This window comes from Acanthopagrus latus, chromosome 6, assembly GCF_904848185.1.
Source record: "Acanthopagrus latus isolate v.2019 chromosome 6, fAcaLat1.1, whole genome shotgun sequence".
NCBI classification, from domain to species: domain Eukaryota; kingdom Metazoa; phylum Chordata; class Actinopteri; order Spariformes; family Sparidae; genus Acanthopagrus; species Acanthopagrus latus.
In genome coordinates this window covers 27,388,512-27,532,690 of record NC_051044.1, presented here as the reverse complement: position 1 = coordinate 27,532,690, position 144,179 = coordinate 27,388,512, and the positions used below count along the sequence as shown (strand labels likewise).

The window sequence follows — 144,179 nt, the reverse complement described above, 5'->3', positions numbered from 1 at the left end:
CAGAATATCTGATATAAATGATATAACATATGTGCCAATTAGCCATTGTTAGCATGCTAACACACTAAACGAAGATGGCGAAGGTGGTAAATGTTATTTCCCATCGCATTTCGTTCAAGGCACTGCTCCTCCTAAGTACAGCCTCACAGAGCTGCTAGCTGAGCTGTAAGGCCTTCACCAAGTTTTTTTCCGCTAGCACTTTTGGCCGCGCAGAGTCAGACCATTCCGTGCTGATTTGCTTTTCTGTTAGCCGGTTGACCACGCCCAGTTGAGCCAAGATGGACCCTCCTGGAAGCGGAGCATCTTGCAACCATGACCAACCCATGATGACCCCTTTTTCTAGTGTTAGGGGCTAGGGTTTGATGTTTAGTTGTTTATTTGAGTAGTGTTTGGGCTGTGTTTGGGCCATATAAACATGTTTTTTACACATTGTAGCCCAGCTTCTTCTTTTTAATTTGATATAAAATATGACTGTATTCTTTCATAATTAGTGGAGTAGTGGCTCTGTGGTTGTTCTGCATGTTTTAAGGGTTAGGGTCCCCTAATTGGGACCTTGGGGTTTTTTTAAAGGGTTAAACAAGCGTACGTTGTGATAAAACACTTCATGTCTGCTCAGGAGACCATGAGAAAGGATTTATTAAGCAAACAGAATATTAATGTCGAGTATTTTCCTGTTTCATTGTGTTCTCTTACAGCTGTTTCTGAAGCTGTGATGAGTTACGGCGGGTAAAAACCCAACATTTCTGGAGAGAGCTTTTAAATAACTACGAGGAATTACCTGAAGAATTTGGAGGAAATGAGACGCGTATCTCCCAAATTAGAGAAGCTTTGTTCGCAGCTATCCTTTGATAGAACTGCATGGGGAGGCAGAGTATTTAAAGCCACTCCTTTAACCACCGCTCCAGACAGGTGCGGCATCTGTTGTAATGGAAATGCTAACTGTCAAACTGAATCCAGCCACGGCCGACACGTGATCATGAAAAAAGCCCCATTAGTTTAGTTCCTTTGACAAACGCATTGATTGTGTACTTTATGATCATGCCGGCAGATCATCCTTGTTGGTATTCAACAACAAATTGTCTATTAAAGCCACAATCATTTGTCCTCACGACTAATGGGAAATGCTGCCTCCCCCCGGTGTTTATGAATGATATAGAAGACTAAATGCATTAGTTAAAACTGAGTGTATTTTGTCCTCTGTGCGTGACAAAAAAATTTTTTAAAAAAAGGACCTGAAGTGGGTGGATGAATAATATAAAACCTTTTCTGACTTTCATAAACACTAACCAAGCTTTGATTAATCCTCACTGCGCAACAGTTACTGTAGATCTTTGCATTAGAAACAAAACAAATCCAACACAGAGTGAGTGTGCTGGATATATATGACCACTGTAGTCTATTTTCAGAACAAAACAAGATGGTTTTGATGACAGCCGATGCCTGATGAAGGGGGTGAGAGCGTTTGTAGAGAGAGCGGTAATAGCCGCTGTCATTTTACAAGGAAGCAAACACATCCTGCTCCGCCACTGTTATCTCTGCGAAAAAAGGAAAGAAAAGTACAGCTGGAGGTTTGAAGTCAAAATTCAAACAAACTCTCCGTCAGTCTCCTAGTTCTCTTTGAGAGTGGAGCAGCTCCAGGTTTTGTCTCACAGATAACAACCTTGGTTTTCCAATTTTTGAAGAGAGCTGCTCAGTTTTATTTTTGAATATTTTACAGAAAATAATGAACAATCAGGAAGTGCAGAGAAGTGTGAAGGGATTTTTTTATTTTTTATTTTTTTGCTCCGCGCACAACATGTGACAGAACAAATGTCAGGATTATGCATGCAAACTGCTGTTACGTTATAGAGGACGGTAAAATCAGCGGGGAAGCGCATTTCAGCGTTGACTCAAAACTATAGCTTCATCATACACGCCTGTGATGCTGAAAAGATAGTCTGTGATGTACACAGGAGTGAAGTCGACGGTGAAGCCCGCCCATTGTAAATCGGAATCACCTCCTGCACACATTTTACATTTTCTGACAAGGCCAACCAAATAGGGCGCTGACACCGCACATTATTCATCATTCATATCAGTGACACTTCTCTGGAGCAGAAATGTCTCATTAGACAGGTCAGGACCTGACTGATGGCTTCTCCTTTCCCAGATCTCTCTTACCTGACAAGGAGCTATCAGGCTGCAGGAGCAGACGTGCCTCAATTGTCCCGCATGCATCCCTGCATCTGTGTGTGTGTGTGTGTGTGGATAGCGTACAGTCAGCACTGAGATAAGCCATTTGATTTTCTGGCCTTGGAACAAGCGAGTGTTGATGTTTCTCAAAACCCCTGCTGTGATAAGGACCTGCGATAATGAGAAGCAGCCACATAAAAAAAAAAAAAGAAACTAAAAAGAAAAAAAAAGAAAATCCTGCGATAGATTCCTCTCCAGCACGCCGGTTTTTTTTGTTGTTTTTTTTTCCCCATGCTTGATGTTTAATATGTCATCCCGAGGGTTGGATTTTACATAACCCTGTGAACTGATTTGAATCTGGAGGGGAAATTAGCTTTTGACATGAAAGCTCGTCTCGTGGGGATGTAAATAGCACCTCGAGCTTAAGGATATAAATATGTACCGCTTTCCATTCAGGTGCTAATGTGAGGCTGCTCGGCTACAAAGGAAGCCACAATTTTCGAAAATTGGAAATTAAAAAAAGTTATCATTATCATGGATATTTAGAAAGATTTCTACGGAATACGTTTTCTCTGAACACCTGAGTCTGAAAATGAATTGACTGACGGGATGACTAAGAGTGGAGGGGAGTGAAGTAGTGATTTGAGCTGAGTACAAATACTAGTTATTATGCCGACAATGGCGACGCTAAAGTGTTGATGTTTAGCGGGTTTAATGCGTACCACACTGAAGGTTCAAGTTTCAATGGCTGCGTAAAGAGTTTGTCACTCCTTCATGCTACACAAACAAAGAACAGATACAGTTATCTAGGCTAAAAAACCCAAACACGTATCCAACTGGAATATCATTTTGTTGAGCTTTTCTTTTCTTTTTTTTTAAGTGTGTCTGGGTGATGTTAATACCAGCAAATAAGATGGTGATGAGAACTTGGTCTGCAGCTTCAAATTAAAAGGTTTGACATCTGGTAAAAACACTGTCTTTCAACTCTGACCGCTGCTTGAGCACCAAGAATCAATGACTTGAAACACGGCGTCCACCTCCGCCTGTCCTGCTGGAGTCCTACGCTCTGTCAGATCAGAGCCCGTCGAGCGCAGCAAGTTGATGTGGGATAACGTGGTGGAGACAGATCTCTGTGCGGATGTGGGCGCAGCAGTCTGAGGCCCGAGTCTTACTTTGTCCGTCTTAGTTCCCTGTGACCAGACATTTGCCTGGAGCAGCCTGTTATGGCGTGGCTTAATTCTCTTCCTCTCCTCTCCAGGGGCCTTCCGGCCGGTCAGGTCAGTTGGTAGAAAGATGCAGCGGGTAGTCATTGTCTGAAAGTCAGCTGATCTTTATCCAACACCCAAGCTTCCCTTTTCCAAAGCTGATGAATGTACATACAAGGTCAAGCGTCAGCAGCGTTGAGTGTCAGCCAGCACTGGGAAACGAAACGGCACCGTCTTTTAAGGTCTGATATTTACTATACTGGTCAAGAAACTCTTGTACTGTAGATTTCACTGGATACGTGGCACTAGATGACGAGTCAGGGGATCATCGTTTCGTCCTCTGGAAACCATGGTCGTCCGCACCAAATTTCTTGGCGGCGCATCACATAGTTGGTCAGATATTTTCAATCTGTGCCAAAGTGGTGGACGGACCGACATGGCCAGGTCCCTTGAGCCACGTTCCTGTTTTGGCTAAAAATCACTCCAGACACGAGTGTGGAACAGAATGCAGCGTTCGCACATCCACAAAACGTCTATAGATGCTGGATCAGAATGTAACTGCACGCAAAGGACACAAAGATCTTCACATCTTGCTGATAGCTCCCGGCAAGTTGAATAAAATCGCAGCCATGTTTTGATCCGGCGGAGACTGTAAAATAAGCAGACATTAGTCTGACTTTCAAATATCAAACCTTGGCTTAAGGATGTCCACACAAAGATAGGATATTGGCTTTTTGGGATCGCTTTATGCACGTTTTGGACGTTTTTATTGTTTAGTCTGAACACGCATGTAAGCACATTTTTTTCTTTGTACCTCGTCTAACTTCCCCTAACATTTCCTGAAGCAACTAACACCTGTACATTTGATTGGCTTTCTCACACGCCCTTACACACCCCAGACATTCGCTTTGAAGCTGCGCCGCTATTTTATAGTACCACAATGACGTTTTTTAATCAGCCCCCCTTCCTCGATGCGTTCCCATCCATCATCTCCAACTTAGCAACAGGGCCCGAAACGTCTCTCCGCTTCCATTATTTGACTTTAAGTCCCGTGGCACTTGGCCTCGGCGTGGCTCGGCGGGGAAAGCTTTGAAATGGCTTTGAGAGAGAGGAATGCTCCGTTTGAACGTCGCTTGTACATCATCTACAAACTCAGCAGCGTGCGAGGCGATAGGTCAGAACGTCGGGGGAAGAAAACATAGACGGGAGGCCTCAGATGTGACTTTCATACACTGTAAGAGCACAGCACGAGCAGAAGAATGCTCTCCCCAGAGCGCAGATCCCATTTCCACATAATCTGGGCCTGTTGGCGGGGGGTCCTGCGGCTCTTGACCAGACTTCCTCAGGACAACAGAGAGCTTTACTGACCCATCCGTCAGCGCTGTTTACATTCCGTCGTGTAAACTCCCGGCTAACCTCCGCCTCGGACTGCCCCGCCTCGCCTTTGAATTCCTCGCGATGATGGCACCCGACCCCCAGCCCCCACCCGGCTCTTTGTTTATGTATTCCATAGCTGTTCCAGATGTTGGAAATGATGGAGAGTCAGTGTTCTGAGAAATCGCTCGCAGCTCAGTTATGTGGGGAGCTTTCATCAATGACACAGATCATTACAGTTTCAGTTTGCTACTGTGTCGGAGGCAGGAGTGGATGCCGTCGACTGAGGAGGCGAAAAAAGAGAATAAAAAAAAAAAAAACTAGATAATGATGATGGATGGGGATACATCACACTGATTCTTCCCTGCTGTCAGAAAATGTCAGACACCTAATGGTATTCATCACTGTGAGAAGTTGAATGTGACTTCTTTAAGGGAGTTACAGCTCATTTTGACCACATCAGAGCAGCCTAAAGATGATCTAAAGGATACGCCGGGTGCCTTTGGTCTTGTGTCCTTAACGCAGATAATTAAGACCAAAGGGACGGCCATGTTGCTCAAAGGCGCAGACAGCCTCAATCCGCTCTCCTGTTACCTTTGGGGGCCAAAAGAAACTCGACATAGTTCAACTCGAGCGTGACACAGGGTGGAAATTTAAGAAAGAATGGAAAGTAAGTGGTAAGGCCGTTCAAACGGCAGCCCGGCTTTACTGTAACTCAATTTATGGGTTTTCACGGGGGTTGAAAAAAAGAGTGAGAGAGAGAGAGACAGGCTTACGGCTCATCAGGGACGCAAGTTAACGATTTAACGCGCCAATCACACACAGGACGGGGAGAGAGAGTTTTTCAACTCGTTTTAGTTGCAGTCCAAGCAGCCACAGCGGCGCTGAGGGCCCCTCTGATATACACGATACCTCTGCTGAGTCGCCGGTCCTCCGCTCCCAGAAATCGATGCTTTAAAAAAAAAAAAAAGGAGCCACAGCTAAGTGGCCATCGGAACAACATCAAAAACTTAATGTCCAATTCATCACTCACACTGCAGCTATTTTCCAGCTAACGATACCTGTGTTAGTTAAACAGCGCCTCGTTTCTGGAGCTTTACTCGATTTCTCTTGATGTGACCCAAAGTCACATTAGCTGTCATCAATCAGACACACACACACACACACACAAAAGAAAGAAGAAACAATCCCCACGACGTCTAAGCGACCTTACCTGTGAGTTAGGGAGGTATTGCTAATGGACCACAGCCATTTAAAGATAGTCTCGCCTCGTGCCTCCATTTCTCATCTGCACTGCATGCTTGGCTTAACAGATAGGAACGCTGAGGAGAAAGCATCTTTCGAACAGTTGCCAGTAATAAAATAGAAGTTTACTTTTTTCTGTCCTCTCTGGGTTTAACAGAATACACGTGTTGTTGTGAACGTTATCTCTTTCTGCGGGGACGTGATGCGATTCTGTATCAGGAAACAGGCTCGGAACTGATTATTCAGAGTGTAGCACCGATGTTAGTAGAGTAAAGCATGGCTAACAGGCTAATGTTAGCGCCTGGCTCCCATTATGCAGATATTTCTGGATATCACCCCCCCACAACTTTTTTTTTTTTTTTTTACACTTTGAGCACTGCAAACTTCTCAAACTAGCACACCAAATATATCCATATGGGGAGCTAGGGGCAATGAGAGTGCGAATTAATCAGCATTCATTTGTTGCTCAAAAGACAGCAGTATGTGAATGCACGACGCAATCCAGACGCTGACCACCAACCAGGTTAAAAAACAGGAACTAATCATTAACATTGGCATTATTGTTAAAACTGGATCACATATTGTCTGTTTTTTTTTTTGTTTTTTTTTTTTTTACTTCCCTTTTTCTCTTGCACCAACAGCTATGTTCAGCTAACAATAGTAATTTAGCATTTTGGAGGGCAATGAGCATTAATTGTTTCATAGCTTTTATTGTTTTGCCCCTGGGAGTTAAAAGACGGATTTTCGTTTAAACTGTCAGCTTACAAAACAGATTGAAAGAAAGCAATATGGCCTTTCGCACGGTGTGTGGCATCTGCGTGGCATTTAAAAGATACCAGACGTATGTCTGCTTGAGACTCAGATAATGGCGATCGGACCACCGCGGCCGTGACGCGCTCTGAGTGCTGATATGGTGGATGTCAGTCAGCCAGGATCTGCCGCTGCCTTACGTCGGGCTGCCGTTGTTAAGTAAGACCCTCGCAGACTGATTGATGTTGTGTGACCTTATATCGAGAATGTAAATTAGGGTAAAATTCTCATTAACTTGAAGATGAATTGGCCTTGACTACATTATAAGATAAACAGGGATTTTTTTTTTTCAAATTGAATATTTCGGGGAGTTATTTTCAGCGGCCCGTTTCCGAGCACTATAAGCCTGCTATTTCACTCCAGAGAACTTATCACATTTATTATGACTTTGCCTCTAATTAATCCTGCAGCCACCGAGTGTGGTAGTGTTAGTGGTTGAAATATGACCTATTTTCTGCCTCCCAGTCCAGCCTCTAACTAAGACATTCTTTAGATAAATAGCTTTTCAAAAGAGAGCTCCCCCTTTTTTTCCCCTGCGGTACATGTAGCAGCTCCCTTTTTTTTTTTTCTTCTTTTTTTTTTTTCTCCCCTCCTCTCTGTGACAACTTTGATGGTCAATTATATTTAATAAACAGTTAGGGCGCAGAAATAAATCAATTTCAGGAGGGCCTAATCCTCCTTCTCAAGCAGACTGTGAAGCCACAAGTCCTGCAGAAATGTTTGAAAATGAACAGTAATGGAAGACATATGTCATGCAGCAGAGGTCCCTGGGAGCCGAGGATCCCGCGCTGCTCGCCGCCCGCTCCTCCGGCAAGGAGCTAAGGCGCGAGACACGCCGAGCAGAAAAATGCTGTTCCTCAACCGTTCTGTGTATTTTTCTCGCCGATTTGTGGACGGCATTTTGAACCGATGTCATGTGTTCACCGGGGCCCTTTTAATTATGCCATCACCCCGGGGCTTAGCACATGGCGAGGTTTACATTTCAGCAGCAGATGCCCAGCTCCACACGTGTGGTTGCGATAGTTTACAAACTCTCGGGTCCGGAGGTTTGGTGCTTTCACCAGTCTGGTTAACCCCGGGTACATCTGAGAGACACTCCACACACTGCTGGTGGAGCTACACACACACATACACACACACACACACACACACACACAAACAAGTCATTTCTGAAAAATACACCGTTTACAAATCACTCTCTCTGGAAGGCCCTAATAGCCTCTTATCTTATGCATTGTGAGCACGTACACTGCAGCGCTCCATCATCAGCGGCTCCAAAATGGTTACAAATGTTTGCCCTTTTCAACTCGTGCACCCGGTGTTACACTTTTATTTATCCATTTGCTCTTTAACCAGCCCGTTCGAAAAACCAAAGTGTCTCGGGGAAAGGCAGAGCTGGCCCGTCTCGGGCGCGGGACCGACTCGTATTGATTTGCGTGTCTGTTTTGTGTAGTTGATTGTCCATCGCTAAGCAACAGTGGACAGTCTAGGCGGCGTTCAGTTGTTGCTGGTGCCGTTCCAGAAGGTTAATGATGAGGCTCCGACCGCGGGGACTCCACATCTTTCCTGCACGTCCTCTGTGGTTTGAAGCTTAAGTGGTTCGAGCGTGCACAAGCAGATTAAAGAACAGCTCGCTCTACAGGAATCCCTCTTTTCCTCGTGTCTTTACTGCTCGCTTCGAGACTTGATGCATGGCTGAAGAACTGTACAGGCAGTTAATTGTCTGATTTCGTGGTGATATTTGAAATGATTGGGAGCGCAGGCGCCAATTTTCGGGGGGGGTTTTTTGTTCGTGGATGCCGGAGATGTGAATCTTTACTGGCCTCGAGATTTGACCATGGTTCACCTGTCAGCGATGTTTCGCATCCTCCATTTTCTGTAGTACTGCACACGGCTAGTTTTTCTTCAAAAATACACGCAGTCAGATGAATCTGAAACCACTTACCCCTTACAGCCAATCCCAGCTGACATTGGGCAAATGGTGGGGTACACCCTGGACACACTGCCAGCTTATCAAAGGGGGTGAAACATAGAAACAAACCATTCACATTCACTTTTAGAATGATCAAACACCCTCTCAACTTTGTACTGCGGGAGGAAGCCGGAGTACCTGGAGAAAACCTGCAAACTCTACAGGACAATGAGCTCTGCCCCAGTCAGGTCTCAAACCCAGAACCTTTCTGCTGTTAGAAAACTGCACTAACCACTGAGCCACCATACTGCCTGTGCATATTTCACAAGTGATTAGCTGGGCTTGCTGTTTTCTTTACGATTGCAGACGTTGGCTAGGAGTGAAAACGTATAACGTGGTGTATAGTATTAGTTGTGGTGCAGATTTTACACACGACATGTGTCTTCAACAGCTCTTTCTTACTAGTCGATTCATAAAATCTGAAACGTGGTCAGATGTCTGCTTTTAAAATACTGGCTGCCATTCTTTTCTTCTTTTTTTGTCACTTGCTGATGATCTTTCTAAACATATAAAATGAAAATTTGTAACGTTCACCCACAATCAACAATCAACTTGGACTGCTGTAATTTTGTTTAGTCTGCAAACCCCTGAATATGTTCCCAGGGAGCAAACCAGGGTTTTAATATTGATTGGAATCTGAATGTCTAATAGGTCCTCTTTTCATCCAGCATAAATGATAGCATCAGTGTGTCACAAAGAAAAAAATTGCGTGATCATTTGAATATTTATATGATTTTTAAAGGAGATACTGTTGATCAGTGTTTCTCCAAAGGTTTGATTTCCCATCCCACATTGAGATTTGAATTTACTCTAACCTTTTATTTGTCCTTTATTTTCTTTCACACTTGACGGCCTCTCACAACTCTGGGTGAAATATTGTTTAAATAGTCAGTGAAATCTGTTCGGCCTTTGAACCAGCTTTGAACGTATTTTCATCGGTCATCAGAGACGTATTCCGAAATTGGTTCCGTCACTGTATCGATATAGAATCTTCAGTTCCTGCACAGCAATGCATCTTACAGTCAAATTCCACCATCCAGATGATGAGTGTCACCAAAACATATGATGACCGTGATGACAGCTGCTGTCATCTGTTGGACATAGACATACACTGTTGTGTTACAGATTGTAACTGGCAACACCTTACCAACACACCGTCTCAACAGCAATAACTGTTCTCACACAAACCAATAGCACAACATGGTATTCATCACGCAGTATTTACATACACATTGCTCACATTCGCAGCAAATGAATACCGAACCTTGGTATTATTCATCACAGTGTAGTTTTAGTTTCTATTTGTTTATTCATGTTTTGTTTTTTTTCTTTTGTTTTTTTGATCGGCCTTCCCCGTGGGCGCTCAACCTTTCCAGTGGGTGCTCAGGCACTGTAGCACCCACGTGTGATTAGGTTGACTGAAAGAAATTAATTTCTAAGAGTTTCCTCGCAATAAGCTGTGATGTGGTCGAATAACATGTGACCTTTTTTTATTTTTTTTTTATTTTTTTTGCTAATTTGCATCTGTTTTCTCCAGGCATGTTCAACATCGGCTAATTTACTATTTATAAAAACCTCTTGTGTCCCTGGATATGTGCAAATATTCTTAATGACCTAATTAGGATTCCACAAAGTAAAGCCTCTCCTTTGTGAGAAAACACTGATTTGCATCCGGCAGGTATGTTAGGCGTGCAGCATATCCTTCAGGGAGATGAATGTGTTTAAGTCGGCCTTACATGAACTAATATCATATAATGAGGGGCTTTAATAGTGTTTGGGAATGCTACCTTCAAGTAAGTGTACAGAGCCCAGCTGAACTCTGCCTGGAGTGACTCAGTGAAAGCCACAAGTCTGAAATGACTGGAAAAATGATCATCCCTTGGCTCTGGCATCCATAACTCAAACATCATACGATATCTAACTTTGTTTGCTTACAAACTGGGACTCTATCATGTACAGATGTGTCTTCTCTGTACTTTGGTCAGCTCATCTACTTCTTTTGACACAAGCAAGGAAAATGGTGTACTTCAGCTAGTCCATGATGATTTTTTGGTAGAAAAATCAGCAAAGATCTTTACTATAATAACATCTACATTGGAGAAATTGTGGTGGAATAATCCTAACAGCGGTATATGATGGGCAATATTAGATTTTCTTCAGGGGGTCTGCCATTCTGTGAGCATGTCCTTGATTTAGTCGAAGTTTTTGACTTTTTGACCTCACTGCATATAAACATGTAATACTAATATAAAAGCTTATTTTACAACAAATTAAACTGTGTATATTATTTGTGTGAGTTATTAGTTATTCACTGGGCATATTCACCTGCATTTGAATCCTCCTGACATAGTTGTGTTTTGACCTCTGATCTGTATGTCTTATTTTTTATGTCTGTGTTTGTTGTATTTGTGGCTTCCTGCTCTGGTCCGTGCAGCACTTCGTTCAATGTGAGCTGTTTTCAAATTTGCTTATATGAATGCGTTTGACTGATGTGGCGCCGAATAACACAGGCGATGTATCAAACTGTTGTAGTGCAGAGGGAGCTGAGCCGGAAGGCAAAGCCTTCGATTTACCAATCAACTTAGGTTCCAGCCGTTACCCATGGGCACAAGCTTTGGGTAGAGACTGAAAGAATGAGATTGCGAATACAAATCGCCAAATTTCGTTTACACCTTAGGGTGGCTGGGCTTACCCACCGAGGTAGGGGTGAGGAGCTCAGACATCCGGAGGGCGCTTGGATTAAGGCCACTGCTCTTTTAGGGTCAAAAGGCATCAGGCATTTGATCAGGATGGCTCCCGGGCGCCTCCCTTTGGACGTTTATTGGGCACGTCAAAAAGGTAGGAGACCTGGAGGAAGACCCGGAGCACACTGGAGGGATTAAATACCTTATCTGGTCTGGGAAGGCTTCAGGATCCTCCAGGGTGGCCCGAAAAACACGTTGCTGGAAAGATGGACGTTTGGACTACCTGCGCTTTGGATCAACAAACCTGTTTCTGGTGTGACTGCTAACAGCAACAACATGCTTAGAGGGGTATTCCAGCAAATCAATGTTGCACTTCCATAAAGTTGGAGGACTTACAAGAGACAGTTTTAACAAGGCCCTGCTTTTGACTCTGTAATGTGTGAGCAGTCAGCATGCTAACGTTCTTGCAAGGACAACCCTGATGTTTAGCAGGTATCATCTTTATTGCGTCCACTATTTAAGTTTAGTATGTAAGAATGCTACCGATTGCTACAAGCACTGCTGAGGCTGATGGGAAAGTTGTTTCTGTTGTAAGTATTGACATGTATTATGCTCATTTTCAAGTTCATGCATTTATTTTGGGTTACTGCTAGAATGCGTAAATGCTATAGTGCTCTGATTGGTCAGCTCACACAAGCCTGAGCCAGCACCACTCACTCAGTCTTCAGTCGGCTCGGTCGTGTTTTAGGCTTCCAGCTAGCCTCACTTCTGCAGTGACTTTCAACATCTTTTACTTACATGCACAATAACGAGAACTGCCAGAACCACATGGACATCTACAGGTACACATGTGGCTGATACTGATTCCCTAACATACGTAGGTCAAACTCCAGAATGCTCGATCCAACATTTCCCATGACGTAACTAAAAAGCATCATCAGTTTTCTACACGGCCACGTCTTCAGAAGTATACGTTTCCATTTTGCAACAATATGATCCTGATAACACAACATTGTCAGAGTTTTCTTTCGTTAATAGAATATATTTTCAGACACAGTCCCCTAGAGCAACATAAAACAACTGTTTTCAAAGGGTGAGCCGTAGCACAGTGTCACTCCATTATACATGTGTAGTCAAAATATATATCCATCAGCTATCACATTTCTCAATCATGATGATTTAATCGTGGGAATTTGCTCCATATTATAGAGACCACAGACGCACAACTCGGCACAGATGTTTTAATCTTGGAGCTCAGCGAGTGGTTCTCTGCTACTTTATTCCAAGAGCACACTCAATGAATTGAAGCAGATTTGTAAGTAGGAATGGGAGGCAGCTCTACTTTGTAAAAACTTGTCTTGTGTCAGCGTCAAAGCTTTCTTGTGGTTTCACTGTGTTCTCACGAGCGGAGTTATCGACATGGCTCTCTATAACAAAAGCACTTTTCTGGCCGCAACACTGAGAAGCATGACATCATGAGCTAACTCAAAGCCATGCTGGAGAGCGTCCAGATAAAAGTGGCAGGATATGCAAGCCATTTAAGCCCCATCTGGTGTGAGGACTGTGTGTGCAGCCTCAGAGCTTTATTATATGTGGCACGAAAGGATTACAGCACAACGGTTTATTTGGTCTTCCTTGAAGATCACTGATTTGGACCTGCTGCAGAGTCAACATTTGACCTGGAGGGCACTGGGGCGGCCAGATGGACAGCTCACACAGACCAGTGCCGACTTGACGGCCCTGCACGAAACAGCAGATTCTGAGCAATCAGCATCTCCGAGATAAAGAGCATCAAAGCATTTCATCTTATATTATAGATAATAACACTTGGTAGTATAAACTAACACCAGGAGATCATGAATATGAATGGATAGATAACACACTTCAATCAAAACAGAAAGAAGTCAGTTGGAACTTTAATTTCAAGCGCAGAAAGTGCAAAAAGAAGTACTGAGAGTCTTTAAGAGGAGATTGTTTCCTGAATGATCATTATCAAGCTCATTACATGCTCATAATTTTCATTTGGAAAACAAAACCGCTGAAGCGTGTCCACAAGGTGTCATATATATTAAAGTGTGATGAATAGTGTGTTATTGATTCAGTGCTGCACACATCGTTTAAAAAAAAAAAAGTCTGGTTTTAATAAGCATCAGAGTACTCAAGCTGCCGTTCCCAAAGTTACTAATGATGTCCCGACGGACCGAGCACTGTTAGTTCTGCCTGAGCTGAGCTCGGCATTCAGCCTGCCTCATCGGATGATTCTGATAGATCCAGAGGACCCGACTTATTCTTACCTGTCAAACTCATACCTTTATCAACAGTAAGGCTGTTTTTTTTTTGTTTGTTTTTTTTCACTTTATGTGTTTGCTCTTAGTGTCAGTTCACCCAAATGACAACGTATCATTTCCAACCCAGAATAAATGTTCAGTGTTTCTGCAAATGCTAAACGTGTTTAAACTTTACAGCTCTTTCTCTTTCAACTGTATGCCCAATTATCAATTTCATGTGCTTGTCATCTGTTTAGGTTTAGGCGCAATGGCCTAGAGTTAGGAAACTATGTGTTGCCTGGTTCTGTCTCCACCAACAAGGCTGAAAAATTGTCCAGAGGTCTTGTTAAAAATATCCGGTGGTTTTCACGTTCATAAATGTTGAAGCGCTGTCTCTCTCCTGGCAGCCGCATCACCTAGTGGTCATGTTACTTATGGAGTACTCATCTTAACCTAACCCATGATCCAATTCAATACATGCTATACAATCACAGACTTTTTCCTTTTTTTCCTAAAATTCTAGTGATTTCTAGGTGTTTTCAAACAGGTTTGAATCAAGGTTTAGGCACAAAAACTAGTTGGTTAGGTTTAGGTTAAAATAACTGTGTTGCTTTTGTGACCTCGGGGACGAACATACTTCTGGTTTCACACTGGACACAAACAGCTGTCTCCAAACGTCATGTGCTTGTTTGACATCCTCTATGTGTCAGCGGATATTTAAAGCAGTAGGGGAAAATAAAAAAAAATACTACATTTAAAAAAAGAAGCAGGTATTGTCTTCTAAACTCTGGCTCACAGAGCTCTCGGCTTCATCCCAAACTGGAGGGGACTGTGACTCTGTCTTTTAATCATAATGTTCAGGGGTCCAGCTGGCAAAAAGGGGTCATAATTTTAATGAGCCATCGCCATGCTCGCTTTTTACTGTGTTGTTTGTTTGACCCGTTTTGAGCTTCCTTTTCTTACATTTTATCCGCCCTAGTTTATTGTTCCCCAACTCCGCTCTCTAAATCATGTGTTTAATTTATTTTCTCTCTGGCTTTTATTTGTCGTGTTGCTGTTGACAAAGCGCTTGCTTATCAGCGTTTACTCCACTCTACACATTTACTCTACGTTATGTCATAACGGCAGCCAAAAAGATGCACAAGGGTGTTAAGAGACACAAACCGGGACCGCCTCAGGGTTAATATTTTCATATTCTACTACAAAATACAGACGTTATTCAAGCCGCGCTCATTTGTGTGTAACAAGTAGGTCAGAAACTGGAATGCTAAATAGCAAACTCGTGTTTTGTACAAAGAATTAACATATTCTTGCTCTAAATATTTTTAAACCAAAGCTACGGCGTGTTATTTTGAGCCCAGCCCACACACTGTTCCCTTTGTGAGATTTATCTCGCACCGCTATCCGCAGCAGAACAACCAGCATCTAAAATAGCCAAATAAAAGAGAGTGGGCTTGCTTTCTTTTTTCTTTTTCTTCTTTGGACGGTGTTTACAGGAGGGTTGTCTTTAGCTGAGGAGTGGAGGTGTGTTTGTTTTCACACCGCTCCAAAGAATATAAGCAGAGACGCTATCTCCATTCCCATCTCATCAGGCCAGGTAGAGCAGCAGCGGCGTTGGCAGGCAAAGACTCCTTTGGACCAAATGGAGTCGAGGTATTTGCCTCACAGGCATCTGAAGTAGGACGGTGAGAGGTGTATAATCAGCCCTGCAATCATCTGGGTCTGATGAAGTCTGTTCTTTGCAACAGCTTGATCATCGGGAAAAATAAATAAATAATTGAAGGTAATAATTCAAAATAATTTACATATAATTATTGTATTCACGTATGCCTTTTCATAAGCTCCAGCTGTCTGGTATGTCATACAGACATATCCTCTTTTGTGTAGGTTGGTGTGTTTATGTTTGTGTTTCTGACATCAGCTACAGAGATTTATTCCTCAAAAACAAAACAAAGAATGCCCATTTACATCAGCTCTGAAAGCCAGCTTGACTCAATAGACTATAACAAAACGTAGAACTTGTTTTTGTGACTGTACGGAAAATTTTCGTGAGTATATAAGCAATGTTAGAAGTTCAATTTAAAACAACAAAAAAACATCCCTAGCTGAAACAGACACTCCCGAAAACTCACTGTATCTGCTCCCTCAGGACTGTGTGGGTGTGGTTTGGTCAACACATACTTATACCTAAATGACTTGTTAGGTCAATTGCCACTGACCCCAGAAACAACTTATCACTGTTCCCACAATAACATGACCGCTGTAGTTTACAAATGGCAAGCACACCAGTTGATTGTCCGGTTAGAGTTCGGTTAGGTTTGGGAAAAAAAATACTTGTCTAAGTGCGGCAAAACATTGTGGTTTATATAATAACTACATTACATATGTAACTCCAATAATGGGATGTGTGTGACGAAACCTAACTAAGTAAGTTAAAATAACTCTGCGTTGCATGTTTTGCTTGACTATCCACCCTGACCTCCTAACAGACCTTACCTCCTGCACACAACGTTACCTGACTTCCTCCTTTGCTGCTGTAATAATAACTACACACTACAACCGATAGTGGTCACCGTCTAACAGTACATGGAAATACAGGTCGTGATGAGCTGCTTTCATAGTCGGCCGATCTGTGTTCTAGTTTTTCTGAGGATGAACGCCTGGGTTTGGTCAGATTTATGTATCTGCTTATAGCCTAAGTAATGAAACGTGTTGACAAGAAAAGAGATTCTGGGTTTTGTGTGTCAGACTGTGTTTCTCATGGTGATTGAGAAAATGTGTTATTGGCCCCTTTAAACAATTCAATCAACAGAAAATCACAATTTCCGGAATTAATTAATTGCCCGACAAGTGATTTCTCTAATCACACGGAGAAGAGAAACGCCAGATAGAAATACAATAATTTACATGAATTATTGTTTTTTAATCTGTTGGCCTATTTACTCACATGACAACAAATAACCTCGGAGAAAATCACGGCAATCAGTTGATTATGTGGCCGTCTGATCAGACGGAGGCTTCGTGTGAAGCTCTGACGTCTAAAAATACTTCATTTCTGCATCCGTTCACTTTGAGTCAAACCCAGAGCCGTGTTCCCCAGAAGGGAAAGCAATAACTATGACCTCAGTCTGTTATTTTGGTAATGGCCAATTAGAAGGGGCTTGTTTCCGATTAGCTCCTAATGTTACTTACACAGACCATTGCCCTGTTTCCGTGTATATTGAGTTATCCCTCAGTGAACCCCTCTCACCGTGTTGTGCTGCAGGAATAACGGGCTTGACTGCTCCAATCAGGCTGTTTGTTTTTGTCCTTGATCACATACACAGTAATGACGCTCGCCATTATTCTTGCCGTTTAATCCCCTGTATTTGTCACCTAATGTATGTTTCGGATCTAACTAATCACCCTCTCTGAGAAAAAAGGTCCTGAGAAACTCCCAGAAGAAAGCTGATATTTGGACGAATGGTTTTAATTATTGTGTGAAGAAGTGGCTGGGGTGGTGCTGGCCGGCCTCACTTATCGATGGACAATGTGATGCCTCCGCTTTCCTCTCAACGCTTTGTTTCATTCATTTAGATTAAAGTATAGGCAGCTTGTGCTGCAATATTTGGGACTGAGATTGTATTAATTAATTAGAACAGTTAAGTCCTTGTGCAAACACAAATGTGTTATCTGTCATTGTCTTCCTAAATGACCTCTACAAGCATTGTCTCATCTGCTGCCATATTGGTATTTTGTCAGTGCAAAACCAATGCAAATGATCACTGCAAAATAAGTAAGTAAGAAAATTTAAAGGTCTTTCTGATCTCCCTGTGGTTGAGGCAGCTAAACCTACTCTAATTCTCATGGTTCAGCTGACCCAACCTCCTCCTTTATGTGCACACTAACAATTTTAACTGTGCATTATTTGTAGAAATGTATTTGCTAGCCAAGCTCGCTGATCTCAGGGCTCCAGGAGCCTCATATTTAAAGGTTTCTGTGCACCAAGAAGTTGCACAAACAGGGATGAAATGCACGCACACATTTCCATATTAAATGTCAAGTCGTATCAGAAACATTCTTTGCAGAAAAAAGAAAAAAAAAGTGTAGCGCTCGCGGGAGTCTGTGATGCCCGATGGTGAGATCACAAAATAAGGCTCAGTGCTTAGATGGAAGAGGGAATATAAAACACACATCACTGCATAGCAATACGTTTCTCACACGCACACACACACACACACACAAACATACATATATATAATCACCACTCACATAGCTTATGTAGCATAATAAATTGGAAAAAAACATGCCTCAAGTCTTTGACTTGAGGCTTGAGATGATTAAATAATGTGTGGATTTGCCTATAATGTAGATTGTTCAGCTTTTGGCCCCAGCGGTCTCTGTAGCATCGGCAGTAACATCTGTGTCCCTCTCTGCCTCTGGCACAATTTTAGACAAAAGCTTTGATGCCTGACCTTTTATTTAACTTCAGCAACAGCTCACAGTGTGGAGCCGACACTGTGCGCCGCTTTCGTCACATTTCCATTCAAGTTATTTCGGTCTTTAGATGCTTCGATTGAGCCCTCGCACAGTACAACCTCAACCTCCGTGATCAGCACCTTGAACTCGCGCTCCACAGCTGCTGCCCTTTTTTTCGTGCAGTCGGCATCATGAGCTATTTAGTACTGACTGTCCGTGAATGATTGTGGGATGACGAGGTGCAGCGCTTGACAATGAGAGTAAAGTCACATGCTTTGGGCTGACCTGACCTGAATCTGACCTGAGTCCTTCACAAAGAGATCCGCATGAAACAACTTGTGGTCAGCAGGCTTGAAAAGGCAAGTGGGTATTCATAAGGTATGTATGTAGCTGCATACGCTCTTAGATTTTATAGATCTGAATATTTTCTTGCATAAGTAGATTCGGGGGTTTGTGACTCTGCCATGTTTGAGGATGGCATCAAGGCTGAGTTTTATAAATGAGGCCCCAAATCTGTTTTTTTTTTTGTTTTTTTTCCTACCATGTCTCTTTGTCCCTTTGTCTCTGTACATGTGGAGTCGTATAGTCTCGGGATGAAGGGCCAGTCACACAAGATTGGTGAGACCAACACAACGGAACAGCGGAATCGGAAATTAGACATGCAAGGAGTCATGAGAGTGCAAAACAGTTAGCATATCACCCATCAGGAAAAACCCACCACTTGTTTTCCAGGCCATTGCAAGACAAATGTGTGTCAGATAAACCGTGAGCTAACTTCCGTCCACTGTCTTACACTAGCTCGATGACACAGTAAGGAAATTAGCCGTTGTGAGCACAGTCTCCACCCGAACCACGATGTAAATGATTCATTTAGCGCGCTGTGTAACTCCTGTGCAAAAAAAAAAAATGCTTTGTGTCCCCATGAGATTCATGCAGCATAAGACACCAGCAGGCTGAATGTGCTTTATATACCAGGTTTTCCTCTTTAGCTCTGTGAAACCGCTCCACACACTAGATTTATGAGTATCCAAAAATTAATCTAGCTGACCTATTTGGAACAATACTGGATTGTACACCTGGGAGATAGGATGAATGTGAAGTGAACCGCTGCCAACACAGCCCCTTTTAATGTAGCTCGGGAATAAATGTGAGTTTTGTGGCTGAGAGAGATTTAATATTTAGGATATAACAACAGAAACCCGCAGTCAGTGTTCATATTCAGCATTCGTCTTGTTACTTTTGTACGTATTGCAATTACCATATTCAAATATAAGTAATCTAATGAGCTGCTTGCAGACTCGTAGAATTAAAGCAGAGGGATGTTGACAGTGCTTAGTAACTATATTCAGAATTGTCTATGTTTGCCGTAGATGCATTAAAATTGCATGCCAGAGTGAAAATAGAGAAGCATCTGCATGCGGCCCAACCCCTCCGACTGCTATACAGAGGGGATACACTGTCACGTTCATTGGCAGTTGCCCACACATGATGTGACACAAATGGAGGCAGAGTGGCCACCGAGCAGCTAGCCTAGAGACTTTGTGGTGAGCGAGAGGCACAGAAATGTGACTTCCCCTTGCACCGCCCGATCCTCTGCTGAGGTCGAGCTGAAATCTGGCTTCACTTTCTGCAGGAACTCATGTAACCCTCGCTGAATCATCTGAAGTCGCTGATAAGGATTTTAACCCTGCAGTCTGCTCTCAAGATGAGGAAAAAGAACCTTTTCCATTGTTATTTTCCCAGAGTTTTCAGAGACCGCAGTTAATTTGCAACATTTTGGTCTACACTGTTTCGATCTGCAGTTAAACCGCCAGGATTTACGTTCGCTGTTTACAGTATAGAAAGATCCAACGGTGGTTCAGCTGTGTGTTCTTAGATCACACTCATGCTCATCAACCATGCATGAGCGGTTAGTAGCCGTGTGCGAGTGTGAACTATGCCAGTTGGGTGACCTGTCAACACTACAGTCACAGCTTTCTGGTTCATGGTCGCTGTTCGTTATCAACAAGCTTTCAGCATAGCGGCTTTTATCTGCTCCTCCAGTCCTGCTGTCACCCTGCTCCAGGTGTTCGACGAGAGCTGGGAACAGCTTCTCCAACACTGGAGATTGTTTGCAGAGGAGACGTGTTCCTTTGAATAAAACAGTGGATACAATAAAGCATCAGATGTTACATGCAGGTGATCATTTATTTAAAAGTCCCACCTGTGGGCAGTGGAAAACACTGACATATCATCCCTTTTTAAGCATGATATGGTGAAGCATTTCAAGGTACGCTGTGCAGTTTTCTTGTAAATAAGAAACAACAGTTTGCAAGTGTTTTTAATGCAGCGTTTTGTTCATCCATGTTTACAAGCTTGCAGCTCATCCTCTTATTTCCTGTCTTTGCCTGCACATTTCCCCATGCAATGGCACGATTCCATCCCCTGTAAGTCAGTGGAATAGTTAGGAAAATCAATGGGCTCCTTGGCGCTGTGAGAGGTCTCCACAGCCAACCTTTAACAATCATTTATTTACATATCCAAGCACACCAAACTGACAGTCAATGAACTGGCGGCGACGGAGACCGACTGTTGTGTCGCCTCATGTCGCCTTTTTGTCAGCCAAAGAATGCACTTGCCACTTACTGCAAAGATCACAGCCTACGGCCAACAAACTTGTCTGCCTACGTGAGTGGAAATAAGTCTCCATACCACAAGGTAGCAGTAAGCTGTATCTGTCACTCAAAAAGGGAAACAGGGAGACTTGGGACTGCAAAAATGAAGGTAAAGGCTCATTTAGTTGTCATTTTACAACACCAGAGTTGTTAAATCAACACATAATGTGTAACTCAAGCCCAGATTGACATTTTGCAGCTTAATATGTGAGATTGTACTGAATGCTAAGCTGAAGTCAACAAGCAGTGTTGTGATGCATTCCTGTTCTCAAGGTGTGGGAAGACCGAGTGGAAGGCATTACAAACTGTTTTTTATGCTTAAACAGCATTTTCTTTTACAGCCGTCTCCCTAATATAGCCACTTCTAATCAAGAATATGTCCGATGAAAAGTTTTACCCCGAGATTCCACCAGAAGTGAGTCTGCTGCATTACGGCTCCGATCCGGTTACGTTTTGAGTCCACCACAGTGCAGTACAGTCAGCAGCTGGCATCACGAGACCGACGAGTTCCTGCGATAGTCACATGATCATGATCAACCACAGTGTTATAAAAACAACAACACAAAGTGTTCTCGACAGAAGGATTAGCAGAAGAGCTTGTGTTTGTCTGTTTTTTGAAATTTGTGTTTGGTGTCAACACTGACAGTTTTATTTTGAAAAGTAACCGGATGTTAAATTGTTTTGATGCGTGACTTCTTGTCTGCTTGGTGCTAAATTCAGCTGAATTGCTGCGTCGTGATCTGGCATCCGCCACAAATAGAAGTCATGCATATCTGTTCCGGAGAGCTTCGGACTGCCGGAGTTAGGACTGAGTCGATATGCAGTGCATCGGACCTGGTGGAAGTTAACACATAGACTCAAGTGAAACATACCAGCTCTGCTGGTGTGGCGGAGACGTAATGCAGCAGACATGTATCTGGTGGAATCTAGGGGTTAAATGACACTGTAGAGGTGGAGGTGAAAAATAAGGAGAAACAGCACAAAAGGGGTTAAACGTAGATACTGCGGCGATAGCCTTAAAGGGCTCCCTGTACCGTTTCTCTTGTTGTGCACTGATTCACTGAACAGTGTTTTCTCTCAAGGCTCGGCCACAAATCCAACATGCTCAATTGGCCGACTGCCAATGGCTGGCCCGATGTGTCAGGCCCCTAAGTGAAAAAAGTTTTGGCTGATGATGGCACTAAAGTAAAGATCTCAAAAAGTAGAGTTTATCCTCTGGGGACCATGAACATAAACAGTTAAGTCAGGCGTTGCTTTTTGAGACGGTGCAGTAGAATGTCGACCTGATGTTGGCACTAAAGATAGAATCAGGAACATTAGGTCCTTGTGGAATCATAGAAATGCAGCGATGTCAGTTTAAATTAAAAAAGGGACAATGAGAAATCTTTAAGTGGTAAGATATATTGAACAACAACATGGATCATATTGATGTCAAATGTTAACCTTTAAACTCTACATGCCTTATCTTTAAACTTTAATAAGGCGAGATAAGATGTGCCCTGTATACTCTGAATGTTATTTATGGATCCAGTGGGAACAGAGCTTCCAGAAAATCAGCAGTACTTCACAGGCTTCAGAAAGGAACCTTTTTCTTTTTCCTTTTCTTTTTCTTTCTTTTTTTTTTTTTTCAAGTGCCTTCCTCCCCCCTACTGAGGGACTCATCTGTTCCTAATATTACACACTTGTGCCTTGGAAACCTCTGTAACGAATGCATTATGCTAGTCCATCTGAAGAAATGCTGAAGGCTGTATGCAAGATCTGTGGCAGAACACACTTCAGGTGGATATTTACCCACAAAACACACGATTGCACGTTATCATCACTTGAGAATACAAAGCGTGACGCAGTCTATCAGGGTTAGCGGTTGGGTTTAACAGTTTTTTGGGGGATTTTTTTGGCATTGATCATTAGCAGGCAGACATTTTATGAGCAAGGCAGAAATTAACTTGTATGTGTATGTTTATTTCTTTCAATTCTCATAAAAGCTCAAAACAAGTTATAAAACTTGTCTTGGAATTGGTATGTATCCGAGGGAGGACGTCATTTTTCACAGATAGTAAGTTGTTACGGCAGCTTAGGCCAGTACTTACGACTGATTCACGCCGTGTACGGAAATGTATGTTCTGAGACTGAAGTTACAACTATGACCCACTTCATTTATGGGAGGATTAAAGAATGTCAACACACAAATCCGGTTCCAATCGGCTCGACCCGTGAAATCAGAGGCCTGCATGAATTTGGAGAGCTGGCTAGTTTCGATGAAATAAAGATTTATTCACTTGTGTTACGCATCTAGTGAGTTTTATTGGACTTCATTTCAGCACCAAAAAAGCCCGATGCAGAACAAAGCACATTAGCCTCGGTGTTGCATGCCATTCTTCACATCTGGGCCAGTGTGATGTTGCACGATCATATTTGTTTGGGATTTGCATAACCCTTGTATATAGATTCTTATCTCCAGCAGAGTTATGAAGATCACATGAAATACTGGAAACAAAATTTCAAATATCCTGCTGTTTGTTTTCTGCAGCTGTATGTCAGTGTATATATTATATTCATCCCTCCATACACAAGCATACTTAGTTTACTTAGTTTGTATTATCACCACAGTAGTATCGCCTTGTCCATTAACATTGTTATTGTAAAAACACCAAATTCGCAGAAAAAGCTTCTAATGTAGCCCATATGTAAAGGCTTATTTTAGCTTTACATACAGCTTGAAGAAGAGGAGACGCGGGGACAGCCATACTTAACGGGGATCAAATGAGTAAACGCTGGTATAAAAAGAAGCCTGGATATTTCAGTCGCAGCAAGTCGCCTGCTGTTTTGTAAAAGGAGCTTTTCTTTAACGTCTCTTACTTTCTTCACCTCCGTCTGTTAATGCCATTTCATTTCTGAAGGTACATTAGGTAGCAGTCAACAATTTGCTTTTGTGTTACACAACAAGATAACTAACGCTAATGCAGGGAGACAGATTTTACACAATGGGCTTCAGTCCAACTGGCAACAGACAGCTTACCATTCTGGAGTAAACAGAAAAATGACACCATCTGCCTATAGGCTGGTTCCCTAAAAACTTTCCAAAGGAAGTGGATCTGCCATCGAGCAACCGAAATGGGAAGCTACATCGTTTTCCCTGGTTGCTGTTCCCGGGTTGCGGTGGAGCAACTGTAATAACTGTGGGAAACTGCAAAGAGAAGAAGAACCAAGAAGAGGCGATGGTGATAGAAACCGAGGTGAAACGAGAGGGAACGGTCGGGCATCTACTCGATGGAGAGTGCTGGTGTTGTGTCATAGTCTGTTCCCTTGCTGATTTGTGTTTGCCCTTACCAGCGGGACTTGAGACGGTTCAAAACTTCTTTTTGGTTGATCAGCAAGTAACAAAACCAGCCTTGTTCGTAATTCAATTAGGTGTTTTCTAGGTCAAATCGGGATTCTTCTGGTTGTTATTTTTGCTTTGGACAGTATTCAGGACATTAGCCATGCCGCTAATGCTGTCTTTGTGACAGTGGTGCCAACAGCGGTGAAACGCTAGGAGGGGGAATTTGAAAAGAGGTCCGTTTACGCTTTAAATATAATTGACGCAAATCAGTTATACACATTGCTAAAGTAACAATAATGTCGATGATTTTTGCACATATGATGTCACTGTTGCTCCTGCCCCTGGGGGACCTGCCGCTCTCTCTTTTCACATTGTTTTTCTCCTGGGAAAAAAAGGCTCTCGGAAGGCAGTTACATCAGTTTGCTAATAAGTGCTGATTCGTCATAGTCTCAGACAAACATGCAAACCAACCACAACAAACCACAACCGCCGACTAAATAGAAACCTGGGTAATGATAAAGCTTTAGCATGCCCATTCATGCACAGAGCAAGAGAGGAAGGTGAGGAGGGCAAGCCGACACAATAATTATCATAATAATAGCAGCAGGAGAAACCGTAGTGGCAACACCAATAAAACTTGTAATAACAATAATTATTATTTTTGCTTTGGTCCAAAGGGGCAGTTCAGCCAAAGAGGGCAAATGCAGAGTCTCTGCCATGAAGATTTAATTAGCTACTGTATGTGAGTGCAGATTTAGGTCAGATTCTGCTCTGAGACTTTGACTTAGTTCGTATCAAATGAGGATTTTCTCTCCTGGTGCACTTTCGCTTTTGGGTAAATCTGGGTTCCACTGACCCACATCCTGTTCCTAACCTCCCTGGGAAAACTCAGAACAGCCTGCTCTGAGAAGGGAAGGGAAAATATTTATTGGATTTTTCTTCACATACACATAGCAGTCTGCGATAAGGATCGTTATAGCAACAGCAAATATTTTGCGCATCACTATCTCCGCTGCGGATCTGTTTGTTTTTCCGCACTCAATCATCCGTTGTGTTTAGTGAGACTGACACAACATGTTTAAAATCAATTGGGAGTGTCAGGGCTATAGTATTAAGGGAGCATTTCAACAGCACCGCTGCTGACACCTGTGTTGTGCAATCATTATACCAATTGCACATTCACATGTTTATGCCTGTGAGGATGTTGTGACGGTTGAGTTGCTGTTCTCTGTCATAACAGACCGACAGGGCCAGAGCGGTTATTTGGTTGGTGCCATCTGTCTGTAGCATGCTAGCAAAGGCCAGTACAGCCTCGCCGGTTCCCAGACACAAGCCCAACCTGACCATGAGGTCGCCACCCCCCCCATCCCCTCCACCCCCCCCAGACCATTCCAGGCAGCCTTTAAAGTTACTCATTCACTCAAGGCGCTGGAGCCACAAAACTCCAATTCCCCTTGTGAAAGGCACAATAAGTCACTGATGTTTGTAAGAAAAACAAACCATAGTATTGGTGTATAAATCATTTCGGGGGGGTAGACACAGTTTTGACAATATTACCGACTCCCACGGGACTCTGAGGCACACGGGAAACCACAGCGAGACGGATAGTGTATTCCTTTTGCAACTACATCATGTTTCAGCGCAACATGAAAAGACATCCCGAGGAGCAATAACTCATCTTTGCAGCTTCCCACATGGCCCTCATGTCTTTGACATATCTAAAGAAGAGTGGTGATGATTACTAAATGGCCCAACTCCAAAGCCAGGCACAGAACACCCTCATCACACACGCTGAAACCCAGATCTCCGTGTTGCCGTACAACAAAGGCTTTGAGTAAGAGGGTTCAACAATGAAACCCGGGAACACTCTGTTCATGTCACTCAATGCGTGCATCACTTTGAACACCTTTCAGCTCGGGATATTTGACACATATCTGGTTTACAAAAACAGCAGCAACAGCGGGCTTTTGCTGACTTTCTCTTGACATTATGTGTAAATTTTCTGCATTAAAATGTCTAAAAACAACTAGACCTTTGTTTCATACGTTGACTTGCGTTCTTACATCGTCCCTGTTATTTTTCCGTGATTTTGTTCAAAGTAACAGTGCCTTTCCTTTGGTCGCATGTCATTACAACCTCCATGAGAGAGTCAGAGAGTGAGGCAGGAAGTTGGCAACACAACTAACGTTGTGTAACATCTGTCTACATCGCTTAGATAGATTGTCATTAGCAATGATGGCTGATTAGCAATGAAGACAACAACTCCAACGATCCCACCCGACTCATATTTTTTGTTTGGTTTTGACTGAGCATCCCCTCATGGTGGAAATGAGATACTACATTGATTTAAAAAGCAGTTGATCTCTTTATGAGAATTAAATGAGAAGATTGATACCGCTGTCATGTTTTTCCGCTAAATATGAAATCATGGCCAACAGGCAATTAGCTTAAAACAGTCTTGAAACAGGGGAAAACATTTATTGGCTCTGTCCGGAGGTAACAGAAGCTCCCTCATTAATAACTTTATAACATTACAAAAACCAACAATAAGACTCCAAGAAGTCACCGTGCCAGGCCAAGAAATAGTCTAGCCAATCAAAACCTGCATATAAACAAAACACTGCGCTTTTACACCAAGCGTGTGGATTTGTGAGGTGCTAGTGGGTTAGGGTTTGCTGTTTTCCCCCTGCTTTCAGCCTATATGCTAAGCTAAGATAACAGGCTGTAGCTTCATATCAGCACATACAAATATGCTATCAATCTTCTTATCTATCTATTGGCAAAAAAGTGAGTGAGCACATTATGCTGAACTATTCCTTTGAAACTACAGCCAAACAACTGAAATTTGGATTCCAACATAGAAATTATCTTCAAATGCTATTTTGACCTGCAGCCCTGGTGGGACCATTTAAGTCCAGTCTGTCCTGATCCTTCACTCACAGTTTAGGTTGGAGGACTGGGATTAACTCTTATCTCCACTGGGACGTCGTCTGTCTTTTGGGCTGGACCCAACATGGTCTGGTCTGAGCCCCCTCTGCTGCCACTTCACCCGGCTACATGGAACACATTCCTAAACAGACCAGTATGGCAGATACAGCATACCGGTTCCTTTAACATGACGTACCATTAAAAATCCAGAAACTCTCTTTTTTAGCTTCACGCTCGCTCCGACTTTGACAGAGTCTATAAAAACAACTGCTTATTTATTCTCACTCCATTTCGAGAGCAAACATTTCTCAGACTGAGGCGGAACAAACAACTGACTCTTGCAGTAAACAGCCATACGCAGACAGGCAGGTTGTTTGTTCCCCGGCTGAAACGATAAATCACAGGCGGCCGGCCGGCCCTGAGGTCGAGAGGCTGGCTGTAGCTGCCAGGTTGTTGGTTTGATTCTGCGGAGCTGAACACAACATTCGAGCGCCCATGATCGAAAGTGTGAGATTTGATAGCGACCCCAAGCTCTGAACTGTGAAATTATATATGGCCATGTAGAGCTGATGTGCATTGGCATGAAGAGAAATTCCAATTACTTTGTGAAAACTGACCGAAGAAACAGGTGTTAAAGTACAACTCCAGATCTCTCTTTCATTCTTCATCCAATATTTTTCCTCACATCTGTTTAAACATTTCTTATCTCTCTTATTTTTTTATTTTTTTTTTCTAAACCAAGTCATGACCCAAAGGGTTCCCACTAAGAAATATGTAATCACACAGTGAGTATGAAACAGGCTGTATATACACAGAACAAAGACCTTTGACGTGACTGCACAGGGAGTTTTTCTTCCACCCCATCTAAGACAACCCATAACATCAGTGTAGGATTACCCGCGAGCTCAGACTCTCTCTGTCACACTTTGTCCATTAAGTCTTTGATAAGCCCTTGTTTTTAGTTCTGGATAATGCACACATGGAAAGGTTTTATTGAGCATGGCATTGCATAAAACTGGATTTCCGAAAAGAGGAGACGACCGGTAGGAATGGGTATCTAATCAAGCCAGGGTCAGAACCAACGGAGGCTGTGTGTTTTCCGCCTGAGCAGCGGAAGCTATTCTTTTTTTCCCCCCTCGCAGAACACATCCACTATGCCCGCTGGAGTTTCATTTACAATTCAGATACGTTCAGAACTATAGGACCTCCCGCCGAGACTGAAAATGCACTCAAATCGAAGTGTCAAAGTGGTAAAACAGTGTAAAACCATGCTCTCTTTAAAGGGAGCCCGGCGAGAGGTGTGTTCAAACACGAATCCCGTGGTGGTGCCTCAAATATTCGTTCTCATTCCGCACATTGTGATTTTCCCCCAACTTTTACCTGATCTCCTCCTCACTCAAAGTGTGTTCTGACTTGAAAGTCTCGCTTGTGGTTGCACTGGTGGGGTCCTCTCGAAAGTTGCCTGTTTTCACAAGCGTTGTGCATGCCTGAACGCTCACCCACAGCGCTGTAAATATCTAACTGTCATGTCACCTTGTCGAACAAATACGGAGTGGAATTTGGCAGCTCATCAATTCGGTAAGCATATTCAGGTGGGGAACAACTAGAGGCCTCCATGACAGGCTTGATCCGCATTGTCAAACCCCTACACTGCAAAATGCACACACAGTAACAAGGTAAACTTTATAGGCAAATGTCTCACATGAGTCCAAAAAAACATGTTTGTTCCTATTGTGCACCAGTAAAAGTCAACCATGGTGTGGTCAGGAGTTACAAGTTACATGGGTGAGGTTAGCTGCCTCTAGTGTGTATGAGACGTGTCATATGTGCCAGCAGAAAAGTTTTTTTATGCCTATAGCGCGCTTTCATGTGCGCAGCTAATAGGGTTGTTACGGTAGAAAAATCCTCCTTCTCTTTCGTCCGTTGAAATGCTGCGTTCAAGACTATCAGAATTGTCGCACTCACGCGTTTTCGTAACGCGAACAGCGTGTGCGAGAGTTTACATTTGATGTTTTTAATTCAAAAGAAGACCATGAAGGTCCGTGTAGTGTTTGAGAGCGGTAGTAGTCGGATGAAATAGTTTTATTTTTGTCATTTTGCAGAACAGACTGCTACTTTAGCCTCAGATTTTAAATGCTTATGGTCTGACTTTACACTTTTTTACAGTCAGCTTGATCTAGATTTTGTTTTCTTCACTTCGCAGCTCCACCACAAAGTTGTCTCTACTTGGAAACTTCACTTTAGCGATGTTTGTTTGGCCTTGACAAACTTTTTCCCAACTTTTTAACAGTAAACGCTACGAGCCGCGCGCGAACGCACCAAAAGTCTCGGTCAATTAGTAGAGTTTAGACAGTGAGGAGAGCTCGTAGTCGGTCTGTGAGCGCTCCACCAATGACCAGCTAAAAACGCCCCACTGCTCCGACTCAGATCTGCGGGGGTGGGGAGCCAGCAAGTTTGGATTTGGACTTTTTTTTTTTTTTCTCAAGAAAACCATGGGATTCGAGCTGGACCGCTTCAAGGGGACCGTGGACCCGGATTTCAAATGCAACTTGTGCAATAAAGTCCTGGAGGACCCGCTCACTACGCCGTGCGGTCACGTCTTCTGCTCCGGCTGCGTGCTGCCCTGGGTCGTCCAGCAGAGCAGCTGCCCCGTCAAATGTCAGCGGGTCTCCGCCAAAGAGCTCAACCACGTCCTGCCGCTGAAGAACCTCATCCTGAAGCTGGAGATCAAATGTGACAACCACGCGAGGGGCTGCGATGCCGTGGTGAAGCTGCAGCATCTGGCCGAGCACGCCGAGATGTGCGAGTTCTCCCCGGCGAAGTGCCGCAATAAAGGATGCAGCGAGGTGCTCAGCCTGAGGGACATGGATGCTCACATGCGGGAGACGTGCGACCACAGACCGGTGGGCTTGTGCGAGAGCGGCTGCGGGCTGATGCTCACCCACAAAGAGCAGAGATTAGACGGCCACTGCTGCCTGAGAGCCCTGAAGGCGCACAACAGCGCGCTGCACTGCAAAATCATCAGCCTGGACCGAGAGTTCAAGAAGCAGACTATTAAAGCCAACAAGAGGGAGAAGTCACTCCTGGCGCAGCTCTCCGCCGTGCACAGCGAGCTGCAGATGACAGCTCTGAAGTACCAGAAGAAATTCACCGAGTACAGCGAGAGGATCGACTCCCTCACCAAGACCGTGGCTTTCTCCTGCAAGGTGAGCGAACCCAGTTCGTACTTTGAGGGCGCGCAGGCAACTTTGTCCTCTCTTAAAACAAGGTTGTGGTTTTTGTTTTTGTTTTTGTTTTTGTTTTTTTTGTACACCCTGCTATTGAGGGAAAAACCTGTGTTCTGTTGGTGTAAAATACATGGAGGTAAACAAGAAAGCCTAAACACTGATTCCCAAAAAGTAAATTCTGATTTAGTTTCTTTCCTGAATGTGTTTTATAGCATTTTCTTTCTAAACGTGTCTCTAGGCCACAGAGGTGGCCTAGAGACACGTTTAGAAAGAAAATGCTGTAAAACACATTTCTGGACATGTTTGCCTGCATTCATGGACTTGCTATCCCAGTTTAAAGGACCTCCATGTTTGTTTGGACACTTTTTTAAATGTTGTATAACAACATCCCAGCAGAACATGCAAGTCAAACTATTTCTCGAGGAGTTTTGCTCTGAGGATTTCTTTCTTTCTTTTTTTTTTTTTCCCCCCACCCCTGAGAGATCAACTTTTCAGGAGTCTTCTGTCGCCCCGGGAACTTTGTTTCCTCGCTGTCTGCCTTGAGACATGGATGTCAGCTGTGTCTGTGGCCAGCTGGCAGTCAATGGGGGGGAGGGAGGGAGGGAGGGGGGAGGGCCAAATATTTACTGCACTTCTGTACACAACAAGAGCCAGGTTCCAGTTATATTGCCTCCTGGCAGCATGCTTGTTTGGGGGCTCTCTTGTCATCGGATCCTCGCCCTTTGCCTGAGACGATCATAACAAATTAGAATCATGGATGTAGCGGTGGTCGCCGGCATCGAAGTCGGGTAGTGTTGTGTGATGTCAGTAGGAGGCATCAGAGGGGCTGGAAGGCCTTTTTTTTTTTTTAAAGAAAAAAAAATTCCATTGTTTTGTGGACACTATGATAATGAGACTTTAATTCTCTTTGTGTGTGTGTGTGTGTGTGTGTGCTGGTCAATGGTTAATAATGTTTTCTCTGTTGAACCTGTGAGTGAACGTCAGCTCCCGTTGAGAGAGAGAGAGAGAGAGAGAGAGAGAGAGAAAGAGGGGGAGAAAGACCACAGAGCCCCTGGTGTAACAATGTTTTATGGCTCAGATTTAAAAACCCAGTGCCTCCTGTAATGACCAATTATCAACATCATAAAGGATGCAGGAGTTCATAAGTCAGCTAATGAATCGAATTAGTGCACGGTGGCTGCGCCGCCGCTGTGATCAGCGGAGGGGAGTGGTTAGCGTAATCAGGCTTAGTTATAAGATTTGTCCAGGAACAGGAGGCGGAGTTTGTAATTTGAACAGATTGGGAACAAACTGCTGACGGTGTTACATAAAACGATGATGAATGGGAACTTTATTGGATTTCCCTCGTTTCATTTTACATCTCTCAGCTCCCTCATTTTGCCACTGAAGGTTCCTACACGAGACGTTCTTATAGCAGCGCTGCGTCAACCGAGACCCTGTTGTTGTTTTTACATGGAACAACGCTACGGTGGCGTAATGTCTCCTCGGTGTGTGATTTTGAATAGCGTGCCACCGTTCATTTTGTGTACACCTCGGATGACTCTCTAAATAGTAGCATAACGTGGCAATGACAATCATTAACCGCACCTGTGAAATGGCAGTGGATCTTATACCTTCCGCTCGGAGGTCGGAATGAGCTGCCGAACCTTGTCGTCTCCCAGAGTGCAACAGGGGTGGTGCATTTTTGCTGACTAACCGGGAAGTTAACGTCACTGTAGTTCCCCTTGACAAAAAGCCGGTGGGGATCGTTCCATTGGCAAACACGGGTTTACTTAACACACTTAAACACGTTGTTCAGCAAGGTGATCTACACAGACGAACGCCACTTTTACGATTTTTTGAAGCCTAAGTGCCATCGCCAGAAGAGGCTAACGCTACGCTGACGAACTACATTGAGGTCGCACGACTTCAACGTCACCACTGCTACGCTTCTAATTACACTATACACACATTGCCATAAATTGATAGATCAGAACAACAGGTAAAAATAGTTTAAGCTTGTGTTTACCCCCCCCCCCCCCATTGATTTAGAGCGCTGTATTTACAGACATTTACAGTCGCTGTCCTGCTTTGAGTTGGCTGCTAAGGCTAGCTGCTTTTGAAATCACTCGGTTGTGCGACTGCCTCTGCGGGGCCCGAGCAATAATGATCCCCTCATTTCGTCTTTCGTACCTTTTGAAGCGCCATGGCATGATGGAATAACACAACATTCCCGCCTTGAGCGGCCCGTGCGATGGGGCTTCAGTCGCTCACACAGCTTCTTCAGCCTGACATCTTTCAGAGACTTCACTCGCCTCTCTCGTTCTTTCTGCTCGTTTTCTCTCTCGGCGGTTTTTCATTTGTTCGTCGTGGGCTCCATTCCCAGCAAAATGTGTTCCGGTAGACTGGTGAATTACGCATCCAAACCACCGATGCGGGGAAATGGTGAAATCGCTCATGCTGGTATACAGAAGCTTCCTGGGACTGTAGCACAGCTGGTTATCATAGTTCATTTCACAGTGGCATTTCAGCCCTACTGCTGAGATACAGTTTACGTGCGGTGTTTTATTCTCGGCATAACTAATGGGAACAGGAGGAAGGGCGTCCTTTGATCTGAAACACCTTGAATGTACATAAAAGAAACAGGGATTGTTGCAGTAATCGTCTACGTAGGAGAAAAAGCAAGTCGGGAGGAGAAGAAACACCATTTTCTGGATAACGTGGTTAGCCGGAAAGCTGTTTTTCCATAAAGGCTCTTTCATCGGGTCCAGTCAAGCAGTGAATAGGATTGTTTGGTGGGAGAGCCTCAATATGCACATGGCGTTATGAAACAGAGCATCACAAGTGGGATTAGCTATGAAACTCCCAGAGCTTTGCTTCCCTTTTTCCGCGATGTCAGTGATGCATTGTCGTCAGGTCTGATTAAATTTATTGCCTATTAGAGCGTTCTCACAGGGGGATATTTTAGAACGGCCCAGGTAATTCCGGCATTCTCAACGTCAAGGGCCCGGAGCAACTAAACGGAGTGCATCTGTCACTAGCCATGTTTCACAGTGTTCCCAGGATCACAGTCAGAGAGGGACGACGGGGGTTCATCCCGACGAGCGGCCCACCTCAGTTTGTTTTTCTGAGGCTCTGCTGCTCCTAAGCTGAGGCTTCCTGAGCCAGATGGAGGATTTTAATGTCTCCTTTTAATATCCAGGCAGTGACTGTGAGGGAGATCAGGGCAACCTGGCTTTATGGAATAAGTGACTGGAGTTTCCAATAATAGTCCCAACACTATTTAAACTTCTTCAGTGAGCCAGCGAGAGCTATAAAACAAAGCAAAAGCAAGAAGCTCAGATCTCGCTCTGGTTCACTTCAGCGCTGCTAGGATTGCTGTCACACTTTCCGTTCGGCCTCAGATCTCTGCTTTGAACCGAGCTCCTCTTCGGCTGCTCTGGATGACAGTGTTAGTGCTACTTGATGTGATAAAGAGAGTCTATGAAAATCACGAGATGTGAAAGCGATTGAGCCCCCCCACCCCCCATTGAATTTGATCTTTGTAATCACGGGCTTAATCTGATAAATCTAATAGTGGTCTAATTTTAAAAGCGTGAATCCGTGAGACAGTTTAGCAGAATAATGTGGCCCATTAGTTATCCGGCGCTCGTGGGTGTGAGTTGAATATGACAGAGATCACATTAGTGAAAGCCCCCCAGAATCACTGAAAATGCTTTTTCCGAAGGAAGAGATTGATCGGCTGCTGCCTCCTATTTAAACGTACTTTAGCTTCACCGAGTAATAATCTCACCGAGTTCAAATCTATCAACACCGCATCTTCCTCACTAGACTAGGTCACTGAGTTTCCTCCTCTTGATCACGTGACTTTATATTGTCAATCTGCATTTCCCTCTTTTCACTCTGCACTGCAGCACCAGCGGTACAATTAGATGCACTATGGGAGGCAGTCAGAGGGGAAGCATTTTGATTGAGGACAGACTCGGAAAGTGTGACTGGCGCTGAGGTGAAGGCTGGCCGTGAGTGTGCCAAGTCACCAGTGAGCAGCAGACTAAAGTTTCACCGTCAGTTTACTTTCTGTCCTCAGCTGGCCGGCTGTTCTTCTTTTTCCATTAGACTCGACGTTAAACGTTTGTTTACTTGACATAGCTTCCATGTGTTTCACCCCCTCCGCCCCCCCCGGAATGATGTCAGTGTGATCACGTTTTTGTGCATTTTCAGTGGGAAGTCGTGTGTTTCTTTTTATAATCCCAGCGTAGGTAATGTTTAAGTGACTACACAACCTCCTGAGGAGATTCACTTCATTTCTTCGGGATTAGAGCATCGCTAGAGTGTTCGCAGATGTGGAAAAAACGCGCCTTAATTACTGCACGTTCACTTTAATGGCTCTTGGAGACAAAAAAAAACAAAACAACAAAAACGTAAAAACACCTTTTAAAATGCATCCAATTTGTTTTGAGGCTTGCGGTGGATTCAGCTTAACTTAAGTGGCTCAAATGGCTTGTTACTCGTTTTGCTTTTTTTCTTTCCTCAACATCTCAGTCGACTTTGACTCAGTTTGCAGTTAATGGCCAACTGTCACTTTGTCGACAGCAGTGGCTGTAGTGACTATAATTCGGAAGCATGTGCTGCTAATGCTGCCGTGACATGTCGCAGGAGCGCACATTCCCGAACGGCCTGACATGCACACGATGGTCTTTTTAGCCTATATGGCAGTCGGGTCACTGTACATGCCGATAATATCTGCTTTATATTTAGTCTCTCTGTGTCACAGCATGCTGGAGTGGCAGCTGAAATTATGTTACCTCATAACTCCCCTCTTAAGTCCCGCTTAAAAAAAAACAGATTAAGAGCTGACTCTGCGAGTTTCCCAGAGGTTTTCATGTCATGTTGCCAGTGAGTAAGAGGTCCTCCGGTGTATTCATTTACATAGGACAAGCTGGCCAGGCCTTGGGGAATGGTCAAGGTTAAGGCTGAACAGTTCTTTCTTGCGGTCTGTCTGTCTATTTGTGGTCTTTTTGTAAACATGATGACTTGTAGCAAGCAAAACCACAAACTTATCTTGTATTAATTAAATAATTACATTTCTTCATGTCGAGGTAAGTTTCTTCAAGCCAGTCAACTGGCGAAAAGTCTAATTTTGAGTTGTTTGAACAGAACAACTGGACAATCCGGCTCATATTCCTGAAGCTACTGGCCTTTTAATAGTGGTATACATGATATAGTCTAATTATGACTGTAAGCAGTGTATTAATTACACAACTACTGTGGTCATAATGATCGACTCATGGTAAGTCGAGCCCGACTATGTTTTGATATCCGACTAACGACCCCTAATGATACCGTTGACAGTTCAGCACTGTAGCTGCTTAAGCTAACGTTAGCTTTGCAGGCTAACAGAACGAGCTTCTCCAGAGCCATGAGGAGCTTTCTGTATGATGTGATATGATATGACACACTTGGAAGTTTAATGATAGCATTTTCAACAACTCCATTCACCATATCTCTAGCTGTCAATACACTCCACAACTGCCGAGCTAACGTTGTCAGTTAGCTCCCTGTCTGTCTGCGTAAGGTGATAACTTTGAATGTTTATGCAGAAAGAGAGAAGTGATGAGGCGGTGTGCGATGTAGTCTTTCGACGAAACTACTTTCTGCTAAACGTCAGAAACGGGCAGATAGAGGGCTTGTTGATTAGAGAACAGTAGCAAGTAAAACTCTTCTGTTTGGCTAGTTCACAGGATTGGCATCGGTTAGCTTACATTGGAGTTGAGCACGCCAGGAACAGCGGTCGGTATGTTCGGTGAAATCAACAGCTGTTGTGTTAAAACTTCTACTTTCCCCACACCTTGTAAGACACTGTGTTAGTTTTAATTTAACTTCTACAGTTTGACATTTGGAATGTTTCAAACTGCGACTGAAAGTCAATTAGACGTTCCTCCTTACCCCTGAGGGGATATAAATTCAGAGGTGCCGTTAAACCAGACCATTCACTCCTTAACGTGTGGAATAGGGTGTTTTGAACGTTCTCTTAACGCTACACCTCGCTCTATTTTTACCTTTATGTGCCTGAGCCCCCTCTGTTATCTGCTAATAAGCTAGATAATCTTTCGGTGTTTGTTTCTCTCCTTCCCCCCCCTTTAAGTACCCGGTTTAATCATTCTGTCGCTCACCTGGAGTCAGTAATGGATTGTTATGAATAACCTCCTGCCATCTCTGTGTTTCACCTCTCTCTCCTGTCTGTCTGTCTGTCTGTCTGTAGGAAGGCGAGACTATAAGCATGACGGTTGTCCTTCTACGTGAGGGCGGATCTCTGGGTTTTAACATCATAGGAGGAAGGCCATGCGCGGTAGGTTGAAAGCCGAGCGTCTCGGGAGGCTTCATCCCCCCCCGGTGATCAGCCAAGTGTCAAATGGCAACCCAGGAATGAATAGCACATACTTGAAGCACCACAAGGTTTCTCTGTACTGACTGACACAGCTTAGACAGTCATGCATGTGTTCTCTAGTCTGCGGATAGATGGACCGCATCTATCAAGTTTTATTGTGTTTATATATTGGTCTGGTTTAGCGGATTTGGCATTACAGATTAAAAAAACTATAATTACTTTTATGGGAGTTAAATCTGGGATTATGGCTTTGACCGCAGTTGTTTTGTCTCTAATTGAGGGGATTTCGGTGGTGAGGTAAACACAGAGGAGAGGACAGGGTCTTTTATCCCAGCCCGAAAACCTTTCACAGCCACTTTTCTGCCTCAAGGCTCCGACATGAAAGTCATTAATGATGCCACACGCTATGCGGAAGCGAAAAAAAAAAGGGTCGAAAATATCTCGGCACCGGGTACAACTCCGTCTTCCGTACGCGGGGGCTATTGAAATGGTGCTCCCCGTATCTGTTTCATCGGGACTGCGCTCGACTGCTGCCATGCTGGTTTTTTCCACAGCCACAGTGACGCACTATTTTCTGGAGCGACGTGCACTATCACAGTAAAACTTTTTTTTTTTTTTACGGCGGGAAACTATAAAAAGATCCACACATAAAAAGCTCCGTTCTCCATCCGAGCCCACGGTCTCGTAGATTTGCAACCTTTCTCGCTCCTGTGACAGAACCATGTATCAAACTCGACCATGAGAGACAGAGCACAGATAATACTTGGCTTTTTGCTCGCCCTGCTAGCCCTCAAATCAGCAGTCTATATAAGAAGCTATTCATTAAAATGGAAATAGCTAATATCCCCGTAGCCTCTGACACGCGTGTTTCATGTGGCTGTCATCCTGGCACGGCTTGGTAAGAGCAATCAGCTGCCAGGTTTTGTGGTCTCTTGAAGCGCTAGTTTGTCTGCAGCTCTCGAGACAGTGGCAGTTGTGAGGCAGGGCGGCTGTGAAGCAATGCAGCAAGCCTGCCGGAGAGAAAATGTGTAGCAGTGTGTAGTTTTAACACCGTATGTGACGGCAGACCAGAAATTATTAATTAGGCCAACTTCTGAGTCTCCTTTAAGGATCCCATTAAATTGCACGCTTGCTGCAGAGCTCGGCAGGCTTGTTGAACATGCTTCTTGTGGTTTTAAAGAGAGCATTAAGAGAGATGTAAACAGCAGGGTTTGTTTTTTTTTTGTTTTGTTCTTGAGCCGTGACTCTGGGGTCACGGCCACGGTGTTGGTTGCAGGCAACCTCATGTCCGTCCAACATGTCAACATGTAGGCCCTTTTGCAGGCTGGGGTCGCCCCTCCAGGCCAGGGAAACACATGAAGCTAAAGCTAACCCTTAAGTCCACACTCGAGGGCGGGGTTAAAGGGTCAGTTTGCCAAGATTACGGACAGACATATTTTTTTCCATTGACCTTTATGAGCCTCCCGGGTATTCATGGTCGAATGTGCCCAGATTTTGAGATATCCACCTCTGACGTTGCAGCCTCATCTGTGTAACTGATTTTCTGGAAAATTTACTTCTGGAAAGACGTGCTGCTTTTTAATGCCTTTTTTTTTTCTTTTTTTTCAGTTTTGTTTTGAGCAGCCCAAAGTAAATTCAATCCACCTCCAATTTATTGGGGTGGCAGCAGAACTTTCAGTGGCGGATAACTCAAAACCACAGCGGGAAACTTTCTGTCTGGCCTTTTGCCACGTGAGAAGGGTGGAATAAAGTATCTGCACAGCAAAATGCTAACATCATGTGATATGTTATTAATAAACCAGTTGCCTAATATCAATCATTTCATTTAGAAGTGAGACATAACTGTATCTTTCTTTAAACATATTAACTCCAGATCTGTTTGGCTCTCTGGAAGTTTGGCCAGTTGTGCCAGTTCATGTTTTTTTTTTGTTTGTTTTGTTTTGGTTTTTTTTACAATTTCATTTTGGAATGATGTGAACATGTGCACAAGCCACATTGGGTTTGCCATGTGTATGCATTAAGCCAGGAACTTTTTTGTACATTGCGTCATCTTAGTTGTACAATTCTGGAAATCTGAAACCCCCATGCAGTGAAGAGATACTCAAAAAAAGCTCCTGTCTCTTTAAGGTCCCCCCTCCCGAATACCTAGTCAGCTCTGATTGGTCAGCTCACACATGCCTGACCGCAGCATTGAGCAGCTGTGCTAAATCAATTCTTCCATGCCAGACGAGCCACTAGGTATGAATTTTACAAATGTGTGACGTAGTGTGATGTCACAAAGTCACAGAATCTCACGGAGGGAGTGATGACGAGGGGTTTCAGGACTAGACTTTTTACATTTTCAAGATCATATCCGTGCACAAGAACCTATTTAAGACAACGAAGGGAAGGAATGAAATGGAAAAAAGCACAATAAGTGCACTTGAAGTGTGTAAATGTCTGCGCTGTGTTTCCAGGGGTTTTCATAGCTTTTGATGAGAGATTTATGAAAAATCTCCTCACACGTCTTGTTTGGATGTCAGCACAAAATTTTGTAAGGCTTTCAAAGATTTGTGTCAGCAACATTTACACCTCCATTATCCCGAACAATCTGAACACTGTGGTTTTTTTTATGATTCTCCAGACAATAACTGCACTTTATCCCGCAGGATGACAGTGACAGCACTTCGAACGAGGGGATCTTTGTATCCAAGATCGTGGAGAAAGGTCCGGCGGACAAGGAGGGAGGCCTTCAAATCCACGACAGAATAATAGAGGTACGTGTCGTCTTATATGGTTTTTCATACGGAGGAGGGGGAAAAAAAAACAACATAAAAAAACAGAAGTTGATGCATTGTAGATGGTGAGGTGGGATTATGTGGCAGCTGCTGTCTGCCCCATAAAGATGACGACAGTGAGGGAGCACGGAACAATCGCTCCGTGTTTACGTTCCCCGCGACTTCTGAAAATCAAGCTCCAGCTGAAAGTGGCAAATGTGACACATCGAATGAGCATCTATATTTTTGGGCTTTTTATTCCGGCTCGAGGAAGTAAATCCTGCGGACAGCTAAGGTTTCAACATGCACTTCTCCCAATCACCACCCGGGCGAAGGCTTTTGTTAAGTGGGGCACCGCTGCAGATAGGCCGAGATAAACCTGAGGCGAGGCTGTCTGTCTTTGGCTGCGCTGAGTGAGAAAAGAAGCCCTGTGTTCGCTTCCTGGCTGACAAATCCCTTATGACAGAGCTGCCGTGTAGCATCCTCCTCTCGCCTTTAAACAGAATCTCGAGTGGAAAGGCCATCTCACCCCGAGGTCAACTAGAGGGATGCGTCGGTGGGGGGGGGGACTCTACATCACAAAAGGTTGCTTTTATAGAACAGTCGTCGAGCAGAATCTCGCACAATGGCTGCATTGAACGGAGAGGTTTATGTGGATTACGAGTGTGTATTACTGCGCGCCGCAGGATGACAAATATGGTTTTGTCGCAGGCTTTATTGTCAAACCTCAGTGAAATTGCCCCAGAGCAGTTTGACCAGCGTGTTGCACACAGAGATGTTTGTGGAAAGTGTTTACAAGAAAAGAAGACTCCCACATCTGGACCGCGTTGATCACTCTATCCTGGCGTTCGAGCAGCCAGGACAACAAAAGGCCACAAGTCCTCCGGCACAAGCCTCTTTGTGCGGCTCAAAATATTGTGGTTGTCAGTATGGAAACATGGTAACTAAAATGTGACATGTTTGTCCTCGGTTGTAATCTCTTCAACAACACGATCGAGTGTCGGCGCGCTCGCCACAACTTGAGATTTCGTCCAAACAAAGGGCAGGTTTTCGAACCAGCGATTTCCCCCCCCCATCGGATGATGAGCGAGGAGGGACTGAGCTCACATGTCACACGAACGTGCGCAAAGTGTGTGTCTTTGCATGCATCTGCAGTGTCTGTTTTTACGAGCCTTTGCGCATGTGTTTGCCTGGGCGTGTGTGAAGGCTGGGGGAATCGTGTTAATGGGCCAGATGTTGCTGTATTTGGTTACTTGAGAAGAAGATATCTTGTGTAGGACCTGGTGTTGAGATTCATTCACCCCTTTAGAGGGAGGAGGAGAGCACAGGTTTAGCTTTAGGATAATGCTGCACTTGTGTCATGTTTATGAGCCATTGTGGGTGAAGTCACGAAATCTCTCCAACGAGGAGAACACACGAGGAAGGGAGGACGCGAAGAGCCTAAGGAGGGCGCGAAGCACCCTATTAAGTGACCTTTTTCTTTTCAAGAGGTGAGGGATTACTAGACAGAAAGCAACAACATGAATCATTCGACCATTGAGAACAGAAATGTATAGACAGTTCAGAGTTGCTGCTCCACATTGGGGCTTTTCACCCGACGGGAAACCCGATCGCGGAGGTGGTTCATGTTTCCAAGTCCCTCTTTTGTTTTGCTGGTTAAAGCGAAAAAGTCCCATGTCATGATTTCTCGGGCCACAATAAGAAATGCGAACGTCACGGTGGCATGTTTGTAATTGTGTGGGTTGCGTCTTTGACCCGGGGTGATCGGGTCTATGAACTCTGCGGTCTACAGTGGCGAATCAAAGGGATTCAATCTCGAGCGCCTAGAGGCAGTTTCATGCCCGTGTTTTTTGAACTCGTGGGCTGGAAAACAACAGCTCGTAACTCCGTCCTGACTAACATCCTGCGTGGGATGCCGTGCGTTTGAAAAGGAAGAAGAAGCCTTCAAATCTTCTTTTATTTATTTATTTATTTTCATGCAAATATGGTATGACATCAGTGGCTTCCCCTATTAAATAGTTTTAGTCCGTGACTGATGATCTCTGCCAGGAAGATATTTTGCGAGCTAGCACTGAAAGAAACCATCGGTGCTTTTTAATCTAATGTGAGGCTTTTCTGCCGTGATGAGCATGGCAGTAGACAATCACTTTCATCGTCAGTCAATCTGTTGATTATTTTTCTGAATCATCTTTTAATCTCACAGTCTGCCCGAAGTCATCAAACTGCTGTTGAAGACATTTTTTTTGTTATTTTTTTTTTTTTTTTTTGTCGATTTGTCAGACGAACAGCCCGAATATGTTCCATTTTATTGTGTGAAAAAAGGAAGAAAGCAGTAAATCCTGAGGGGGCGGGACGGCATGAATTTAGGATTTCTCTCTTGGTGACTGACTTAAGTGATAAATTGACTGCCACAACTGTTGTGAATTTTGTTGAAACTTGAAAAACCAACAAAGAAATGAATCAAGTAATGTTTTCAGCACTAGTTGTGATGCCTTAAGATCAGAGAGATGGACTCTTATGATAGGAAAAATACTATTTCTGCAGAGCGGCTTCTTTCCTCTGCCTGTGACACCCGGCGATTGATCCTCTGCAAAAAAAAAAAACAAAAAACAGTTTACTTTATGACTAATCCAACCAGATGAGCTTGAATCTGGTCGACTGATCTGATGACTTTAAATGCCAGTGCAGATATAGCCGATCTTCTCACTGTTGTTCTCATTTGTGGATCATTTAGGAGCATCAGTATTACATTATATTTTTACTGGTTATGAAACCATTTAACACGGTTTCATAACCAGTAAAAACAAAGGTCCTTCTGTCAGCCATTCTTACATATTTCCTCATTTTTAGGTGGCATTGACTGATTGATGATTGAGGGCAGTGGAACAAATTGAAGACTGATATTACATAGAGCTATTTAACACGTATTTTGATAAGAATATATCACTTATAGCAGCTTTAAGTCCATTTTCCACTCTCCTCCTAGCTCTCCTTTGGCAGCCTAGCCTAGCTGAATATGCCACTATTTTCACTACTTTTTGATTTTGTCTGTTGGTTCATCGAAAATAATCAAAAACAAAATGCTCCACGGAGCTGAAGAGTTGGGACGTAGACCGACGTGTCTGCGGAAGGACAATCGCACGACGTGGAGCAGTGAAAAGGCACGGTGACCTGAGGAGGCAGACAGCCACAGCCACAGTCGAGCTGTATTCTCCTCCAGTAGTAGAGGTGTTAGTTCCAGTAAGTCTATATGGATGTAACATGTACATGATGATCCACGGCTCGTCCGTCTATAACAGGCTCTTAGCGGGGGAGTGTGATAGCAGATGGCTGTCCTCTAACTGAGCTACAGGCTGGTATGAATCAGCACATGAATGCCTCCTTGTTCAGCCAGACATTTTTTCTCATAAAAACCTCGAGCTGTGTTTGCTTTTCGCTAGCCCCTCCGCAAGCTAAAAAATCTGCGCACTCTGGTCAGGATCTGCCTGTGTTTGCGGATGGATTTGATGAATAAGTTCAGACTCAGATACAGTGGCATTGGTCTGATATGAAGGGCTCTGCAGCCCTGGCTTATCTACTCTACAATGTTTCCAGACAGCTGATTGATTGTGTACTCACAAGTTACTTAGTAAAAGTTGACATGTTTACCGTGCGAATGAAATCCCGGCATTTCTTTCCTCAGCGTCACTTCTCATTGAGCAATGCTGGAGGAGCCAGTTGCTTTTTTTTTTTTTTCTCTAATTTGCTCACAAAAGTGACCTTCCACTTCCTTCAAGCCTCTTTGCTTGTGCAACACGACTAAGCCAATGTCACAACCCCGGAATGGCCGTGCCTGAGCTCCCCAGAGTGAAGGGGATGTTTTCTGTGTGGGCCCTAGTGAGTGTGAAAATAGGAAGAGAATGGAGACGCCTGGGCTGCAGTTGTAAATGTCGCCTTGTAAATCCTCAGCAAACATTCTTAGGTCGCCGAGGGTGAACGGCAACAACTACTTTAAAATAAACTGACATTGGGAGAAGCCACTTCTAATATGGAGGACGAGGTTGTGTGGGTTTTTGGACAGCGGGGGGGGGGAAGGGGAAGGAATGTGTGCCAGCTCAGGAAACGTTTATAGAAATCTAGGTGTTGGTATTGTTTAAAAATAGTGACCACTGGAAAAGCTAAGATTCGACATCCGTTCCATCACTCGATACAGCAAGGCGTCTCAACATGTGGCGCAGAAACGGCAGGCATGTGTGTCGCCTTCACAGTTTTGCAACAGATGATGAAAGTCGGATTAGCTGGCAGTTACCTCCGCTCATTTAACCTGTTTGAGATGCAAAGTGTACTTTTGTGCAAAGAGCTCGAGGAAGATGAGCAGGAGCGTGGTGGGGAAAATGCCAGGGGTCACAATCGAGCGTGTCTGAAATGCAAAGCGGGGCTGCTGTTAAACTCTGCCACGGCATTTGCAATGAATATAAAATGAAACCCCCATCCTGGGCTTTGTAACACACTACGCCCAGATCAGCTTTATTGTGTTTGACACAACCTGTTCCCATGACCATATTGCTGCAGCTTACACTAATTAACAAAGAACTGACGGGCTTTTGGCCCCACGATGAAGTTAACTCTACCTCAGACGTTGAAAACTTGAGCAAAAAGTTATTTTATCTCATTAGCACTGCAAAAAAAAAAAAAAAAGCATTTTAACTGAAACTGCCGAGAACGGTTTTGTGTCTACATGTGAAATGAGGATCTGTGACGCTCCTAAACGCAGCACATCTGCAGTTTCTTTCTTGTCGCCGGCTGCATGAGTTGCGAGGTTACCCACAGTGAGGCCACTAAACACCTCAAACCTCCCCACGGTTACTTAAGTATCAAGTCACGAGGCCAGAGACGGCTTAAAAAGACCAGCCAGATAGCACTTAGCAGTGACTGACAGAAATGCGAAGTGAGCTATGTTGGAGGCGGGTCCGAGGCACGCACGTCAATGAGCCTTTAGTCCTGTTTGGGTGTCCGGGCCGGCGTCCAAAGGCAGAGAAGGAGTGAGACATTTAAACAATTTTCGGGAGAAATTGGAGGCAAAACGCTGCCTTTTGCTGCGAATTAGCTGCGTCACTTTTTCCTGTTAGACATTCCAGATATTATTCTGATCCCTGGAAGACTGGGGACAAAAAACTTAGTTTCATTAAAGTTGATTCAGTTATGTGTTCCGTTATGTACTTTAGGTGTTTTCATGGCACAGCGCTGGTCTTAGGAGTGAATTTACTCCAACACTTCGTGTGTGTGTGTGTGGGCACGTGCGTTACTGAAATTGAATATTTGATGGCTCCTATGATGCCCTTTTTTTTTTTTTTTTTTTGAGCGCACATAATGTCATCGAATCTGACAGCAGATTTCATGTCTTAGGGTGTATTTAGCGTGTCATTTTTTTTTTTTTTTTTTAATTTAAAATATGCGAAAAGGAGTGAGAAGAAGCATAGCTTGTTAGCTCTCACCCCTTTGTCATCAGTCCTCCTGGAGAATAAATGTCAGATTACAGCTGAACGATCGGTTACAACCCGACTGTCACTAATAAATTGTCGCAGCACATGGCATCCTCGGCCGGACATGTGCCAAAATTTCCTCAGGCGTTATTTCTGACCCGGGGGGCTGCGAGGAACAGACATGGAAGCTATTCCCTTAAGGGGGATCACATGTTGTTTGACATTCTGAGGCAAGAGGCAGGCCTTTGTCAGGCTCTTTATTGGATTTCGGCCTCTGTGCAGGCAGTGTGTTTATTCCCCAGATGGGCAAGCTGAATGTGGCCCCGCTCTGTTTCTCCTGTCTGGCCCTAGACAGGATGAATCCACCCCAGGCTAAGCGGGCCAATCCTAGCTGCGAGCCACATTCCTGTGCCCCGTGGTCCAGCTGAGGCAGGAGCAGGACATTAAATCAAATCTAACTTTAAAGAGTCCATAATCAGCTTCTGGTGGTAGCCGCTGCCCTATGCAGAGCTGGTTTTAAGAAGTGAGGACAAGCACACCTTTGTTTTCAGCTGCCGAGGAAAAAAAAAAAAAGAAAGAAAAAAAAGGATCTTTAAGATGTGGAGTCGTCTCAGTCCAGAGATGGTGTGAGGTGAGCTCGCGCCTCGCTCCAGCCAGAAGGCTGCTTTTGTCTCCGTCCCTCACCACACGCACAATATTGTATTTTCCGCTCAGCTCAAACAGCTCGCATCCTCAAAGGCGGGCCGACGCTTGGTGATTTTTTTTTTTTTGTGGAGACATGCAGTCTGGACCTACTGTAAATGTGTTTGCGCCGCTCCGACACGGTCTGGCCCCGGCTCCCTGTTCATTGGACCCGGTGGGCTAAGTTATGGCTCCTGAAAGGTTTGAAGGGGGCAGAAATAGACAGGTGTAATTAAGGCTAATTTCCCTGCCAATCAATCACAGAGCTTGTGTAAATGAATCAGTAACAATCGGCTCAAGTTGCTCTGCCAGCTGCTTCTCATGTCAGCCCCTGACCCCCAAGCAGGGACTGCCCACCGACTCCTAATTAACTCCCCTCAATTAAACCCTAACAGGCTGATTAACAGACCCTTAGTTGTGCTGTAATGGCCCGTCGTTTCCTCCCAGTGCCCCTCTGAAATGCATCCCGACTGCAGCATGTTAATCACCGCCCACTCTCTCTGAGCCTCTCTCTATCTCTGAACCTACCCGTCTCTCTCTCTCTCTCTCTCTCTCTCTCTCTCTCTCTCTCTCTCTCTCTGTCTTCCTGTCCCTCTCTCTCTCTGTAATTATGTCTCTCTAGCAGCACACTTGACACAAGTGTGTTTCCATCTGGTTGAATTTCCCTGAAACTAAAAGTTTGCAGCCATTTTCAGAGAGATTGATAGACAGATAATGGCAGGGGGAAAAAAAGGATGTAATTAACTAACTCGCAGGCATTTCTGAAAAAAGTGTGTGTGGCAGCTCATCATTTCCGTCTTATATGATCATAATTTACATAACATATGTTTTAAAGTGCCATAGAATTTATACAAAAAAAAACAAAAAAAAAACTTGTAGCGCAAGCAAGTAAAATTGCCTTGAAGTTTAAGTCAAGGCCACAGTAACTACGCCACAGAAACATGCCAAAACATTCACAGTAAATCTGTAAAGCCACAGGTCATGTTCCCCTTTCTGGCACATGTCCAAGTTCCCATGATCCTGTAGCAATTGAGTGTTGAGCTTAAGGTTCATTCTTGGACCTTGGAAACAGCATTGGACAAAAGTGCCTCGAGGTCCATTCATAAATTTAATGAGAATTCTGGGTTAACCAGATCAGATGAGCTGGCCTCCTTTGTTTTATTCTGGTGTGTCACGTTCAAGGTCCCAAACCTGCCAGAAAACAGGAGACACATCAGCGTGGAAGCCAGTGACAATGTTACAGTGGTTGCTTTAAAAAAAAAAAAAAAAAGTATTTTGCGCACGTCTGTCATTCAGACTGCTTGATCAGAGACAGATGGAGTATGTTAAGTGTAAGGGGTACGAGCAGTTTTGGAGCCTTTCATTGCATTACATGATCTTCATCAGCTGTGTCATTCTGTGAAATTGTCATCGTTAATAAAGGATTTTTAAAACTCCAGAAGAACTAAATGGACTTCTGAGCTCAGATTGTTTTGTCAGTCGTACCCCTTTCACACTAGACAAAACAACCCATGAACGCGTCTTAACATCTGGCTTTTGTCTTCAGTGTGAATGTGTGCACTCAGGATTCATTCCTGAGTTAACTGACTCTGCAGTAGTCAGAGGTATTTATCATTTTCACCTCCGATCAGCTGCGATGAAAACACAACACCTGGGTGAACCTGCTAATTTTCGCGCCCTCTCGGGCACAATGCTACAACATGTGTTGAAGATGCGTCTCCACCCGTCTCCAGTCACGCAGCGCTCAAGCATCATTCAGTTTGCCGCCGGGTTTGAAAGAGTGACTGAAGTAAAGAACAAATTCTAATAGTAATCACCGTCACTGAGCCTCCTTGATGCTTCCATCATTTTAAAATCCTCTGGATGTCGTCTGATGACATGGATGACCTGCTGTTTTTTTTTTTTTTGTCTATACTGTTTCCTGTTCATCCACCATGAGAAATTAAACAGAGAGGCAGACGTGCCCTCTGGCAATGGGAAAGGACCCACACGGACGCGCTCGCAATGTTGCTGTAAATGTGGCAACAGAGTTATCAGGTTCTTTTGTGAATCTGAGCGTGGAATAGTTGAGTATTCAGTTTCATATTCTAGATAAGGCCAATATCTTTCTGCCCAAGTGACAACAATCTGTCCACACGCCAAGAAAACCCTGTGTGAGGCTCAGACACTCCAGCACCGCTCAATTTGTGCGTCAGCGCTGCAGTCTAGTCCCCCTCACCAGCCTTAAGTAGCCCAGCGCGTCAATGAAACTTTCTCAGTCGTCGCGTTGATTACAGTGGAACTCTCACAAGGGAGCAACACAGAAATGGGGAACAGTGGCACAGTCCTAAAAGCATCAGCCTTAATGAACGCGTTGACAGTTTTCACTAAATGTGTGATCCATTGTGGAGACCACAGTTTTTCGACTCCGCCTTGCTACATTTAACAAGTTGTAAATCTCTCTGTGGCGGAGGAGCCAGAAAATCGTTTCTTACCCATCTCTGTCTGAGCTTTAGGGTCAGCAGAAATGAGTCGAGACAGTAAAACGCTTCACCGCGGTTGTTTTGTCAAATAAACCAAGAGTGCCTTATATATGTATATATATATATTTATATATAGATATATAGGGGCGGTTTATTCCACTTAGAGCTGATAAATAAAGGCATTATGGCAAAAATAAAAAATAAAAACCTAAATGGGGACTGGTGATTGAGGGAACGCTCCATGCGGGGAAATCAATTAAGTGGAGAAACAGCCTGCCAAGCCTCAGCAGCAGACTTAGACATAAATCACAAGATGTCGACATGAATGCAGCTTTGTTTGTAAAATTGTCATTGTTACGTTTTTATAGGAAATGGTGGAACAGCACCACAGTTGTGTCTCTCCTGACACAGCGGCCGGCCTCCCGCGAGCCTGTTTTACGAGCAGCCCCAACCGTCGGGATGTTACACGGAGGGACTTTCCTGTTTTATTACACGGATTCCGTCTCTGACTTGTTGGCGGCAGACACCGTGACACGTGTCTTTGTTTCCACGGAGAGGCCTATAGGCTGACAGTGATTTAAACATGGTTTGTGTGGCATTGTGTGATCCAGCGTCGGTCCCTCAGCAGATTATAGGCTATAGATTTTCCTCATCAATCATAATGCCAGAGCACGCTTGTCTTCATCTCATATGGAAGCATTACAGTTGTTGCTCCAGTGAGATGATGAAGTGGACTTCGTTTCTTTTCCCACAGCTCTGCATGACTTTAATCTCCACTCGCTGTTAATCATGTAGAGGAGGTTCGATTCTTTTTTTCTTTTTCTTTTTTCTTTTTTTTTTTTTTTTTTGCAGCCTGACATCACCAGTGCAGCAGAAGAGTTCCCTAAATCTGACTTTTTCAGCCTTGACTTATGCTTCTCCTGCTCTGTCTGCCCTTAAGGTGCCAATACATTCTGTTCTGAAGCACATTGTCTGATCTGAACTTCTAAAAAATCATGAAACTTAATGGTTCCTCAGAGCTTAAAAAGGTACAAGACTGACTATCAATAAGGGCGGGGGGGGAATAAAATGCAGTGCCGGGTCAGATGTAATGATTTCACCATTAATCCAGCAGCTGCTTCCGAGCATTCTTGTACTCTACATTGTCAGCAAGGTGAGGGGACGCGCCGCGGGTTGCTGCCTTCACTGCAGTGCAAGTGATGACGGCCACAGGGCGCATGATGAATGTGCCGTGGCGAGCTATGCGGCCCATTCAGCAGCCCAGCACACTCAGGCTCAACTTAATGCAAATGAATCCGAGCAGCTCAGCTGGTTTGGGTCACAAAACTGGGATCGAATTGCGACATCTACTTTTCACCGCAACCGTTTTCGGGGGAATATTGGAATGGACTGTGCGTGGGCTGTGATGTTTTTACCAGAGACCTTCGACAAACTAGTCGAAGCATGTTGAAAAGTGTGTAACGCCAGAGACGGCGGTTGTTTGACACATCTCCCGCCCCTTCCCCCAAATGGCCAATCATTTGTTTTATAACAGCCGGGTTGGGGTAACGTATCAAACCAACGTGAGGGTGCAGTTGTTGCTTCCATGTGATTTTGGTGCAGCTGCAGACAGGCTTTGAATAAGCGTGGAAGAAGAGGACATCACAGGATTAATGTGCAGGATGCCAGGGAAGGTGAAGTCAATCAGTTCTAGACATTACACTTTGGCATTTGTTCAAGTGCGCCGGTTGGATGATATGTCACGGCACTCTGGGTAGGATCGTAAGAGAAATTGATGTCGTTAAGAAGTACGACGTGTGGGGGAAAAGTGTTAAAAGCCTTATAAAGTCACTCAACTTTTTAGAAGTTTTTTTTTTTTTTTAATCAGGTTTGAGTGTTGATTCTACACATGCAGTTTTACACGTCCTGGTTACCTCTGCCGGGCCTTGTTAGCCCAAAATAACTGCCCGGGTGCATCACCAAGATGGCTGCTGAGTGGCGAGACTTGCCTAACAGGACTTTTTCTTTACTCGAGGAATCACAGAATTTGCAGTTTGAAAAGGCCTGTGCAGTCCCCTATTGACAGCATATTATATATTCTGTTATACTGTATTTCATTTATTCATTTATGTATTTTCATATATTTAGACGGGTAGAATACCTCTCCGGTCTACAGCAACCTCTCATTTGTCATTAAAAAAGTGCAATCCATCAAACCGATCACGGTAAATTTTTCGGAAAACATCAGATGTACCTCATGTACTCACATTTGACACTTTGTGTGATGTTTCCCTGCACTATGAGAAAAGCCCAAGTGACTTTTCTGGAGTGCCAGTCTGACCTTCAGAACAAGTCTGGAGCTGTTCTGTAGGGAGCCTAATTAGGCTTTACTGTATACACCGCGGTGCTGCAGCTATGGCCGATCCTGCTGCCAACAGATGTTAGTTCTCATTTTGTTAGGCTCCATTAGGACTCAACAGATGCAGCACACACAGGGTTGACATCACCATTCATAACTGTCCCTCCTGTACATGACAGATGTTCAGTAATATCTAAACTAATTGGAATACATCAACACAGATTTTCTTAAAAGATCTATTGCACACATGCCTCAACGTGACATATTATTTACGGGAGTCCGGTTGTGAAAAGTTGATATGCACACCTGCTGTTTTACAACTTTTGAGAATCTACTGTGTTCGGTGCGAGCGGCGCTCACCAGCGCTTTGGTCTCGTACCACAGGCCACGGTTCAAGTATGACGTGCAAGCCAGGCGTCCCTTATTAAAAAAACATTTTCCTCGCTCGACAGACTAATCCTGATGAAGCATCCCGCTTCAGAGACGCACCACTTCCCAGCCTCTCTTGAGGAGGTTTAGAGCTCCCCTCCATTCACCAGCCAACTGGTGGAACTGGCGGCCCGCTGCGCCGCCTTTTCTCATGCAAATGTGTGCAAATAGAAAACATTGTTCATCAGCGTGGCTCTCCGTCTCTGTTACGCCGCTTTGCTCTGGCCTTTCTCTTGTTCCCCTGAGAGAGATGTTCCCTTTCAAGTGTTACCTCTCTGTCTCATTCAAGACTTCCTCTTTCCCTTTTGACAAACAGCCTGGAGGAATGGCCAGAGCCGGCTCATTGAGCAAGCTTTTCAGCTATCAGGCATGGGGAGGAAAAGAGAGCGAGAGAGATGTTCTGCAGGCGCCCTCCCCAGACATCCTCGCTTATGTCTTATTTTTTCTTTCCTCCCCTCAGAGGATGAGTTATTCTATGGTGGGGAAGTAAAGTGTGCTTTCTCCCGGTACTCCCCTTTCTTTGACGTTATACAGGTGCTCCCTGCAAGTGCACACTTCTCTGTCTTCTAATTCCACCTGCATATACTCAGTGATATATGTTCCTTATCAGCGAGGTATCAGAAGAAAATCCCATCGCTGAATATTTCTGGACGCGATTTTTCTTTATTTTGAATCAAACTATTCGAAGCCCGTCAACCCGGGAATGATTTTCTGTGCTCCATCACGAGCTTTCAGGTTTGCTGACAGTTTTATCCGAAGCATGTGTTCAATAACTCGTGTCTCTCATTCACGCTGATCCGCTGCACATTTGGTCCTTGCCTTTTTTTAAAATGGTACACCTTGTACCTGGGGTTGAACAGGTTGTGTCCACAAATTCCTGTAGATCATGACACACGATAGTGCCTCGGAAGAGAAAAAACACTGGCAGGCTCAGGAGAAGCCCAGGACCACCGGCTGAGAGCGCACAGCCCGGTGCCAAGGTCAACGCCGAGGTGTCAATAAAGATACCTTCACTCTGTGCTAACAGAGGGCTGCTTTGATTAGAACCTCAGCGAGGACATGTTGCATTTAATCAGAGAGGGGGGCCGGCGGACACACACTGGCGGCCATTTTGTCTGCACCTTGGAGCGAGATCCGAGGAGATTTCCCCTTTCTTCCCTCTGTATTCCAGCCGAGTGCTTGGCGTGATTGATATGTGCAGGTGGTAAAGGATATCCCCCCTGAGTAAGAGTTCCCAGCTAACTTGAAAGAGAATATTTTCCCTCTTTGACATCTTATGAAAACAGTAGTCTCAAAGCAGGGAGTCGGAGCAGGCCAGGAAAAGAAAAAGAAGTGTAATTTAATGTCTGATGTCTCTAACGTCATGCCTATCCTGGCTGGACAATAGGTCTTTGTGAGTCCTTTGTACGCTCTTTTTTTTAAACGCTCATAACACCATAAGCCCAGTTGCCTTGGGCTTACTTTTAAATACAAGGAAATTAAGCCTTTTGTCGCTGCAGTTTCCACACTCCCTTCTTCTGTGACAATTTACCCTGAAAATAAATGGAAGGAGGCTGCGAGTGCCAAGAGGGAAGATGGAAAATTATTGCAGGGTAAGGAAAGGAGCCTTTTCTCCTGCAGAGTGCTGAGGTGTTCTGGTTTATTTGTGCATCTGTGAACGTTGGAAGAAAGTTCACACGGGCTAAAACCAATTTAGTCGGATTCATTGGAAATATAGAACTGGGGTGCAGTCATTTATGTGGCAAAAGGAGGTTTTTAAGAGGGAGGTTATGGTCCAGAAAGAGGGTGAATGTGGCTGTCTCCATTTGATGTAATTTATTCAGTGGTGGAAAGTAAATAAATACATTTACTGAAGTACTACACTGTACAATTTTATGCTTTTTCAAAAGTACTTTACCAAAACTTTTTAAACTTTACACCCTCCTTGCGTTTCCTGTTGGTGCCACTATAGCAAAACAGTGTAATTCCAAAACAGTAAATAACTGATCTAGAAGCCATGGTTTCAGTTCTATGAAAAGACAGAGCCCAGAACATCTGGGTGTAGCAATAAGTGGGTGGGTTTTGTGATTTACTGATCAAGTTGAAAGAACACCGGATTTGAACTGTCTCAAGTCCCAGTGGTAAAGGGAGACATAACAGTGGGGGAACCGACTTTGGCACAACACCGGAGCACTCTCTCTACATCGAGTCAATACCTGTCCGTTCACTCTTAACTTAGGTTTCTATCTCTCTCCGTCTTCAGCCTCTTTGCCTCTTCCAGCAACTGGGTGCCTTTCTTTTGCAGTGAAGAGTTTCCACAGCTCTTCCAGTTGTTCCACAATTACCTGGGGATAGCAACTGGATGAAACGATTTGGTTGTGCAATGGCAGACGCTCTTCCTTCGTGCCTTTGTTTGATTTTTGTTTTTTTTCTGGCAAAAGTCGAGCTCGGTGTCGGAACAAAATGGCATAGTGAAAGAGAGTCTTATGGGGGATGTACACACAGACAGTGTTATTTTTCTGCAGCTATGACGCAGTGCAATCAGTGTTAATTGTAATAGTAATCAGGCTAAATTAAAAGAGTTGTGTCTTTCGAGGTTAAGCATATCTTTCAGTGCAGGACTAAGTTGTAAAAGTATTTTTTTATGGCGTGATATTGTAACTTTTACTGCGGCCTTTTCTCTTTGAATGTCCAAAGCTTCAGTCAGGGTCAGGGTTAGGGTTGGCATAAAACTCGCTAACCCTCTTTGAATACTTAACTTCTGCCCTGTCTGGCTTTGCTAAGCGCAAGGTCGCCACCATCTCGAGAAATTCGACCTAGATATACACCAGATATCTATTTTCTCTTTTGTTTTCCTATCGGATGGCATCATCTAGCCTTATTCTGCCAGGACACGCAGTCTTGGCGATAAGAGAAGAAAAACACAACATGGGGAAAAATGTGCACGCTGAGGAATCCAGCCACCTGAAGCAGGACTGATGTAGATAAAGCAGAACTGAAAACGGCATGTTTGTTTGGCTTGGAAATCCCTTTCACTTCGGTCTTTAATGGGTATCCCATCAGTAGTGAGAGTAAGGATATAAATGTTCATATTTTTCCTCAGCCATCCACAAAGACGACTACCTGTAGTGTTTCTTAGAAAGAGAGAGAGAGGCAGCCTGAGCAAGAACAAGGCTGGTTTTAACACTGTGGCCTCGCCGCTCTCATGCTATATCAGGCCAACAGCTGCTGTCTCTCAGCAAAGGCATGCCGACTGCCGGGGCTTGGCTTCAGCACACACCGGATCGTACACAAGGCCCTTTATTTTTGGGCTTATGACTCCCTCCCTCAGCTCTATCTTGGATTTTTATTAGTCGAAGAAATAAAAACATTTCTTGACGTCTGACCCAAAACCTTGGGAGTCGGGATAAGCTATAGCGTTGCACAGATGCTGTCTTGCACTGGAGTTGGAGATTTAAAAAACAAGGTATCTCAGGTAGAGGGGTGTGCGGTGTGCTCCCCGACTCAAATTCCTTGAATGGGAGCCAAAGAAATGTAAGCCCTCTCTTAGCTGTCCCACGGTACATCAAGACAGGGCCGTTATCTGATTGTTGGGAGGGTTGGAGTCGGTGCCGCTGCAGCTCAGTCTGCTCACCGCCACTGAGGACCAACTCCCCGACATTTGTTGGATCAGATCTGTGACCAGAAACAGTTTGATATTGATTTGTTTTTGTATGCCTTCACTTTTTAAATCTACAAGATTTGATAGTTGCAATAATATTTGCGAACATTACCACCGCGTGCTCAACTTGCCGTGAAAATAAGAACCACATGTCTGTCAGTTCTCCGTACATAAAGGTAGGGAAAATGAAAGCTTCTCTGTCTTCATCTGGACCTCCTCCCAGTCCCTTACCTCCAAGTAGCCGACGTGCTCCTGCAGACAAACCACAACCGCAGAGCATAATACTGACATACTCTCCGGCCCCGAGAAAAGCATTTCGCCTCCTGCAAGAAACATTTCCACTTCCAGGACTCGCATAATTCAAACAATAATTAGGAAATGTTCATGGCACCGACTAGCCCCTTAAGTTCGCGTTTCAGGTAGGGGTTAGAAGGAGAAGTGGTTCCAGACTGTTAATGTCTGTCACAGCGGAGTCAGAGCCCTGTGATTATTTTGGTGCAAAGGTCCAAATAAACCCTGTGTGGGTCGTGACCTTACTGATCTGAACCAAATGTGCTGCGCTGTGCGACCTTTTTGTTGAAAGACTTTACGGTGCAGAGCGGCTAAACGTGAGCGACAGCGCATGTTTTTTTTCCACCCTGGCTGTCTTCTCTGCAGAAATTTCCAGCGTGGCTCCTCACAGGTCCGGCCTTTACACAGCGTTGTTTGTCAGGGACTCATCAGGCAGGTTTTTAGACAAATACACAAATCCTTGCCTGAGCCAACCTTTTTGACGGCTCCTTTTAAAATGCGTCTAGACAAATGCCTGTCTAATCGATCACGATCCATTTGTAAGTGTTAAATAAGTGGACTTGGTTTTCATCTTGCCCGCAGCTGTGTTAAAACTGTAGACATCAGCATGTATGTTACACGTCCATTCAAGTGGGCAAACACAGTTCATTGTCACGGGATTTCTTTGAAGGGTGAGTGATTCATCAAGTGGCAAAAGTCAACACTTTCAAACATGTTCAAAGCCCAGAGGACTCAGTCGAGCGCGCTGCAGCTATCTCCCCGCTCTTCCAACGCCGAGCAATTTACATGGCCCTCGAAAATCCAGTCAATATTTATGTAAGCATATACATTAGGGGCAGGCCGATGGAGCTCTGATCAAACGTCTCTTTCATCTATGACCTTCCTCTGACTCGACTCACAGAAGCCTCTAACCAGGCTGGGGGTAATCAGATGTCAGGCTGGGTGTTCGCCAGGGAATTGAGCACAGCCTCACACACGGAGGGGGGCCCCCCGAGGCCTGCAGAGCCCACTGCCCTTAACTTCTCACTTCACTCTGACACATTGCAGTGACAGAAGGTAAAATTCCTTTCAGTGTCCAGCACCTAACAAGGAGTGAAGGGTAGGACAGGAGTCGGAGGATGGGTGCAGGACTGAAGCGTTCAAATCCATTGATAACACAAAGTTCTACCTAGATTCTTTGCATTTCACTGTGGCCACGAAATGCCTCTGAATTAATTTTTCAGTTCTTTCGTATGCTGCCTGTACGTCTTGGCAGTTGAAGCTGACTCTCTTTTTCTGTACTCAACTGTAACAATCCATTTATGTAACCATAACGTATCTAAGAATAGCTAAGCTCTGCAGGATTGGGGGGGGGGGGGGAAAGAATCTTCACCTTTTTGTGCTGAAAAGAGCATGGCAACACAATGAGCTCAAGGGTTCTAAGGGCCCTGACACACCAAGTCGACTTTTGACCAATGTCAGGCTGTCGGCGAGCTTCTGTGGCCCTTAATGACTTTAGGCTCGACCTGACAAAATCAACAGGGACTTGCAACTTAACTTGGACTTAAGCAACAACAGCAACAACCACTGACATCACTTAGGCCGTGACACACCAGGCAGATCACTGGCCACCAACCAGTGTCGGGGCCACCTGTGAGCGCCTGTGGACCTAGTTGCCACCATTGGCACTTAATCTGCCCTCGTCTTTGGCCCTTTGGCCGACTGAGCACGTTGAATTGGCAGGGGAAATCACTCCGATCGGCAGATTATGTCACTCCAGTATCCAGGATTCCACCCATTAATGTAGTTTCTTCATTATTCTTTACCGCCTCTTTGCATTCAATAAAAATAATCCAGTCCTTGGCCTTTTGTGAGTGATGAATACAGAGTATCGTCACCTGGTGGCGCGAAGAGTTATATCCTCTCACTCAGGCTCAGAACATACAAGCTAGCTGGCCGTTGGCTGTTGTCTTTGCGGTGTGTTCAAGTGCAGCTCTCTGGCCGAGACACAGGCAAGGCGAGCCAGTACGGTCACCCTTCATCGCCGCTCGTCCTTTGATGTTGGTTTTGGGCCCTTAAATGATCACCACTGGTACCACTGTGGCAGGAGCTAACTATAAGATCTCACTGACAGCTCATATCAAAGCACTCCATGTTTACAGACTGGGAGCTAAAGATTAACTTTGCTATTAGAATCCCCAGAAATGTTTTCTCAGATGTTTTTGAACTCTTTTGTCTGGCCGGGAAAAAAAAAAAACAAACAAAAAAACAAAATCAGCGTCATTCACAAATGGCTGCTGCGGTTACGTGTCCTCGTCCTGTTTGAGCCTCGCTCGGCTGTGTTTTGCGGCCCATGAATAAAATTACATGATGCAGAAACTCTGGGGGGGCAGACTGGAGACTCCACTCACTCAGCGGTGAGGCGCGGTGAAATAACTCTCCTGGTTTGCCTTTTCCAAGAAGACTCTGTGCCATCATGCTGAAATGACTAGTAGCTGCTCCTGACTTTAAACGCCCCGCACTCACTCCGTCTCCCAGCCTTCAGTGTCTCTTTCACTGTTTTCTCAGATGGTTCTCTCCTCATCTTGAGCACACATTTGTTCTCTCTTCCCCCCAACCTCTGATTAATCAAGTATGACTCTGAAAGGAAAAAATGCAACTCGGTGGTTTTGATGCTTCGTTTCTCGTCGGTGTGTCCAAATGTGGAATGTTTGGAGCTAAATATTAAGTCTGGACCTTTTGGGGCTGGGGGGGGGGTGGCGGTTTAGTGTTCATAATGAATAGTGTCACTGTGATCTTGCATTCAGGGTTTTTCTTACAAATTACACAGTAAAACCAGTTACAACTTGACAGGCACATGACATGCAAGTTAAAAAGTACACCTTGGTAATGAAGTGCAGCGTACTGTGATTTTCCCAGCATGTGTCTGTGGCCAAGCACCTCAGGACTCCTCCTTGAAGCTCACTGTTTCACATACTGTGGGAAAGTCAAGTCAGCTCGCATGAGGGAGGTTCATGTACCAAAGAGAAGGTTCATTTGGGGAGAAATGCTGCTTAGCTGCATATCATTTACATCACTTAAACGGGGATTACGGTAATCTTCAACCTGCGCCACCTGGTTGTAGTGTCACCTTGCCTCCCTTGTTGTCGTGTCTCCTGAGGAAACTGTTATACATGGGCTTTCACAGCTGACTGAGCTGTTTGTCCAGCTCTTACACACAGAGTAAAAGTCAACTGGGAGAGTAAATCTGCACGCACCCCCCACACACTCATCACAAGAACAAGACTCATCCAACTGGAACCAGAGGAGGAACGCTCGCCCGCAAACACATGATTCATTTTAGTCAATTAGCCTGTTCGCTCAACAAAGCTTTTTATACCTCCTCAGAAATACCCTGCCTTTGTGCTGTTCATTCCACAGCCTAATCTGTAAATCGTAAACAAGCATGTCCTCGGAGGACAAGCCCAGGGCTCAAGCATGAGACGGTGGACATGTCAGGAGAAAGTGATCAAGATGAGCCAAAGTGGAAGAGGACTAAATTCCGAGCAGCACCTGAGATGAATTACAAATTATTCAGAGTCAAATGAATAATTAGAACACAAAGCTCTCTCTTTTCTCCACCACCATTTAGCCATAAACCATGACCTGTGTATAAAAAAAAAAAAAAAAAAGAATCAAGTCTTTGCTTTGGTGCCAAGTCTTGCTGCCAAAAACCTAGCATGTCAAGATTAATTACTCATTTGTCCACATCTTAACCCCAAGGAAGTGCAGTATGGAAATAATGTGGCAGGACATGCTCGAGGAATCCATAACTTAGTAATATTTGCTTTTATGAAACTATGAAGGAGCCTGTGTGTGGTTCAGGTTTGCAGGACTGGTTAGTTTAGAACATGCTGGGTATGGCAGATTGGACACGAGATTTAGACTAAAGAAGTTTAATCCACATCTCATTTGGTGACTGTTTAACCATTTCAGTAATTTTCCTGCAAAAATCTAGAACGTACGCTGGTTCCAGCTTCTTAAATGTGAGTTTTTTGTTGTCATTTGTGACAGCAGATGAAGAGTCTTCGGGTGTTTGACTGTTGGTTGGACAAACAAGGGGAATTCCACTTCAGCCTCTGGGATTTTTATTTTTTTTTTTTAAACAAATGATCAAGAGAAAAATCATGAAAATAACTAAAAATAACATTTATTTATAATGGAAAATAACCATTAGTTGCAGCCCTATTTGACACAGTGAGATGTGAGTCTTGTTCAAAACGGTACTTCTTCGGAGCTGCTTTCAAGCAAATGTGACAAAGTTCACAATATCAACACTTTTGGCCAATATTTGTAAATTGGAGTGGGGGTTTTTGCAGATCTCGGAGAGGCAACTTGTTAACATGCTGTTCTTTGTTAACATGTTTCGGAAAGAGGAAACACGAGAATAAAGGTGACACCTCGCGTGGGTTGCAGTGCTGGCTCAAAATGTTGGCTGTTCATCTGGAAGAACAGGAACAAGTTTATTTCGAGGTGCAACATCGCTGCTGTGAAGGGTTGTGCTAAATGGGCGAGTTGCACGCTGATTAGCAAGTGTGACATCACCAGCTTGTCAAGTCTGTACAAAGATTGTGTTGAGGTATTGAAAGGAGCTTTGTGTACTGTAAAACAAGGAGAGACAAAGGTGGGGATGGTCTCTGTTGAGAAGGCTTGAGAAAACATCCCTGTACAGTTTCCCATCTGGAGTGTAGGAAAAAAAAAAAAAAGAAAAAGGCAGCCAGAAACATATTGGCAAACAAAAATATGAAGGAGACAAAGAGAGGAGTGGAATTTAAACAGGATCTCACTATTCCTGCTGGTTAATTCAAAAGCTGCGGTGCCTGGAGGCTGCCTGCAGGATCCCAGTCTGCTGTATTGCTCTAAGGGGCAGATCCCTCCAGTTCTGCTTATCTAAGCACATCCAGTCTGGTCCAGTTTTTTGACCCACTGCTCATTTTCAGCCTCTGTTTTCTCTTTTGAGCTGGATGTGTGGTCCATTGTGAGCGTGGTAAAGGGGCTGGCAGCACAAAGACCACCAAAGTGAAGGGAATGCCAGAGGGCCTCTATCAGCAGTCAGATATCCATTAGTAACAGGTATGTCCTGAATATTTAAAGGTACTTGTCCGGTTTTCTTCTGTCAGTCAAAACACATTTACAACAGTCACACTTGGTGGCTTCATCTGTCTCGGGCAGATGAGGTGCAATAGTATCACTGGAGATGAATCACTGCTCAACCATCTCCCATGGTCCTCCCCTGATTTGCATTTAGACCACAAAAACCGAGCCAGATGCAGTTAAAACTGGTGACCTCGCTAGTGGAAATATACATTATACATTATGTTGAAGTAATGTGATGGATTATACGTAGATTTGACCCGGAGATGAGACATTTCAAATGACAAGTGTAAATAGCGCCATGGTTGGGGCCAAAGAAATATGTTAAATGCATTCCCGTCATGTCATGCAGTCCCTCTTTTCGGTTGATAGACATGGCCATTTTGGCTATTTAACGGCATCTGTGCAGTTCTAGTCACTTATCGGCTGATGATATTTAATCTAATTCTTGAGTAAACTTTCCTATAAACATTAGCTAAATTAAAGTATGCATGCACTACGCAAAAAGTAAAAGTAATTCAAATAAACCCATCTTACCATCCTATATCAAACTTGGTTCTGGTGAACTAGAAAGTTTCCCTGCGAATGTCAACATGCAGAAGTCATGGCACGTCATGCGTTCCTGAGCCTGAAGCCTTCCATTCTTGATTGCTATGATAATATGCATGCTTGTACATTTTGACGATTATAGGATCGTGACATGACAGCAGTGAACTTGGCAAGGTTACTCTCATGATCTATGACAGATCTGCAGCCATATTCGTTTTCTTCCAGCTCACATGCTGACTCACGCAGCCCCCACAGCTCTGGATGGGAGCAGCTGGGAGGCTCACATGTCGCAAACACATTATTAATGTGTGTGTGCAAGAGCAAGACTAACACTGCCAATAGAGATCTCAGTTACCACTGTGTCCATATCCTTGATGTGTCAGATGGATCTCTTTATAGTTTTGAGTAATGAGCCTGAGACTAATGGATGTTGTGGGGGAAAAGTCGTGTTCTGTTGCCTATCCAAACATCAGTTTTCAAACTAGATAAGCTGCGAGTCTTCATATTTCATCCATCAGTGTTATTAAGTTCATGTGATATCAGAATCTGGAATTTCAGTTTTTTTGGCAAAGAGGACCCCTTGGCTTTAAGTAAAAGGAAATTAATTTTTACAAGATTCTTTAAAGAGATCTGCTTTCAGAACTGCGTCCCAATTTTCACTCCAATTTTATTTACTGGTTTGTGCATTTTAGCACCATAACAACTGCTTTGGTTGCATAAACAGCTGCACACAAGGCACAGTTTTGGAGCTATTTCAGTTTTGGATTGATGGTTTGCCAGTGCTGCAAAGTCAAATTTAGTCTGATCATCCCCCCTAATTTTTTTTTTTTCAAATTGTTCACATAATAAAAGGGGGATAATCAAAGAAAATTGGGGTTGTTACTGGCTGCTGACCCCGTCTGTCACCCTCCATGCTCTCCCAAATCAAGTCATCATCAGTCCCCGGCTCGTACGGACTGCAGTGATGACACGGCTCCGTATGACATTATACCGGCCTCTGATATGCTTCTTGTCTGCAGAACAAGAGAATGTTATTCCACACATTCCTGAGCGGAGCCTCTGTTCTCTCAGGATGACCTTCAACTTATCTCTCCATCAGAGCACGTCTGGGAGGGAGAGGAGCGGTGGGACAAGAGAGGGGGGGTAGGGGCGAGGAGTGCATTCTCACACACACACACACACACACACACACACACACACACACACACACACACACACACACACACACACACACACACACACACACGCACACTAACAGAACTGGTATAGCTTGTTGGCAAGTGAAGCAGCCCCACAGGACTGCCTCTGTATTGTGCTGCTAGACTGTTTTTGTGTTCGAGTTTGTAACTGTAAGGAATAAAATCGTCTTTGTGTGTGGTTTATGTCCGTGTGTTCTAGTTTTTTTTTATTATTATTATTTCTGTGAGAGCCAGTTTGAGCTTTAAACCTTTGGAGTCAGGAAGTTTTGCGGAGTGAAGTCATTTTGGATCATTCCCACTCATGCGATGATTCTATTTCTGGACAAAGTCTTTTGGGTTTTGGGCTTGATTTGCACTTAGTTTCTCTATAGAATAGGAAATAAATGTTATTGCAGCAAACGTTTGCAATTGTTAGGCTAACATCGACCCAGAAAAGCAAGCACTCGCATCATAGTATAATATTTAGGCTTATCTTCTGTATCTGTGGACGGCTATCTCAGCTTTCTTTCTGGACTCTGGTTGCTTCAGGCTTCACCCACAGGAAACAGACTTGAGAACTTGGTAGTGGTTGCCAAACTTATCTCCACAGTAATATGACCACTCAGTCCCCCTACGGTAGAAGAGGGTCCTGACAGTTACCGTGTGTACTACTGTAGATCACGTTTAGGTGGTTTCAGTGGCTCCGTGCACTCACGCATACATCCGGCTGGATAGGAAACAGTCCCGGCGTCCCCTCTCCAACCTCTCAACTTCAGGCTTCCACTTTCGTGCTCAGGACGTCAGCTTCACTTTATTAAGTCATTTCAGCCCCGTACAGTCCAAGAACAAGCACTAAATCTGTCACTTGTTCACTACGCAGGCCAAGAAACCATTGAGCTCTGTTGCTAGAATATTGCCTCTTGTCACGGTAATGGAGTCATTTTAAGGGAGTGAATCAAGGTGGGGAGACTGCTGCTGGCCTCAGATTTGTAGGGGTTTGACCTGCCAATCTGATCTGGTGTCTGTTTTTCTGTTAGCTATTATCTGCTATCAAATATGCACTGCTTTACAATATGCTTGAACAGATATCAAACAATTTCCCAAGGATTTACTGCTGCTCGATTATCTCTGACCTGCCACAGGGGTAATAACATTTTTGGTTGGTGATACAAATGCGCGTCAGAAAATCATTCTTACAAGTACAGTAGTGGTGTGGCTATAGAAATGACAATAACCATGTGTCAGCCGGTGGGTTGGCTGATCAGTCCATTAATGGATGGATTGCCATGAAATTTCATACATACATTCCAGAAGATGCCCATCGTGACTTTGTTGACTCTGTGGTTTGTCATGAACCACCATCAGGTCATAATTATTATTTAAGTAGTGAAATGTCAAAACATCTACAAAATGGGTTGGCACCACGCTGTGCATCATCGTTCATGGTTCCCAGATGATGTGTCCCACTGCATTTGGTGATCCCCTGACTTTGCTGTGAAATGTTTTACAGACATTTATGTTCCCAGAGGATGACTCATAGTGACTTTGTTGACCCTGTAGTGTTTCATCCAGCACCAGCAGATCACGATTGTCACTCAAGCAGTAAAACACCTCCAAAATGGACAACATTTTGTGGGGACAATCACGGTTCCCAGACCATAGATATCACTTAACTTGTGAGATATCACATCTACAAAATGGATACAAGGATTTGCCTTAATGGTTCCCAGATGATGTATCCTACTGACGTTGGTGATTCCCCCAATTATTCCCCTAGCACCACCATAATGACCCTCAAATTTGTGGTTTTGACAGAAATGTCTTGAGAGCTATTGGATGGATCCACTGTCCAATACTTTATGTAGAAATCTGTCATTCAGCCTCAGTTGTATATTGTGTTTGTTGCTAATTCAAATGCTAGCATGCTAACAAACTGTACTTGATAAACATAATACCCTTCTTAACATCAGCATGTTGACATTATCATTATGAGCATAGAAGCTTAGTTTAGACCTCTAGTCTTCTTTACTTAGGACAGGAAACATTGTTTTCAAAAGCCTCATGTAAACAGAATGGATTTCTCTAGGTTACAATTTGTTTTGTTTGACTAACCTGGAAAAGAAAATATTAAATTTTCAATCAAACAAAACAGAAAGCAGCAAATCCCCACGGCTGGGAAGGTGGAACCACAAGGTTTGGCAGTCATGCCTGACCGATTAATCGATTGTCAGAGTAGTTCATTTGCTTTGCCTTGTGTCCTTGTTGTTTCACACCACTCCTCCAGCAGACAGCTTGAATTACTTCACACTCCCAGCAACAGTATGCCTGCAAAAACAAAGTTACCTAAGAACAATTTTGCTGTTATGAGTTCATATCTAGTTTATGCCGAGGATAACGGCAGTTCAGTTGGGAGTTGCGAAACTGAAAAAAAAAAACCCACATTATGCTGTACACGCAGTTAACTGTCTGGATGAATGTGCAGCTATCTGTGAAGTTGCTGCTCAGATGCACGCTCCATTAATGTAAATAATATAATATAGAGACAGTATCTTTGCTTCCAAGCATGACTTGTGTGTGTGCATCCCCGTCTACTGGACGTGTGTGTGTGTGTGTGTGTGTGTGTGTGTGTGTGTGTGTGTGTGTGTGTGCTGCTGTTGCTGTGTGTGAAGCTTCAACTCAAGCCCTGTAGACTTTTCACATAACTCCCTCTTACGGCCCCGTAAAGCCTGATAGCCAAACGCCATGGGGCTAATTGGAGAATGTGTGCCTATGTGCTTGGATACAACCGAGGTCGCAGGGTGTCATAACCCAGCTAATCAACATCAACTGCTTGCAAATTACCAACACATGCTGCCTAGTTAGTGGAGGGTGTGGGCCTGAGAGGTTGGGAGTGGCTGATGATAACTCTTCGCAGTGAGTGGGACTGTTGGCCGAGATGCGATCAATATCCCTTTTATTTTTGACTGTTGGCAATCATGCCTTATGATTTCAGATACTCCAGTTTTGTTACCATAATTGATCAACCGATTTGTTCCCTCGCAGAATCAGTGGATTTTAGGACTCTGTTTTGCCGCAGTGCAGATACAAAGTTTTCTCCCCCTCTCCGCAGAATAGCAGAGCTAAGAAGAGGCCCATAGCCATTTAACATTATGCAGCGATGAGTCCCAGAGCACATTACACATTTGTCAAAACCATGAACAGCTAGTGGCTCTGAGCTCTCTGGGTAGTGCTCTGCCTACTGAAAGCTGCCCAGATGGCTACTTCACCACCACCAGAAAATCTGATTTGGAGGTGACTCAGCACTCAGGTTCCAAACAAAACTCAGCGTGGATTTCAGCACGCTTTACACTGCTGCTAGCTACCATGTTAGGTGGAGAGGGGCTTTTTTTATGTGTAGCACAATCCTCGGCGCTGGTGGACTTAACTGAAAACCACACAGTCCCCCGACTGCTGCTCAACTCCTCCAGTAATTAGCTCCTCGTAGTTTCAGCCATGATTTAGGTCTGGCCCAAAAATCCCCCCTGTTCCCCCACCGGAGAGCATAAATCTGCCTAAAGCCGGCCAGTCAGAGCTCGGGCAGCTCGCCGAGGTCCGTGTACCGTCGAGGTGTTCATGTCCACACAGATGAGCCATTCTAATTTCATTAGCAGAGTATGTATACAGCCTCCGTTCCCCTCCTCCGCCAGTCTGGCTCGAAACAACGCGCAAATGAAATACTGCGTCTTCTCAGGAGTGCTGCTGATTTAAAGCGGTTCTGATTTAGGTTTCGCAGCAGCAGCCATGTTAAACTTGGCAGCGCAGGTCTGTGCTGAGCTGAGCCGGGCCGGGGGAGTGGCTGACTGAGTTAAAGCTTGCCTCAGCATCCAGCTGGAGCTGAGCTCATCTCCCTGGTCTGACTCAGGCCTGAGCGAAGAAGCAGATGATGTGTTATTGTGTGTGTGTGTGTGTGTGTGTGTGTGTGTGTGTGTGTGTGTGTGTGTGTGTGTGTGTGTGTGTGTGGGATTGGCCTAGGGAGAGGTGTATTTACAGACATCATTAATATCTCCCTGCCCTGTGTGGTCACATTGTTGGCGTGAGACATCATCAGCGAGATCAAGGCGAGCGGTGTTTAGTGGCTCCAGTAATGACCTAAATCTCTCTAAGTGTTTTTAAAACTGTCCATTCAAATCATGATCATAACTACAAACGAAACGTTAGCACACTGTTGCAGCTCGGTCAAACCCCGGCTCTTTTCATCTCCTGCTTTTAAATGAGGACTTTTAAAGGACCTGGAGGCCTATATTCTTAACAAGCGTCTGAGTTTAAGTGATCAGCTCTGACATTAAAACACATTTTCTTCCAGAGTTGAAGCAGCGCTGGTCACTTCACATTAGCAGGGCCTGTATATTAGATTTATGTCAGTGCTTTTCTCACTGGTGGGTGGGCCGCCTGACAACAGCATAAGAATCAGTATTTGGTGACATATGATGGGAAGTTTGCTTGTGTCGCCTGTTGGGTTGTCAGACATTATGAAATATGGATACGTATTGGCTCTGAATACATGAGGTTTCAATTGTAATTTTCTCAGGGTGTGGATAAACCAGCTCCAGCTGCCTTTGTTTCCGCTCTCCGCTCCGAAAATATTGATATTTTCTGGTATTGTATTGGAGATGGTTGCATCAGTCTAATACCAGAACAAGTGGAGAAGAGTCAGTTAAATAAAATGAAAATCACAAAGAAGTACAGCCACACTTCATCATCATCATCATAGTTACTTAAACTTGAATTAATCGTTATTTCACTACAACTACAAAATGCCTTGTAACCAAATAATTAATTTTAACGTTACGTAACGAAATTTAAGGGTTATAAATAGCAGCTGCATCTCAAATAAATATTTGCTTAAGAAATGGTTTAATTTTTTATCGTTTGTTAACAGTGAAATGACTATTGACATTAGTTTAAGGGTGTACTGTGTGAGAATTGGTCACCTGTTGAACACATAAGCCAAATAAATAGCGGCCGCATGTCAACAGAGTAGCTAAGTGCTGCTAACCGTTTTCTGTTTTTGACTCCAGGTACTGTTAGCTTGTTAGCTCAGTTAGCTGTGTTGGTGAGAGTTGGTGTTTACATCGCTCATGCAGGACCTTTGCTGGCACTGGGAGAAAAGGTTTTCAGGCCTGGGGCTAGCTGGTTAGCATGCTAATTCCAATTGATATCTCTACAATCCAGAATGTCAACACAGTTATTTCTTCACACTCTGTTGATCATTTTTGGATGCTTTGAACTAATTCCGACATATTGCATGTTCTAATAACTGTATATTTTACATCCACTAATGATGGTTATCACAACATCACAAGAATTTGTTTTATTGATTATGAATTTAATTTTTTATCTTGTAATTCAGAGAATTTTGGAAGTAACCTCAGTTCTTTTAAAAGTTCCACAAAGAAGCCTCGCTTTAAAAACCCAACAGCAACACAAAATCAGTGGTATCCCATTGGCGGGATGTCTGGATGCTGTTCTGTTTTTTGGGTCCAGGCCCTGGCGGGACAACTCAAAAAATCTGCGCCCACTCGCTAACAGGTGCCACTACTATTCTCAGTATACTCTGCACCATCACGATCCGCCTTGCATGTCACGGCAGAGCACTGGGATCAGTCCTCTGGTGTGTTTTTTGTCATTTTTCAGACGTCAGTTATCCGTCTTGGATCCTGAAATGGCAAGTCTGATTCGCACGCTCTCGGGCTGGCATTGATACCTCACCTTGAAAGAGGAGCAGTATATCAGCCTTCTAATTTGGCATGAGCGAAACCGATCTGTTTTATCGCCATGCTTGGACGGCACGAAGTGTCAAAGCAATCAGCGTTGGTGGAAACTAATAGCATTGATGAGCACATAGCCGTGTAACTTCATCTCCAGCCTGCACATGCCTTCATGTGGATTTACGCTGATAACCACCCGCATAAACTCGTGCTGAGTGCATAAAAAAACACATATATATCTGAGAGGCAGTGCGACGGCTCATAAACAGACTTTATTAATAGCTGGCACTTTCAGATGTCGGTATTCCATTTGCATGGAAAGCAACCAGGGGGTATTCTGGGTAGTTTGCCTCCTAAAACACTGGCGTGCTGTTCACCCCATAGCGCAGACACATAAACCTCCTCTTCTACCGCCCAGCTATATGTTTATCCTGGATTAGGTCATTTGTATCCTTACACCTTGGAGGCCTGCTTTTAGCAGCGAGGCTGAAAATGAGAGAGGGCTCTGTCTGAGCGTCCGGATTGTTGAAGACACGGTGTGTGGTTGCTCTCTCTCTCTCTACCTGTGTTATTTGTTTATGCGATAGTCGTGAGTGGCATGACCCAAAGACCCCGTGCGTGACACGGGGTTTCAATTATGAAAAGTCGCTGCCTTCTTTTTTTTTTTTTTTGTATGTGCACACTCTTATTCAACTGTGCCTCCCTGCCCACCTCTTCATGCCTTCTTGTGCATATCCAAGTGTGCATGTATGTATATGTGTGTGTGTGTGTGTGTGTGTGTGTGTGTGTGTGTGTGTGTGTGTGTGTGTGTGTGTGTGTGTTTTACTCTTAAAGGTCCACATTCATCCAGTGAGGCCCAGCGGTGGCCAGCAGCTCGCCAAGTGTACAACAGAGCGCCTGTTGTGTGATTGGTCTGAAGCTGCGTCAGCTCCTCCGGGAGAGACGTTAAAAAATGCCTCGGTCAAGAAGAATCCAATTTCTCCGTGCAGCATTAAGTCCTCCTTAAGCTCCGACTCTGATGCTACTGAGTCAATCATGGGCAGTTTGAATGATGTTTGCAGCGGTTGGGCCAAAAGCACTGAACAAAATAGTGGTGCTTGTTTTTTGAATGACTCTTTTTTTTTTTTTTTTCCCCTGCTTCATGTTGCCACCAAGCCTCAGGAGCGGGACAGCGATACGGCGTGTTATCTGATTAAATGTGCACTCCGACGACGCTATCGTTTCCATGATTGATTAGATTAGGCCGACATCTTATTTAAAAAAGTAGCTCCAAAATCCTGTTCATGTTTTAAAAAGCCTTTCCCTAAAAAATTCAATCTCTCCTTTTCATTTACTGTAACACAAACCCAGCTCCATTATCCCAGCAGAGATGTCGGCTGTCACCGTCAAAAAAAAACAAAAAAAACTGAATGTAATCTGAATAAATCTAATTATTTACACGCCCAAGGAAAATTGAGGATGCAGCGGAAAGCAAGGTGTTTAATCAGGTTGTGTTTACACTCATAATGACCTTACTTAGATTAAAGCACCGACATGACAATCACTGTAATTGCCTCGAAGATGCAGTAGATAATTACTCTAATTCTTGAGAAACTGGGACACCGAGAAGGCTCATGCTGTGCAAAGCAACCTTCGTAAAAACACACACACACACACACACACACACACACACCACGTAAAGGTGAGAGAGTCGACAGAGTCATCCATCGAGCCTGATTCAATTTGCGAACCGGGAGATAAAATAAGTTCTGGCGGTCCTACATAAAGTAACGCTAGACGTTATTTTATTTATTTTCCCGTTTTGAGTTTCGGGGCCCCAGGAAACATCCCATAACCTAATGTAAAATGTCTGGCCACATGCTGCTGTGTCAGCCCGCTGCAGCTTTATCTTAATTCGGTCAGATTGTTCGTAAAATGGCTGAGGTCCGAGGCAGACGGAGGGGGGGAGACTGATGGACAAAGGCAGGAGGAAAAAAATAAACAAAAGGAGGGAAAAATGAGCGAGGCTGTGCTACTTTCCATTTTTAAGACCGGGGGAAGATGTGAGCACGCTGCAAGAGAGAGAAAAAAACCTTACACCATTTCAGCTCGGATTGAGTTGTAAAATCCTTTCTTTTTTTTTTTTCTCCTTCAACTGAAGAAATCTGCCTGTAGACTTTGCATATTTGAAGAATCCTCCCGATGCGGACTTATTTTAGGAATCTTCCTCTTTGAGTCGGTGACATTTTTCTTGATACCAGCGGAGTCATGTGACTTCCTCTGCTCGGGCAAAAGGGAATTATCTGTCCCTTTCTCACAGAATTTGACTTTTAAAGATACCGAAGTATGAATAACTCAACTCTGCGAGACGGTGTTGCATATTTTTTCACAAACGTATGCATTATTCAGAAAAATGCCGCCTCGATCTTTAATCACGTTAAGATCAGATGAATCTGATGCACGCAGGCCCAGTTGGATACGCGCCAAGTCTTGAGTTTGTGGCTCCTCTTGTTATCCTGTCGCTGTTGCTGCTTTCACAAGAGCGGTTTTTCCCATTCTTCTTCCGCCCCCCCAGGACCCTCTAAGGTTTGCTTCATACTATATCTCCCAAATCCGCAGCTCACTACGATGGCATAACTCTTCATGATGGCTGGATTTGGGCTAAAGCTGCTGTCAGAACAGGATATCTTGCTAATGTGTTGAGCAGGCCCCTGTCCCAGCACAGGAGAGGAAGAGAGGAGGAGAGAGAGAGAGGTACTGTAGGTGAAACGGAGAAGAGAGAAGAAGGAAGGGCCGGATAGAAAATGAGGATTTAGAAACGGCGACAAAGTCTTTATTGGGTTTGAAGAGGCAGCGGTGGAGATGATGAATGTGTTGGAGACGTCGACGCTTTGATCTAAGTAGATTATTTTAGGACAGTACGGCTGTTTCCTCTTCCTCCCCGTCTCTCTTTTTTTCCTCGTTCGAGCGAGCGAACTGGCCCGACACCGTTGCACAGCTGCACCCACAGCTGTGCGACGGTCCACAGCAGACCTGCTCTTTATCAGCTTGATTGGTCACATCTGGCATCATTACTTCCACCATGGGGTTGTCCAGCCTGGAGAAGGGGGGGGTGGGGGGGGGGCGATGTGTTGGTGGACGGGGCTGGGTCAGGGTTGCAGTGGGCTTCTGGGGGCCTGATGCTGGATGTGAGGCTTTAGCTTGAGGAGACATGGCTCTGTTTGTGTTTGCAGGCCGGGCCCAAATGCTGTGTGTTTTTTGCCCTCTGTGCCCTCAAGGTCTTACAAGCACACTGGGCTCGGAAAAATTGTTCAGCGCAACACAATTTCTTCTCTCAGAGGTTTATTCTGTTGGGGTGAGATACACCCAGCGATGGGGGGAACTGCCAGTCGCTCAACTTGTTAAGTGATGAGGTTAGATTATCTTGCCTAAACTAGCCAGGGCTCCAGGGTGTGACTCTTTCAAATCACAAGTGCACCATCAGTCAAATGCAATTAAACATTTTCAGTGGCTGTGCTAAGCGCCTAAAGCTTTTTCGGTTTTAAACAGCTGAGATGATCACAATTTCTTGTTTTCTTGTTGAGTGTGATTTAAATGAAGAAAGGCATTGTTCCTGTTTAAATTAAACTCTATGACTGCGTGCACCAAATTGAAAATGAAATACTGGCCCACCTCTGCAACCAGTGTGAAAATTGAGTCAGGAGCCCTGCTAGCATTACTTTAGTAAATAAAAGTTCCATTAGCACCAAATATCAAAAACCGCCTGTAGCCAGAGAGGCTTTACTCGGTATTCTTTCACTACAGTTGATTTGATTTGATTTGAGTCATTTTAATTGGGCCAAAATATGAAAAAACAAACAAAACAAAATGGTGAATTTGTTATTGAAATGAGAGTTGTGTTGAACTGTGTGTGTGTGTGTGTGTGTGTGTGTGAGTGTGTGTGTGTACTGGTTCAGTGTCTGCACCAGTATTAAAACAATACTAATGATCCTGAGCCTCAGCTAAGGGAACAACACATCCTCAAATTGTCTTCCTCTTTGGTGGACAGTTCAACCCAACAGTCTCCATTCAACCCAACATGTGTTGAGTTCAGTGATTTATCTTTGAGGTGAGGAAAATAGCAACTGTATGCATATCCTAATTCGTACTGTACTGCTAACCCTAACCCTACTGTTTTTTTTTGTTTTTTTTTTGATAAACAAAACATGATTATATCACTGTATATATCACAGAGTGTTTAAAACGTTTTATTGTATAATCAAAGCATCGGCATCAAATCTTGTCAAGGAGTACACGACTCTATCTGAAAGAGTAGAGCGTGGAAGCTGAGATGTGGACAGCTGGCTCCACTGATCCACACAGACACTTGTTGAGTTGAGCCGTTTATCCAAAAAAGTGAGAAGAATGTAAATGCGTAGCATCTCTAGATACTGCAAATGATGTCCTATCAAAGGCTTGCATCAACTGTCTGACTTGTTTACTTATACTCTGATTAGGTGGTATCTGATTCACTTCTTAATTCTGCAGGTTATAGACTGCATTGTAATCTGCAGTGTTGTTTTACTGCTGCTTTTCTTTAATTGTTAGATGTCTGGACTAGCACTCGGGGAGTTCAGCTTTTTTGTGAAATGAGGCAAAGGAAAAGTTGGACTTAAGCAATTAGAGCATCAAAACTGAAAAAGTCTATGGCTTCAGTGTTTTATTTATTTTTAGAAATGAGAATATGTAGCATATTAGCGTAGAGTATGGATGTCAAATTCCGAGTTTTGTGTGCTGTAAATGCATCAAATAGACATTTTTGATATGGCCATGTTGATTTATTCATCTAGCTGTTTTTTCTTCACAGAAAAAGGCTGTTGAAAAGTTGATATGCTGAAATTTCTTAAATTTGGATTTTCAATTTGGATTTGGATCATATCTATTCAATTAATATCAACATTTATTTTTTTTAACCATACCCAGTCCTAATTCAAACTTTTTGTCCCATGTTTTGTAATGTGTCTTCAAAGTGGGAGAAATTAAAACTTATAGCAGCTGTGTGAGAGAGAGAGAGAAGCTAGTAAAATATAGATGAAATGTGGCGCAAGAATAACAAAAGCAGGAGACTACTTGCTTTGTTTATGTGAGAAATAACTTTCCTTTGACATCAGCCTCTGACAAAGTCTTCTCTCATCCGCCCTCGCACAAGAGATGCTTCACTTCTGGAGCAGCCACACCTGACACCCTTTAAGACACGGAATCTTTATTTTCCACCATCTGCATTTCCTTTCTTCCCTCTTGTACCATTTGCAGTTGAACCCGGCCCCCGCGGTGAAGTGCCAGCAGCTCGCTGCTACCACAGAGCGCGCTGGAAGTCGCTGTCACTGCGTAGCTGCCTAGAAGCAGTAACAGCACAGCCAGTGACAAATAAGATCAAGACGGTTGTACACACACGGAGTAGCGTGTTACATGGAGGCTAAGTAACAAAGGGTTTCCTAAGCCTCCGAACGCTGCGTAGCCAGCGCTAATTCTCTGCACATGTTCTGAGCAGTATCCCTCCGGCTCTGCAGCAGCCGAGTTGCGATCCAGATGCAGATACAAGACTGAACTGAGCTGACCTCTGAGTGGCACACGGATCTGCATCGGGGGCCCGTGCCCAATCGTGATCACTGTGAAAGTGTTACTGGCAGGAGCAGCGCCGATGACGCGGAACTCGGGTTCATATACGGCACCCCGCACAAACGGTGACTGTACATCAGCCATCGTAGCTGGTTGGGCGCTGAGTGAAGAGGACGATTGTTCTGTCTCTGAATCTCGTTCTCTTTTTCTCTGGGAGGACATGAAGTGTAGCCCCCCCACCCCCCCACCCCCACCCCCGAGGAGCCAGTTTCCTGCCATGCCTCCATGCTGAAATCAGATCCCAGCGTCGCTCAGACCTTGTTTTTCTTGGCAAGGGCTGCGCACAGACACTCACACAGAACCGAGGCTCCCAACCATTTCCACCCACCATCACTACCTCTCTCTTTTCCCCCTCGCTCCGTCTCTCCTCCTCCTGCTCTCGTCTTCATACAATTACAAGGAAACGAGGCCCTTATCTGCTTCTCCCCTGAACCAGTTTTCACACTACTGGAGCGTAAATGAATTGACAGATAAATCTGTGTGTGATGGCTGACAAGTTGTGATGAGGAGAGATGCGAGACTCGCATGTTTCTCCAGCCATTTTGGGGCTGTAATTTGAGCCCGGCCCGTTCAGCCAGCACATATTTTAATGACATTTAAACATCTCCAGATGTAATTTGAAAAAGGCCTAAACAAATGCCTCATGAGGCTTTTAAGATGATCTTTTTTCTCTCTGCGTCATATTTTAGAGATAGGCTTCACAGGGAAGCTGCTCTCTTTCCCTGACACTGACAAAAAGCTCCTCAAAAAGCTTGTCTTTGTCGAGCAGGGCAGCATTCCACTGAGTTCACGCAGAGGATTTTTTTTTTTTTTTTTTACTTCCTCCAGTCTGGAGCGTTACCATCCCTTCGGCCTGACAGAATGTGAGTGATGCAAAGTAAGCGCATTGTTTTCCAGCGCGGCTCTGCGGCTTGTGGGAACAGGGTTGTAAAGAGGCTTTGAATGACAGAAGCGTGCACTCTGGTCAGTCTGCTCATTGTCGTCTGCTGTTTACATGCCTTTGGCCCTCACACCACTGCCATGGCCCGGGGCAGTTTAACTGCAGAGCCCCTGAGTTAGTGCTGTCCGTTGAAAAGGTGCTCTGTTTTCAGAGCCCAGCAGTGTGCTGGAGTGCAGAGTATGTGTGCTTTTCATGGATGGATACACAAGGCTCACATCCCCCCACCCTGCCTGTCTGCTTGTGTCTGTGTGGTTATGTGTGTGTACGCACATATGTGCAGAAGGGAGGTGGTGGTGTGTGTGTGTTGGGGGGGTGCTACAACAACAAACTAGGCTCATCAGTGACATTAAACAGTCCCATATTTCAGGAAGAAAGCAAACAGAACTGGCTGTTGCTCCGCGCTTGCACTTCTTACAAGTGCATGCAAGTTGGACGAGCACCCTTCCCACAAGGACATTGAATCCAGAATCGAAAGCCATTGATGGGAGTTTAGTTATCTCGAGCTTTTAACTCTCCACCGCTGTGTGTCCTTTCTCCCTTCATACCTACAGCGGAGCACAAATGAAACCCATATGCCGGTCGCGCAGGCATTGTGAGTTACTGAATCGAAAAATGACCCTCCGCTTGGATTTCCATCCACTCCTCATGCAACGTTTTCCACCGGGGTGCTAGAGTTGGGAGGTGGGGGGGGGATGACACAGACAGGGGAGTGGAGGCACCACCTCCGCGTCACCATTCCTCCCACCCACCCACGCGATGGAGTTATCACACAATTACAGCTGTTCAAATACATTGACATGCCTCGTAATGTAGCCGACATACGCTGACCACAGGCCCCTCGCTCCCCTCCTCACCCCCGGGCCGCCTCACCGGAGCCATCACGTGTCCGTCCCTCTGCTCATTACGCAAGGATACAGCTGAGCCTTTTTTTTTTTTTCTTTTTTCTTTTTTCTCTCCCCCTCTCTGCATTTTTTTCGTCTGTGCTCCCTAATTTGATTTCAGGCTCAGCGGATGTTACAGCTTGATCTTAGCACGTCACATTGTCTTGTTGTTGTTGCATGTTGTAAAAAGTTGTTGTTTTCCCAGCTTTCCCATGGCTAGTAATTAGAGGCGTGTGATGTGTGTGGGTTTGTGTGTGTGTGTGTGTGCAGGGGAGATGAGGTGAGTGTAGATGAGGCCGGGGCTGTCTCCCTCTCAGCCCCCCTCGACCCAAATCTAATACCCCACCCCTACCCCACCCGCCCCTGGTGTGTGTCTCTCCAGCCAAGGCCAAATTAAAAGCCTTTGCATCTTGCATTCACATTCAATTAAAAGCTCCCCTCTGCGGCCGCTGAGAAACAGCTGCAGAGACTCCGCGCTGTCTGTTCTCCTCAGTTGTTGTCGAGAAGGTCGCGGCTCGTCTCCCGCCGGAGCTTTACACCCCCCCATCACCCCATCTCACCCTACCCTACCCGACACAGACAGACATTTAGACAGTGAGAGAGAGCAGCGAGCCAAAATCGCATCCGAATGTTTACATGAGAGGCGGTGTCCCTGTTTCATCGTCCCCTTATCACTGCGGCATAATAAGGCACAATTACAGAAAAAGATTGCACAACGAGGACAACAAGCCAGCGAGAAAGGGAAGTGAGTAATAGCTTGTAAACAGATACTCTCCGGCCCGCGTTCTTTGATGGAAAAAGATGTGTACCTCAAAGACCTGAATGGGCCCGTCCGCAATTATGCCTTATTTGCTGATTTGAATGCCGGTCAGGCTTTCCACATCAGAAGCTCTGATAAGACATCTCAGTATTATCATTGCCTCTGCCTGAACTGCTGTTTGCACACAGCAGAATCAGATGCAGGGCTGCTCATTGTAGTCTGCCAGATATCCCCCCTCCCCCCCCCCCCCCCCAATTTTTCTGTGTTGTCAGAGTGCACAAAAAGGAAAAATGGGGAACGAAAACACGCTCTGTCTGCTTGTGTATACAGTGGAAATTTAGCTGGTGGTCTAGAACTTAAGCAGAGTAGCGTATACAGTTTGATTTGTAGGTGGGAAGCGCGCTCGCGATTTCAAACCACAATCACTCAAAATGAGACGTGAGAATTAAACATCACAAAGGGTCCGAAAACGCACATTCACTGGTCGACTTTCACCTGGGTCCGATTGCTGCACGCGTTATGAAAAGGATCCTTGCACGCATCAAGTCGAGCGCATAGCTGGGTGGCCCCCCCCCCCCCGAGAGGTGAGGAGAAATGATAATGCGGTCAGCGATTGGCTTCCGTGAGCTACTCGCGGGCTGGCTGCGAGGGCGAGGGCCGAGGCGTCGTGTCTGATCCAGCCTAAATTTAAACCTGTGGACAGACAAGTCTAGCCAGCGGCCAGCCTCATTCCAGCCGCTGATCATCCACGGCTTGGAGAGAGAGAGAGAGAGAGAGAGAGAGGGAGAGAGAGAGAAGGAGTCAGCCTCGGGCCTTTTTAAGTCTGCCTTAGTCCTCTCACTCCCTCCCCTGCTCTCCTTCGCTTCCCTCGTCTGTTTTCTCCCTCGCTTCTTCTTTAAACTCCCGCTTTGAAATTATACTGTATAACTCAGGCTGTGTTCTCCAGCCTCCAGACTCTCCAGAAGTGGGCGAAGAAATTGTATATATTAGAGTTCTTAGAGCATTGTTGAGGTGAAATACAGCGCGCCAGTGGGATCCACTTACCGTTCAGTTCTTACAGGACTGTCTTTTGGCTTCTAAAGGTTGTCATTTTTGACCAATTATCCGCAACATTTTCCAACAAATACACGGGGCTCCTTGGAGCTGCCGATGGATCTAACACAACAGTGATTCAATTTGCACGAAAAGCAGTTTTCATTTGCTTTTATGAACACCTGGGAGGACGTTTCCCCCGAAAAACAAAACAAAACTCCTCGGGCACGGTGCGAGTGATGCGTTTTACAGTTTCAGCTGCGGCACAATTGGCTTGTTTGGAATATGAGTAAATAAAATACGAAACAGAAGTGATTATCACCGTGCCTGGAGGAAGGAAAAAGGCCGGTACCAAGAGGGAATCCAAGGAACAGACATGAAAAGATGTAGCTCTGGCGTAAGCAAATTATTGCGGCTCGTTTCCGCATTTTGTTTTTCATGAGCAAATCGATGGTCATCTGACCCATGCAGACACAGGCGATGCTGTACTGGACATTCTTGTTTGGGGTTATGATGATAGTGGTCTGTTGTTCTGGAAAATGTTGGCTCACTCGCCCTGATGTACTTAGACAGCCTTTCCTTATCTCTGCTCTGAATGCTTTGGCTGGGAGAGTTTGGACAGTCTCAACGGAGGATTGGAAAAAGTTCAAAAAAGCATGCGCAGATGTTCACAGAACAGTGCCGTCATTATGTTACATTTGTCTGCTTGGCTTTATTGCCGCACTGAGAGTTTATGTTACAATGGAAAAAGAGCTTTGAGTGTATGCGCTCGCGTGCGCCTCGTTCTCTCGGATGCAGCAGATTTGAGCCCCGCGTGGATTCCAGGGGCTGAGCGAAGCCAGCGAAGAGGCATCAGCTGGACCTCACACGCCAGACGGCTCACAGACAGACAAGATATGTTCCGATTCTGGCCCCGTCCAACATCCTTCCCTTTTTTCTTTTTTTTTCTTTTTTTATTTTGTCCTTCCTTCCTTTCATCCCTCTGTCTTTCCGCCCCGTCCTCTCTCTCCCTCTCCCGCTTCATTCTTCTCCTCCCTGTAATCAGGGCCCTTTGAAGTGGGCCGAGGAGACGGATTAGAGTGGGACCTGCAGGGTCTTTGACCTGGGGTGAGCCGGGGACGAGTAATTAGACAGGGAATTAAGAGGAAGCCCAGCCCCTCTCTGTGTTACTCTCCCTCCACCAAATTAGCTGTAGTTCTTGAACCGGTTCCATTCAGGGTTCTTGGAACTGCCATCCAGCAAAACATCCTGCGTGTCCACCAGTTTTGAGAGGATCCATTGTTATCCAGGATGCAACATCAGCAGAGGGCGCTGCACAATGCACTGTGGAAGTAAACAGTAGTAATAGATGGCAGATGGCACTGATTTCCTGCAAGCTTTTGTTCCGTTATTGCAGATATTTGTCTAAAGGAAAACAAAGACAATTAAAAAACTGTTATTAATGCAAAAAAAAAAAGATGTTAAAGACTCTTGAAAGATGCAAGACAAGTCTTCTTTTCAGACAGCTCACAACTTGATAAGACAGAGGGATGTTGTGTGGACACATCAACGGGAGCAATTGTCCCAGAATGCTCCTGCTCTCATCCTCAACAGAAACATTCAGATTTCTCAGGAGTCTTTCTGATCAATCATTGTCTTGGCCCTATGGAGACTGACCACCAACAGTCAATACCGGAGCTTGAGTCCCGCGTACGTATTGCGATTGACGCAGTGGTGTCTTTCATTATCTCTGGTTATGATGTCAGACACTGAACTGGAGACGCCATCTATCCATTGCAAACTGACCCATTGCAAAGACGACCTTTGGGATGGTAGACTGCCAATGGCAGCCAATTGGACTTTACAAAAAAAAAGTTTCTTGCCAGTTGTGTGTGGCACAATATTAGTGAAGAGCACTGGGTACTTGACAGCCATTTCGAGTGACACATGTGAACATGGAGCCTCCTGTTTGTGCGTTACAAGAACATCAACAGCAGGAAGGAGCTGTTGTGAGAGATGCATTCACAGAGCATTTCACCGCTGACTGATGGAAGCAGAATTGTATTGTACATACTTAACTTTTGAATAAGTTTACTTTTCTTTTTCTTTTTACTGCATATCCATCCATTGTGCTGGATGTGTTGTGGTGAAGTTACTGATCGATCACTGTTTTCTTTTATGTAGCACAGACCTTTTCGGCATTACACTGTTCACAATGTTGGCACAAAGTTCTCTATTTGAAGACTGTACAAGTTTGTGCAATGCCTTTTAAACAATATATTATTTAATATATCTAATATTCACATCAGGATCTTTCATTCTGTTCTTGTTGTGTTTTTTTTTGTAATCTAAAAATATGTACATATATGTATGTATATGTGTTGGAGCAAAGCATGTGGCGTTGTGAGATCATGTGCATGCATGTGATCCTAAGGACACACCATGTGTTAAATAGTTACACATGCATCAAACAAGTTAACGCTGTAACCCTGCTCCTCCCTCCCGTCACTGTTTGACTTGTTTGTGTAATAGCCATGTCCTACCAGTGTCAGAGTGTCTTTCAGTCATGGAAAATCTATAATGACGTCCTAACGAGGTGTGAAGAAACCTTGAAATTATTGATGTTGCTCTACAGTTGAGAGAGGCTTTAAGAACAGAGGAAACACTGCTTCTTTCCATTCAGTCCTCTGTGACTGCAGTAACTCATAGTAACAGTAAAAAAAAAGAAGAAAAAAAAAGAAAAGAGAAAGTATTATTTGTTACACTTGGAGCACTAAGAGCAAGATAAATTCATTTTATTGGTAATAGCATTAGTGTTAGGTGTAGTTATCCAAATGATTAATAATTGTGATAGCAGTTGAGCTGCCAAAGAGCACGACTGGTGACAGTGGCTGCAGTATCTGTAGCAGCATCAGTAATGTTTGCCATCGGCTTTACTCCTGTGAATCCCTTCCTCTGGCCTGTGGTGTCTGTGTGCAGGGGCCTGTTAGAGGGAGAGAGAGGGAGGAATTATGCCCATCAGCCCGGCCAGCTGAGACCAGGCACTGTGTTATTAAACAGAGACCATGTATCGGAGCACCCACATGGCCTAATATGGACATCCAGCCCTGCCTCTAAGTCTCTCCGAGGGAGACGAGAATGAACCCAAACCAACTGGCCCGACAAGTGACACGAACCCTCTGCTGAAGAAACACACTTAACATTCTCCATCTCTGTCTCCTCTCTCTTTTGTTTTTCTCTCTGCAGGTAAGAAAGACTTCCTGTGCTAAAAAAGCCTTTGTGGTCTGCCGTGTAAGTAAAATGTCTCAGTTTTAGGCTCTCTTATCCCCTTCCTTGTCCTTCCTCCTTCCTGACATCCCTTCACTGTGTGTAAGTCAGTGTGTGTGTGTGTGTGTGTGTGTGTGAGATATCCCCAGGGTACCTGTTGTTGTGACAGGCTCTTGACTTGAACGGCGTTAAAAGATAACATGTAAATTGTAATCTGGGAGCTCCCACTCCTTAGCCTGTGTCATGCTAATAATGCGGCGCGTCAGTCAAACCTGGCCGCTGATTGCAGGCACAAGCCGATGCTATCTCCCCCCCTCTTTCTATTGTGCGTGCGCCACAAAAGGAGCCATTTACGGGAGGAAATTTAGTGCCAGGAGGAGAGTATTGGCTGTGCGATAATAGAGACTTAACCTGTATTGACTTACTCCTTTGCATAATCCTTAAGCTAGTGCAAAAGAGTAACTTCCAGTGGGGAGTGTGTGATTATTACGGGTTAATAGCACAGAGGTAAACAGACGAGCGACACTGGCTGTAATCCTTACTCAGGGGCCGCCAGCTAAGGCCGACAGATGGAAAGCAAGGTTAAGAGAATAGCAGGAGAGCTCCCGATATTTCGTATCGCTCATCAAAAATGTGAGTCCATTTGGATGCGTTGTCTTTTTCTGTTGCTGTTACTTTCCTTTTTTACTCAACCAATCATCTTTTTTTTGTTTTCTACAACTGTTGAACCCTCTTTTTTTAAAACTGACAGCTAAATGTCTAAAGTGTATAATAAAGGCACGCGGTCTGTATCTGTCCAGACAGGGCCGGAAGCTCTGTAGGATTAAACTGAAACTCGCCTCCATCAGCACGCAAGTTCACACACTTCCCCGTTAAAAAACCCATAACTCTTGCTTACATAACCCACCTGCCTTCCCCCCCCTCGACCTCAGCCACATCCTGGGAGCAGCAGGGAGCGGAGGAGGGGTGGAAGACAAGGGGTCGTTAAAGATAAGCATGTTTACGCTATAACATTGCGGGGAAGTTGTAGACACCCTTATCACCAACAATGAAGAAAGTCAACAAAAGAATGAGGTACATTTTTTTTTCTTTTGGGTCTCATGATAAGGGTGTCAAAGATCTGACAACAAGGAAAAACAAAGGAAGAATCGAGGAAAGTTTTAGTTGAAGAGGTAAAAGTCAAGGGCACATTATGGAATTGTAATTTCTTCCAGATTAAAAAAACAAAAAGGTGTACACACCTAATCTTCTTGTTCCAGGCAGAAATGTTCACACATGCGATAATGTTTTAAAGTTTTACATTTAGTAGTGCTCGTCGTCAACACACCATCTGATATCAACGTGTCTGTCATTGTGGAATATCATTATTTATATTGCTACAGGAGCATCACTGTAACCGGCTGAGTATGTTTTTGTAATGTCTTGGCTTTTCAATGCAGAAATATTACATATTATATATTGAAAGAGGTTCATATACAGTATACTTTTTCCCTCACTTCTGTTTATTGCAGTATTTTATCACCACGGGACAGAAGTCAAGCTGAAGCCTTTCCAAAAATTGGCAGACAAAGTCTTTGCACAGCACAGAAGCATTGGGCTGGATGACGAAGTGGTGTATTACAGTCTGAATGGTAAATCCTGATGGTGCTCTCTTTGCACAACCTCAAGGGCAGAAGCGGAAATTGCTACTTTACCATAACATGTTTTTCCATTCATACGAAGGTGCCAAGTACAGGAGTTGTGCTGCAAGTCTTTTTTTTTTTTTTTTTTTTGTAATATTCTACATTCTGACCCCTGATCTCACCACATTCAGAACCCAAACATTCCATCATGACCAAACACTATCATTGCATCGCCTGCGATGGCTGACATCATCGCAGTTTCGCCCATTAGGTTTGCCTCTCATGAGAAGAAACAGCTGCGTCACCCGGAGACCATGTTGAGGGTGTATTTCGGTTCCTCAGTTAAATAGAACATTTGAACTCGGTTCTCGAGAGGGTGAGCCAACCCGACCGTTGGGACTGAGGAACAGAGCATGTTGTGCAGTCTCACATTCAACCTCATTTCCCTTCCAAACCTTCATCCACTTTAGCCAGACCACACATCCCTAAACGTTGATAGTTCTGCTGGCTTGCTCATATTCCCCTTTACACACAACCGCGCAGTCACGACCTCAGATAGGGATCACATTCAGCCTCGCTTGGCTGCTAACTACCCTCAATTGCATTTAGGGCTAACAACCGAGCGGAGCTTGAGGTACCCCTCAGTATTTATAAACAGTTATGATCGCATTTGTTCAATGAAATGATCTGAAATTAGTATTTTTTCGCAAAGGTCAACAGAGCCGTGGCTGTCAAGGAAGCCGAATTTGCAGTGCATATTCTAAACTCGCGCAGTTTATGTGGTTTGGTGTTGGCTGGGCTGCCAGTAAAAAATGCTCAGTGGATGGGTTGAGCAGGAGGTTACAAAGGGCTGCTGCAGCCGTGATAAAACATCATGTGGGCAGCTGGTAAAGTGCACAGCCCGGCCCTTCCAGGACTGATAAATCCAGGCTTGTTCGTGTGCGTAGTGCTTTCAATGGACGGGCCAAGAAGGTCATGGTGGAATCGGATCCTGGCATGCAAGTTTTGGGCTTTAAAATGAAATTATGACTTGTGATGACGCGTGTGGTGCAGAGTTCCTAACACTCTATATTTAGAAAGGCACAATGAATTCTCAAGGTGTCAAATTAGAGTTTCCTATCAGACTCACCTTGTTGTATTTGTCAAAATACGAAACCGGCGGAGGCACTGGTGGTAACAGGCAGGTCGAGGCTCTGAGCCGTTCACCTTGGAAGCCGAGAGGCCACGCTGAGTGCAGTGCACCGTTACGCGATGAGAAGCAAGGGGTACGGGTGATAATGGAGAGAGGGGGCTGATGCGCCATGTGATGCAGAGAGAGGTGATAATGAGCCTTGTCTTAGCACTCCATACCCTCCTCACCCCACCCCAACACTTTCACGCTATCAGTGCCATCTGCCGCCCTAATTGTGCTCCATCTACAGTACCAGTGAATATCTGGCTGGCAGCCCTTCATCTCTCCTCAGGGTTGTCTCTTTGAATAAGCATGTGTTCTTCATCGACCTCTCTCTCTCTACCCATTGTATACTTTATCAGTTTTCCTTCCTTCATTCTCTCTCTTCCCCAAATCCCCTCAATCAGCCCGGAGTCAAGCGATGATGCCATTGGCTGATCAGCTGATGACTTTCACAAAGGGTTGGAGGAACAGGGATTACAGCTCTGGCTCATGATGAGCTACCAGCTCCAGCTCATCAGGGTGAATGATGGCAGCGCCTTAGCATCTGCAGATCTGGGGGGGGGGGCGTCTATGTGAAATGACAGCAAGTCGTAACTGGCTGGCAGCGTACTGACAGATCTGGCTCAAATGCCACTTTAGCCAAATCCAGCTTCAAGAGTCAGCGAAGCGTCTCTAGTTAAAGCCTTTTGGAAACGATTGTGGGGTCACTGACATTTATCTGTGAGAAGATCATTTGGAAACGCGCCAGCCTGTTGTAACGAAGAGATCCCGGCTTTAACAAGAGTGCCAACACAGCGAGCTGTGTAGCTTGCCTTTAATTTAACCCCGATGGACTGCAGCACAGCTGGAGGGAGGCCTGTTTGATGGGTACAAATCCTCTGTTAGTGCACTGTGTAAACCCCTCCAGAGGGTGCATTCTTCTCACCCAGGGCAGGGATTGGTCGGAGAATCCTTCAGCCCATTTGAAAAACCTTCATGTAGCAACTGAGGCGAGCTTCGGATGAGATTGGAGTTACGCTTGTCGTGTCTGTGACTGTTGTTGTCTGTCTTTATGACGACCACAGATACACATACATATATAAGATACATAAGATGGTCAAATTTATTGAAGCAAAGGCTGATATTTCCTAATGTTCAGTCCCAATGAGTTGTTTCAAAAACCCTGGATCCTAATAATGCAACTAGATAACATTTTTCCTGAGATCCTTCCTGTCTGGTAAACTTCCACATCTGTCAAGCTCCACATGCTCAGTTTGAAAGAATATCTGGCCTCTGAGTCTAAACCAAGACAACCCACATCGGTGGTTCTCAGAGTGGGGATTGTGGACCCTGAGGTAACGTTGGGTGGGTTCCAGGTGGTCCACAGAGAAAAGGGGAATCACTTATTCACCCTACGCAGCATTCATTAAGTAACACAAATTGTAAGAATTCAGTCACGGTTGATATGGTGCCACTTATGACTAGAGCTGCAACAACTGCAAAACAAACACAACGATTGATATTATCGATTAATTTGCTAGTTGTGTAAATTTGTCCAGCTAACGTGACTCAAATGATCAATAGTTGGCCACTAATTTTCTGTCAGTCATCCAATTGATGAATCGACCAGTTGTTGCAGCTCTACTCAAACAAAGGAGATTTTTGTCGACATACACTCATGTCTATCCTTCAGAAATACAGGTCTTAAATGGAATGAATGATGATATGCATACAATGTAAAGGTCAAGGGTTACAAATGTAAACGTAGAATAGGTAGGCGAGGGTTTGGAGAGGATTGTTTTCAGCGCAGGCTTCTCACAAGAACAGGCCTGAAATAATGTGTCAGTGTGCCGTATGTTTTCATATGAGTGTAGGATTCAGTGTGTATGTGTTTGCTGCAGAATCCACAGGCTGCTTGTTAGCACAATGTCAGACATGTCCATCAGTAACATCCCTCGCTGCTCTGTAGGTGAGCCCCAAGCTGCAGCTGTGACGCATATTTCACCTCTGCCTCTGTTTACCTCCTTCACCCCCCCTGTTTCTCCAGCTCTGTGCTCTGGGCTTCTTCTTTTCAATTAGGTTTTCCCGTCTTCCGATTTTCCCCCTCTTGCCCCACGTCCTTGCCTTAACGGCGAGTTTGACTTGATTATAAAGAATCCCCGGGTTTTCACACTCACACTGCTGTGTTGTTTTTCGTTTAGGAAACACGTTTAATGTGTGTGAGCATACAGTGGGTGATTTCTTTCCTGACCTTCTCTTCCTGCTAGCTTTGCTCTGCGTTGATGAAAAAAAAAAAAAAAATCAGATCAACCATAAATTTGTATCACATTCGTTCGCAAAGCCGAGCGCTTCCATTTTTTTTTTTTTTTTTTTTTTCATCTGCGCCGCTGAATCTCAGCAGTCGTGACTGACCTTCTCTAACTGGCAAACTCAATCCAGGGCGAGAAAAGAACAAGACTTCCCTCGTCACCTTTGGCTGTAGACAAGCCTTCGCTCCAATATGAGAAATCTAATTCAATTAGTTGGTGCGAGGGCAGGAAGACTGTATGGGGCTGAGTGACACGAGGGAAAGTGAGAGGCAGAGAGAACTCAAGGCTGGAGGGCCTAATCCCGATCCTCCTTATCAGTGCCGACCTCTGGGAGGCTGTGTGTGGATCTTGACCCTCTGGGGGCTCCTTTTTTTTGGGGGGGGGAATGCCTTTTATTCCCCTGTCTGATTGGACTTCAAAGGCGACAAGGGGAGTGGTGGTCATCCTTTCTTTCATTACCAGGAGCTTTGCACTAATCTGCGAGGGCACACCTGAAGCCCCTCCCCTCTCCGAATCCCCACAAACGCACGCTCTCCCCACCTTCCCTTTCAGCCAGGGGGGCTAAACGCTGTGTAATCTGGGTATAAAAAGAGGCTTAATCCTCAGCAGTCGGGTCATGTACTCCTGCACCGCTACCTGAAGCCTGGATGAATTCCCGAGCCCGTTAATTTGTTAATCAGAGCTGGGTTAGAGGAAAAGGCCTCGCAGGGGTCAGACGATGAGTCAGAGTGGTTGTTAGTTGGAAAAAGAGATAAGCCTCTGAGCTATGCATGAGGGTATGTATGACACACAGAGGCACATTTAGTCATGGATTAATGAAACAGAAAGACATATGGTCAGATGCTTTGTGGCCAGATCAGTTGAGGTTGCATCATGCCGCACTCTGGAAAATAATGATTAGCATTCTTTTACGATTGCCTAACTTTTTTAAATACTAAACAATTTGGTCCAATCCCAATATACCTATTGCCCCTACCACTAGGTCCTGCCCCTCCATTTTGTTCATTCGCGCCTAGTAGGATATCCTGACTCTCGCTGGGCTAGAGGTGTAGGGTGAAGCGTAACATGGCCCTTTAGGTACTCAGTACCCAATCTTGAGGCGGTTCTTTGCGTTTCAGTGGCCAAAAAACTAGCTCTCAGAAAAACTGGTTCCAGAGCGGCACAAAACACGTTGCTGGTCTAGTACAAAGATCACAGACCACAAGCCCAAAACCAGCACTTCAATGTAGTATGGTGCTTTTCTTTATAACAAGCATCATCTACCACTTTAAGTTTGCTGATGTCTTGGTAATGAACTATCTAGCTAGCTAATATTCCATTGTTATTGCTCATTTGTGTGTGACAGAGTCACATTTTCACATATTCGTCATAATGGCATATGACGCCTGAAATATAACTAAAGTCCAGCAAAAAGGTTGGAGCACTTGGTAACACTCGTAAAATCAGTACAGACTGGCAGGTTAGGAGCACTGGTTGCTAATGTTAGCCTTTAAAGTATCCCTAGTGGCAAGGTAGTGAAGCAATGCTCTTTTTTTATGTAATGACTTGTTGATAGCAGGAAGTAGCAGGAACCGCAGCTGAAATGTCGCAGTTGCCTCAGTTTACATGAATCCATGACAACTGAAGACGTATAAGGGTCTTGAAGTGTTGTCCCACTAGACAGGGGGAGATTTCAACCCCCACCCCATGTAACTTTGAGGGGACAAGGAGGCACTCCAAAACGAGAGTAGGGAATGAAAAAAATTTGTAATGGGATTGAGCCTTGATCTTTCAGCAAAGTAATCCTTAGCCGCAGCCTCAATATGAAAACAGCGACTTCTGGCTCACAATGAACAGTCTTTTACAACACTAAGGGTCTCCGAGAAATGTTTGACGAAAGGGTTACTTTATCATTCACACAGAAGTTGTAACTTGTTAGTCAAAGTTAAAGAGTAACCCGCCAACGATGGCTGTAGGATCTCCTTCAAAGAATAATGCCCCCCTGAGTGGTTTCCACTTGTTTTTCACTTCAGATCAGGGTTTGCATGTTGCGGAGAAGCAGGCGCTAATTGGCGAGCATTGTGGGGTTTGTGGGGGGGCTTTGTTATGTGAGCAGAAGGACGAGCGGAAAAAACATCAGCAAACAACAACGCGAGTGCAAAAGTTGGTGCGCCTTTTCAAGTCGAGCTGACAATACGCAACCCTCAGTTTTCCTTTCTAGGGGTGTTTTCTTTTCCTGATTTTAGCTCGAGGACGACTTGAGGGTGTATCAGCTATAAGCCCACACGAATCCTTTCTTTAAGGCACGTCAGGTCACAGGCATATAACAAGACAAAACTTGGACAAGATTCTCCTTCATTTTTTTTTTTTTTTTTAAATGTAAGTCCATTGTAACAGGAAAATGAATCTCCACTACCTTCATTTCCAGCACTCTCAGAAGCATTACAGTTGATTTGCCAAGGGCCTCTGGAACGTAGAGTGTGTTTGGCTTCCGAGTGCAGAGCTGGTGTGAACTGCACTCCCTGCCCCAGGCCTGTTCTCCGTATAATTCTTTCCCTGGGAATCTGTGATAGATAACGATCGATGTGAGGTTTGGAACTGTGCCCCCCGCCCCAACCTCTTGCTCCAGCGCTCATGCCCCTGTTTTGCCTCCGCCTCCTCCTCCTCCTCCTCATCCACTTCTTCTCCTCCATTTCTCTAAATCTCTATTCATCTTCTCATGACGAGCAGTAATTACAGCAGCTCCTCGGCCTCACCGCCAGAATGAGCTGTTTACATTGGGCCACTTGCCTCTGGCTGCTGTGGCCAGCCTCTCATCCCCCATTGAGCTCAGCAGGAGCGGCCGCACAGTCACCGAAACACAACCCAGCGCGACCCGGAGCCCGCCAGGCCCGGCTTACCGACGCTCCCGCCCCGGCCACCCGCGCTCCTCCCAAAACCCCACAGAGCTCCATCAGTCATGTTCTCCATGCGTCCCTCTCCTCTTTCTAGTGGCGGCTCGCGACAGTTTGGATTTCCAGCCCGGCTGAGGGAAAACCATTTAATTCATCGAAGGCTTCAGTGTAAAGAGGCAGGTCTCAGAGCCAACAGTTCCACCACATGCTGCTTTCCTCGCTGTTTTTCTCCGCCTGAGGGTTGAGGCATAATGAAAGAACGTGGTCCCCTGTGCCGCCGCTGCGTTCAGGAGAGGCATGTTTGTTTACACACAGGCAGCCAGGGAGTGCTGTTCAGAGCCCCGGAGCCTGCACAGGATCCTTCTAGCCAAGCTGATGATGTGTTGCGTTGGGTGGGGCCGGGGGGGGGGGGGCACTCGCCATTCTCCGGCCCTCGGACCCAGGTGCTTCCTGTCTGCCTGCTGGAAAACTACGAATGCGCCCGTGATGGGCCAAATCAACCGTGAGCCTTGTGCCGCTGCCGCTCCTGCAATGCCCTGTGGGACCAGCAAAAGGGCTTTAAACATCCAACTGTTATTCTGTCTCGCTCTATTTTTCTACTTTTCCACCTCCCACGCTCTCTGCTGTTCTCTTGGACTCTTGTAACAGAACAGATAAATTTGTCGCCGACATCTGCAGAGAGTTTGAATGTTAAACAGGGAGCTTTGCGTTTCTCATCTTCTCCTGTGTGTTTCCCCCTCTTCTCAGGTGTGGCCTGCTCCGCTGGCACAGCGAGCAGATTCCATACTTAAATCCTAATTTAGCCCGACAGTGTTTTGTTCTCTGTCTGCTTTATTTCTGGGATTGTTCTCCCAGAGAGAGAGGGAGAGCCCTGGAGTTGCACTCCAGTATTAATCCCGAGACAAAAGAATATTCTGACAGATGTTTTCACAAATGAGAAGGGATTTACAAGTTTTAGTGCCAGCTGTGGCAGATCTATAAAGTATTTATATGTTCCCTAAAATATGCATTTTATATGTAACTGGAGCTGTTGTCTGTTAAAAGAGCACAGTTCGACCTGCTCCTTGCAGCCTGGTTTTTCTATCTGGACAGAGGCTCAGTTCTGTGAAGATCATTCTTGACTCCTGTCCAGCTGGCTTTGCCCAAATCTGTGAAACACGGCAGCAGAGGGATGGAGCGACCCCTGGTGGCTGCAGTGCGCACTTACAACCCCAGAGCCAGATCTCTCTCACTCAGAGCGGCGCGTCAAAAAATGATGAGTCCGAGTGAAGGGAGCGTGTCACCTGCGGTCGCTGTGAATCTTCGGCTTGACGGCTCCCCGCCATACTTGCATTCATTCCCCTCCGTTTTACTAGCTGACTCACTCTTCCCCCACCTGTCACGCTTCTGTTTTATGTCTGACACAAAAGCATTTAACCAAGAGGTTCTGATTTATGACTCGTCTGAAAGGTGTAATTTGAGGTTTTCAGGTGGAAGCCCGGAAAAAAAAAAAAAACTGGGTGTCTCTCAGCTGTCAAATCAAGCGGGGACCAGCCAGCTGTGATCATTTGCATCCTCTCCTGCTCTGACACCCAAAGGTTTTCGGGCTTTTCAACCTGCGGTGAAGGGAAGAGGTGACAGAATACATTAACGGCACCTCTTATTCTTCTCCTCCTCCTCCTCCTCCTCCTCTTGCTCCGTAGCATGAGTCATCAGATGAGTCTGTGTGAGAGGACTGAAGTGAGCGGCAGTATTAACGGACAGCCCTGACAGAGACGTGGGAGTACATTAGTCGCTCGTAAAAGGAGCTGATGGCACTCGCTGGCAGGCTGTTCCCCCATTGTCAGGTGTTTCATTGGCCTCCCCCCCCTGAGGGTATCTCCATGGAGATGGGTGCAGTTAAGGCGGTGTTTATTTTCAGGTACCTCCGTCTGCCCCGTTCGACGCCAGGAGTCTGCTGATAAGGCCGACACGGGCTGGGAAGAGACAGGGACTCAAGGTTAAAAGCCGCAGTCTGGAAGACGTCTGCTTTAAGGGGAATTTAATTTGTCAGATTTGAACGGCAAAGTAAATTACTTTACGTCCCTATAGCCTTGTAAATGAATTCTAAAAGTCATATTCTGGAAATCTCGCAAACGAAATAAAAATGTCAGGTTTATATTTTTGATGTCCTGCTCTGTACCGACTAAACACAGCACGCAAGGCAGTGGTGCTTTAAGGTCACGAGGGGTCATACCCAGCCCGACCCTGAGAGTCATCTCTCGCCTTGGTGTGAGCAGTGACCTGAGCAATGACTGGCCAAAGTCAGTCACACTTGGCGCCCGTCCCCCCTCGCTGCCACACATCCACGCCACTGTGCGTGGGACTTCGACCTCTGCCGCTGTGCCGAGGTTCAGCTGGTTCAGCTCCGACGGGGTCTTTCTGTGTTAGAGGGCTGGTGAATAATTACGGTCCCACTGGGGCAGGCAACTGTGACCCACTTTCAAGTTGGCTTGCATACCGCAACTTTTATGGACGTATATGTGACGCACTGCAGAAAACATTGACATTTAAGACTTTAATTTTCCACCTGAATGAGTTAAGGGATTTGTATTTGGTTCTGTGCCGGGTCTAGATGTGCAGATAGGCAGGGAAAGACGGTCCCGGAGCCAGCTGTGGAAACAGAAGATAGTGAAGCGAGCCATAGGAGGAAGTGAAAGGGATTTGGTGTGCGGCTCTGCAGAGATGGAAGTTTTCATTTCCTCAGGATAGCTCTGGCTGTTTGAACAGGTGGACCATCCCCCCCCGGGGCTGTAAACGCTCCGGCCCCTCTCATGTCGTCCAGTCTGTGCTCTCTCCTGGGCGTCGCATTCTTCAGTCCACAGTGCAGCTGAGCCTCCGGAGCAGGGCAGCAGCGCGAGCACAGATCTTTCTTCGCTTGCTCTCTTTTGCAGGAAAAGCCCAAACAGACTCTGCACCAGTGCTTCTCTCAGTCGCCCTCCTGTCATTGCTGTTATTTCTGCTCTGAGCAGCTGGGCTAAGAGGCATGGAAATGCTTGTTAAAGGGGGGGAAAGTGAGCATCTGAACTGGCTGATTACAGAGGGGCTGAGCGCAGTGTGTTTTGGTACATGCTTTGTATGTTTTCCCCAGGGGCATAGATGCACCCAGACTGAGTCATGCTAGACTGGAGCCACGGCTCCAGCTCCTTTCCCTCTTTTTCCTCCTACCTCTTCCTCCCACTGCCGACATAACCAGCTGGGCTCCTGGAACATCCAAACGTGCACACATACACGCACACACGCACACACACACAGGTTGGAGAGGTGCTTGATGGGAGGACAGCAATAGGGACGTAGGAGTGATGAAATGCCAGGAGGAGTAGGGGCGGGCAGTGCGAGGCCCACATTCAGATTGATGGTCGTCTGTAGAATCTAGCAGGTAAACTCCAGACCCCCCCCAACACACACACACACACACACACACACACACACACACACACACACACACTGCAGCTCTCTGGGATTAGGCCACCCGTCGAAGCCGTCCCCACACATTCTCAGCTTGCCGAAAGCCACACGCCCCCCTCTCCCTTCTCACTTCGCGCCCGTCTTCTTGTTTATGTTTCTCTCTTTCCTCTCCCTACCCTCTCTTTATTTCATTTGTCTTTTCCTGAGCGAACATCTGCGGAAGCCATTACGCTGTTCTTTGTTCAACATGAAAGCAAAATCAGGAGCTTTGAATGTTGCGAGGCTCCTTCTGCTGCTCAGCGTCAACGTGCTCACCACTCCCCCCCCCCCTCCCCAGACTTTGTCCACATTGCCAGTAGGTGGCGATGTGACTCTTCAGAAGCTCACCCAGAGCTCTCCCTCACAGATGAGCCCTCTTCCTTGCCCTTATTTGATCCCACACCCCTTCGTCAAAACAATGTCTCGTTACCGCCTTGTGAGACTCTTAAAGAGGAAAACCTTGGTGCCTCAGACGTTTTCTCGACTGCTTGATCTTTCATGTCTGATTCTCGGGGCTGCATGTCTGCTTGAAATGAGGTGGATGAATATGTATTTGAAGGTGGAGCGCACACGCTATCCCCACAGCTTTAGGAGACGTTGGTAGCATGCGACAAGAAAATATAGTTTGCTGCTCAGCAGAGAGCCACAGAGGAGGAGGCCAGCTGTGCTGGTGAACAAATTACCTGTTGGATCTTTAACACTGAATTATTCACAGCAAAGTCTCAGACAGAAAAGTACATTTTTTTTTCTTACACCTTATCTAGTGAGACTGCTATGGATTTTTTGCTCCAGCAGTTACAGTGCAATATAGTCCCCACATCTTCTGCAGTGTGAGGATTAAAGAAGTCTTCAGGGCAGCTGTATTGACAGATTTCACTCCGAAGAAGCTCTTTGCCTCCTCGGAGAATCCAGGTGATTAACTGTATGGCATGTTAGAACCTGATATGAAACCTCTCAAGATACATTTCCGAATATATTGAAGTGTGAAGTATCAGTGATGAAAATGTGGAGAAGCAGTAAAGGGAGACGGTGTTGCGAAGGTTAGGAGTTTCTGAGTGCGATGCCACTTTTTTGATCTCATTTCTTTCTTGCTGCTCGTGAAACGGTTTCGACCTTGTTGACGTAACCCCGGAGGTGGACCGGTCCTTTCTGTCCTTCTTGAATTACACGACCCCTCTGTAGAGTGAGAGCAGATAAAGTGCTCACGGCTCTCCGAGTGTTGTTTAGTCTGCAGTTCAGGGCGGCGGGTGAACTCCTCGTGGCCTCGCTTCTCCCTCCTCGAGGGTTTTGCTTCTTACGTACGTTTCGCAGGGCCAGAGCTGTTTGTTGTTTCCCCCGCTGGTGGTGGAATGTGAGTGAATGCGCATGCCAGAGAGCGCGTGTGTGTTGGTGAGCGTATGTCATGAGGGTCGGACTCCACAATCCAAATCTCGGCGCTGCATGTATTGGCAGAGGACGGCTGCCCCGGGGCAGATTTGTGATGTAATCGGGAGTTAATCTCCGCCCCTGTTGCATGCTGATCAGACCCTTCAGGGCGGTCAACCCAGGCATGCATGTAAACCTCATCAAACCCCCCTACACACACACACACACACACACACACATCCCAAACACACACACGCTTCATATGTCTGCAGCTCTGCCATCCTTCAGCCCCCTACAACTCCCATCTGAACCAATAATCTCATTACCAAAGCGAGCGCACGGGAGAGAACAAAAGCTGCAGTTCACCTGAACCCTCGCACTCGGCGCACATCAAGAGCAGCATTAGAGCCCGCCGGACGCTGAAAATCACATTCTCAGCCCGGCTCAGGTTGCATAACATGACTATGTGCGTAGCTGAGCTGGTTGAACAGCCACCCGAGCCGGAGCTTAAGGCCAAGGCCCATGATGTAGACGGGGTCGGACTGACTGGCCAATGAGCATCAGTTTTCATTCTCAGGACATGAAAAACCTCTGAATTAACATTTCTTGGCGCATTTATTGATATTTCAGCATGAATTCTTTTCTCGCTAATTGAAGGGGATTATCCGAGATTATTAAACAGTTGAAAGGATGCTGTGACCTCAGAGTGTGAGCTGAGTTTTCGCAATCCTTAATCGAGGATCATTTTAATAATTAATCTTTTACTGTGTAACAGCTTATTATTTATGTCGTAAGGTGCGCCGCTACCTACTGATGAAGACAGAGAAATCTTTAACAATGGGACAGCGCCCCTTGAAGAGAGCCCTCGACACTTTTGGGATGCCGGTTGCCATGGCGACAGTCAGAAACAGGTCGTGTTTCCTTGGCGACTAGGGTCCTGCCTGACTTCATTGTAACTGTCCTCTCAGACGCCGCCTGCCTGATGGTCGCTTCATCCCATCCACACACACACACACACACACACACACACACACACACAAAACACAAACGTGTTCTTTGGAGAACTTTCGCCAAGGTCATTACGGCTTTATTGAAAATGTGTCGCCCATTTCCAGCTTGTATCAGCCTTGTTCTTTGCTATTGTGTTCTGTTCAATTATCAGTTTCAAAACTGATGTTCCTGGGTTTGTTTTTTTTTGGAGTCACTGTCTGTTTGAGGTTTTTTTTCTTGGTCACCTGTTCCTCCCATTAGGAGCGTCCGTGCAGTGAGGCAGAGGGGAAACAACAGCATTAAAGCACGGGGGGTTAGAGAGACATCATGTTGACCTGTGGCTCTCAATTAGGAGCAGGGGGAGATATTACCCCGAGGTGGCTAATGACAGCCCACCGGGACCAGCGAGGGGGAGGGGGGAGGAGACCCGAGGGGAGCTTGGTTCATAAATCCATTCATCTTATTCTTTGTCTCTGGCTTGCTTGGCTTGGGCTTTTTCTTGGAGCATATATACTTGTTTATTACACTGTCTGAAAAAATCTGTGGAACTTTTATTCATTCATTTACAGTTTTGATCCAAGTTTCTTTGCTTTCTTCATTTAAAGTCGCGTCATGACTTTCCTCTGCCACTGAGTACATCGTTGCTCTTTGTCTTCAAGAGCTTCTTTCGCTTAAAGAATTACAGTTTGTTTCAGTACAAAGCGTTCGTGGTCTTCAAAGCTGCGTCAGAGGATTGTTCAGCCTCACCATGATGCAGAACACAGATGCACCAGTCCAACTTTTTCTCTCCTCCCCTCAGCACTGCATTTGCCTCAATGGAATGAGATTTATTTAAGCCACTGTTGGCATTAACAAAGGAACTGTATTTAATATGGACCAGTGATCATAACATCTAATCTGCCTAATCAGGCCATCATCTGTGCCAATGTCGATTCTGAAACACTGAAAGTCTTTCTCAAATGAAAATGATCATTTGAAGATGTAGACATTAGCGCAGAATCAGTTTCATCCAGTCTACAGGACGTATAACAACATCGAGTACTGAATATTCAAAGATGAATATAGAAGGTCTGGTTTACTCCAGGTCCTGGATAAATCAGCCTCGATCCAAACTATTAACAGGAAATGTACTTTATGACCCTTGCTGGTTCTTTACAGAGGTTTCCATTGACATTCTGACTGTCTTGTATGTACATTATGTACATTAACAGACTGTTGTGTTCACAGTCAGTTCTCAGGTCTTTATTCAGCATCTGAATAATCACAGTTTTGTCATCTCCCACAGCAAATAAACAGCCAGTTTCCTGTCTACAGTTTTCTGCCTCTGTATTCAGCTTTGATGCTCAGGTTTGTTACCGTTATTCAGCGGCCTCAGTCGATGTGATGTGCTGTCCGCAGCCATTCACTCCAGCAGGCAGCACAGCCAGCCGTGACTGGCACATAATAGCGCCTTACCTCGGCGACTCAACTGCAAAAATCAATCTTTTTTTCCTTGGCCAGGCAACGTCCACTGGCTCGGAAGCGGTCTGAATGATGGTGTGTTAGCTGAGAGTGGTAGATAAGGAAGAAGTCAGTGGTGGACTGAGGGAGGAGTACTTTGTAGTGAGGAGCGTTGACAGGGATAGATGGGGCTGAAAGACCTTGGAGTGGGAGCCTCAGAGGAAAGGAAATCCGAGTTTCTTCTGGCGGAGAGTGTTGCATTTGGATACTGTAAATAGAGATGCTGCTGGCAACGGCAAACTATTAATTAGTTTGTTCTTTGTTGAGGAGTTCTTTGTTTGCCATTTTTATTTGGATCGGGTTGTGCTGTTATTACCACTGAACGTTTGCAGACATTTGTACATTGCATCTATATACTGTGCGATTGTTGGAACATCTCATTTCAAAACCAGGGTCATTAATGTGGAGTTGGCTCTCGCTTTGCTGCTGCAACAGCCTCCACTCCTCTGAGGCAGTCCGCAAAATATTGGAACCTAGCTGCAGCCTCAAGAGACATTAATGAAGCTGGGTTGTGACAAGGCCAGTCTTGCAACTGATGTTCCAATTAATCCAAATGGTGCCAGATGGGGTCGAGGTTGGGGCTCCATACAGGTACATCAAGTTCTGCTACACCAAACTCCAAAAATGAATTTCGTCATGGGCCTTTTTCTCTTCCTGTGCAGGGGCTTTGTCATTTAGAAAAAAGCAAAACTCCATCTCCAAACGGTTGTCATCCTGGGTTTAGTGCCACCCAAGGACGATTGTGATTGGTTGAAAGTAATTCAAACAAGCGAGAGCAGGGTTGTTTTTTTTTTTTTTTGTCTCTGTACCAGAATAATATCAGCCCCATCTCAAGCACTGTGTTAGCACTGTGGAGGTCTGCCACTGTGAGGCTACTGCAGCGCTGATTACACTCCCATCAGCCGCAGCTGTGCTTTGTGTTTATTGCTAGTAAATGTTAAAATGCTAACGTGTCAAAATAAAGTGTTGACTATACAGTTAACAGATTTAGCAGCAAATAAGCAGAATGTAGCAGCCTTTCACAGCCGTATTACTGCGATCTCGTCAAAATGCAATTATCATTATTGGACATAAAAACACGTCAGTTTGTCGCGGCTTTCTTACCAGGATTTGCAGATTTGCAGGTATCTTCAAATAACAAATCATTTAAATCAGCCGATTAAGACTCGAGAAGTGTGGTGCCAAATTCTCATAGCACCTTGGAAATTCCTAGAACAAAAAAAAAACCTAAATTAAACATTATGTCTGAGTTGGTTCCTGGTCTTTCTTCAGGTGTTGCTCTTGCAGCATCACTGAGCGTCTCAGGATCCGCAGGTCTGTCCATCCGTCTGCACACACTCGACTTGCAGTGGCCAGCTGCTGCGTTCCTCTTTGTTATGTGACGTTTTTGAAGGGCAGTGAGCGGGAGTCACCTGCTGGTGGGGGGGGACTGCCCCGCGGTCGAGGACCTCTCACCTCGCTCGCCTCTCAAAGTGTCCCCCAAGTCCCCCCAGCAGGTTGTCCGTGTCACAGTTTGACTGACAGGTACAAAGTAACCGCTGTGTGCTCTGAGGTCCCCTGTCACTCAGCTGTCCCGGGACAATGCCCGACTGTCCCACCCGCTTGACCTGCCCCTTTGTGTCCTTATTGAATTACGGCACAAGTTGGGTTCTGTGCGCTCACGGAGTAATTGAAAACATGTGATTAAAAAAAGGCAGGGATGTGCACCAGTGAACGTGACTCCATCCGACGGGAGCGCCCGTAAAATGGAGCCTGTGAAAGATGATATCGGCATGTGGCATCCTCATTATGAAGACTTAAATGTCCCCTTTTATAGGTGTTAAGACCCGAGCCAGGATTTTTGAAGCGATTGAAGTGATTGTGCCGACCTCAAAATGAAGTCATGTTCCGCCAGTCTGCAGCAGACAGAGCGTAGCCTTTTAAGGTGCCTCCTCACTCTTGGCCTTGTCAGGGTGTCTGCTGGGACACAGAAAGGCCGTTGTGCCTCTTCTTCATGCTACTGTACTGAGTGCAAGAGCTTCAAAAGGGGCTATAAAGTCCAGCTGCTCTCTCTTTGTAATGTTGCTGGTTATGTTGGATTATTTGAAGTACTTTATTTCTTTGTACTGTTTTCTTATTCGTAGAATCCCCAATCACAAACTCCACCAAACTAAAGACATGGGTCCAAGCGTCAAAAAATGTTTGGGTCACTGGGTCGATGTTTTTCCAGAGCGAAAAAGCTCAGTTACTGTCGAACATGTTTTGCTCCACACTTTGTCTGCTTTTTATTTTCCACCATGAATTTGGCTGAAGAGGGTTAAGAGAGAAAAATCTTAACCTTCTTCAGCTAAACTCATGGTGCACATTCACTTAATGTCCAAGCAGTATATTGTTTGTCCCAGTCGCGTAAAGACAAGTGGATCCCCTTCCGTTTTACCAGTACCAGAACGAAAGAAAAAAACATGAGTTTGTTCACTTGCCATCTTCAATGGAGATGTAAAAGCGGATAAAAAAGGAGGCAGGTGCCAGCCTTACCGGATTCCCAATGAGAATTTCATTTTCCCAAGACATTATTTTCAAGACAGAGTTGTCTATTGGCAGTTTAGGCATTCCAAGCTTGTGATTTGGCCATGCCAGTTGTCCAAAATGGAAACATGAGACATGAGACCTTTTTGGAGAAAAAAACATACGGAATGGATTTAACATCAGTCTCCAGCCTTTGGATGTGAGCGATGCTAAATGAGGTGATGGACATTAACTTTAGATTGCCAGTTATTTAAGAATCAATAGGAAACTAATCAGCAACTGTTTCGATAATCAATCATTAAGTAATATTGTAAGTAATATCACCAAACGCAAATCATAGTAACTTCAATACAGTTGTTTTTGTGTGTGTGTGTGTGTGTGTGTGTGTGTGTGTGTGTGTGTGTGTGTGTGTGTGTGTGTAAAAAAAAAAGATATATATTAATGGACTGGGTCCTCTAGATATGCATCTATATCGATAGATAGATAGATAGATAGATAGATAGATAGATAGATAGATAGATAGATAGATAGATAGATAGATAGATAGATAGATAGATAGATAGATTTAGAATCACACATGTGATCAATTTGTTATCAAAACTGTTAACCCTAACCCTAACAGCCTATTGAGCTGCAGTTAATGATTTTTCATTTCAGCACAACATCATAGCTTCACCCCACGCAACCAGGTCGTTCTTGTTTCTTGAATATCCACTTTCCATTAAGTCAAACCTGTCAAATCCTGTTGGACTGAAGTGTCGCCTGTACCAGTTAAAAGACGCGTGTCCTTGTAAAGTGGAACAAAGGCTAGGTATTCCATTAATTGGGGGATGGGGTTATCCTTGGGCAGTATTTCACTCATCTATATCTGTCTGCAGTGGCCCCCTTCTGTCACGAAGTAAACCGCCACCACAGGCAAAGATGATGTCTAGGTACAGACACTCAGGAGAAGGAGGTGGGGGGCTAGGTGCATAATTGTTGCTTTCAGAGGGTGTCCGGGCTCATGAATGTGTACCCTGCTCTCATTACTACCCTTGATTACCTTAATCCGCTGTCTGAACTCAGGCCTGTCACATGCACCGAGGGATCTGAGAGGTCAAAGATCAAACCACCCCCCCCGCTCGCTCCTAAAAATCACTGTCTCCTCATTAAACCACAGCCTTCTCTTTATCATTACCTTTTCTCCCTCCTTTCTCCGGTCCCTGCTCCCTCCGTCCACCATTCCCCTCTGTCTGCTGTTTGTTAGTATCTCTTTCCCCTTGCTCCTGTGCTGCTCTTGAGATAGACAAGATGGTTCTTTCTTCTGCCTCTCTTAATGGACTGGGTCCTCTTAGCATCACCAGAGCATTGTGCTCCGTAAAGGCAGCATTTGCAGGGGTGCTTCAGCGCAAATGAAGTTGGTATGAGATGGAAATTACAGGCTCGGCTTCCTTAAAAGCATGCCTCCGTTTTTCTCCTGTTCCATTTGGAATTGAATGGGAGGCTGAATTCGCAGTTCTTGTTATTTTCAATCAAACACACTCCTTCTGATGATGTGTTCGTGGAAACGGTGCTCAAGAAATTATATTCGGGTTAATGATGCTCCGAGCATCAAAGGAGAAACCTGCACTATGGGGCCACTTTCCAGTTCCCAGCTCGATGTGAAGTGCGCCGAGCCCACCGGCTGGATTGGGAATGAAATGTTTTCAACAAGAGCCTCATATTGACATTGGTATTCTGTTGTTGTGATGGCAGACATGTGTCAACATAATTGCAGCAAATAATGTATTTTATTTGGAAAGATGCACATGCTATAAATGTCTATATTATGATCCACTCAGAAGTTTGATAATGGCAATGATACCACCGACTACCTGGAAAATTAACAGGAAACCAACAACATGAACAACTGAGATTTATACCTCAGATTTACTCCACAGCTGTTGTCATGCTTTGCGTAGCATTACGACACTTGCTAAATAACACATTAGCACACTAAATGCTTCTCTTTGCACTCTAACAACCACTTTGCACAGGTTCTGTACAGAAATTGACATATGTCACAAATTAATTTTCCATTCTGGCTAATGGCATTAGCATTTCCTCTGTTAAAAGCCCCACTGTTCTGGGTCGCCATTGGATCAGTGGTGAAGAATGGGGCCATTGCACACACTTGAATTTCCTGGGAGTTGATAATTGAATTTAGTTTGGACAAACCTAATTTGTATTGTCATGAGCAGATGTGTCAGGGGAAGCATCCGAGTCGAAATTAATGGTGGAATCCAATTCATTACAGACTACTGATGACTGTTTGCATAATGCAACAATCAAACTACTACTTGATTCAAATATACCCTCTCATTCTTAAACCAGTTTGAGCTTTTTTTTCCAATCAGAACAATGCCAACTTGCAATACGTAATCTTTAAAAGCCCCCAACCCCCAAGGCTGTACGGATCGGATAAAGGATAGCGAGCAGTGACAGATAAGATGAATTCACCATATCTGTGCTCAGTGTGCTGCTCAAAGACATTTTAACTTTCAAAGTGCCAGGGACAGAGAAAATGAATTTTGCAGTTTGTGTAATCCAAAAGGTCAGCCTTCATCATCAAACAAGATTGTCTCAGGTACCCTGTGGGATTCCTCGGTTAATGATGATATCCGGTGTACAGCTTGTCATTTCACACCTCTTAAAAATCCTGGAGTAGTGAAAGAGACAGTGTTCATCTGAAGCATAATGTCACCATCTATTATATTAAAGTTGGAAGCTTCCAATATCTGGATTTACCTTTTTTCATTGATTGGGAAACAAAATCTTAATAATATAATATTACAAAGCCCAGAAATAAAATGGCCAGAACCATATTTCCCTGCCAACGGAACATGAAGAATTGTAAGATGGCTCAAAGCTCCTACATCTGGTCAATTACCTCCATCTCTGAAGTGGAAACTATCAGTCAAAGTGATGTTTAGAATAAGTGTCATCTGGCAGCCGCTGGAGCCTGACCCATTTGACAAGGAGTGGACATCTGCCTTTGAAAGCACTGGCTGAAACAACAGGGAGGCTGTGAATCGGTCCGTACTGCCCATAATGCCTCTTAGGTCACTGCGTCGGTGTGACTAATGAACCAGAGTCATGTAGCAAAGAGATTTACTGACCGGTCAAGACATCCAGTTATCATTGGTAGCAATTTCATAACATTTTCTTGGTGAGCTAAAAATGTGAAAAAAATTTACATTTCCACCTCCAGGCAGGTCTTATTTATCCCAGCTGACTTTGTGTCGTTAAACCGGTTTATCCATTTGAGTGATGTCAACCAACATGTCAGTCACTTACCTTTCAATGACCTCCGCTCTCAGTCAGAGTGTTTCATTTGGAAAAGCGCTGTAATGTAATGAGACTGAGTGCTGAACACGGACCTTTGGCTATAACTCACTCTTCAGGACCTTTCACTCAACCAGGTTGACATATTCCGTCTTTTCAAGAAACCAATTCTACCGTAATGTGTGGACATTTTCAACAGGTCTGTTATTATTTCCATTTCCAGTAATTTCCTGACTTGAAAACGTAGGAACTCTAAATGTCAGCCCTGCTCAGGAGTTGTTAAAAAGTTCCAGGTTCCTTCTCCAGTGCAAGCAGTGCTGTCAACGGCCATCGATGAGGCAAAGGTGTTGCATGGGGAGAAGATGTAATTCAGGGGGAAGTAGAAGCAGCTAGATTTAAATGTGCACTGTACGAGTGGCTTTTTTCACTCAGTGGAAGAATTCAGTGTATACAACGTGATTAATTTGTCCATGTACAGTAAAAGATTTAATACATGTAAAAAGATCATAGCTAGAGTTGAGTCGATTTTTAAATATACCACATTTTAATAACAAGACGTTGCACCAGAAGCCAGTCACTCCTAGAGGAACATACTGAGAGCCCATGTATGAGAGTGTAGCAGCACTACAGTCCATCAGGGCAACTGCAACACTTCATGATTTCATTTCTCACAACTACAATTCAACTCAACTTGTCTTGCTCTTAAGTTAAACATTTAGATATTAAATAAGATAAGACCACAACTGAGTCACACTGGAGAAAAGATGGCAGAAGTGACATTTCAAGTAGCAGAGTAGCGTGAAGCTTTCAAGTCAGTTCCTGATAATGTTTCACAATAAAAGCCGTGTTAAGAAATTATGGGTTTCTGTCCACTGAAGCGCTAGAGTGCTTTTAATTTGAAACAGAGACCAGAAGCGTTGGTTTGAATTCACAACGTAATGCGGGAAAACAGGAGCAGTGGATGAAAACGAGGCTGCGTACTGTTGACTACAAAAATGGCGCACCACTGATCAGGGTTCTGTCTTGTGGACTGCAGTCTAAGAAGTATACTGGCACCGGGTGTACAACTCTCAAGTTTTGGGCTTTCATAACAAGACAAAAGCACCGCACCACCTGTGGAGCTGAGCTAATTGGCTATCTCCAGGCTCCTGCTAACTAGCCACATGATGCTAGTTCTCTCTCCACCTGACATTACAAATGCGGGTTCAGTCGTTTGGCATGAAATCAAACTGGTTAAGGCTTGTACACCGGAAACCTAATCACAGCAGGGCGAACACCTACACAGTGATTTGATGCACTGTCTAAATTCCAAAGTGGCCTGGTTTGTAAAACATAAAAGAAATATATCAAAGGGTGGTCCCAGTTATGGAAAGTACACTGAGGTGAAACATCAGGGGCTCCGTATGCTTCAAACAAAGTGCTGGTTTGATTGTCGAACACCAGTCCGAAACCTCTGCCCACTGTTCCTGCAGTGTGTCCACTCACGCTTCCTCACTCTCCTAGCTGGAGGCCTTCGTTGGTGACTTTGGCTGCCAACACACTGGAGCAGCCAGGAGTGATGAAGGCTCTGGGAATTAGTCGGTGACAGGAGCTCTGTGTGGACTCCAGGGTTGGCAGCACCCTACAGAGAGCCTCAGAGGGGGAGTCACATCATCGAGGCCTGCTCTCAGTGCCGGAGAGAGAGGGGGGGGGATGAAATATGAACTCCTTTTAATATCCCGCCTAATAACCGTGTTGACAAGCACCATGAGTTACCTTCTGCAGGAATGTCGTGGCATTTGGATAATTAGCTGTAAATAGTATTTCATTATACCTCGCCATCACACGGTAGTGGAGACGTTTTTATAGTAGCAAAGGTTAGGCTAGCTTTATAATGGAGCTAAGTACAGGTCTCTCATGGGTGGTGGGTGGGTTGTAGCACAGTTAGCCAAAGACCAGGCCAAGAGAGTCACTCCAAGCACGTTTCTCTCTCCACCAACCCCAATTAATTTCCACTAAAGCTCATCCTGCCCGTGCCTGCACCCACTTGGAACCATTACTGGCTCTTTTTAAAAGCCAGAAAGCTGATTACATAGTCCTTTGTGGGTGATGATTGTGTTCATTTGAAGAACCGGGCAGATTTTTCTTCTTTTTTGAGAAGTGGGAGATGTTCCCAAAAAGTTGGCGCAGGGAGAGAGGTTCCACTCTGATGAGCACACACACAAAAAAAACAAAAAAAAACTGATAATTGCTTTTGTGCAGTGACGCTTGTGTACAACACCTCGGTGACCGCACCACAACAAACGCCCGAAGCTGTTCTTTCCGAGCTCCAAAAAAATGGAGATGATTTCATTCAGCCCAGAGCAAAATCATGTGCATTTTACTGTCAGGTTGATGATAATAGGAAAACAGCCTCGAGGAGCTTGGAAAGAGGAAACCAGTTTGCAGATTTACATGTTCGGTTCACACAAAAAAAGCCAAAAAATCTCAATCGCAAAAAAAAAAAAAAACGGTGTCGTGAATCAGGATTCAAGCATGAAAAGGGTATTACCAGAGCATTTTTGCATGCCAGTCTTGTTAACATCCCTTCATACTTAAGTAATTACACTGAAGTGATAGTAATGGCATTATTAGTTGTTTGAGTCTCCAATTAAACTGTTTCGGTGGCTGTCATTCCTGCTGGCCGGGCTCCCTGTTGGCACAGGATCTGGCTCGCAGAGTAAATAGGAGTACAAAGCTGACAGCTGTCTGATAAATTATGCACAGCCCAGTGTTTCAGAGGTGGATACACACACGCGCCCACAGACACACACACACACACACACACACTTGCTTGCATCCACATACACACCGCCTCTCGTGCGCCCAGGCCCCAGCGGTACAGTTGAGAGGAACTGGAGACTCATTAAACTCCTCCACACGTTTAGTTTCTGTTTCTGCCCCCTCTTCCCTCCTTTGTGGGTTCTGTGTGTGAGTCTCTGTCTCCTGCGCGTGTGTGTGTCGTATTCACACCTTCTTTTAACATCCCTTGTGTTAGCTCTCACTCCCTCACGCCGCTCCTGTTGGCTCATCTGGTATCTCCATTAGCACGGCAGCATTGTAGCCCTCCTTTCATATCCTCTGCAGATCGGAGGGCTGATATAAGGGCTCAGAGGAGACTGAGCTGTGTCCAAAATCAACTTCAGATCTCTGTCTATGGTGGACTGAACCTGTTGACTGTTGCCGGAGAGAAAACTTTTAGAAAGAACTTAGCCGATTACAACTTTCTTATAATTCTGAAATGGTTGCGTTAATATGTTGGGTTTGACTGGTTTTATTCTGCACCACCACAACACTTGTTTTGGCTTTTTACTAATTTTTGCTTGCTCCTCAGTGACAGGAGCCTCCTAGGGATTTCACACTTGCATGAAGTGTGAAAACTAAAAACTGGCCGATCAAAATCGAAGCAGAACAGGTCAACTTTTATTGACTTGTGATCTCCAGTGTGGGTCAAGCTCCAAAAATATGCTGGATCCTTAATTTCCCATCATACAAGTAATCTTAATGAGTTAAATCAGTGGATTTAATTAGGGCCCCCTGATTAAATGCCATTTTTGACAACCTTAAACAAAATTATACTTGGCACGTCTGCAGTGGTCCAAGTGATGTAAGTTTTATCAGCTTTATCAGGCTAAACATACTGACAATCACCATATATAGTGTGAAAAAAAAAACTAAAAACTTTTGAACCTCTGAATACTTCAAAACCGAGGGTTTCTCGATATGGATTTTGGAAATATCAAATCAGGTCGACTCTAAAGGTGCCAGCCACTGTACTTGACTGTGTTCACGTTGCTCTTGTTTAGTCAATGAAAGCGATTTGAATTTGTAACTTTGGCTGTGTCTGTTGGCTGCAATTTCCTTATTGTTCAAGAGCCAATTATATAAATATCCCATTTTTAGGCCGATAAATATGTTCAACAAGTGCAGGGAATTCAACAAGGGGAGACTTCTCGCAAGTAAATAACGGAACGACGGCGAACAAAGGAGTTGCAGAGTTCTGTTTCATAAGGAAGAAAAATGTATTTAACTCTCCTTGGATGTTCAACACACACATTTGTTAGTCCTCAATGATAAACGCTGGATGTAAACAAAAACTGTGTTTACGAGAACACTCCACAGGGCTCCCTCAGCATTTAGAATTACATGACTCATAAACCGCTGCTGCTGGCTTATTTTGCGAGTGTGAAACCCGTGGTTCTTATTTCCTTGCTTCTGTTTATACTGCAGACTCTATTAAAAAGTGAACGAAAAACAACATTAGTTCCATCAGTTGCAACTTTATAAACACTTTATAGAAAGCTCTGCACTTCGTCTGAGCAGCGTTCCACTTCAGACGGTCCATTCCGTCACGTTGGGCAAAAAGGAAAATTTCAGCATCCTCCTGTTTATGTTATTCAGCATTTGTGGTTTCACCCAACAAAAGTGAGAGCGGTTGAGGACAGTGGAAAGTCCTCGTTTTTTCAACCAACCTCAAGTAAGCTGACAGAAAGTGACGTTCATTCGGCCGCTGCTGATGCAGAACAATGACACTTTATACAAGAAACAAGCCACACCACGACGTTCTCCTCATGGTTTTTCAATATGTAGCCAATTTACTTTTCCCCGTCACTCTATCGTTTCTCATCTTCCACCCCTCCTCCAATCCCTCCTCCCCTCATCCTGCCGTCTGGACAGTGCATTAGAGTCGTGCGAGAGGACGCGGACATCATACTTTTTCCTTGTGTTATCACCATCAGCCATCAGTGTCCTGTTTCTTCACATGTTGCCACGTTGTCACCCTTCTGCAGACTTTGCCTCCGCACCCTCGCTAAGGTCGCTCTGATCACTGAGATCGGGCTTCCCACGATGGAGAGATAAATGGCTTGGCAGTTTGCCACGCAGCAGGCTGAAATGTGGAGGTCAGGTTACCTTAATATCAGTGGCTCTGCAGTGAGGCCATCGTGTAGACTAAAGGCAGTGAGTCAGCTTTGTTGTCATATGTATGTTTGGGGCTGGCAGCTGGGGTCAGACACCGATCTAAAGCGTCAGTGTTTGACGACCTGGGAGTGCATTTCAACAATCCACCGTCTCTCTCCATTTTGTTGCATTCAATATTCAGAAGTTAAGCTGGGGTTTGGGAGACACCAAGAACAAAGACTGTAATGATTGCATAAGGGCTTTTCACACTGCATGTTCTCAGCCCTGGGACAAGAGTTGACCCTGGAATATCTTAGCACGCAAAATGTTAACCCAGGGTTAACCTGAGCCCAGGGCTGTATGAGTCACACTGCACTGTTACTAGCCCTGGGTAAAATGTACATTGGAACACACAGACTGCTATATTTGTATGATGCGTGACAACTCTGTTTAGTGTAGCTCTTTACCAGACCTCCATCATACAGTCTCAGCTTAGGAAAACATTGCGGTTTGGGTCAAAAAAACTAAATTACTTATATAACTTGAGTTAAGGATATACGTACTTTATGTAAGTTATGTGATTTACATGAGGTAACTTAACTACATTAGTAAGTTAGAATATGATGATTGATGTATGATAACTAGTGATCGTTAAAGATGCTGGTGTGTAGATACTGTTCATGAACAAAGCCAGGCTAACTGTTTCCCCTTGGTTTAATCTAAGCTACGCTAACTACCAACTTGTACTTCATATTTAAAATAATCCTTTTTGTCATTTAAGCCATTTATCAATTATAGATGTACAACAGTTGCCGGTTCCAACTACTCAAAGTGACATTATGTAACTTTTTTGCCCTTAAAATATCAGCTTCTAAGTCATTTTGATGGTACAGTGCTATCACTTGTTTCCACACGATGAAACTTCAGTGAGATGGTAGGATCACAGAGCAACATAAAAGTTTTCAGAACATAACATTGTTGTGATGTAAGGACTCCGGTTGGTAGTCAGCACCTGCATTACATCTGACAATCTGTTACAAACCCGGGGTTTGTATTTACAGCAGTGGTGTTGCACTTAGGATCTGTAGGGGGCACCAATTGGCACAAATTGCCATTTCTACATAATGTTGCTTTAAATGTTGTGATATGCATCTGTATTTTATGCCATTGTGTATTTAATATATTTGGAGTGTTTGTTTGGAAAAGCAAGCAATTCTTGTGTTCATTTAATAAGACAAATAATATGCATTAAGCCATTAACTGCAGCTTGTACACTCTGTTTGTAGAAGCCATGTTTTTCAAGGTGAAATTGTCTGTTTTTTTTAAAGCGATGTGAGGAGCATCAAAAGCTCAGAGGCAGGGGAAACGACTTGTTGGAAGGTTATAAACCACACAGGGATGGAGATGGCTGCGCCTGATCCCAACGTGACTCTAGTTAAAGCCAAGACTCTTAAACCGGGCCCAGTGGGACGCAGAAACAACACCAGGCAGCCTCTATGAATATGAATGATCCAACCAAGCATGGATCAAATGCGCAGGACCCGAGCAGCACATTGCTAATTGGAGGGAGATGTGGTAACCTCTAGTCTCCCCTCTACAAGAAACGATGCCAAATGTTGATGTTTGTTATAACAAACCGCACAACGTTATTATCGTTTGGTCTCGCTCCCGCTGAGAGAGGAACCTCTGACACCGTGTCACCGTCAAGACCAGTAATGAATAAAAGCTGAAGTGTGCGAGAGCCCGTGGATCAAACCACACCGCAGGGACAGAGAAGAGAGGTTTTGTCACCGACGAGGGCAAGAAATTTAATCAGCACCGGCAAAATTAAACCTCGGAACACATTGACGGACAGTGTGCAGATTGCTTGTGGTTGAACAGGTCCTCAGCCGACTTCCCCGCTCCACGTTTCGCTGCCGCCGATTATTCATTAATACGCATATTTTGCCTGCAACAGCTGCCATAACCTTTAGTGCGGTTGTTCATATCGGAGCTCTGTCTGCGTTTTGACTTTGTGAATGGGATAATCTCAGTGTGAAAGAAAGATTAGGCAAGCAAGAGCGCCGGCTAAAACTCTCCACTGATCCCAGCCCCAGGCACAACGGCACAGCTGATGTGAGCGTAGAATTAGTTTTCATGCTACACTGGATGAAAGTTTGAGCCCAGCACCCAGACAAGCAAAGCCCGCAGTAATTATGAATGATTGCTAGGTTCACATAGATACCTTAAAAGTTTGCCCGAGGCAACTTTGTGTCGCCAGTACTTCTTCCGCCTCAAGGATTTTTTATTTTCTTTCTTTCTTTCTTTCTTTTTTTTTCCTTTTAAGATTGTCCAGTATTGTGTGTGGTTCAGTTTATGGGAAAATACATGAGAATTTATTCGAAGACAGCCTTCGGTTAATAGCTCTTGGACAGAATTCAAACGCAGAGATTAAATGGAAAAAGTGAAATCTCATTAGCCGTAGTCCCATCCAAGTATTTTTATGTAAATTAGAAATTAGGGAAGCTGAATAGAAATGGAAAATTCTGATACAATTCTTAAAAAAGAAAAAAAGAAAAAAAAGAACTTTGCTCGAGGCGGAGGTGTTTTTTGCCAATACATAAATTACGTGTGGCAGTTCATTTAACAAAATGATGTTGAAGGCAAAAAAATTGTGAATTATGAGTCGGCCACAAGTGCTGCTCACACTGTGGATATAGTAGAGCCCAAGTGATACATCGGTATGCCAAATGACTGAATAGGTTGATTATTATCACTATTATGCAAAAAGAGGATAATTGGTAGTTATTAAAATTCCCAGTGTTTTAATGCACTCATTTGACTTTGGAAAAAGAGTTTGCCTCTTTAAGATGTTTGTCACATTTATGGGGTTATTGGAAAAAAAAATGTGTGTATGTGGGCTGATGTATCCTTTTTTTTGGAATTGCTTACACTTTAATATCAGCACCGGCCCCAAATATCAACTACTGGGTGGGCTCCAGAATACCGGACCATCAGTTTCTCTGAAATATGACCAACATTGTTTGACATCATGGGGCATTTTTCATTTTGCCTGGTTTGGAGTTTAATTCCACCTTCGGGCTTCACGTTTTGTTTCTTTCGGTGGCATTTGAAGAAATTTACATAGAATTTGCTTGACATTTGACTGCAAACCTTCGAGCCCTCGCTAATAATGCGGCTGTCTCTGGAAAAGCGCCGGAGCCGTGGAAGCGCTGATAGATAGGGATCAGTGGACACATCTGGCAGGAGGAAATACCACTATCACCAGCGGTCAGGGCTTCTCCCACAGGACCATCCCCCTCCTGTCGTGAAACCCAGCCAGGTATGTGGCTTAGCACCACGCACTTAATTGAAGCAGTCCCTTCGTATTTCATGAGATCGAACCATGGAGGAACAGAACAAATGCATTGTGGGGGCAAATTCTGCAAACTGTATCACATCTGACTGTAGAAATGTGAAGTGTTTTCGACGAGTCGATCAAAAGACAATTATTGTCAAATTGTTTTGAAAACCAGTTGATCATTTCAGTCACTTTTCATGCAACAATCTCAAACATGTCTTTGTTCCAGCTTCATTAATGCGAGTATTTGCTGCTTTTTATTGTCATTTATGACAGTTCATGAAGCGTCTTTGAGTTTTGGACTGTTGTTTGGACAAAAGAAGCAATTTTAAGATGTCACTTTGGACTACTGGACTTTGTTATGCTCATTTTTATGAACATAATTGTTAGTTGCACCCTACAAACCAACGGATCTTAAGTAGCAACAGCTTTTGTTTGCCCTCCTTGTCCCTAACGGACATTTATCTTTGGTGGCACAAGGACAGCAGGACAGATGCCAGGTCTGGCTTATGCGGATGTACCCGGCTGTCCGACAGCACGAAGGACCTCGAGATCTGTACTGTACGTTGCGCATTAGATGCTCCACTGGGTAAAGTTTGTCTAGCTGCACTGGAGAGAAGGCCAGCATAAACATTTATCCCGTTTGTTTGTTTTCCCTGCCTCTGCGCTTGTGTATTTGGAGGGAAACAAACGAGGAAAGAATGCTCAGTGTCTCTTTCTGCTGGATTAGTATAGCAGAGGTCACCAAGTGCTAATTTAACTGGGACACGGAAAAGGGTACGCTGTAACAGAGCCGCGTCGCGCGGCTTTGGATGCGGCAGTCACAGATATGGAAGGCTTAATCCGTTGTCGCAGATGAGTGTCTTCTTGTCACACTTTGGACTCGAAATTAAAAGTGTGGAACCGTTAACAAACACGGTTCTGGGACCCCTCGAGAGGAACATATTAGCCCTGTCATGAAATGAAAAGCCTTCCTGTCACTCGGCTTGTTGCTGCACAATGGGTCCAATGATGCTTATTAATTAAGAAGACTTCATCTCGCACGATGTCAGCCGCTTTTGGTAAACCACCGAAGAGAACCCCCCCCCCCACCCCCAAACTCATGAATAATCAATGAGCGCCTGCTTAATAAACATGAGGGGGTGTATATAGCCGGGCTCTGGCACCCAGCCCTCTGTGAGCTCTGAGAGAGAGAGCACCGGAGAGGGGAGGGAGCATGTGAGGAGGGAGAGGGGGGAGTGTGTGAGGGAGAGACGAGGCTGAGCGCAGAGAGATACAGCCACAAGCTGGGGGGAAGTCAATCCTGTCAGCCCAAGTCAGGGGGGGAGAAAAAAAAAAAAAGACACCGAGCGGACAGAGGGAGTCAGTTCAGAGAGAAGAAGATATCTGCTGCTTCTTTTCCTCCTGCCTGGGTGGCTGGAGGGAGAGCCTGGATGGTGTGATCTCCTCCACCATGGGATGCAGCCTCTGTACCCTGCAGAAGCCTGAGGAGCAGTATAAACTACTCTACGAAGTCTGCCAGGTACTGTGACCGAGCCTCGGGGAGGAGTTCCCGAGACTCCCGTTTGAGTTGTTTTCTTGTACTTTTTCAGCTGTTTTGGCAACACGGTCGGTGTTTTCTGACTTGTCTCTGGGGTCAGCGGCTGAGTGGGAGCACTTTGTTGTGAGGCGGAGTGGAGTGGAGTGGAGCTGTTGCCGGCCACCGCAGCTGAGCAGGCTGAACTCTGGCCGCCGGGGTCAGCGAGAGGTGGCGTGCAGTGCTTAAAGGAGGGGGGTGACGAAGAGGCGACAGCTCTCTCAATGTGTCTGCTAGTGTGTGTGCCGATCGCTGCCCACCTCCTCATTGTCGACTGAATGCTGAGTCGGCTTTAACCCCCCCCCCGTTTGACTTTCGCTAAAGTTTATATTTAACACTCGGGTGCTTGTTTTGCACATTTTTCTATTTTTTAGAGAAAATAGAGCAGGAGCATTGTAGATGCTCCATTAACACAGAGGGGGGAATGTTTGCACGGGAACAATTACACAACAGGTTTTGTCATTCTTTCTTTTAAGTGTCTTTTAGGCAGTTCTTGGGCTTTTCTTGCTGACCGGTGCTGAAGCAATTCATTCATTAGGTTCATTGAACATTTTCAGGTTTGAGCTTCTGAAAGAATTGCCACATTTCTTCATTTCATATCATTGTTAATTGAATATGTTTTGATTTTGGACTAACTGAACAAACTCAGTCAAGGACTTTAGTTGGAATATTCACTATTTCTTGATTAGGAGGAATAAAGGACAGATAAATGGACAGTGAACATGGATTTATCCGGCAAAAGACGAGCAAACCCTGACTGATTTGAGAGCCTGACAGTGATCGAATGCAACTTTTGCTTCAGCCAGTTTTCCCCAGAAGTCAGGTCAAAATTTCAGAGCACCTTCTACCTCTCTGCCTGAACCTTCTCTGCACTCAGATGAACTCGGTGTGAACCCATCTACTCCAGCTCTGCTCCCGGAATCGTTTGATTGTGCACGCTTCGCATTGAAGTCGGAATGAAACTCGTACATTTATTCCTTGTAATGTGCTCTGTGACTGGCATGTGGTTCCTCAGAAGAAAACCTGCAGTTTTCCATCCTCTGTTCTTCCCAGCCCTTTGCTTGCGGTGTCAACTCTAATTGAGACAACACACTCAGAGGGCCGGTGTATTCATGTGAGAGTGTTTGCATTCAAGTGCCGGGCCGGTCTAATGGGTGAAAACACTGACAGCAGACGGTGTACGACGTCTTTGAGGCTGTGGTTTCTGTGCCACACTCAAATCTGCCTTTTTTTTCTCTCTTTTTTTTTCCCTCCTTCCCCTCCTTTTCATCCATAATGGACCTCAGCCAAGTGTTATCCTCCTATCACACCAAATTACATCTCCATTTACTGCGCAGGGTGCCGAGTGGCTTGTGGCTGGTTTAAATGAACGTAATGATCAAGCTCTCTGTGGATCTCACTCATTATTCGCTCCCAAAAAACAGCTCCCTCCCGTCAGGCGGAGAAAGACATTGTGCCTGCAAATAGTTCCACTTTGATCAGGTCTGTTCGTGGAATAATACGAAAAAAAAAAAAAAAAGACTAAAAGGTTTTCGCCTCTGTCAAAGGATGGGTGTTATGCAGTGGCATAATAAACGGATTACGGGTGCTGATATTGGGGTCAGAAAGCCCTCCACTCCTCTACCCCCAACCGGTCGCTAATAACAGCGAAAACATGGTGTGTGGACGAGAGCTGTCATTTCTTTTGTTCCATTCGTCTCCTCGGTCACCGTGTCATCTCGCCTGTCACTTATCCAGGATTGGCCGGTCGCTCAACTACTTCTGTTCATCTCACAGCAGTCTTTACTGTCGTCAGTTAGTCTGTCTGCCGCTGAGGCCGTGCGGACTACATCGGTGCGTTGGCTTGAACATGACAAGTCATTTGTCATTTTGCTTCCCTCAGACAAGCCAATCAGCTGCCCCGCATGACAGCAGAGATAACACAGATGGTTTGTGGAGCACTTTCAGTCTATATGCTGTCGTAAATCTTGAGAATGGTGATGGAAGGAATCCGGCTGGGAAAATGTCTCTCTTCAAATTTGCCATTTTTATCATCGATTCATCTGCTGACTGTTCTGCCCTTGAACTGATTGACTGTTTTGTTTATGAAACGTCAGAGCCGAGTGAAATCTGTCCATTACAGCTTCTCAGAGCCCGAAGTTGATTTCTTCAAATGTCTCGTCTTGTCTCACCAACAGTCCAAACCCAAAAGAAAAAGTCTGAGAACAACTAGAGGTTTCTCATGAATTTTGCTGTGTTGTCTACCTAAATTATCCCAAATGCTTCAAAGAACCCAGGAAAATCTGTACCGTTATTTAGGGTAACAACAAAGGGTAACTTTTGGGTAAATGCCAGATGATATGGTAGAAAGGGAGGAAGGAAGTCCCCGAACATGACTAGACACAACATGAAACTTATATAAAACGTAATTTCATCCAAATTTATGTCTGCCTGAGTCACAGCAGACAAACAGTCCTCAGAAACATTGTTTTTGTTACCATCTAAGACAACAACTCCCATGATCCCACGCTGCTTCTCACCATCAAACTACTTCTTTTGTTTTCATTGTTTAGACTGAAAGATGTTTCTATCTTTCCATCAACTGATACAGTGACAGATCATTGTCGCTGTGCTTTTCTGTCTTTTTCTCTTACAGAAAAGTTATGTGAGGTTTTTTTTCTCTTGTCAGTCACGCAGAGAAAGGTACAGCTCTAATTTGTATATCTTTTATTTCTGGCACTCATCATCAGGCGGAGCTGCAGACTGTAGACTTGGAGTTGAGTCAGACTGGAGTTGCCAGAATGGAAGACTTGCAAGACTTCAAAGCAAAATCCTGATCATTTTTAAACTTGATAAACTTCCAAGGCCACACCTTGTAATTATCTCTCTTTAACTCAAAGAGTGACTAATTGCAGTAATAATAACAACCAGGGGGCTTAATAGTGTGTCTGTTCACCCAGATTGAGAAATGTGAAGTTTTCTTGGCCTTTGGCCAACTATACCACAATGATCAACACTTTTTTTGTGTAATCATTACATACATCCAACTAGACAGTGCAATCATAACCTACAACTACTATCAGTTGTTAATGAACGCAGGGTTCAGGCTCATTTTGCCCGCATTAAGCTTGGGTATTTGAGTTTTTTGGGTGGTAGTGAAACTGGAGCACATTCATGTTTTCTGCAAGTTTTACAAAGGGCAGTGAAGTCATTGGTCTCAGCTGTGTGTGCAAAATACCTGATAAAATGACAATGTTTGCAGTCAGAAGTCAGCTCAGTGCAGTGCTGTCTTTTTGTACCAATGGTCATAGTCAGTCACGGCCAAGGGCTTGTTTGATTTGTGCAGGCTCAACATTTTCCAATTACCAATACCCCCCTTGCCCCTACCGGTTAGTCCTACCCCTCAGATGTAAGAGTTTACACCTAGGACTAGGGTGTCCTAATTCTTGTCAGGATGTTGGGATCGGGTGGTGGGGTGGGGCTTGGACCTATCCACAGGTACTTGAACCTTGACGGTAATGATTACGGCTCTGAGGGTAATGATCATGTGATGATGTTCATTTACTATCAAACATCAGCGCTGGTTCTTGATGAGGGCATCATACCACAGGGCTCACACACACTGCAGACCTGTTTTTTCCCCCTGCATTAATCGTAGGAGTTTTTGTGGTGCTCTGCCTTTCCCTGGCACACTCGACGGTGGTAAATGAAGTCTGTGTGGGCACGTCTCGAGCTTGTACCTCTGGGGGGATTCTGGGAGGTCTTTCTTCTCCTTGCTGATAATGCAGGCAGATCCTCTTGATCAGCGAGCCTGGCACAGCGCCCACTGTGTTCTCCCTGTCATCTCTCTGAGGACTCAATAATCCATGAACACTTGAAATCTTTCCAGTTCATTAAACACCTTAGTTCCAAGTCCCATGATGAAAGCATGAAAAATACGTTTTTTACACTGTTTTGTAAGAGTCAACAGACTGCACATCATTTTTTTTGTTTTTTTTTTTCCTGAAGGCGCTCTATCAGTCCTGGCGGGAGCAGAAACACTCGCCAACGTTAGCAGTCTGTTTGGATAGGATTAATGAGGAGCTTCAGTATCAGCATACACTATTTTCTCGAAGGAACGAAGGAAGGCACTTATGCAAATGTTTGTTTACAGCGCCGATTGTCGATCGAGATGCGCTGGAAGTCAAACATGGTTACGGTCTGTTAGACGCTGCCAACATGGCGTTTTGGATAAGCATTTTCCCTTTTTTCCTTTGGATCATTAAAGGCCTGAGCTGCAGCGGGCTCGGCGCTCCCTTTCAAACTTGACCCTCCTGACATCGGCGAAACCCCTCGCTCCTTTCTTCAAAGCTAAAGGTAAGCACCATGTGGAGAAGTAAGCTCAGCTGCTTTTGTCAGGGACTTCAAGGTAGAGGCCTTGGAAACTCTGTTTGACAGTCCTAGGGCTCTAAATCTCTCCAGAAGCACCCTGTAATGGCTGTGGCGCCGTGCTGCGGCTCATACAAGACCCAGAGCTTAATTAGAGCTTTAGCACAAGCTGGCTATTGAGGCTCTGATCCGTGCTGAACTGATCTGGACTATTGTTTGTCTGCTTAGTCCCTCGCTTTCTTATGTCTCTCTGTATCCGTCGCTCTCTGTCGTTTTTTTTTTTCTTTCTATCTCTCAGTTCCCCGCAGAGGAACAGCATCCAAACCAAAAAAAAAGAAACGATTGATCTGCTGAGAAATAGAAGTTTACAAATGAGCCCGCTGGAAGAATTTCCTGTCCGACACTTTGCATGTGCCGCTGCCTAATTAGCCGTTTTTCTGATCGAAGGCGGCAAAGATGTCATGCTCGGCTCAAAAAGCCAAGTTGTCGTAGTGCCAGATGGTCTCAGTGTGACATCCTCTGAACCAGGCAGAGAGAAAAATGAGATGGAAATATTTGTACAAGACGACCCCTTCATCCCCTCAGTCCTCTGCCCCCACTGTCAGAGACCCCCGTCATCAAAGCCGTCAACAGAAAGGGAGAACCGGCAAAGATGGCTCACTCGGCCCCACGTCTCTGTCCCTGTAATGAGGCCCGACACAGACGGCACACAGAGACAAAGCAGGGATCACCAGCTAGCGAGCGCGGCCGCCGGAGCCTGACACCGTGTGTTTTTTAATAACGGCCGAGATCAGCCCCGGTGCGCCGTCACATCTGTTAAACACTGGAGCAGGTGGCGGGCTGCCACAGGGGAGCACTCACGGGAGCCCGTGTACTCGCCATCAGTCCAAGGCAAGTGACAGAGAGGGATCACAGCCACAACAGAGATGTAACTACTCCCTGACAGAAGTGAGAAAGCCAGCAGTGATCGTGCAAGCCAAGGGTGGAGGGGTGCACAGAGGATATGATGGCGGCTGATATGAGCAGGCATCCCACAGCTTTCACAAAAATGTGCAGAATTTAACTAATCTGTGCCGTCGTTGCCACTTTCTTGTTGACATTTTTGATAGATTTAGTTAGGTGGCACATTATACTGTATATAAAACTGTAAGGTGGCCTCTCCATTAATAATTCATGCTTAGCCCATCTCCACTACTAGACAAAGGTCTGACTGCAACTATTAATATTCTGGTTTTGGAAAAACAACAGCCTCTGACTGACTAGTAATTTTGCCGGCTAAATCCTTCTAGCAAATCTGACCAGACTGTATATATCAAGACATGATATCTATACCTGGTTGTTCTGGATTCACTGGATTGTTGGTAACTGAAACTTTGCAACTGGACATTCACATCCGTTGTTGCCGTAACATTTCTGTATCACGGTATGTATCAATTCATGATCCAGGATGGATGTATACATGTAAAGTGTCCAGGATGACAAACAGCTTAGTGTCGCTACTGAGTCTTATTTTTTCAGCCTTAGCTGTGACATAAGTGACAGAGATTAGTAGCTTCTTGCTTAGCAAATGGTAAATATATTAAAGCAGAAATCCGCCACGACTCTAAATCCTTATGGGAGTCACAGATGTTGGTTTGCGGTGTGCGGACGAGTCAGTGCGCTCCTTTTCCAGCGAGGCAGGGACGGGATCATTTAAACTCCCTCTTCCTCCAGAAAGAGGCTGTTTCCTGTAGAGCGCTGCTCTTAATTTGCATCAATTAGCGATGGTTTTACAAGAGCAGCAGTGCATGAAGCTGATTACCACGCTAGGTACATGATTAAGAGTTTGCTGATTGTAAAATTAGTGTACATGCACCTTGTAAGTGCTTTATTTGTACACCCGGTAATGAATAAAACATGTGCGGCCTTGCGAGCGGGTTGCTCAATAGCTCCGTTTTATTTTTGCGCATTTGGAGGGTGGAGGACGATTATTTCTCATCATTAGGCTGCAAAAAAGGAGCCACCGTGGTCCATCTGTGGACATCCAGGGGTTTTATTGTGGCTCTATCATATTCTAGTGTTTTTTTGGGGGGTTTGTTTTTGAGCGAGAGGCTTCCCCTTCCTCCAGTGGAGTACAGCTCTGTTTGATCGCTGTCGGAGCAAACTTGACATGCTGACTTGAATAAACACACTTGGCCCCAGCATGGAGCTCCATGCGCTGTCAGCCCTCGGAGGATAAAGGCATGTTTACTGTGCGGGTCGCTGCATGTGTGTGGAGCTGTGGAGGCTGGAAGGAGAGGGGAGGCCTCGGGTAGCAGCGTGAGAGATAACGGCGCTAATGAAGCATGACGCACCGCCAGGTTTCAGTATGTTTGCTGTTATTACCCTCGACTATTCCACCTTTAGTTTAACTTCATAGCTCTGGTCTTATACCGTATCTGTGCTGAGGGGCAGACAGATGTACTCCGATCAGACCATCTTCTCCAGCCTCCCTCGAGCAGCGTAAAGGTTTTTCATTCAAGATGTCTTTGCGTTTTTTTTTTATTTTAAATAAACCTTTTGAGCGTTGTCTGCTTTCATTTCAAGGTTACCGCAGATTAGCTTTAAGTCCAGGTCTGTGTGAATTGTGTGAATGATCGCGGGTTAATGCTGGCAGGCTGCGGAGTTTCAGTAATAAATCCCTGGGAGAGAAAATCATTCCTCATATTTAAGATTCAGCGTTCAGTTCCAGAGCTCCTTCGGAAACAGATGATCGTTAAAGTCGAGGAAAAAGTTCTCACCTTCAGTTTTTTCAGACCCGAGAGATGGAGCGGAAAGCCTCCTGGATGTGATTTGGGTGTTTTTAATTGATCCACTGTGGATAATACAACGTCCCATGCTTGGATGAGATTAGGTGAAAGTACACAGTGGTGTCTCTTTCAGTCAGCATTACGTTTTTAGCTGTTTATTCTGTAATCCTGGGTAAGCTCGCACACTGTGGTAAATAAAGAGCGCAGTGTTTTCATGGGGACTGTTCTGTTCTGTCCAGTCAGTTAAAAGAACAGCATGCTCAGGTTTCGGGACACATCCGCACACACACATTGAGAAATTATTGGCTGGTCCTTGAAAATTTTTTTTTCTTTCTTATGAAAACGGTTAAAAGTGAAATAAAAGAGGGATTAACTGTGTTTTTCAAGCAGAATGACCCACATTCAGACAGCCACTCATACGTTATATAGGCCCCCCCCCCGCCGGAAGTTAAGCCTTCAAGTCTTCATGCTCTCCATCACGTCAGCGCTCGCTCTCTGTTCCGAAATACAGACTTTGAAGAATTCGTCTAAGAGGTGTATCCGACCAGAAAGAGGAGGCGAGCGGCCCCGGCTCTCAAGGCTCTTTAAAACGCTCATCTATAGAGTGAAGTTCCCAGGGTTTTCCTCCGGCCGGCCCTGAAAGGCACCGTCTGCCTGGCAGAGTTTCCACTCTGTTCACCTCACTGCGTTTCCCCAAGCAGCAGAGACACTGGCTCTTTAATGATGTTCTTCTCCTCTTTATTAAAGGATTACGTGGTGATTGAATGGCCGTATCAAAGACTAATGTTACACAACACAGTCAGTGAATTAACTGAATATCCTGCAACAGCTTCTCTGTATGATAATGATTAGAGGAGGGGGCTGGGGACTTTTCTGATTAGCGCTCTGTTACTGTCGGTGACAGCTTCTTTAGCAGACTGCCAGGTTTTTGCGTTCATGTATTTCAATGTGTTTTATTTTTATTATGATTGATTATAAGCACCTGTTTGTTTAACCCCTTCACCAGCTAGTATCCAATCTTGGTTGAGCAACTGTGGCTGGAAACATCAGGCCTGTCAAGTAACAACAACAACGAAACATCACCTGTGGCCAAAAAGCATTTTCCTCATAGAATCCGATGATTTAGCTGATAAAATCTGATAAAAATCTGCCGTGTTTCCATCAGTCACCTGAAGTATCGCAAGAAAGCTTCTTAATTTCACAACAAACTTGATATTTGGATGGAAACACTTTTTCCAGATAACGATGACAAACTTTTACTATGACTGATCAGCTGTTTCTGCTCCAAGAGATGCAGAAGGAGAGGCTGTGTCAGCTGTCGACAGATATTCCAACATTCCCATTCCCAGATTAAATCCCTCGTAGGTGGCTGAGGCTTCTGGTTTTGTTTCTTCGTCGTCTTCCTTTTCTTCTTCTTTGGTAGGTGGCAAACAGTTGGTTTTGTTTCCGAATTCTGCCTTTTCTTTTGTGTTTATCACAGCCACGAATGGCTATGCTTTGTGTAGTTCATACAGATTGAATATTTTTATTTCGCTTCATTTGCAGCATTTCAATAGTTTACATCAGTTTGCTTCGACATTGGATGGATGCACAAAACTGATATTTAAGTATAAATAAAGGTTGAATTACGAGTGATTGAAGCGCATGTGAAATGTAAGGATAGAAAAACTGAGCGTGGGCCTTGGCTCGGAAAACGGTCAATTCAATGTCATAATGATATAAAATTACCACTGTAATTGTTATTATTTCGTGATCGGGGCTCTCATGAATAAGAAAGCTCAATTTCAGTGAGACTCACAGATTGAATAAGGAATGAATAAAAACCTGGGGCAGCCTCAGCCCATCTATACATTATACAGAGATGATAGTGCAAGAGATTGAGCTCGCCGCCTGCTAGATAACCAGCTTTGGCAGCAGGTTAGCAATCACTGAATAGGCGCACACAAACACACACACACACACACACATTCACTGAGCTTCCCACATCAGCGGGGCTCGCCCTTGCTGCCCCTAATTATTACCCAGAATGCTGAAGGCTGATGTAGCCGTCACATGAGGCGAAGAGGAGAAACTGAAATCCAGAACCTGTGCAGGGATACTGTTGCTTTAGAGGTCCGATGTGATATTTTAATTAAAGAAAATGAGAAACAAAGCCATGGCTGTGTAAATTCCTCACCAGGCCGCTGTCTCCAACACAGCAGACTTGCAGTTGGACCTAATCAGTATTCCTTTAAGTGGGGCCTTCCTGCCCTCCTGTCATTAAAATGGGTTTAACCGAAACCCCTCTCAAAGGATGCACCAGACGCTGACAGTCATTTCTGCATGTCAGTCATCCTTGCGTTGTGCTGGCGAATCAAGCCTGGGATTACAGTTAAACAGGTATTCAGGGGAACCAGAACTGTTCAAGCCACAGCCAGCTGAACCGCGGCCGTGTCAGAGCGCAGGGTCAACGCGGCGTGGTCGGAGAGCCCAGCGGTGGCGGAGCAATTGTGTATTGTGTCCGGGGAGTGTTGTGTGTTTTTTCCCAGTGTGCTGCAAAGGGCCGCTCCGTGTCAGAGGTGAGCGCGGTGAATGGAGGTCGTGGGACCCCCTCCACAGCTGGGAGGAGGCTCCCCCCATTGAGAGCACTGAGGCAGAATGCTCCGGGGGCTCGGCGAGACTGGGGGGGGCTAAAGGCTTTGTCTCCGGTTCACTGCCTTCGAGTAGCCCCGGGATTCCTGGCAACCAGGTCTGACTGCTCGGAGCCTCCACGCAGAGGGAAGAAAGCACAAAGGCGCTTGTATTCCTCAGCTGATGTACAACGCCGTGGCTCGCGGTGGGAAACAAAGATGGCTGCGGACGTGAGGTCCCGTGTGATTTCAGGAAGGCTTATTGTTGGCACCAGGAGTTCAGATGTTCTCTTCACTTGTGTTGGATCTTTGCATGAGAGGACTTCGGCCTTAAAGCTCAACGTCTGCAGCAGGATTTCTCACATTAGCATTCTGTGATACGGTAACTCCCGTGTGTCCGTGTAGGATTATGCAGAGCAAACTGCAAATAGATGAGCTATTAATTTTTAATGTCGAAGAAGTAGAAGTTTAAGTCCACTGAGATGATCCAATTATCCTGCAGGACTAGGATTAGCATTAATCTGCTCTGGTTATTAGTGGGCCTCATCAAACTTCTGCATTAACTTCCCGTCGTTCCTGCACACACATACAAGCCCCAGCGCCTCTGATGTCTATGCATACTCTTTTATAGAACTATGCACTCGGCTTCTACATTGTCTGAGTCAGAGTCGGTTTTTGTATGTGCGCGGCGATCACTCCCTGGAGGCGGTTTAATATCACAGCTTCTCCTGATGTTGCAAGCGCCACAGTTCAGTCCGCAAACTACGCCATGAATCCCGATGAGGCAGCCTCGGCCAGAGGCGGGCGCGCCAACCAGCCACATGTTTATCAGAAAATTAATCTTGAGACACGGACCTGCATGCATGTTACATGTCAGGAATAGCGGGAAGGGGACGCTGAAGATTTATGACACACCTAATGACCTACAACACTACCAGCTCCTGCTAGAGAGTGGATTCACTCTAAAGAGAGCTTTTTGTGTGTGTGTGTGTGTGTGTGTGTGCGTGTGTGTGGCAGGCGGGTGGGAGCGTCGAGTGTGTGAAATGAGGAGAGCCCCGGGCTGAGATCCTATCAAAGCTTTCAACACATCCAGGAATCACAAACCAACAAATTCCGTGTGATGTGGAGATTGAGAGCGGAACAGCAGCTCTGTGTAAAGCCCGATGAAGCTGAGGGGCCAGTGTGGTGCTGCTGCTGACCCAGAATGCAGTTTTTCGCGCAGGCGGCTGCAGGGGGACTTCACCTATGAAGTTCACTAGGCCGCTGCTCCTTTTGTTTTTTTTTATTGTTTTTCCGGCCTTTTTTTAATTCCTTTATTTTGATAGTACAGCTGAAGATGGACAGGGAACAGGATGTACACGGGGCGCTCGCTCTACTAACTGAGCTACTGGGGTGCTCCTTGCTTTGGGTTTTTACTAAACCTGCCAACACTCCAGATATACATGGGAGTCTCTCTACTTTTAACCCTTTCCCCCGCTGTGCTCCTGATTGGTCATTTCTCTCTTCCCCACTTGGAGGGGGTCCTAACACACTCATTAAGTCTCCTTATTTCATAGTGGGGCAAATCAAATGGGTGTTTCTCAGCTTCTATAAGTGACACATGTCATGGCTGCCAACACTAACCCAGAGGCAGAGCTGATCACGCACAAACCACCATGTTTTTTTTTGTGTTTTTGTGTGATTGATTTAAGATTAATTAAGCTGGCAATAGACAGGTTTTTCATTATGAGGTCAGCCTGGCACCATTTTTCTCTTCTTTCCTGTCTCCATTTTGGACTAAATGAATAACCCCATCTGGGGGCGAACACTGTCTTTTTTTCTCGTCAAACATCTGTTAACTTCAGCATGCTCATATTTATTCACTTAATTAGTAGTGTGGCGTTATATTGGGCTGATGGTGTTGAGCTGAGGCCTCGTGCTCGTGCCCCGTAAAATCTCCCTCTTCTCTCAGAGCCTGATGTTGATAACGCAGCAGTGTGGTGGGACAGTGACATGATGGCATTTGGGCCGAAGCGGAAAAATCTCAAAGTTAATCCACTTGCCCCGCCTGACATTTTGGACAGCGTAGATCTGTGCGCAGACTTAAATCTCCTTTATTCAATTTTAAGTCTGATTAGATCCGGTGACACAGACTGTTGAGAGCGGGGCTCGCGCTCATCGTTCATCAGCACACAGAGGCTTTAAGTGGCTCAACCAAACTTAATTAGCCTCTTCTCGGCGACATGCTCTGGCCTTTTGCTCAAATTAATCTTCTCAGGTTGGAGCGCGGCACCCACTCCACTGTCTCTGACAGCAGGTCAAATTTATCCTCTGCTGAGAAATTACTTAGCTAAATGAGGGCTCCTCCACGCAGCCTCGGCTAATGACCTTGATTAATTAAAGGGGGACTCGTCCTAATTAAGGTCTTATTCGGCTTGGTCCGACTGTGACCCTGTAAAACAAGCTGAGGCAGTAATGAGTCATTTCTCGAACAGATATCACTGCTGAGATTGTGTGGGCACAGAGCTCCGTGTGAGGCCTTAATCATCAGAGATAATGATCACATCCGTTTGGAATAATGAGTAGCCTCTTCAGTCTAACAGATCACAACACCAAGTGGAAAAAAAACCCCTTCCTCTCTCTTCTCCATAGACAAACTAAACAGACTTTTCAACCACAGTCGCTGATCGGTTCCTCTCTTCTTCTTCTTCTTCTTCTTCTTCTTCTTTATGCAGGTCAATGGCAAAGACCTGTCCAAGGCCACCCACGACCAGGCGGTGGAGGCCTTCCGCACCGCCAAGGAGCCCATCATGGTCCAGGTGCTGCGCCGACCCCCGCATACCAAACTGGTTGGCCCGGTCGCTGACTTCCAGGTCTCCGACAGCAGCACCCAGACCGACATCACCCTCCAGCACATCATGGCCCTCACAAAGCTGCCTCCATCTTCACCCCCCATGACGGAGCTGGAGGAGTATCTGCTTCCAGAGGAGTAAGTCGACAGAGAACTTTATTTAGGGCCTTCTCCATTTTCTAGTCCTGTATCTGCAGCTGTGTCCTACATCCGTCTGTAGCTCCTAACACATGTCGGCCACATGCAAACAACCACTGATTAAACAACCTTAGAGATGATAAAGAACACAGAATTTGTCTCTTCGATTACTGTGGAAATGATGTATTGGTTCGCAGTGGCCTACATCTGGCACACCTGGGTCGCTGTGCACAGACAAGCAACAGCAAACGCAACGGAAAATAGCTCCCTCATCGATTTAAAGTCGACCATGGGCAGGTGTTGACACAGAGGGCCTCCGGCAACAAAGTTGTGCTTGGCTCAACTTTTGCCACAGCACAGTGTCTGAAGAGCCTGTCTGGGTGTATTATAATCCCCCATGTAGGCAGTGTTTTGGTGTCTCAAATGCCTTCAAACTGGTGGATTTATTACTCAAACCAGCACTTCTGGATTGTATTAAACCATCTTATTGGTACCTGAAGCAATACTCGTTGCACTTCTCTCGGTCTGAATTCCCATTTTGTGATATGTACGCCCAGAAAAAGTAGCCTAGTCTCTGATGTATTCAGTCCTCCATTGCCAAAAACCAGCCGAAGGTGGTGACACTCATGGAATTATTCTTCTATTTGGGGCCTGATCAGCCCAATCTACATCCACAAAATCTAGCGTCCTCTTGTGCCAGGGAACAGTTAAATATGGTGACAGTGGCAGAAAATGATTGATTTGTTTCTGATTTTGGGCCCAGATCAGGCCTGTCAACGGCCACAAAACCTTTCCTAATGTCGGCCATATTCGGTCCTTGAATGAGCTGAAGGAGCCGTCACTCTGTGGAAACTTATTTTCATTACAAAGTTTTATACACCAGCCAGGTAAGAGATGTCAAGTAGAGACTGATTGGCCTGAAACTGACTTTAAAAACCTCTTGATTGGTTTTATTATCGCTGCGGTGACAAAAGGATCATTAAGCACGTCTCAAAGAAGTGCGTTTTTAACGGGAAGATATGGGAATAATTTGGTGTCAGAAGTTAGCGGTGCTGAAAAGGTCACTTCACTTTGTAGACGCAATCAGACCTCTCACCTTCGTTAAGAGAGCAGCACCTTATCTCCTCCTGCAGACCCACCCTGCTGTGATCACCCACAATGCCTCTGAAGGTGAGGAGAAAAATGTCCCTCCTGTCACTTACTGGAGATGGCTGCTCCTCCGGGGCACACAGACACATTAAAATGATGGTTCACTTCCTTTAGATTTACATATTCCCAAATTGCGTCGATTGTTTCTGTGTGTGTGTGTGTGTGTGTGTGTGTGTGTGTGTGTGTGTGTGTGTGTGTGTGTGTTGGGCCCTGGAGCGCACAACGTCTGGCTACATTTTACACTCGGTGTCAGCAGCAGTTGCCCTTCAATGAATAATTCTGATTTCTTTAATTGATTTCTGAGTCAAATTAATAACAGGGCATGTTAATTTGTGATTAGCCTCTGGGTGTAGCTCCATATATATCTGATTCAAGAGTGAATTCTACATTGACTCATTACTTCCTCCCTACTTCTCATTTAATTTGCAAACTCTGGGGCAAATTAAATCCAAGATGATTAATGTGTTAGTAAATTATTTTATGTATTTTTTTTTTTTTAAATATATATGTGCACGTTAAATTTGCATTCCGCTCCCGTCCACTTTATCTGACACTCTTTGTCTCCTCTCAGGCATCCTCCAGGACATGCATACTTCGACCCCAATGACTTCCTGGAGGGCATACAGCAGGACATAGAGCGCGAGGAGCTGGAATATGAGGTAAAATATGAGGCTCCCCCCATTCATCTCCACTCTCCTCCTTTCAATGAAGATCTACATTCAGACAGAGACGCGTTATTGGTACATAAGCAGACCCAAGGTCGCCTGTGCGTCTCCAGTCCAAATGGCCGCGCTAGCGACCGCAGATCACGATATATCACAGTTATTGATGGGCCGCTCTCCCGACATACAGACGCTGAGATGTAGGCCAGACAGAAATCGAGTTGCCGGTTTGTTCCAGCAGATGCACAACGGTGACATCATTACTTATTAGTGACAAGGCCTAATAAGTCTTCCTCGGCTCCTACGCGGTGGAGACGGGGCCCGCCGGATAATTAGATGGCGCAGATAATAGGTCTGCGGTGATGAATCTGATGATGCGCGCTAACAATGCCTGGGTGAGGCCATGATGAGGCCATGATCAAGCCTTTGTTGTGCTCCTTCAGTGACCTCCGCCCAAACCTGACACCACCACCACCCCCCCTTCCCCATTAAAGCTCAGCCACCTACTGTTTGATATTAATGATGTCCGTGAGGCTGAGGCCAGAGAGGTAAAGTTCAGGGCGGCTAATGGCAGATGCACAGAAGGCAAACACTGACTAACCCCAGTGTCCTTGTGGAGAGAGCTATCCGTCTTAGAAGAGAGTGACTGACAAACAATCCGTTGAAACTCTGTTTGTGTCTTCATGTAGCTGACATTAATGTTTACATTTCATCCAAAAAAATATTGGAAATAATACTGTGTGTGTCCGCTTAGCTTTGAAATATATTTAGGTTTTCACGACTCGTTGAGATTTCTTGTTCATTTGTCTTCTCTGGCACCAACCATTCCTAAGCTCAAACACAGTCATAATGAAAGTGTTACCCAAGTGCAGAATGTTACAACTCTAAATGAAAATGGGTTGCACCTAACAAAAATCTTACTTGTTAGACAGAGATGAGTTGTTACTATATTGTTTACACCCAGTATGTGCAGGCCAGCTGCTGTGTAGCCTCGGCTACACACAAAAAAAAATGGATGTATGTAGCTTGTTTGCATCGTTGGATATTTCCAGGACATTCTTTATAAAGACACTGGGGCACATCTTTCTCATGCCTGCAGATGTAGATAAAAATAAAACAAAGTAAAACCCACTTTTACAAGTTGAGCTTCATGTGCCATCAGTGTATCGTATGCCCTTCTAAAACGTGTGTTGTGAGTGGAAAGCTGCTCAGAAAGTCGCCAACTTGCATTTTATTTGCATAACCATGACATCATAATGTTACTATTTCTAAATATATGTGAGCAACGTCAGAGTTGTTCAAGCTAGTGAGAAAGTCACTTAATCGGCCCGAAACTCTTGATTTTGGAAGTTTTGTCACAGCTTGTGATGCTACACAAACACTACGGATGTTTCCCAGCGACCGATTAACACGCTGCTCGAGTCTCTAAAGGCTAAAACATTCCTTGAATTAAACTGGTGCAGACTGATACAATATCTCTCTAGTTAGGAATAAGTAAGCAGTTAGAAAAGGAGGTTAGGATGAGGGCATTAAATTTAAGATTTGTATTAAAAGGTAAATAAAACAATGCACTGTGTTAAGATCATCAGCATGTAAGGTAATTCACTTGTGACCACAGTGGGAGGAGGCAGGCCTGTGCAGACACTGCAGCGGCGTGTGTGTGTGTGTGTGTGTCTTGCTTTCGGAAAGAGAGCAGAGCGAGAAGACACAGCTTGTTAGTACTCATTACTCACTATGCAAAACGAGTGTTGAAACAGTTTCAAATATTTAGTATTAATAATTCAGTATTTTTGACAACACCATTTCACACACAAACCTAGCAACGGTTTTACAAATAGCTGGGGCAACCAAAATCTGCAGCTGGCCAAGAAACAGTCTGGCACACACCCCCCGACTCTCTCCTAAAGGAGGAGTTAATGGAATAGATCACCTTCAGCGTTCAGCTGAGACTCTGTTTTGGGGAGGTTAACCCTCACTGAGCCCATCCTCTGCCCTCCAAGAACAGCGCCGCCCTTATCTTTATCTGTATCTGTGAGATTACAGGTGTTGACATGTGAAAAACGGGACTCTGCCTGTCTGCAGTCCGCTGCACCATCTCTCATTCTGTCAGCGGGTCTCTGAGAAAGCCAATGGCCTCCCTGCGTCCAGCTGAAAGATTCATTACGGTGATTGATGGATCGCCGTTGCTCCACGATCCCATTTCGTAGTCAATATATTCAGTCCGTCTGGAAAAACATCAGCAAATACGTTACCATTTTCCACTCAGTCTTGGAAAATATCTTAAACATACTCCACGTGTGGGATATTAATTTGTGAGTGTGTCTCACCAGGAAGTGGATCTGTACCGGGCCAACATCCATGACAAGCTGGGCCTGACGATCTGTTACAGGACTGATGATGAGGACGAGGCTGGGATCTACATCAGCGAGGTATGTGGTCTCAAACATACTTCCGCAGTAAGTAAACAGCAACTGCTTGGACGCTCAGCAGTGATTGTGTTTGCTCAGAAATGTGAAGGTTAAACACAGTAAGGCTGATCTCAGAGCGGCAACCTCAGTCTCTGACTCTCTCGCTCTCTTTTCCGTAGATTGATCCGAACAGCATTGCTGCCAAGGATGGCAGAATCAGAGAAGGAGACAAAATCATTCAGGTAAGCTGACAGCAGTCGCAGGTGTTTCATCATCATGATGATTTTGTGTTAAAAAATGGTCAGGCCGTTTCAGTATCTCCTCCTGTCCCTCAAGATCAACGGTGTCGAGATCCAGAATCGAGAGGAAGCTGTGGCGCTGCTGACCAGCGAGGAGAACCAGAACATCTCTCTGCTGGTGGCCAGACCAGAGATCCAGGTAATCAGGCGAGGCATTAAGGGTGTGATCTCTGTAGAGGTTAACGATTTCATGTTAGAGCCCGATATGATCACTTCTGGAACCAGATACGGTGTGTTCCTCAAAGCGAGTTCTGTTCTCATGCCAGCGAACAAACACCGTCGATGGTCCATGTTGCATTTCTGAGTCAAACTTTGCGGCTGAATATTTGCTAATGAGGCGTCTCTTCTGCCCGCTGCGTCTCAGCTGGACGAGGGCTGGATGGATGATGACAGGAACGACTTCCTGGATGACCTCCACATGGACATGCTGGAGCAGCAGCACCATCAGGCCATGCAGTTCACTGCCAGCATGCTACAGCAGGTAGCCACTCGCGCGCATGCACACACACACACACACACATTTGCACGCCGTGAATTGGCAACGTAGCACAATCAATCTGCGCTAACACATATGTTCATCTATAGATCGTCTCGGGCCGAGCCAATTCTGCTGAGGGCAACAGCTGTCTGATTGTATTTAGCAAGGTTTTTTTATTCCCTTTGTAGAAAACAGAGTGTTTATGTGAAAAAGCATAAAGTCACTGACAAAACTAAACAGACTATGAAGTCTTTGCTGTAGGTTTACGTCAAATTAAAAGGTTTAATGAGTAGTTTTAAATTAAGCAGCATTTTTAGCAGTAAATGTAAAAGTAGATAAATTATGTTTAACCAAAACATCGGCTTCTTAAAGACACGCTGTGTAACATTCCTGCATGAAGATTTCCAAAAAACAACCAGGCCTTTGTTATTGTGTGTATTTTTAGGTTTTGTATTTACATTAAATGTGCAATGGGTGAAAATTTACCAATTATCTATTTCAATCTCGGAACAAACAGAAATCAGAGTAACCTGCCTGATGCTGCCGAATGTAGATGCAGTTCTAGTCTACTAGTTAGCTTAGTTAGCCGTACAGCTACAGTAGCAGGGAGACTGGAAGTTTGAAGCACTGAGGAAGTGATGGTGTCAATTTTCCATATGGAATGGTGGTTCGTTAGCAAGATAACTCCCATGATCCCACGCAAATGACATCCTGTGCACTTGCTTACTTTCCACAATCCTTACTCTCTCTCTCTCTCTCTCTCTCTCTCAGCGCTGTTTCTGAGCCATGTCTTGTCTGTTTTTGCAGAAGAAGCACGAGGAGGACGGAGGCACCACAGACACAGCCACGCTCCTGTCCAACCACCACGAGAAGGACAGCGGCGTCGGTCGCACGGACGAGAGCACGAGAAACGACGAGAGCTCGGAGCAGGAGAACCTCGGCGATGACCAGACCACGGCCTCCAACACGCTGGGCAGCTGCAGGAAGCTGACCTACAGCCAGGACACCCTCGGCAGCATCGACCTGCCCTTCAGCGGCGAGTCGTTCATCTCCGCGGACTATGCCGACACCGACTTCCTGGGCATCACGGCTGATGAGTGCGAGCGCTTCCGGGAGCTCCTGGAGCTGAAGTGCCAGATGAGGAACAGCGGAGCCCAGGGCCTGTACTGCCAGGGGGGTGGGGCAGGAGGTCAGGACCAAGACGGCGTGGACAAGGAGCTGGAGCTGCTCAACGAGGAGCTGCGCACCATCGAGCTGGAGTGCCTGAACATCGTCCGTGCTCACAAGATGCAGCTGCTGAGGGAGCAGTGCCGCGAGTCCTGGATGCTCCACAACAGTGGCTTCCGCAACTACAACACCAGCATCGACGCGCGCCGCCACGAGCTGTCGGACATCACAGAGCTGCCGGAGAAGTCCGACAAAGACAGCTCCAGCGCCTACAACACCGGTGAGAGCTGCCGGAGCACCCCGCTCACGCTGGAGCTGTCCCCAGACAACTCACTCCGCCGGGGCGCGGAGAATGAGGCCGGGGCGTCCGGCTCCACCAGCTCCAACGGCAGGATGCTCAAAACTCTGCTGTCCCCAGTCCAAGAGGCCTGCGGGCCCAGCCGGAGCAGAGGCTCCTCCAAGGATCCAGACGGAGCCCTGCAGGCAGAGAGCAAGGAGAGGAGAGAGTCCAGTAAGTCAGGACGGAACTTCTCCCAGCAGCATTCTCCCTACAAGCACGCCCACATCCCCGCCCACGCCCAGCACTACCAGAGCTACATGCAGCTGATCCAGCAGAAGTCAGCCGTGGAGTACGCCCAGAGCCAGATGAGCCTGGTCAGCATGTGCCGGGACCCCCTCAGCCCCAGCGACCTGGAGCCGAAGATGGAGTGGAAGGTGAAGATCCGCAGCGACGGCACGCGCTACATCACCAAGCGGCCCGTCCGGGACAAGCTGCTGAGGGAGCGCGCCCTCCGCATCCACGAGGAGCGCAGCGGCATGACCACGGACGACGACGCCATCAGCGAGCTGAAGATGGGCCGCTACTGGAGCAAGGAGGAGAGGAAGCAGCACGCGGTTCGCGCCAAAGAGCAGAGGCAGCGCCGCGAGTTCATGAAGCAGAGCCGAGCTGACTGCCTGAAGGAGCAGACCGGCCCAGAGGACAAAAAGGAGCCCAACATTATCGAACTCAGCCACAAAAAGATGATGAAAAAGAGGAATAAGAAAATATTTGACAACTGGATGACCATCCAGGAACTGCTGACCCACGGCACCAAGTCACCTGACGGCACGAGGGTTTACAACTCCCTGCTGTCAGTGACCACAGTCTAGGTCCTGCTCGGAGCTCCGGCGGCAGAGGAGGACAGACTGCAGCGCGATGGACTGTACATAGGACACTACCAGTTGGAGTAGAGATTCCTGCCTCGTTCAATGTGGCAACATTTTGTACATAGGAAATAAGGACAGCCTTTTCTGGACAAACATGTTCCACCTTTAGATGATGGTTGGACTCGACGTGAATGGGACATGGCAATGAGGACGATTTTGGAAACTTTTTTTCAAATTCCTTCAACCTTTTCTACCGTTTGTGCTTGCTCTTTTGAATAATTTTGGAGACAGAAACACGATATTTGACTTTTTTGGAAGGTTTGGAAAGTGTGTAAAGACCGTGTGCCATACATAAACAGCCAGCATTTACACTATTTTACATTATTTTGTTCGTACTATATATCTCTTATCAGTATTTTACTGTTATGCATACTTAATGCTTTTATGGAAACAATGCTATTTTTCCTGCAAGGTAGAACACGTAATCCTTTGCAAAAGGACTTTTGTAAATTAAAAAAATAAAATTTTTGTAACAAATCCACTTTTTTTTTTTTTTTGAATTTCTCTCCAATGGTGCTGATCTCCCAAAGTTAATGCCACCAGCAGCGACGTACCATCTGTTCCATAACGTAGAGAACATCAGAACATGATATCATTGTGTACGTGCGTATCTGTAGAGCAGGATGTTTCTCGCATTGAAATTTTTAAATGTCTGTGTTTGTTCAAGCACACCTTGTAGTCGATTTTGCTTTCATAGGGTTTCATGTATTGAACAGAGTTAACAGCTTTACAAATCCATAGTTAGCCACACAATTTGATGTCTTGTAAAATGAGAGAAATAATAAATTATTGTTTTATATATGATGAGCTTTCAAATGTTGTTGGACTTTGTCATTTGTGAGAGTTGTTGGATCACTACATAAAGGAAGGAAGAAGCCAGGGAAAAAAAAAAAAAAAACAGCACGCAGAAGTGTGTTTTTCATAGAGACGGGCTCAACGGGCTCTGTTGTGCTGAGCTTTGTTCCGTGGGAATCTGAAAATGCTTTTGTCCAAGAGAAACGCTGTTCGCAGCCTTGAAGTTCCTCTGAAAAGGGAAACATGCTGTTTGGGTGCAGAAATCCAGCTCTTTTTACTCTTATCCTTATTCTGTCTCAGTTTAAAGGAACCCAAAAATGGAAAAGTCAGTCGTTATCCATTCTGGATATTCTGAAGTTACAGCTCGCGAAACACTTCTGGACCTTCACAGCAGCGCTTGAAGTAGATGGGGACTTCTAAAACTTGAAAAAGCAACAGACAAAAATGGCTCCATACAGCGTGCCTCGCCAAGTTTGCGGAAGCCCAGAGATCCCAGACTGATTTGAAAAGACGTCATTTAAACCTCAACATCTGCTCGAGCTTGTGCATCGGCTTCAGACGGTGTGAAGCTTTTAGCTTGGCAGCTACAGTGAATATTTTGTCTTAAAAGGGTGTAAATAGTATATTTTCAAATCAGTTTGGGATCTTGGGGCTTCCGGAGACTCAGATTGTGCCTGACAGACTGTATGGAGCCATTTATGTTTTATTTAGGTTGTTTCATTAATGATTTTTTTTTTTAATAAAACATTCAGCTGTTCAGGAGATGCTGCAGCACTGTTTGGAAGTGAAGCTGTTTCATGGCCATTTTTGTGGATAATGACTGAATCTTAATTTTCAGGTGACCTGCACCTTTTGATACTTGTTACTCTAACATTAACGTTTGCTGTGCACTCATTAAAAACCTGTCCATTCAGTGCAACACAGACCCCCAACAGCAACAATGATATCATGAAAACATAAAGATAAGTGACAAATGCACGGACGCGCATCGCGGTGACGTTATAGATTTTTAATTGCCGTTCTCGGCTCGAGGAAAGTTTCAAAGTGCGTAACCTCCATGGATCAAAAGTCAGAATAGAAAGAGTCGTAATCCACTTAGTTTGCGCTTTAAGGTCTCCTGTCGACAGTTTTACCGACGTCTCTTTTATAAATGTTGTCTTAAAGGAAACACCTGCTTTTTCAGGCCTCGGGGGATTTGTTAGCTGCAGAACTGGAAGCGAGGCTCTGAGCGGTGCCTCTCTGTCCGAGTCTAAATAATACATTCATGGTTAAATGTTTTAAGACTTCTCTGGAAAAAATAAAGATAATGCAATCATTAAAAAAGACTTGTGTACCATGCTTGGTGTATTTGCTCACTGGGACTAAGCTCAGAATTTGTAGCTTTGCTGTAATTATGCGACACCTCCGGACTCAAGCCCTCTGTCTAACAACAAGGTGAAACAAAACTAACGGAGCCTTTTCACACCATCATCACCTTCTGACCTGTCTGAGCAGGAAAAGCACAGGTGTGACCACTGAGTGAGCGACAGAGCTCCGGAACCAGCTCACCTGAATAAAATGCACCCATCGTTAATGTTATTGGTGCCACCTGCGCTGCTCCTGCTCTGAAAGGTCAAAATGTCTGCTGTGACAAGTCTTTATGGGAGAGTCAGTCAGGCACACACACACACACACACCTCACAAGAAGTCTTATCAGGCAAAAGAAGGAGAAACACCTGTGTGGGCGAGCCTTGACATCCACCTCTCACAATTTATTTGATCTGAGACTTTGTCCTTACAAAAAGCTTCCTCTGATCTATAAACTGTACCCTCCAAATGTGTCGTATTCCACCCACGATATATATGAATGGACGCAAACGATGAGATGGTTCACAGTCACAGCTTCAGTCCGTCCACTTCTGTAGACGGTGCTGACTGTGGAGAGACTGCTGATCCATCAGAGGGTGGTCTGTCATCCAGTGTCCACAGTGAAATCTCGGAGGTTTTAAGTAATGAATGTTAACACTCGAACTCACTTCTGATCCTGATTTCCTTTTGTTGCTGATTCAGTGTCACCATCGTACAGTTTAACAGTGGGTAATAAAAAGCCTTGATCTCTCACTGAATACATTTTTAAATATGCGATATGTTTCCTTAATGGAGTCCCACACTCAGACTCTCTTGTTCGTGTGAATTTGCCAAACTGTGGTAGCGATATCAGAGAGGGAAGTCTGCTGGCTGTGTCTGTGTTTCATGTCAGAGTCCAAGTGGGGCAGGGCATTAACGTAGGACGGTCCAATCAGCAGAGGCCCCTGCTGTCCAGATCTGAAGGCTGAAGGCCGGGACGTGTGATTTTCATTTTCCTCTCATCGTCGACACAAACGTCCCCCTCGCGTGGATTCCTCAGCGGTGGCTGCCCTCCATCGTCTCTCATCGCTCTTCCTCAGCCAAACAAAGTGGTCCGTCTCCTCCTAACTAATGTCTGACGGAGCTCTTTTATGTTGTCGCCGAGCTGTGTTTGGCGTGAGGCCCCCCTCACATAGCGATATCTCCTTGCTGGGCGAGCAGTTTACTCATCTGACTCAGGGCTCCCACCATCTGTTAGAGGGACCTCGTCCCCTCAGTCCCATGTGATCCTTCGATTAGCAGCTCAGTGTCTCATAACTGGGGAAAAAAGCAGCCCGGGCATCTCTGCTGATGAACCGCTTTTGTCATCTCACCTCCATCAAACGCCTCTTTTGTTTCTTAATGAGGCAACAACAGTCAGGGCCAGGCTAATAAGCAGTGTGCTAATCTGACTGGAGTGCACTTACAAATTCAGTACCTGGGAGCTTGATCTGTGTCTTTTTGTTTCAGTGTCTCAATTAAGGAACCGTTGAGGTTAACGCTGCAGTAATCAGCATTCTGACGTCAGCGTTGGGTCAGCCGAGCGCGTGCAATGTTGGAAATGTCCACCATCATGACAAACACACATAAATCTATGAAGTGTCAGAAAATTGTGAAAAATGTCCACATTCCAGAGATATTCAGTTCACTGTCACAGAGGACAAGAGAAACTAGTAAATATGCACATTAAAGAGGCATAATTCAGAGAATATTTCCTCTTGAAACCAATCAATCAATTACCAACTAACCAAGTGGTTGCAGCTGGTGTTGTGATTCTGAGCATACTATTTAAAAAAGGAACTTCGTCAATTAAGTGTTTTTCATTAATCAAAATTCGACAGATGTTCAAAATGAGTGGTCAAAGCTGAAACAGCCGAGGTTGAGACGCTGTAAATCCGCAAGTTTGTTTCCCTGAAATAAGAATGAAGAACGTCACTGAAGGCTTTTCATGATGGAAAAGACGTTCTCAGCTGACTTTGGTAGGAGTTGGACTCACCACCTGGCTCTGCTGGTGGCAGCGCTCTCCTGCTGTTGATCTGAGTTTGCTGGAGCGAGCCTGCGACAGACAGCTGGTTTGTCCAATCACCTGCCAATTATTTTTTGAAAGTGCTTGCTCTTCGTCCCAAAAAAAACACAAACACTTTCTTGTGGGTAGTATCCAGATGGTCCCGTGCAACAAACCTGGTGCGCTGTAGCTTCCAAACTTACGTTAGTTATAAAGACACAGAGGGAGTCGTCTGATTCTCCTTGAACCACATGATGCAAGTGTTTTCACAGGCCTGTAGCAGAATAACTTGCAACTAGTGACGTGTGGAATCAGTGAAAAGACATCGACTGGGATTTATTATTACAACGCCGGCACGTGCTACAACACACCTGACTTTATGTCAAAGGTCCTCAGTCTTCACTTACCGTCCTCAGTTTGTGTTATTCGTCGGACCTGGTGGATCATGCATCCCCCCCCAGTCTTTACAACTCTGCGTCTGCTAACAGGGATGATTATGATAATGAGAGCAGCGGTCCGGGGGAGCAGGCTCAGCCTTCTTCCTCTATGTCCGCCGAGGCATAATTGATTACTCCACCCTCAGCCTGACCGAACCCCAAGCCACGTGATTTATGTCTGGCTACGAGTCTCCGTACACACTCTTTTAATGGGAGATAACAACATGGCATGCAAAGGCAAACAAAAAGCTCCAGCGATCAATTCTGGGATGCCCCCATCCCGCTCCACCCGCCGCAGAATGCTGGGAGATTAGTCGATGACATACTTGGCTTTCAATACCCCCATGTGTTTTTATTATCTTTGGGATGAAAGTGGTCGTCTCCCCGGCCCCGTTTGACGGTCCCGCGTTTGGGCTGGAGAGCGGGACTCATCAGTTTAAATGTCTGCGCAGGGGGGGGGACGGGCCGGCATTCCAGTGCTCTCATCCATTAACTGATAAGGAGGCGGCTCCTCCGCTAGCTGTGAGCGCAGAGGGGCTCTGATTGTTCCAAGTGCTGAGGGGCTCGTACCTGCTCGATGGGCGGACACTATCCCTCACACTGCCACAGATACAGGCGGCGGAACTCGATTAAAGGAACTATTTGTGGCTGTTTTTGTTTTTTTTGTTTTTTTTCGACCTAAGTTAAAAGAACCACATTTTCGCTCTGCTTTTCCATCGGTGCGATAAAAACCCTCCGAGGCGCCACATCACTCCAGCGAGTTCAGCAGGTGCTGAGACGGTGTTGAACACATGTCACGTGTTGGATTAAAGAGAACAAGCTGCTGGGTAAACAGAAAGAAGTGCTGAACCGTACACCCGCACCCTCCGTCTGTCTGCACATCAGTCAGGAGAGGGCGGCGCTCAGACGTGGAGCCGTGTCCTCACAGCGTTTTTCGTATCTCTGACCTCTGAATATTTGAACAGTTCTTATTCCGAAAAAAAAAAACTGTGAGCTTCACAATAAAACTTGTTTTTAAAAGCTGCACCCGGAAAAAAAAAAAAAAAATGCTGCTGATGTAGAAGCTGGAGCGCCGCAGAGAAAAGTGGAATCATCGCAAAATATCACTTTGTAACTGGAGGCAGTAAATCTGCAGCTCTCATCGCTAATTGGAATCATATCTTCAGAGGCGATCTGTGTATTATTTCCAAATTTTAATTAGTGGGCAGAGAAATCATTCTGACCTTGACTTGCATGACTGATCAGTAGTTTCGGCAGTCACTAATGGATTCAAGCTTTTATAGATGTTTCTTTCTGCTTGAAGTGAAGAAAGCTGACAGTTCGACTGAATAAGAAATACAAGGAAAGCGTTTTGATGTACAGTGGAATAGAACATCACTCCAAAATCAGGGTTTTTCAACAAGGTCTTGAAAGACTCAATTAGAAATAAAACGTATTGAAATAAAACGTGACGTTTCCTAAGTGAGCTTCCGCATGGACCGAGAGAGAACAAACACACCGTTCCGTGAAGAGCTGTAAATTACTCTTATCTGTGTCCTGACTGACTTCATCTTTCATGCCTCCTGCAAATAATGTCAAGAGGAGCAACAGTGAAGCGCCGGATTGTTTTTGAGAAGTGACAGCTTGATTGTATTTTACAGCTTTTCGTTCGAATCCAGGGCAATGCGCACGCCGCAGAATCACACGTGACAGGTGGGATAGATGAGCAAGCCTCCAAAGATAACCAGATATATCACGCACATAAAATGAATAATAAAAATCCGCTGGCTCTTCTGATTTATCACGAGAACGAGATGGAACGACGGCGAGGCATTACGGTGATTAATGGCAGGGAGAGAAGACGGGAACATGTTGTTTACCTGCAGGAGACATGAGCCCGGACAACATGTGAGAATCTGATTTATAAGTTGGAGTGAAGGATGTGATCGGAGGTAAAATACTGATCATGTGGACATTTTGATACGGGCATTCTGTCAGGCCCACACATATCATATCTGTACCTGTCAGAAACCCCCTCCAGCCTCAGAGACGTGCTCTGGCAAACCAAACCTTCCACCGCATCTGTACATATGCTCATCCAAAGTGCAATAAGTTCATTCTGCTGACTGTCGTGAGCAGACGAGGGCTTCTGTATGTGTCCACGCAAGTCAAACCTAAAACACGACCAAGGACCGATGGCTCGGGTCTGATCACAGCCTTCCATACATGTTTACTTCAAGACACACGTTTACAAGACATAATATTGTTAGAATTTAATGAAGTAGTTTGTAGTTAGTGCCTACATTATGTTAGAGACATGGGATATTTATTTACAACTCAGAAACTGCTGGGGGGGTGCAAATCGCACATAATGCCAGTTTTCTATATAATGTTGCTTTAAGATTAAAATTGTAACCTAAGGAAAAGGAATATACATTTACAGAGAAGTGAATGTTCACCAAGTCATCTGGATGTGTAAATAGGCATTGGAGCTGCACCTTCCATTGACAATGAATAAGTCAGTTCTTCTCTCAGTTTATCCATTAGTTATTTGGTCTATGAAATGTCCAAAAACAGTGAAAAAATGTCATCAGTGATTCTCAAAATGTCCTCAGATGTCTTGTTCTGTCCACAACCCAGATATTCTCAGTTTACTGGCATAGAGGATAAAAGAAAACAGAATATATTCACACTGAAGAGGCATGAATCAGAGGATTTGTCCCTGAAACCAATTAATCAGTGATCAACTGACTGATTGCTGATTACAGCTCTGGTTTAAAGATTGTTTTGATTTTGTCAGTCTAGTGTGTCCTCGTACTCTCTACTTAAGCTTAACGCCAGACGTTCGTCTTTGGTTAGCTGTGTGTCTTTGTTCGTGTGATGGTTTGCCTTTGGATTCTTGGGAAGTTTCTCGATGAAGTGTGTTGGAGGAGGACGGGGAACACTGTTTGTCCTTGAAAAAAGAAAGTGCGTCAGCGTCGGCCCCCTGGGACGCAGAAGACGCTGTGATTTGGGTGATCACTCAATTACGTTTTGATGATGTCTGAAAAGATGACACATTCTCAGTGGTTAACACCATCTGGAGTTTGTTCCCGAAAGAAGAATCTACACTGTAGGTGGGTGGACTAAGAAAGGAGAGCCTCTCACTGATGCCACTTACTGAAACAAAAACAGATGCACGCAGATGGTCTTTAGTTCATACCTCATTTTAATGGAAATTCATTAATGAGACTGCTTCCGTTGTGCGCAGCTCTGTGAGGCTGCACTTATGCAAATATTGACCATGCTTTTCATCTTAATTCAGCATGCACGTTAAACAAGTCGCCGCCACAGAGAACACCTGAGGCTGAGAGGAATTTCATTAGTTTTGTCAGGTATTTGGTCACAGACCGAAGCACTGGAGGGGAATCAAGCAAAACAGCGACGGGAAGGACCTCACTGAGAACGAGAGAAAGGAGGGGAGAAAAAAAAGCCGCCCGATGTAAAAGTCAAAGAAGAAAGCCTCCCCCCATTAGCTCTGAGCGACCTTCACAGTGGTCTGGAACAAGTGTATGGTGGCACCCTGATTATCTGTAGTCGGCCTGCTAATGCCTCTGTCTTTGAGTCGTTTCTTTGCTCTCTGACTAAAAAGGTCAGGACAGGCAATAAGTCAGTCAGCCAGAGGAGCGGGCGTGTTGCAGAACCTTTCTCCTCGACCAGACAGAGGCCCGGGGGGAACAGGGAGGACTTTCACAAGTGACAAGTAACATCAGAGGAAACAAAGGAAATCTTTTGTGTGAAACAGTTCTCCTCCGTGTGTTTTTCATCCAAATTTCCATTCATTTCATTTACAAAAAAACACGTTTTCCATCAGATGAATGCGAAATGCGAGCCAAGTCATTGAATACCAAAGACACATAAATGTCTCTAACTACGTATTTGACCCTTCCGTGGTCTTGTTAGCTTCAAAGGGCCCCTTTTCCTTGTGTTTTGTTTATGGCCCGGTGGAGCCATAACTCACGGCGCTCCGTCCTCCCACGCCTCGTCCCTCTGTGCTCCACTATTCTCACAGCGCAGTTTCCTGGGTCAGATCGCAGGAAACCTCTATGGCTCCCCTTCCCGCAGATTTATTGGCCAACAGCTAATTTATCCATTATACACATTCCAAATTATAGGCCTCAGTCAGCGCGATGGCGGCAACAGATTCGAAGGAAGGAGAGAGAGGGAGTGTAATAGAAAAAGCAAAGACACGCTGTCAGTCTTCTGCGCCGCCGCATCTCCCCCGTGGATCCACAGGATTCACCTCTCTGCACAGAGTATCAGGGCCGGCGCTCGGAGGATCCTCTGGGCGCGGTGCTCGGTAACGCCGACATCATTAAGGGTTAAATGGAGCTCTGTCACAACCGGCTGACAAAATGAATGTAGAGAAAACTGCTGCCACCAAGAGATGAGCAGATTGGAGTTCTGGTTAGAGGTATTGGACAGAGACAATGTGCAGCACTCAAAATTTCAGAGGCTCTGCCAACATTGTTCAGAGTAACTTTTGGATCATTTCATGGTAAATTATAAAAATATACCCTTGTCCAAATGATACAAAACTTTTTTTTTTTTTTTTTTTTTTTGCTTTTCTGTCTGAAAAAGCACTGTTTCGAGAATTAAAACCCGACTTGTAAAGAAATACAGACGCTACCAAGCGCCGGCCCTGCCATCTGTTTGTCTCACTGGAAACGTCAGTGGAAACACTTTTTTCCCCTGAAACCACATGAGAGGATGAACCATCGTTTAAAGGCAGCAGTGGACTCAGGATGTTTGAGGGACAGGGGAGAACCAGTTGTATGCAATGGGCATAAAGTGTGAAGAAAGTCGTGATTAGATGGCACTCCATCACGTTTTGTCTAATGGAAGGGCATTGAAGGGCACTTGAAGTTCCTGGTAGTGCACTTTTAGTGGTGACCTGCACCATGCTGAATGAGATGGTGCAACTATAAAGCCCAGTCATATCACAGAAAAAGGTCATATTAAAATGTGTAAGGGTGATGAGATTTTAAAAAAACACGCTCCCCAGATTCTAAACTTCTCCATTTTGAATGTCCCATTAGCATTACTTTGGTGCTCGAGGCAAAACGTTTGCACACACTGGCACTGTTCCCCAACTGGAAATCTGTCTCCTCTGAGTTTGTTCAGTGCGTTTATCCTTCCAGGGGATGCACGTATTTGTTCGACATTTTGGGAATTATGCCTGTTCAGTTTGTTGCCGAGAGTTGGATGAGACTGAAACCACTCAAGGCTATTAAACTGGAGTCAGGAGGTGATTAGCAGATTAGCGATGACTGCCAGGAAATTACCATGTAACTCGATGTAGAACCCACAACTTAGTTTATACTGGGTTTATTTATGTATGGGCTTCATGAAAGATGACAAAAAAATGTTAATGATTAAGCTTTAGAGGTGTTGGTAGCCGCATTTTTAAATTTTGGACGTAGCCAAGCTAGCTGATGTCTAAGCTAGGCAAACCGCCAGTTACGTACTTAGCGCCAAGACGTGGAACACTGACTGTATAAAACACAGATGGAGCTTCTTGGGATAAAAAATAAAGCCAACATGGAAGTGCTTCAAACCTGCATTCCTTTGTTCACTGGTTTCAAAAAGAAGTCCAATTGTATGTAAGCTTATGAGAAAATGACTCAACTTCTCACTTAATTCATGACCAGTAAACGGCTTCTAAATGAGTTTATAATCTCAGTTGCTATTTTCGACTCGTCTTTAATACATGATGATGTCCGTTTTGTAAAATAATGGTCCCATTTACAGTATTAAAAAAAGGGCAATTAAAGTGGGGTATGCTTAAGGTCGTGGCTAACTTGTGATTGATAAGTTGCTACCATTGTGTGTCAGAAACCCAACCCCAACTCCATCTAGTGAATTTTGGTTTGGACATTGTAGTAACAGTGGACAACTATTACCAAGCCTTGTCAAATGAAATAAAATACCCAACTTAATCAGCCTAATTTACTAAGTGGGGTTGCAGAATAGTCCATCCCTTATAACTCAGCTGCAGTGACTTGGACTTGGCCAAAACCAGACTTTGCAGTTGGATATTTTCACCTCATGGCCCAAGGTTAGGTTTATAAAGATGTACAGCTGTAAGCCTTCCACAGCCCTCGATGATTCATCTGACCATGTCAAACTTTTGGGCTAATCTGAGGATTATATTGGCATTTGACTTTCAGTCTTGCACATCTGAGAGTGCGAGTTAACGATGTGATGTGCTAAATGAAATGATGGTAAAATTAAACTGTTCCTCATTTTCAAAGGATTCCCCCCCCGAAGGGCTCCACTTAGAGAACCGCTGGAGTGAGGAATTAGAATCTCAGCGTGATACGAGCTGTAATTGAAAGACTTAGTAGCTGGAAGAAAGACGTGCTCACACCGCGGTTATGGAGAAACATCGGTGATTTGGGTAAAATGAACATTATCCTCCAACATTTATACAGAATTGCAGGACAAGAAATGTGTGCGTGCTCTGCGTGTGTGTGTGTGCGCCAGAAAGGCATTGCAGTGACAATAAATATGTGTGTACTTGGATGAATGTGTACGTGTGCAGTCTGGTGGAGCTTTTATTGACCATTAGCATTTATTAATACCCCTGGAGAGCATGAGGTAAGGCTGGAGTTCACATATTTAGGAGCACTTGGTTCTTAGATGTCGACCTTTTAATACTTACCATCTCCACCTTCCGTGTTCATTTATAATGTATGTGCCATGACGTATCACTGGTAATTCCCATAAAATGCTGGTCTCTCGGTGAGTGACTCTTATTTCCTGCTTATTGATTTAGAATGAAATGAGCAACCTTAAATGTGACAAAGGCTGCACTGTGGTCGTGGACGGACCGCGCTCGTGACACGCGATTTCTCTGGCCTCCTGTGGCAGCGGCTTCTCAACCCTCCATGGCATGTTCTCACAGGCTATACTTCAACTTTATGTCCCACCCGCTGAAAGTAAATCAATACGACTTAAGTGTTCATCTCAAAAGAGTCTATTTCATTAGGTTGGTTTTCGAGGGGGCTTAAATTAAATAAGCGCTGATTGTATTTAGTGTAAAGAGTTCAAGTCACCGGCCCAGTCAGTCTCTTACTTATTTATGTCTCTGCAGTCAGACGCACTCGGACCACGGACCCCAAGAATTACCATAACGTCAGTGTTCCCTCGGACAGGTAGCAGCAGCTCACACGCAAACTCTCCAGTGTGGCCTAACAATCCATTATCATCATCATAAAGCATCCGAGCAGCCCTCCTCCTCGGCCGCGGGATGCACGTATACAGTCACACTCAATGGGGGTATCAACACACACGCACACACACACACGCACACAATTGCTATAATTGCACCTTTATTAGTCTCCCATTCACACTTTTTTACAACCTGGTGCAAAGAGCAGGTCGCATCTCTGGAAATGGCCTCTAAAAGCATGAGGCTGCTGTAAACAGACCCTTCAGTGCCATTAGACAGAGTGGCTGAGAGGGGGGTGGAGGCAGACGGGCCCTGTGCTGCCGACATGGTGAGTGAAGTCAATTAGCGTACTTCATCAGAGTGTAGTAAAGTTGCAGGAAAGCTGTAACCTGATGATTGCTGGTAATGTTTCCTATTCTTAGATGGATATTTTAGTGAAGACATAAATAAAAATGTGTTTTTTATTTATGCTTATAAAGGGCTGGAGGCAGATCGGGTGAGATGAGGCAAAACACTGTCACAGAAAAGGGGAAACCCAACCATGAACGACTGAATGTCACACAATTTCCTGCAACTTAATAAAAACACAACAGAGATTCTTGTTGCCGGCACTGAGCTCCTGTGACAGGAAATACGCTCTCATTTGGCCCGGAGAGCAGCGCACACGCCATCATCGCTTATTTACCTGAGCTGTGTCACTGATATGACATCAGCCTTTATCCTTTAACTTTACTTTGAGACTACAGCCATGCTTTCACCTCCTTTTGCCCTAATGATGGTGCTACAGGAAACTTGCAGGGGATTTCTGATGTCTCTTTGTTTGCATATTTTGGTGTTTGGATGACTCACAGGTGCGAGAAGTTGCGACGCGGGCTGCACAGGATGCAGTGTGATCCTCGAGGGCAACTTCAACCGTCAAACGCTTAAATCGCTTGTTTTTGCCACCGACAGGCTCAGATTATCACTCTGCGTCTGTCAATACTCCACAAAGGATCCAGGCAGGGAATGACTTTTTTTGTTTGTGAGAACAGTCTCTTATGTTTAACCAGCAACAGCTGGCTGAGACGATCCGCTGTTAGTCATTTACTCACCAATATGTCGGGCAGCACGCCAGATGAAGGAAGAATGATGGAGCGGTAAAGTTTGCAAGTTCACCTGAGCTCAGATGTTTTCCCTCACTGTCCACAGACATGTCTTGCATCGCTCCAGTCCAGCACCCCTTTTCTCTTTCTCCTCCAACCTGTACTCATACCCAGCCTTACTATGTGCAAACAAAAGGCCTGAGTTTAAAAATGCTGGAATTCCCCTTTTAGGGATCGGCTATTCATATTCATCCTGTGAAGTACATGAATATCTTCACCACCATCACAGCACATTTAATAGTTGTTTAAAGAGCCGTCAACCTCACGGTGGCGCTAGAGAGAACGTCAGAGGATTACTAAAGTCTTTCTGATACATCATCTGGGGACCATGAAAAATGCGACCTGCTGGTGGCGCTGCAGAAAAGTCTGAGGGGTTCATCCTCTGGACAACATGATTTGTAGAATACTTTCCTGACATTCATTATTTGTTGAGATATT

General features: G+C 45.0%; 1 protein-coding gene across 5 annotated transcripts; it reads left to right on the top strand.

Moving 5' to 3' along the window:
• The first annotated feature begins 29,270 nt into the window (after positions 1 to 29,270).
• Positions 29,271 to 131,612, top strand: pdzrn3b (PDZ domain containing RING finger 3b). Of its 5 annotated transcripts, XM_037102058.1 has the most exons (10): positions 29,272 to 30,297; positions 36,560 to 36,646; positions 39,334 to 39,441; positions 123,183 to 123,436; positions 125,157 to 125,244; positions 127,578 to 127,676; positions 127,835 to 127,897; positions 127,992 to 128,093; positions 128,319 to 128,435; positions 129,240 to 131,612. In XM_037102058.1, the coding sequence occupies exons 1-10, from the start codon at positions 29,584 to 29,586 to the stop codon at positions 130,746 to 130,748; spliced, it is 3,141 nt and encodes a 1,046-aa protein (XP_036957953.1). In that variant the 5' UTR covers positions 29,272 to 29,583; the 3' UTR covers positions 130,749 to 131,612. The 5 variants fall into 5 exon arrangements, with proteins under 5 accessions (XP_036957955.1, XP_036957953.1, XP_036957956.1 ...); XM_037102060.1 differs by lacking the exon at positions 36,560 to 36,646 and having other exon boundaries at positions 29,271 to 30,297; XM_037102061.1 differs by lacking the exons at positions 29,272 to 30,297; positions 36,560 to 36,646 and adding an exon at positions 39,107 to 39,218.
• The last annotated feature ends 12,567 nt before the right edge of the window (positions 131,613 to 144,179 follow it).

Excerpts from the sequence above, each read along its gene's own strand:
- pdzrn3b (XM_037102058.1), top strand. The coding sequence starts at position 29,584 with ATGGGATTCGAGCTGGACCGCTTCAAGGGGACCGTGGACCCGGATTTC. Across the intron at positions 125,245-127,577 it reads GCGAGGAGCTGGAATATGAG|GAAGTGGATCTGTACCGGGC; the intron begins GTAAAATATGAG and ends GTGTCTCACCAG. Across the intron at positions 128,094-128,318 it reads TGGCCAGACCAGAGATCCAG|CTGGACGAGGGCTGGATGGA; the intron begins GTAATCAGGCGA and ends GCTGCGTCTCAG.